The following is a 144,179-nucleotide window of genomic DNA, read 5'->3' as shown; positions in this document are numbered from 1 at the left end:
CCAACTAATGAGGGATAAGTGAAAAGGAAAGTTTAGTCTGTAAACTTTTAAAATGGGAATACCATGAGCAAATTATTTGGAGAAATTAGAGTAATAAAAGAATTTCACTGATTCTAATTAAAAAGGAATTTGTTTTGGTTGATATCTAAGATTTGGAACCTAAACAGAATATTGGAATTTTGAATTGTTCTTAATCATGTAAATATTTTGTACATTTTTTTTAATAAACAAAATGTATCTCCAGAAACGTGAGTTCTATTCACTGACTCCTTTCAATACCTAAAATTTTCTGATAACCTACTAGCACATAGTGTAATTTGATTTTCTCAAAAAGTGCGGTGACTAGACACACACAATAAGACGAGTGCTACACAGGTGGTACAATATCGTGAATAGTTGCGGGCCCAGCATCGACCCCTGCAGCACACCGCTTACCACTGATTGCCAACCAGAGTAACACTCATGTATCCCAACTCTCTGCTTTCTATTAGTTAACCAATCCTCTGTCCATGCTAATACATCACTCTCAACTTTATGCATTCTTATCTTATGGATAAGTCTTTTCTGCGGCACCTTATCGAATGCCTTCTGGAAATCCAAGTAAATAACGTCCATCTGTGCCCCTCTATCCACTGTGCTTGTTATATCCTAAAAGAACTCCAGTAAGTTTGTTAAACAGGACCTGCCTTTGCTGAATCCATGCTGTGTCTGCCTGGTGGATCCATTTCTTCCCAGATGCCTTGTTATTTCTTCTTTAATGATAGCTTCAAGCATTTTCCCAACTACAGATGTTAAACTAACTGGTCTATAGTTACCTGCCTTTCGCCTACATCGTTTTTTGAACAGTGGCGTGACATTCGCCATCTTCCAATCCACCAGGACCTGCCCAGAGTCCAGAGAATTTTGGTAAATCATCACCAAAGCCTCTACTATAACTTCTGCCATTTCTTTCAATACCCTGGGATGCATTCCTTCAGGACAAGGGGACTTGTCTATCTTCAGGCCCTCAAGTTTGCACAGCACCAGCACTTTAATGATAGCTATTGTAGTGAGGTCCTCACCTCCCATTCCATCCATAACATCTCCCTTTGGCATGTTAGACACGTCCTCCACCATGAAGACCAACACAAAATAGTCATTCAATGCTTCTGGCATCTCCTCATTACCCAACATCAATTCCCCCTCCTCGTTCTCCAAGGAACCTACGTTCACTTCAGCCACACTTTTCCACTTTATATAATTATAAAAACTTTTACTACCCGTTTTTATATTTTGTGCTAGTTTATTTTCATTATTTTCATAATCTTTCTTTATTGCTAGCTTGGTGGTTCTTTCTTGCTTCTTAAACTTTTCCCAATCTTCCAGTTTCCCACTACTCTTGGCAACTTTGTATGTACAAGTGTTTAGTTTGATGCCTTCTTTTATTTCCTTAGTTATCCAAGGCTGGGTCTCCCCACTCTTACTGTCCTTGCTTTTAACTGGAATATACTTCTGTTGAGCACTGTAAAAAATCTCTTTGAAATTCTTCCACTGTTCCTCCATGTAGCCTGTGTTCCCAGTCTACACCAGCCAAATCCTCCCTCATCCCATTATAGTCTCCATTGTTTAGGCGTAATAGAAGGGTTTTAGATCAAACTATTTCACCCTCCATTTGTATGAAAAGCTCAGTCATACATAGCACATAGAACATAGAATAGTACAGCACAGTACAGGCCCTTTGGCCCACAATGTTGTGCCAACCCTCAAACCCTGCCTCCCATATAAGCCCCTACCTTAAATTCCTCCATATACCCGTCTAGTAGTCTCTTAAACTTCACTAGTGTATCTGCCTGCACCACTGACTCAGGCAGTGCATTCCACGCATGAACCACTCTCTGAGTAAAAAACCTTCCTCTAATATACCCCTTGAACTTCCTACCCCTTACCTTAAGGCCAAGTCCTCTTGTATTGAACAGTGGTGCCCTGGGGCAGAGGTGCTGGCTATCCACTCTATCTATTCCTCTTATTATCTTGTACATCTCTATCAAGTCTCCTCTCATCCTCCTTCCCGCCAAAGAGTAAAGCCCTAGCTCCCTTAATCTCTGATTATACTGTCATACATTTCCAAGAGGATCCCCAACTACAATCGGATCGTCTCTAACAAGCTTGATAGAGTTCTTTGAGGAGGTGACCAGGCATATAGATGAGGGTAGTGCAGTGGATGTGATCTACATGGATTTTAGTAAGGCATTTGACAAGGTTCCACACAGTAGTCAGAAGGCATGGGATCCAGGGAGTTTGGCCAGGTAGATTCAGAATTGGCTTGCCTGCAGAAAGCAGAGGGTCGTGGTGGAGGGAATACTACGGGATTGGAGGGTTGTGACTAGTGGTGTCCCACAAGGATCGGTTCTGGGACCTCTACCTTTCGTGATTTTTATTAACGACCTGGATGTGGGGGTAGAAGGGTGGGTTGGGAAGTTTGCAGACGACGCAAAAGTTGGTGGTGTTGTGGATAGTGTAGAGGATTGTCGCAGATTGGAGAGAGACATTGAAAGGATGCAGAAGGGGGCTGAGAAATGGCAGATGGAGTTCAACCCGGAGAAGTGTGAGGTGGTAAACTTTGGAAGGACAAACTCCAAGGCAGAGTACAAAGTAAATGGCAGGATACTTGGAAGTGTGGAGAAGCAGAGGGATCTGGGGGTACATGTCCACAGATCCCTGAAAGTTGCCTCACAGGTAGATAGGGTAGTTAAGAAAGCTTATGGTGTGTTAGCCTTCATAAGTCGAGGGATAGAGTTTAAGAGTCGCGATGTAATGATGCAGCTCTATAAAACTCCGGTTAGGCCATACTTGGAGTACTGTGTCCAGTTCTGGTCACCTCACTATAGGAAGGATGTGGAAGCATTGGAAAGGGTACAGAGGAGATTTGCCAGGATGCTGCCTGGTTTAGAGAGTATGCATTATGATCAGAGATTAAGGGAGCTAGGGCTTTACTCTTTGGAGAGAAGGAGGATGAGAGGAGACATGATAGAGGTGTACAAGATGATGAGAGGAATAGATAGAGTGGACAGCCAGCGCCTCTTCCCCAGGGCACCACTGCTCAATACAAGAGGACATGGCTTTAAGGTAAGGGGTGGGAAGTTCAAGGGGGATTTTAGAGGAAGGTTTTTTACTCAGAGAGTGGTTGGTGCGTGGAATGCACTGCCTGAGTCAGTGGTGGAGACAGATACACTAGTGAAGTTTAAGAGACTACTAGACAGGTATATGGAGGAATCTAAGGTGGGGGGTTATATGGGAGGCAGGGTTTGAGGGTCGGCACAACATTGCGGGCTGAAGGGATTACCATTAATCCTTTGAATTACCAAGTATTACCCTCTATTTTTCTGAGCTCCATATACCTTTCCAGGAGTCTCTTAAAAGACCCTATCATTTCTGCCTCCACCACTGCTGCCGCTGGCAGCCCATTTCCATGCACTCACCACTCTCTGCGTAAAAAACTTACCCCTGATACCTCCTCTGTACCTACTTCCAAGCTCCTTAAAACTGTGCCCTCTCATGCTAGCCATTTCAGCCCTGGGAAAAAGCCTCTGACTATCCACATGATCAATGCCTCTCATCATCTTATACACCTCTATCAGGTCACCTCTTATCCTCCGTCGCTCCAAGGAGAAAAGGCCGAGTTCACTCAACCTATTCTCATAAGGCATGCTCCCCAATCCAGGCAACATCCCTGTAAATCTCCTCTGCAACCTTTCTATGGCTTCCACATCCTTCCTGTAGTGAGGTGACCAGAACTGAGCACAGTACTCCAAGTGGGGTCTGACCAGGGTCCTATATAGCTGCAACATTACCTCTCGGCTCCTAAACTCAATCCCATGATTGATGAAGGCTAATGCACCGTATGCCTCCTTAACCACAGAGTCAACCTGCGCAGCTGCTTTGATTGTCCTATGGACTCAGACCCCAAGATCCCTCTGATCCTCCACAGTGCCAAGAGTCTTACCATTAATACTATATTCTGTCACCATATTTGACCTATCAAAATGAACCATCTCACTTATCTGGGTTGAACTCCATCTGCCGCTTCTCAGCCCAGTTTTGTATCCTATCAATGTCCCACTATCGACAACACCCCCAACCTTTGTGTCATCAGCAAACTTACTAACTCATCCCTCCACTTCCTCATCCAGCTCATTTATAAAAATCACAAAGAGTAGGGGTCCCAGAATAGATCCCTGAGGCACACCACTGGTCACTGACCTACATGCAGAATATGACCTGTCTACAACCACTCTTTCCCTTCTGTGGGCAAGCCAGTTCTGGATCCACAAAGCAATGTCCCCTTGGATTCCATGCCTCCTTATTTTCTCAATAAGCCTTGTATGGGGTACCTTAACAAATACCTTGCTGAAATCCATATACACTACATCTACTGCTCTACCTTCATCAATGTGTTTAGTCACACCCTCACAAAATTCAATCAGGCTCATAAGGCACGACCTGCCTTTGATAAAGCCATGCTAACTATTCCTAATCATATTATGCCTCTCCAAATGCCTCTCAGGATCTTCTGTATCAACTTACCAACCACTGAATTAAGACTCATTGGTCTATAATTTCCTGGGCTAACTCTACCGCCTTTCTTGAATAACAGAACAACATCTGCAACCCTCCAGTCCTCTGGAACCTCCCCCGTCCCCATTGATGATGCAAAGATCATTGCCAGAGGCTCAGCAATCTCCTTCCTCGCCTCCCACAGTAGCCTGGGGTACATCTCGTCTGGTCTCGAAGACTTATCCAACTTGATGCTTTCCAAAAGCTCCAGCACATCCTCTTTCTTAATGTCTCTATGCTCAAGCTTTTCAGATACTGTAAGTCATCCCTACGATCGCCAAGATCCTCCTCCGTAGTGAATACTGAAGTAAAGTATTCATTAAGTACCTCTGCTATCTCCTCCGGTTCCATACACACTTTCCCTCTGTCACACTTGATTGCTCCTATTCTCTTGCTCTTCACATACTTGTAGAATGCCTTGGGGTTTTCCTTAATCCTGTCTACCAGTCATGGCCCCTTCTGGCTCTCCTAATTTCATCCTTAACCTCTTCCCTGCTGACCTTATAATTTTCTAGATCTCTATCATTACCTAATTTTTGGAACCTTTGGTAAGCTTTTCTTTTCTTCTTGAGTAAATTTTCAACAGCCTTTGTACACCACGATTCCTGTACCCTACCATCCTTTCCCCGTCTCATTGGAACGTACTTATGCAGAACACCAAGCAAATACCCCCAGGACATTTGCCACATTTCTGCTGTACATTTCCCTGAGAACATCTGTTCCCAATTTATGCATCCAAGTTCCTGCCTGATAACTTCATATTTCCTCTTGCTCCAAATTAAATGCTTTCCTAACTTGTCTGTTCCTATCCCTCTCCAATGCTATGGTAAAGGAGATAGAATTGTGATCACTATCTCCAAAATGCTCTCCCACTGAGAGACCTGACACCTGACCAGGTTCATTTCCCAATACCAGATCAAGTACAGCCTCTCCTCTTGTAGGCTTATCTACATATTGTGTCAGGAAACCTTCCTGAACACACCTAACAAACTCCACCCCATCTAAACCCCTTGCTCTAGGGAGATGCCAATCAATATTAGGGAAATTAAAATCTCCCACCATGACCACCCTGTTATTATTACACCTTTCCAGAATCTGACTCCCTATCTGCTCCTCGATGTCCCTGTTAATATTTGGTGGTCAATAAAAACCACCCAGTCGTGTTATTGACCCCTTGCTGTTCCTAACCTCCACCCACAGAGACTCAGTAGACAATCCCTCCATGGCGTCCACCTTTTCTGCAGCTGTGACACTATCTCTGATCAACAGTGCCACACCCCCATCTCTTTTGCCTCCCTCCCTGTCCTTTCTGAAACATTTGAAGCCTGGCACTCTAAGTAACCATTCCTGCCCCTGAGCCGTCCAAGTTTCTGTAATGGACACAACATCATAGCTCCAAGTACTGATCCACACTCTAAGCTCATCTGCTTTGTTCATGCTGCTTCTTGATTCAAATAGACACATCTCAAGCCATCGGTCTGAGCGTGTCCCTTGTCTATCACCAGCCTATCCTCCCCCTCACACTTTCTCTATTTGTGAGCCAACTGCCTCTTCCTCTGTCCTTTCAGTTCAGTTCCCACCCCCCAGCAATTCTAGCTTACACTCTCCACAATAGCCTTAGCAAACCTCCCCGCCAGGATATTGGTCCCCCTGGGATTCAAGTGTAACCCACCCTTTTTGTACAGATCACGCCTGCCCCAAAAGAGGTCCCAATGTTTGGATCCCTTCAATCCTTCAGCTACGCATTTATCTTCCACCTCACTCTATTCTTGTACTCACTGTCGTGTGGCACAGGCAGTAATCCCGAGATTACTACCCTTGAAGTCCTGCTTTTAGGCTTCCTTCCTAACTCCCTGTATTCTATTTTTAGGACCTCCTCCCTTTTTCTACCTATGTTGTTGGTACCAGTATGTACGACAAACTATGGCTGCTCATCCTCCCTTTTCAGGATATCGTGGATGCATTCAGAAACATTGCCCACCCTGGCACCTGGGAGATAAACTGCCATCTATGTTTCTTTTTTTTCATCCACTGAATCGCCTGTCTGTCCCCCTAACTATAGATCTCCTATTACTGCTGCCAGCCTCCTCAGTTGTTTACCCTTCTGAGCCTCAGGGACAGACTCTGTGCCAGATGCACGACCATTGTTGCTTCCTCCAGATAAGTTCTCCTCACTCGTCCCTACAATAGTACTCAAAATGGAGTACTTATTGATGAAGGGGACATCCACAGGAGTGCTCTCCACTATCTGATGTTCTCCCTTGCCTCTCCTGACAGTCACCCATTCATCTGTCTCCTGTAGCCTTGGGGTGACGACCTCCCTGTAGCTCCTCTCCATCACTGCTTCATTCTCCCTCACAAGCCGAAGGCCATCGAGCTGCAGCTCCAGATCCTTAACACGGTCTCTAAGGAGCTGCATCCCGATGCAACTGGTACAGATGTGGCCATCAGGGAGGCTGGTTGTCTCCCAGATATTCTACATCCGATACCCAGAACAGAACACCGGCTCTGTAGACATACCCCCTGTTCTCTCAGGAGAGAAGTAAGAGAAAGGAAATAAGAAATAAGGAATGAACTGACCTAGTTACCTTGCCTCTGCCTGTTCTCGCCGAAGCATTACCAATCTGACTGGGCCACTCCCATGACGACTGCTCCGCTGGATGGGAGCCTTCTTTTATGGAGTCTAGGCTTTTAAAGCTCTTTCCCGAACCTGTATGGGAATGCTTCGACTGTGTCTGTTCAGTTCTCCAATCAATGACTCCAGCTGAAAAAACTTCCTGCTTTTTAAACCTCTTCACCAGACTTGCGTGGGAACACTTCTACTTCGCCTGCATCATACTCCATATTTATATATTTATAAACTGATTGCTTTCAGAAGTTAGAGCCATTGCTGCTCTGCCATCATCTCAGCCAACATTCTTTTATTAATCAATTCTAGCCAACTCCTGTCTCATGCCTCTGTATGTAATTCCCTTTACTTCACTGTAGTAATGATACATCTGACTTTAACTTCTCCTTCTCAAATTTCGGGGTGAATTCAATCATATTATGATCACTTGCCCCTAAGGGTTCTTTTACCTTAATGTCTCTGATCAATTCCGGTTCATTGCACAGAATGGTGAAGTATTCAATGTCTTATGGTCTTTCAGACTTCAAAGCAGTTAGTATGATTGTAACAATATTTGTAAACTCTAACCCACTAGAAGTAAATTTTCCTTTTTAATTGCCTGCTCAATTGATATGCTGACTCTTTGTGCTTCATGCAAATGCTATTCTTCTGAGAAATTCTGTTCTCCTTTCTCCAAGGAACCACTTGGCCAGACATGGCATCAGGGAGTTTCTGACAAAACTGAAGACATCAAGGTGACCACTTTCCAAAGCAAGATGGTGGTGTGTGTTGGAGATCAGTCACACTCCCCAGCTCCCTTAAGACATAACTGCAGAGGTTCCTCAGGGCAGTGTCCTAGGACCAACCATCTTCACCTGTTTCATCAGGGATCTTCCACCATTAGGTCATCAGTGGGCACAGTCACATGTTTGCACAGTGTTTAATTCTATTAATAACACTCAAGTTCAAGTTTATTGTCATTCAACCATATTAAAGTTCAAAGTAAATTTATTATCCAAGTACATATATGTCACCATATACAACGCTGAGATTCATTTTCTTGTGGGCATTCACAGTAAATACAAAGAAACAAAATAGAATTGATTCATATCATCTGCAAACATGGTCACTAAGCTATCAACTCCATCATCCAAATGATTGGCATATAAGAACAAGGATTAGTCCCAACACTGGCCCTTGCAGAACTCCACTAGGCATCGGCAGCTGACCAGAAAAGGCTCACAAACACGAAAAAATCTGCAGATGCTGGAAATGCAGAGCAACACACACAAAATGCTGGAGGAACTCAGCAGGCCAGGTATCATCTATGAAAAACAGTAAACAGTCAACATTTCAGGCCTTCATGCTGCCTGGCCTGCTGATTTCCTCTAGCATTTTGTGTATGTTGCAACAGAAAAAGTGCCCTTTATACAGAATCTTTGCCTCCTGCCGGTCAGCCAAACTTGTATCTATGCTGTTATGGTACCACTCAGCCAGATTTTCAATCTCCCTCCTATACGCTAATTTGTCACCACCTGTGATTTGGCCAGTCACAGTGGTGTTGAAGAGCAAATTTATATATGGCATTGGAGCTGTGCTTAGCCACACAGTCTATACACATAGGATGAGTAGAACAGGGTGCTAAGCACACAGCCTTAGGGTGCATTTGTGCTGATGGAGATTGTGAAGATTTTGTTGCCAATCTAAACTGACTGGGGTCTGCAAGTGAGGAAATCGAGGATCCAATTGCACAAGGAGATATTGAGGCTAAGATCTAGGAGCTTATTGATTAGTTTTGAGGGGATGATAATATTGAATACTGAGCTATAATCAATGAAGAGCATCCTGATGTGTACACCCTCACTGTCCAGATGTTGCAGCATTGAGTGAAGAGCCAATGAAATGTCATCTGCTGTTGAGCTGTTGTGACAGGAGGCAAATAGGAGTGGATCCAAGTCACTTCTCAGGCACGACCTCTGGTTGTAGTCCGCCCAACCTCGGTGGAAAAAGCTGATGCGGTTACCTTCATAATTTTGTGTACCTCTATCAAATCTTCTCTCAAAGTTTTTTATGTTCTAGGGAATAAAGTCCTAACCAATTCAATCTTTCCTTATAACTCAGGTCCTCCAGACCCAGCAACATCCTTGTAAATGTTCTCCGCACTCTTTCAACCTTGTTTACCTCTTTTCTGTAGGTAGATGACCAAAAGTGTACACAATACTCTGTTAGGCCTCTCCAATGCTTTAAACAACTTCAGCATAATATCCCATCTTCTGTACTTGATTCTTTGATTCATGAAGGCCAATGTGCTAAAAGCTTTAATTATGACCCTATCTACCTGTGATGCCACCTTCGATGAATTATGGACCTATGTTCTCAAATCGCACTCCTTGGTTCCCCTACCATTCACTATATCCTGGTTTGTCCTATTGAAGTGCAAAATTTTGCACCTGTCTGCATTAAATTCCATCTGTCATTTTTCAGCCTGTTTTCCCAGCTGATACAGATCTCTCTGCAGGCCATGATCGCCTTCCTCACTATCTACTACACCCCCAATAGTGGTGAAATCTGCAAACTTCAAGATCCAGTTAACCACATTATCATCCAGATTGTTGACCAATTTCCCCCTGGGATCAACAAAGTATGACTATCACTATGACTTTAAACTAGAATGGTTGGGGGGTGGGAATCAAATTAAAGAGGCTAGGCGAGAGGAGGTTAGTTCACTACAGGGGGATGGGAACCAGTGCAGAGAGACAGAGGGGTGTAAAGTGAGGGTAGAAGCAAAAAGTACTAAGGAGAAAAGTAAAAGTGGCAGGCCGACAAATCCAGGGCAAGCATTAAAAAGGGCCACTTTTCAACATAATTGTATAAGGGCTAAGAGAGTTGTAAAAGAGCGCCTGAAGGCTTTGTGTGTCAATGCAAGGAGCATTCGTAATAAGGTGGATGAATTGAAAGTGCAGATTGTTATTAATGATTATGATATAGTTGGGATCACAGAGACATGGCTCCAGGGTGACCAAGAATGGGAGCTCAACGTTCAGGGATATTCAATATTCAGGAGGGATAGACATGAAGGAAGGGGAGGTGGGGTGGCGTTGCTGGTTAAAGAAGAGATTAACGCAACAGAAAGGAAGGACATAAGCCGGGAAGATGTGGAATCGATATGGATAGAGCTGCATAACACTAAGGGGCAGAAGACGCTGGTGGGAGTTGAGTACAGGCCACCTAACAGTACTAGTGAGGTCGGAGATGGTATTAAACAGGAAATTAGAAATGTGTGCAATAAAGGAACAGCAGTTATAATGGGTGACTTCAATCTACATGTAGATTGGGTGAACCAAATTGGTAAAGGTGCTGAGGAAGAGGATTTCTTGGAATGTATGCGGGATGGTTTTTTGAACCAACATGTCGAGGAACCAACTAGAGAGCAGGCTATTCTAGACTGGGTTTTGAGCAATGAGGAAGGGTTAATTAGCAATCTTGTCGTGAGAGACCCCTTGGGTAAGAGTGACCATAATATGGTGGAATTCTTCATTAAGATGGAGAGTGACATAGTTAATTCAGAAACAAAGATTCTGAACTTAAAGAGGGGTAACTTTGAAGGTATGAGACGTGAATTAGTTAAGATAGACTGGCAAATGACACTTAAAGGATTGACGGTGGATATGCAATGGCAAGCATTTAAAGGTTGCATGGATGAACTACAACAATTGTTCATCCCAGTTTGGCAAAAGAATAAATCAAGGAAGGTAGTGCACCCGTGGCTGACAAGAGAAATTAGGGATAGTATCAATTCCAAGGAAGAAGCATACAAATTAGCCAGAGAAAGTGGCTCACCTGAGGACTGGGAGAAATTCAGAGTTCAGCAGAGGTGGACAAAGGGCTTAATTAGGAAGGGGAAAAAATATTATGAGAGAAAACTGGCAGGGAACATAAAAACTGACTGTAAAAGCTTTTATAGATATGTAAAAAGGAAAAGACTGGTAAAGACAAATGTAGGTCCTCTACAGACAGAAACAGGTGAATTGATTATGGGGAGCAAGGACATGGCAGACCAATTGAATAATTACTTTGGTTCTGTCTTCACTAAGGAGGACATAAATAATCTTCCAGAAATAGTAGGGGACAGAGGGTCCAGTGAGATGGAGGAACTGAGCGAAATACATGTTAGTAGGGAAGTGGTGTTAGGTAAATTGAAGGGATTGAAGGCAGATAAATCCCCAGGGCCAGATGGTCTGCATCCTAGAGTGCTTAAGGAAGTAGCCCAAGAAATAGTGGATGCATCAGTGATAATTTTTCAAAACTCGTTAGATTCTGGACTAGTTCCTGAGGATTGGAGGGCGGCTAATGTAACCCCACTTTTTAAAAAAGGAGGGAGAGAGAAGCCGGGGAATTATAGACCTGTTAGCCTAACGTCGGTGATGGGGAAACTGCTGGAGTCAGTTATCAAAGATGTGATAACAGCACATTTGGAAAGCGGTGAAATCATCGGACAAAGTCAGCACGGATTTGTGAAAGGAAAATCATGTCTGGGCTCAGTGCTGGGACCCCAGTTGTTTACAATATATATTAATGACTTGGATGAGGGAATTAAATGCAGCATCTCCAAGTTTGCGGATGACACGAAGCTGGGTGGCAGTGTTAGCTGTGAGGAGGATGCTAAGAGGATGCAGAGTGACTTGGATAGGTTGGGTGAGTGGGCAAATTCATGGCAGATGCAATTTAATGTGGATAAATGTGAAGTTATCCACTTTGGTGGCAAAAATAAGAAAACAGATTATTATCTGAATGGTGGCCGATTAGGAAAAGGGGAGGTGCAATGAGACCTGGGTGTCATTATACACCAGTCATTGAAAGTGGGCATGCAGGTACAGCAGGCAGTGAAAAAGGCGAATGGTATGCTGGCATTTATAGCGTGAGGATTCGAGTACAGGAGCAGAGAGGTACTACTGCAGTTGTACAAGGCCTTGGTGAGACCACACCTGGAGTATTGTGTGCAGTTTTGGTACCCTAATCTGAGGAAAGACATCCTTGCCATAGAGGGAGTACAAAGAAGGTTCACCAGATTGATTCCTGGGATGGCAGGACTTTCATATGAAGAAAGACTGGATGAACTGGGCTTGTACTCATTGGAATTTAGAAGATTGAGGGGGGATCTGATTGAAATGTATAAAATCCTAAAGGGATTGGACAGGCTAGATGCAGGAAGATTGTTCCCGATGTTGGGGAAGTCCAGAACAAGGGGTCACAGTTTGAGGATAAAGGGGAAGCCTTTTAGGACCGAGATTAGGAAAAACTTCTTCACACAGAGAGTGGTGAATCTGTGGAATTCTCTGCTACAGGAAACAGTTGAGGCCAGTTCATTGGCTATATTTAAGAGGGAGTTAGATATGGCCCTTGTGGCTACGGGGATCAGGGGGTATGGAGGGAAGGCTGGGGCGGGGTTCTGAGTTGGATGATCAGCCTTGATCATAATAAATGGCGGTGCAGGCTCGAAGGGCCGAATGGCCTACTCCTGCACCTATTTTCTATGTTTCTATGTTTCTATGATACAGATGGTAAACAACAACGGACCAAGGACCCATCTTTTTGCAAATTTACTTTGAAACTAATGGCATTGTGATCACTAGATGCAAAGTGCTCCCCTACATAAACCTCTGTCACCTGCCCTGTCTCATTTCCTAATAATAGATCTGGTGCTGATGAGGGAAACTTTCCTGAACACATTTGACAAACTTTATCCAATCTAGTCACTTTACAGTATGCGAGTCCCAGTCACTATGTGGAAAGTTAAAATCACTATCATATAACTATCATATTTCGGCCTCCAAATAGTAGCCAAGACGTGGGGTTGAGATTGCAAAGGGAGCTGGAAAAGGCATGTAAAAAGGGTAATGACACAATTGTAATGGGGGACTTCAATATGCAAGGGGATTGGAAAAACCCGATTGGTGTCAGATTGCAAGAGAGGGAATTTTTTCAATGCCTACTTGATGGCTTTTTAGAGCAGCTTGTGCTTGAGCCTACTTGGGGAAAGGTTATCTTGGATTGGGTGTTGGATAATAACCCAGATCTTAATAAGGAGTTTAACGTAAATTAAAAAAAAATCTTAATAAGGCGTATTGCTCATGTTGTTCCATTGTTTAAAAAGGGTTCTAAGAGTAAACCTGGCAATTATTGGCCTGTGAGTTTGACGTCAGTGGTGGGTAAATTGATGGAAAGTATTCTTAGAGATGGTATATATAATTATCTGGATAGACAGGGTCTGATTAGGAACAGTCAACATGGATTTGTGCATGGAAGGTCATGTTTGACAAATTTTATTGAATTTTTTGAAGAGGTTACTAGGAAAGTTGACGAGGGTAGGGTGGTTGTTGTCTATATGGACTTCAGTAAGGCCTTTGACAAGGTTCCACATGTAAGGTTAGTTAGGAAGGTTCAATCGTTAGGCATTAATATGAAAGTAGTAAAATGGATTCAGCAGTGGTTGGATGGGAGACGCCAGAGAGTGGTGGTGGATAACTGTGTGTCAAATTGGAGGTTGGTGACTAGTGGTGTGCCTCAGGGATCTGTACTGGATCCAATGTTGTTTGTAATATATATTAATGATCTGGATGATGGGATGGTAAATTGAATGAGTAAGTATGCAGATGATACTAAGATAGGTGGTGTTATGGATGATGAGGTAGGTTTTCAAAACTTGCAGAGAGATTTAGGAAAGTTAGAAGAGTGGGCTGAAAGATGGCAGATGGAGTTTAATGCTGATAAATGTGAGGTGCTACATTTTGGTAGGACTAATCAAAATAGGACATACATGGTAAATGGTAGGGCATTGAAGAATGCTGTAGAACAGAGGGATCTAGGAATAATGGTGCATAGTTCCCTGAAGGTGGAATCTCATGTGGATAGGGTGCTGAAGAAAGCTTTTGGTACGCTGACCTTTATAAATCAGAGCATTGAGTATAGGAGTTGGGATGTGATGTTGAATTTGTATAAGGCATTGGTAAGGCCAAATTTGGAGTATTGTGTACAGTTCTGGTCACTGAATTATAGGAAGGATGTCAATAAAATTGAGAGAGTACAGAGGAGGTGTACTAAAATGTTGCCTGGGTTTCATCTCCTAAGTTACAGAGAATGGTTGAACAAGTTAGGTCTTTATTCTTTGGAGCATAGAAGGTTGAAGGGGGGACTTGATAGAGGTGTTTAAAATTATGAGGGGGATTGATAGGGTTGATGTGGTTAGACTTTTTCCATTGAGATGGGGAAGATTCAAACAAGTGGGCATGGGTTGAGAATTAGAGGACAAAAGTTTAGGGGTAACATGAGGGGGAACTTCTTTTAGTCAGAGAGTGGTAGCTGTGTGGAACGAGCTTCCAGCAGAAGTGGTTGAGGCAGGTTCAATGTTGTCATTTAAAGTTAAATTGGATAGATATATGGACAGGAAAGGAATGGAGGGTTATGGGCTGAGTGCAGGTCGGTGGGACTAGAATAGGATAAGAGTTCGGCACGGACTAGAAGGGCCGAGATGGCCTGTTTCCGTGTTGTAATTGTTATATGGTTATATGGTAAAGGAACCCTTAGGAAGCAGTGATCATAACATGATTGAATTCATATCGCAATTTGAGAGGGAGAAGCATAACTCACATGTATCAGTATCACAATGGAATTACAGAGGCATGAGGGAGGAGCTTGCCCAGGTGGATTGATGACGGATACTGACAGGGATGACAGCAGCAGAGATGCCTGAAGTTCCTGGGAATAGTTCACAAAGTGCAGGACAGATATGTCCCACAGAGGAAGATCCTAAATGGCGGGCGTAGGTAACCATGGCTGACAAGGGAAATTAAAGACTGCATAAAAGCCAAGGAAAGGGCATATAAGGTAGCAAAAGTGACTGGGAAGTTGGATGATTGGGAAGCTTTTAAAATCCAACAAAAGGCAACTTAAAAAGCTATAAGAAGGGAAAAGATGTAATATGAGGTCAAACTAGCCATTAATATAAAGCAAGGTACAAAAAGTTTTTCGGTTATATAAAGGGTAAAAGCAGGGTCGGATTGAGTGGGGCCGGCGCCCCTGGGCTGGAGACCCTGATGGGCCCCTGGGCAGGAGACTCTGATGGGCCTCCAGGCAGGAGGCCCTGATGGGCCCCCAGGCTGGAGACCCTGATGGGTCCCTGCCGACACTGTAAAATGCTGCTGTACCAAGCAAAAAAAGGCAAGAACAAGATCAAAGGTCGCACTGGTCTAAATATCAAAGCTGTGGATCTAGGCATTGGTTTAGTACAATACGTAGGCTATAAACTTACTGTCCTTCAGCGGGAGGACAGAAAGTAATGCAGATTCTTAGTTTGAAGGACAGCATCTAAAACACTCAAAATTGACCTAGGCTTAGTTGGCTTAGTAAAGTTATGAGGGAGGCAAAGTATGATGTACCCAATCTTAAAGCTTTATTTAGCTATTGCTGCACATACCACAGGCCTTATTTCTCTAACAATGCCAAGGCATTTTTATCTCAGTATTTTTCTCAACCATGTGTTCTGAGAAAGTAAAATGGAAATGAGAGACAAAAAGGCCAAGAGAAATGGCACTATGGCAAACTAGGAAACTTGACAATACTCCAACAATCTTTTTGAAAAGTGAGATCTAGCACATACTAACCTATTGCTGCGCTGTGTGGCTTGCAGAGTAATGACCACTTATTACTTACTAGGTTTGTAAAAAGTCAACTATTAGCCTATTGCCACAAAAACAGGAACAGCACTGACACACAAGCCCAGATATTTACAAAGTCAGATGTTTGTTTCTAAAAATTAAAGCCTAGTTCTTCTGGATTTCTTCGCAGCAAAGTCCTTGATCAGATCCCTAAAATCCAGTTTCCGATCAAGATCAGTTTCAAGTGACATCAGAGTAAGATGACTCAGCTTGTCCTGTCCCATTGTGGATCTGAGCCTATTCTTCACTAGCTTGAGCTTGGAGAAAGATCGCTCACCACTTGCATTTGTGACAGGGAGAATCAGGTAAAGCCTCAAAGCAATGCTTACATTTGGGAAGATGACCTGCAAGTTTTTTTTTCTCTCTAAGGAAGCATAAAAGCTCTGTTGTGGATGAAATATCTTTGCCACTTACAAATTCCCTGAAATGGACAATCTCCTCCACAAAGTCTAACTCCAGGTCAGCTGAATATCTGCTTTGGAGATCAGATGCTCTCCTGCGCAGATCTTGTACAGAGAGAGAAGGGATATTGTTTAGGATGCCAAATATGTTGTTAAGGTCATTATATGATGCAAATCTGCAATTAATTTCTGCAAGTAATCTATCCATCACGGCCAAAAAAAGCAGTAGCCGAGAATTTTTCTCTGGCTGGCAAGCCAACATCAGGTGTTCATAGTCATAGTCATACCTTATTGATCCCGGGGGAAATTGGTTTTCGTTACAATTGCACCATAAATAATAAATAGTAATAGAACCATAAATAGTTAAATAGTAATATGTAAATTATGCCAGTAAATTATGAAATAAGTCCAGGACTAGCCTATCGGCACAGGGTGTCTGACCCTCCAGGGGAGGAGTTGTAAAGTTTGATGGCCACAGGCAGGAATGACTTCCTATGATGCTCTGTGCTGCATCTCGGAGGAATGAGTCTCTGGCTGAATGTACTACTGTGCCCACCCAGTACATTATGTAGTGGATGGGAGACATTGACCAAGATGGCATGCAACTTAGACAGCATCCTCTTTTCAGACACCACCGTCAGAGAGTCCAGTTCCACCCCCACAACATCACTGGCCTTACGAATGAGTTTGTTGATTCTGTTGGTGTCTGCTGCCCTCAGCCTGCTGCCCCAGCACACAACAGCAAACATGATAGCACTGGCCACCACAGACTCGTAGAACATCCTCAACATCGTCCGGCAGATGTTAAAGGACCTCAGTCTCCTCAGGAAATAGAGATGGCTCTGACCCTTCTTGTAGACAGCCTCAGTGTTCTTTGACCAGTCTAGTTTATTGTCAATTCGTATCCCCGGGTATTTGTAATCCTCCACCATGTCCACACTGACCCCCTGGATGAAAACAGGGGTCACCGGTACCTTAGCTCCCCTCAGGTCTACCACCAGATCCTTAGTCTTTTTCACATTAAGTTTTCCGTTGTGGATTCACCCAGAAAGGCTTTACGTTTTCTTTGTCGTTGGGTGTCTTCTTTGTACACTTGAGAGACTGTTGGAGACATAGTTTTAGCTTGGGTCTCAAAAGTATCAAATTGATCACGCAAGCTTGCTATGTATCCCCGTAGTGATCTCACCAAATCCACAGCATTAGACAGGTCTAGACTTACAGCTTACAATGCAACACTTGCACTTTCAAAGTGCTGAATAATGCAATGCCACAATTTGGTCAGAAAAGCTATCTCAAGCTTGTCCATTTTCTTATATAGTGACCTTACTTCATTTTCAGTTGCCACATTCTGATTAACGTCATCTGCAATGCTCCTTAACGAATCTTGAATATTAGCATAATTTCTGCACAATGCCTGTGTGGTTTCTGCATGTGCAGCCCATCTAGTATGAGAGAGAGACTTCGGAGCTTCAATGTGCTTGTTTGCATTAGGCTGAAGTCCTCCGGTCACCACCTTCCACCTAGAAGTTGACTTGGAGTAGAAGTTGAACACATTCTGCATGAAGCTGAAAAAAATCAGCTGTTTCAACACAACAGTTGACACTGATGATTCCAACGAGATTCGATGTGTATGCTGCACATGGAATCCACTCAGCAAGTGGATTGATTTCCTTGATGCGGGATTGTAAGCCTTTGTATGTACCAGACATATTTGCAGCATTGTCATAGCACTGCCCCCTGCAGTTGCTTATGTCAATATTCATCTCTCCTAAAACTTTGAGCACAGACTCACATAAAGCCTCCCCTGTGTGGCTCTCAATGGGTAGAAATCGTAAGAATTGTTTCTGAATGTTTCCATCAGTTGACATATAACGTAAAATGAACGTGAGCTGATCTATGTGTGCAACATCTGTGCTTGAATTGATGCTAATAGAAAAGTATTTGGCCATTTTGACTTCACTGACGATCTCTGACAGAACTCGATCGCTCATGAGCTCCATAAACGCCTCACATGTTTAGGGTGAAAGATATAAAGGGGTGCCTGATCCTGCATTTCCAAATTTCTGTATCTGCGCCTTCAAAACGGGTCAAACTCACTTATTACCTCCAGAATGCCCATGTAGTTGCCGTTATCAGGCCTGCCAGATATGTCACTGGAGCCTCGGATAGCCAGTCCCCTCTCGACCAAAAACTTCACAAACGCCACCACTCTTCTCAATACGTTGGTCCAGTAGACACACTCTGACTCAAACTGTGTTTGCAGTTCTGTATATATTCTTCCACTGTCAGCCGTTAGTGTAATGTAGGTCAGTATCGTTTTCCTGCGTGTTCGCTATTTTCATGCTCTCCTATGCGCGCAGCGGCATGTTTCCAGTCGCTGAGGCCAGTTTCGAAGCTGGACTGACAGTTACCATCACTGAAGATGCGGCATGCAAAACAAAACACACAGCCGGTGGAAGGGGAATGTAAGCGCCATTACCTTGATATGTTCTCACCATTTACGAGCTTGCGTTTGAAGTGAAATTTGGAGGAAAAAAACGTCTCTGCTGTTTGTATACTCGTTCTGAAGCTTTGATATCTACATCCTTATTCTGGCAGGACTCCGGCCCTTTCTTAGCCCAGTATGCTCGGACTGAATCATCTAACGTTTCCTTTCCCCAGCGAGCAGGATCAGTGCTGTAAGGATCCTCAGTAGCGGTAACGTTAACATTAATGGCGGCCCGACTTGGTTGTTCGGAGGCCTCTGTGATCGAGAATCCCAAAGTCATGCTCCCTGCCTCTTCAGCATCAGCTGCTGACTGTGGCAAAGACGGTGGTCCTGTGCTAATGCTGGTGCTAGTGCTAGCTGTTGAACAAGTCTCTGTTTGTCCACCGGTCTCAGACTGTGACAAGAGCCATGGTACTGCTGCATCACAGACATCCCACCTCTCCCGGAAGTTCCGGGAGTCTCCCGCATATTGATAGCGGCTCCCTGATGCCCGGAGATTATATACAATATCACAGAAATCGATTTTTTTGGGAGGGAGAGGGAGAGCGAGCATCCTGATTGGTCTCTCTTCCTGCTAAGTAGACCTATCAGTTTTCTCTGTGGGCGGGCTTTACAGTCGACCTCAAAAATAATGACAGTGTTGCTCGCTGCATTGTTTGCAACAGTGACTTTTCTATTGCCCGTGGTGGGTTAAAATGTAAAAGACCTGTTGAGGTGAGTTTAACAGGTGTCCTTTGTTCATTAGCATAGCTAACGTTATTTAAACTAGCTGGCTAGCTGCAAAGGAGCTACACTATTGATGTCCTACGTGATGAGGCCAAACTCCCTGTAGACTTGCTTAAAGTTGGAATAGAAAAACATGATAATATAAGTACATTTTCTGCATATACCCAACGTGGTTTACAGCTCAGACAAAATCACCAAATAAAGTATTACATACACCCTTGGAGGTCGACCGGAGGGTGGGGGGATATGGGGTTGTGGGGCGCGGGGGGTGCTACCTCCCTGAAATGAGTTTCTGCAGGGTGGGATGTCTGGCATCATCGGGAACAGGTTTAAAAAATCCTGTCCATTTCAATGTCTTTTTTAATGCTTCTTTCTCACCGTCCTCTTTTTCTTGTTTCTTTTTTTTCTTCTGTGCTCCACTCTCGTATTTTTTTGTCCATCATGATGATAGCTACCTATTTTGGGCCCCTCTGCAGCTTTGGCCCCTGGGCTGCAGTGCAGCCTAGCCCTGCCTAAAGCCCGGCACTGAGTAAAAGGGAGGTGAGAGTTGATATTGGACCACTGGAAAATGACGCTGATGAGAGAGTAATGGGGGACCAAGAAATGGCAGATGATCTGAATGAGTACTTTGCATCTGTCTTCACTGTGGAAGACACTAGCAGTGTGCCAGATGTCCATGAGTGTCAGGGAGCAGGAGTGAGTGCCATTGCTATTACAAAGTGATAAGTGCAAGGCAAACTCAAAGGGCTGAAGGTGGATAAGACACCTAGACCTGGTGGACTACATCCCAGAGTCCTGAGAGAGGTTGCTGAAGAGATAACGGATGCATTGGTCATGATCTTTCAAGAATCACTTGATTCTGGCATGGTGCCAGAAGACTGGAAGATTGCAAATGTCACTCCACTCTTTAAGAAGGGAGAAAGGCAAAAAAATGAAATTATAGGCCAGTTAGCCTAACCTCAATGATTGGGAAAGTGTTGGAGTACTTAAAATCTAATGATATATTAAGTCAAAGTCAGCATAGTTTGTGTAAAGGGAAATCTTGCCTGACAAATCTGTTCGAGTTCTTCGAGGAAGTAACAAGCAGGGTGAACAAAGCAGAGGCAATGGATGTCACTTACTTGGATTTTCAGAAGACATTTGATAAGGTGCTTAACAAGATAAACTCCATTGGTGTTACAGGAAAGATACTGGCATTGATAGTAGAATGGCTGCTGGCAGGAGGCAGAGAGTGGGGATAAAGGAGGCCTTCTCTGGTTGGCTGCCAGTGACTAGTGGTGTTCCTCAGGAGTGTAAACCCCAGAGTTCTGAAAGAGGTAGCTAAAGAGGTTGTGGAGGCATTAGTAATGATCTTTCAAGAATCACTAGATTCTGGAATGGTTCCGGAAGACTGGAAAATTGCAAATATCACTCCTCTTTTCATGAAGGGAAAGAGGTTGAAGAAAGGAAACTGTAGGCCAGGTGATCTGACCTCAGTGGCTGGGCAGATATTGGAGTCGATTATAAAGGATGAGGTCTCAGGGTACTTGGAGGCACGTGATAAAATCGACCACAATCAGCATGGTTTCCTCAAGGGAAAATCTTGCTTAAAAATCTGTTGGAATTCTTTCAAGAAATAACAAGCAGGATAGACAAAGGAGAATTGCTGAATGATGTGTACTTGGATTTTCAGAAGGACTTTGAGAACGTGCTGCATATGAGGCTGCTTAACAAGCTATGAGCATTACAGGGGAGATTCTAGCATGGATGAAGCAGTGCTGATTGGCAGAAGGTGAAGAGTGGGAATAAAAAGAGCCTTTTCTGGTTGGCTACCAGTGACCAGTGGTATTCCACAGAGGTCTGTGTTGGGACCAATTCTTTTTAATTTTTATATGAATGATTTGGATGATGGAATTGATGACTTTGTTGCAAAGATTGCAGATGAAATGAAGTCAGATAGAGGGACAGGTAGTTTTGAGAAAGTAGAGAGGCTGCAGAAGGACTTAGACAGATTAGGAGAATGGGCAAAGAAGTGGCCAAAGGCATACAGTGTCAGGAAGTATATGGTCATGCACTTAGAAGAAATGAAAGGGTTGACTATTTTCTAAATGGACAAGAAATACAAAAAAACTGAGATGCAAAGGAACTGGGGAGTCCTGTGCAGGACTCCCTAAATGTTAATTTGCAGGTTGAGTCTATGGTGCGGAAGGCACATGCAATGTTAGCATTCGTTCCAAGAAGACTAGAACATGAAAGCAAGGATGTAATATTGAGACTTTATAAAGCACTAATGAGGCCTCACTTAGAGTATTGTGAGCAGTTTTGGGCCCTTTATCTTAGAAAGGATGTGCTGAAATTGGATAGGGTTCAAAGAAGGTTCACAAAAATAATTCCAGGAATCAATGGCTTGTCATATGAACAGCGTTTGACGGCTCTGGCCCTATATTTGCTGGAATTTAGAAGAATGAGGGGTGTCCTCATTGAAACATATTGAATGGTGAAAGGCCTTGATAGAGTGGATGTGGAGACGATGTTTCCCATAGTGGGAGGGTCTAAGACCAGAGGACACAGTCTCAGAATAGAGGGACATCCTTTTAGAAAGGAGATGAGTTGGAATTTCTTTAGCCAGAGAGTGGTGAATCTGTGGAATTCTTTGCCACCGTCAGCTATGAAGGACAAGTCTTTATGTACATTTAAGGCAGAGGTTGCTAGATTCTTGATTGATCAGGGCATGAAAGGATACGGGGAGAGGGCAAGAGATTGGGGCTGAGAAAAAAATTGGATCAGCCATAATTAAATAGCAGAGCAGATTCAATGGGCAAACTAGCCTAATTCTGCTCCGATACCTTATGGTCTTATGAGACATGGGAGCAGAATTATGCCATTTGGCTCACATATTCTACTCTGCTATTCCATCCGAACACCTGTTTGTTTTCCACTGTCATTTTTGACAATCTCAATCTTTCATGATGCTTTAACTGACTGGAGTAAAGGAGTCATGTTCCACCATAAGGAATCGATGCAGTGTACACTCCCCCAGCAAAGTGATCATTGCATTCTCCATTCTCAGCCACACCGAGTCTTCCCAGGGATCACAGAAGTGCCAGATCATTCAGTCGGCCCAAAAATACATTCTCAGAAGAAAAATTACAGGTTGCAATTGATCAGGAGTAGTATATTTGGAAGATGAAGAAGAGTATCTAGATGAAGAAGCATATTTGGAAGATGAAGAAGTGTATCAAATAGTTTTGTAAGCTGTTGCCATTGGTCACTGGCACCATTTTGCCAGCCACTCTCTGGCTAAAGAAATTCCTCCTCATCTCTGTTCTAAACAGACGTCCTTGTATTCTGAGTAACACATACAAAATCCTACTTATTGATTTAGAGATACAACGTAGAGTAGGCCCTTCTGGCCCTTCAAGCTCTGCTGTCCCAGCAACACTTGACAACCAGAATTTAAGCGTTAACCTAATCACAGGACAATTTACAATGATCTATTAAATTGCCTAGTATGTCTTTGAACTGTGGAAGGAAATTGGAGCACTGAGGGAAAACCGATGCATTCCATGGTATAGAGACACGTTACAGAGGATGTCGGGATTGAACTCTGAACGCTGATACCCTGAGCTGTAATAGCGTTGCACTAACTGCTATGCGATAATGCTGGAGGAACTCAGTAAGCCAGGGAAAATCTATGGAAATGAGTAGAGTCAATGTTTCAGTCTGACCCCTTTCATCAGGCTGAAAAGGAAGGGGGAAGGTAGCAAAATAAGAAGTGAGAGGAAGGGTACAAGCTGACAGGTGAGAAGTGAGACCAGGTGGGTCGGGGATGGGGCAATGAAGTGAGAAGCTGGGTGGTGATAGGTGGCAAAGGTAAAGGGCCGAACAAAGAGGAATCTTATTGGAGAGGAAAGTGGACCTTAGGGGATAAAGACGGAGGAAGAGCACCAGGGGAAGTGATAGGCAGGTGAGGAGAGGAGAAGGGGTAAGAGAGATGCCAGAGTGAAAGAAGAGGGAAGGGGCAGGGGGAAAATTACTGGAATTTAGAGAAATCAACACTCATAGCATCAGGTAATATGTGTTGCTCCTGCATGCTGAGACTGGCCTCATGAGGGTAGTAGATGACAATCAAGGGATGGTATCCATCAAAGGTTAATGGTTTGGGTATTACCTGGCTACTTCGCTCACACCATCATGTCTGAACGGTCCGGCCATAAATGTGGTTCCAGTCAGGAGTCTCTACGTTCTCTCGGCTATTGTCACTGCCTGTACAGCTGAGTAATCCCAGACAGTGTTTGTAAGTCTTAAAATTTTATACCACCTGTAAAATAACAAACTACTTATTATACAAAATGCTGGAGGAACTCAGCAGGTCAGGCAGCATCTATCAAGGGGAATAAACAGTCAACGTTTTGGGCCGAGACCTTTCATCAGGACTGTTTATTAATCTCAGCAAATTAGAGAATTCAGAACCTGGTGTTCAAGGAATGTGTGAGGTCACAGAAAACACACAGTTTTGTAAAGTGTTTAAGCAAGGTGCTGTCAACTTAAAATCAAATCAGATAGGACATAAAACTCTTCACTAAACCACACTAACCATAAAGGCAGTGTTTGATTAGACTGTTTAATTATTTTCTTTGTAACTTAACAATTAATTACCTGCTTGTATTTCATGTCACTACTTGCATACGTATAACTGTCTGGTATGCTTCCTATTGTCCACAGTATGTACATGCACTGTTCAATGTGACCCCTCGTGATTACTTTTGTATGGTTCTGGAAAGATCTGGAAGCTCCACTGGCACTGCATTATCTGATTGTTTGATACTGATCTGAAAACCTGAATGGAATGTTTCTTATCTATTGGTACAAAGAAAGCTGACCAGGAGGTGGTGCCATCTTCTTGCTCTTCTCTCACTCTTCACTTACTGGACCCCTATCACTGTCAATTTTTCAATTTCCTTTGATTTCTTAATGTTTAACAAAACAATTGTGAAACAACAAGTGTTGTGTCTCTTTCCTGACTCCTGAAAGAACCATGGACCAAGAACATCAAAACCTAACAGCAGTTATCTGTATCTTCATGGGGAAATGTTGGCATTGTCATTCAACCAGGCAACATATCCCCAGATAGAAACACAGAAACACAGAAAACCTACAGCACAATACAGGCCCTTCGGCCCACAATGCTGTGCCGAACATGTCCCTACCTTAGAAATTACTAGGGTTACCCATAGCTCTCTATTTTTCTAAGCTCCATGTACCTATCCAATAGTCTCTTAAAAGACCCTATCATATCTGCCTCCATGTCTCAGACAGAGATGCAGATAAACCCCGCCCAGGTAAAATGTGCAACATGGCAAGAACGTTGTCCTAGATATTCTCTTATCGTGGTGATCTCCTCCATGGTGAGAACAAGCTGATAAATGCAGGAACTTTCTATCTTGAATCTCACACAGTACTGGAAATAAAATCTCACCTTTCACTTGGTTTTATGTAAGCACCTAACTTTGGAAAAGTTTGGAGAGACTTGGTATGTCACCAAAGACACTTGCAAGTGTTGCAAGCATCCATCATTCAGAAACCCCATCACCCAGGATGTGCCCTCTTCTCATTGCTACCTTCAAGGAGGAGGTACAGGAGCCTGAACACACACTCAACAATTCAGAAACAGTTTCTTCCCCTCCACCACCAGATTTCTGAATTGACAATGAACCTATGTACACTACCTCACAGATTTTGCTCTCTTTTTGCACTACTTACTTAATTTATATATATATATTTCTTATTGTAATTTATATATTTTACTGTTATGTATTGCAATGTACTGCTGCTGCAAACCAACAAATTTCATGACATATTGTATGCCAGTGATATTAAACCGGATTCTGATTCTGATACTGTATCATGTAGACCAAAACAACCCTCCTCACTATCATTAACATCATCAATCTTTGTGTCATCTGCAAACTTACTAATCATACTCCTAACATTCACATCCACGTTGTCCATATATGAGTCCTGGCACCAATCCTTGCAGTACACCACTGGGCAAAGACTTGCAAATGCAAATATACATTCATCGTCCTAGTCATTACCAAGCCAGTTTTGGATCTACAGGTAACTTGCCAACATCCCCTGGATCCTATGCCATTAACTTTCTGTGGGCCCTTTACTGAAGTTCATGGAGACTACATCAACTGCACTAGCCCCTAAATCCTTGCGAAAATTCAGTCAAATTAGGCAGACCTAACTGTCCTTAAGGTGTCAGTCCTGCCAATCTCTCAAAAGCATCTCGATGATACCAACAATATCAGAGGTGTTAATAGAACATAGCACGCTACAGCACAGTACAGACCCTTCAGCCATTGATGTTGTGCTGACCTTTTAGCCTACTCGAAGGTCAATCCAACACTTCCCTCCTACATAACCCTCTATTTTTCTATCATCCGTGTGCCTATCTAAATGTTCCTAACGTATCTGTCTCTACCACCACTCCTGGTAGCACATTCCACACACTCTCTGTAAAAAAAAACTACCCTGTCATCCCCTATACATCGCTCTAATCACCTTAAAATGATGCACCCTGTATTAGCCATTTCTTCCTTGAAAAAGTCTCTGGCTGTCCACTCAATCTATGCCTCTTGTCATCTTGTACACCTCCATCATGTTGCCTCTCATCCTCCTTCACTCCAAAAAGAAAAGCCCCAGCTCACTCAGACTGTCCTCGTAAACCATGTTCTCTAATCCTGGAAAACAATAACTGTCTATCCCAAGGTTGTGCCCTCTGGTCTAAGACTCCCCCACTACAGTCAACATCTTCTCCACATCCAATCTATCTCGACCTTTCAATATTTGATACTGAATGCAGAAGGTCAAACTTTTTAACTATGGTCAGTTTGTTGTCATCTCTAAGTGTTCTCAGTAAATTCAAATGATACTAGTGCATACTGGAAATGACCTGACTGACATCTGCAAATCTTCCTCGTGGTCTTAATGCCTGAAGGGTGATTCTGCTCTGAATATTATTGTGTATTTCACTATCTAAATCACTACCACACTTATGAAGGTTCATAACAAACCTTAATTTGAAAAATCAGCTAAGCACTTCCTCTGTACACTAAATGTGGAATTATCTTCATAATTACTTTTGGTAGAACGTTTTGTCTCAGCCTAAGTTGAGTTTCAATGAAAAGCATCAGACCATGAGACATCAGAGCAGAATTAGGCCTTCAAACAATTGAGTCTGCTCCACCAGTCCATCGCGGCTGGTGAGTACTCAGTATTAATGCTAAACCTCTGGAGAAGTCAGTAATCTTTAAATAAGTTTATATTGTAATATAGATGTCACAAAGAAGTTACAAGATCAAAGACAGACTGAAGTAATCGAATTTTGATTAAATTACAGAAGAGAATGGTACATGACAGCAAAGCTAAAGTACTGTAGTTAGTAGGATTCTCACAAGGACACAGTAACATCACATACACCATGAAGGCATGCATGAGGAGAGAAATATTCATCAGAGTTGGAAAAAATTCAGCATAAACAGGATGTAAGGTGCAGAAAAAGAGGAGGGGAGGATAGAACAAAACAAGAACAGTGTGAGAGTTGGTTAATGACCAACACTTGAGCAGCAGGAAAAGGAGAAGATTTCCTAAAGGTATCATACTGTGGATAAAGGAGGATACCAACATTTTTTAAAAAATATCATCTTCATCATCATGTGCCATGCTAATGATGTAGGCAATCATGGTCTTTGACTATGTTTGCTCTTGACAAAGTTTTCTAGAGAACTGGTTTGCCATTACCTTCTTCTGGGCAGTTTCTCTCCAAGACGGTGACCCCAGCCATTATCAATACTCCTCAGAGATTGTCTGCCTGGTGTCAGTGGTCACATTATCAGGATTTGTGATATGCACCGGCTGCTCGTACGACCATCCACCACCTGCTGCCATGTCTTCACATGCGTCAAATACTGTATACCTGTACATGTAAAGAGTAAAAGAGAGGCAAAAGTGGATATTGAACCATTGGAAAATTATGCTGCAGAGGAAATAATGGAGGAACAAAGAAATGGCAGGCAAAGTTAATGAATATTTTGCGTCAACGCGGAATGACTCCAGCAATGTGCCAGAAATTCAAGTGTCAGTGGGGAAGAATCAAGTGTTGTTGCTATTACCATGCAGAAGGTGCTTGGGAATCTGAAAGATCTGAAGGTGGGTAAGTCACCTGGACCGGATGGACTACAACCCAGGGTTCTGAAAGAAAAAGATGAAGAGATTGTGGAGGCACTAGTATTGATCGTTCAAGAATCAATAGATTCTGCATGGTTTCAGAGGAAAGTAAAATTGCAAATGTTGGTCCACTCTTTAAGAAAAGAGAGAGAGAGAAGAAAGGAAATTATAGGCCAGTTATCCTGATGTCAATAGTTGGAAAGATGTTGAAGTCCATTATTAAGGGTGAGTGTTCGGGGTATTTGAAGACACATGATAAACTAGGCCGGTCAGCATGGTTTCCTAGCCTGACGAATCAATTGAAATTTTTTGAAGAAATAACAGGCAGGATGGACAATGGAGAGTCAGTAGATATTGTCCACTTGGATTTTCAGAAGGCCTTTGATAAGGTGCTGCACATGAGGCTGCGTAACAAGAGCCCATGGCATTAAAGGAAAGGCACCAATATGGAGAGAAGATTGGCTGACTGCAAGGAAGCAAAAATTAGGAATAAAGGAGCCTTTTCTTGTTAGCTGCTGATGATTAGTAGTGTGCCACAGTGGTTTGTGTTAGGACTGCTTCTTTTCAAGTCATTTGGATGAAGGAATTTTTGGCTTTATGGCCAAATTTGCAGATAATATGAAGATAGGTGGAGGGGTGAGTATTGTCAAGGAAGTAGGGGGTCTGCAGAGGACTTAGACAGATTGGGAGAATGGGCAAAGAAGTTGCAGATGGATTACAGTGTAGTGAAATGTATGCTGATGAATAAAAGCATAAACTATTTTGTAAATTTAGGATAAAATTTAGAAATCCATGGTGCAAAGGAACTTGGGAGTCCATCTGCAGGATTCCCTAAAGGTTAACTTGCAGGTTGAGTCGGTGGTGAGGAAGACAAATGCAGTGTTAGCATTCATTTTCAGAGGACTAGAATATGAGCAAGGACGTAATGCTGAGTCTTTATCAGGCATTGGTCAGACCACACTTGGAGAATTATGAGCAATTTTGGGCCCTTTATCTAAGAAAGGATGTGCTGGCATTGGAGAGGGTATCTTTCTCTCAGTTTCCCTATCAAACCACTAAGCCCAACAGGATGTCTTTGCCTTTGCAGAAACAGACAGGATATGCTCTCTCTCCTCCTTCCTGCACATTTAGCTGCAGACCCGGAAATCATCAACACAAGAGATACTGTAGGCGCTGTAAGTTCAGAGCAACACACACAAAAAATGCTGGTGAATGCAGCAGGCCAGGCAGCATCTCTAGGAAGAGGTACAGTCAACGTTTCAGGCCGAGACCCTTCGTCAGGACTAACTGAAAGAAGAGATAGTAAGAGATTTGAAAGTGGGAGGGGTAGGGGTTGATCCGAAATGGTAGGAGAAGACAGGACTGGGAGGGATGGAGCTAAGAGCTGGAAAGTTGATTGGCAAAAGGGATATGAGGCTGGAGAAGGGAGAGGATCATGGGATGGGAGGCCTAGGGAGAAAGAAAGGGGGAGGGGAGCCCAGAGGATGGGCAAGGAATTATATTGAGAGGGACAGAGGGAGAAAAAAGAGAGGAAAAAAGGGGAAAGAAAAAAATAAATAAATAACTAAACAAACAAACAAACAAATACATAAAGGGTGGGGTACGAAGGTGAGGTGGGGCATTAACGGAAGTTAGAGAAGTCAATGTTCATGCCATCAGGTTGGAGGCTACCCAGCCAGAATATAAGGTGTTGTTCCTCCAGCCTGAGTGTGGCTTCATCTTTACAGTAGAGGAGGCCGTGGATAGACATGTCAGAATGGGAATGGGACGTGGAATTAAAATGTGTGGCCACTGGGAGGTCCTGCTTTCTCTGGCAGACAGAGCACAGGTGATCCTACTACTTCCTGCATGCCAGGCAGTGCTGTACAATTTGAACTAATTCCCCAGCACTCTTGCCTTGGTGCCAGACCCACCAATACGTGGTCTGCAACCAATGCCCCAGCACATTTGGAAGAGCCAACAAACGGAAACCCTCACCCTTCAACCAGCTGTTGCTGCATGCATTCTCGCACTCCCTGCTGGTGTAGGTTTTCAACTTGGAAACTAGAATGCCTGCTACTGGCAGAAGAAACTTATCCTTCAGCCAGTAGAAGGCATTCTAGTTTTATCTTTGTGGACAGTATACTGAATCCACTTGCTATCAATGCAAGACTTCTATCTACTCCTTGCTTCAAGACAAATTGAAGCTGAGACTGGTGAGTGTCAATGTTAATTTCACAGAACATAGAACATAGAAAACATACAGCCACAATACAGGCCTTTCGGCCCACAAAGCTGTGCTGAACATGTCCCTACCTTAGAACTACCTAGGCTTTACCCATAGCCCTCTATTTTTCTAAGCTCCATGTCCCCATCCAGGAGTCTCTTAAAAGACCCTATCGTTTCCGCCTTCACCACCACCGGCAGCCCATTCCATGCACTCACCACTCTCTGTGTAAAAAACATACCCCTGGTATCTCCTCTGTACCTACTTCCAAGCACCTTAAAACTGTGCCCTCTCATGCTAGCCAGTTCAGTCCTGGGGAAAAGCCTTTGACTATCCACACAATCAATGCCTCTCATTATCTTGTACACCCCTATCAAGTCACCTCTCATACTCCATCGCTCCAAGGAGAAAAGGCCGAGTTCACTCAACCTATTCTCATAAGGCATGCTCCTCAATCCAGGCAACATCCTTGTAAATCTCATCTGCACCCTTTCTATGGTTTCCACATCCTTCCTGTAGTGAGGCAACCAGAATTGAGCTCAGTACTCCAAGTGGGGTCTGACCAGGGTCCTGTATAGCTGCAACATTACCTCTCGGCTCTTAAACTCAATCCCACGATTGATGAAGGCCAAAGCACCGTATGCCTTCTTAACCACAGAGTCAACCGCTTAGCAGTTTTGAGTGTCCTATGGATTGGGACCCCAAGATCCCTCTGATCCTCCACACTGCCAAGAGTCTTACCATTAATGCTATATTCTGCCATCATATTTAACTTACCAAAATGAACCACTTCATATTTAAGCAACACACACAAAATGCTGGTGGAACACAGCAGGCGAGGCAGCATCTATAGGAAGAAGTACAGTCGACGTTTCGGGCCGAGACCCTTCGTCAGGACAACGTCGACTGTACTTCTTCCTATAGATGCTGCCAGGCCTGCTGCGTTCCACCAGCATTATGTGTGTGTTGTTTGAATTTCCAGCATCTGCAGATTTCCTCGTGTTTGCACTTTACACTGATCTGGGCTGAACTCCACCTGCCACTTCTCAGCCCAGTTTTGCATCCTATCTATGTCCCGCTGTAACCTCTGACAGCCCTCCATACTATCCACAACACCCCCAACCTTTGTGTCATCAGCAAATTTACTAACCCATCCCTCCACTTCCTCATCCAGGTCATTTATAAAAATCACAAAGAGTATGGGTCCCAGAACAGATCCCTGAGGCACACCACTGGTTACCGACCTCCATGCAGAATATGACCCATCTACAACCACTCTTTGCCTTCTGTGGGCAAGCCAGTTCTGGATCTACAAAGCAATGTCCCCTTGGATCCCATACCTCCTTACTTTCTCAATAAGCCTGGCATGGGGTACCTTATCAAGTGCCTTGCTGAAATCCATATACACTACATCTACGGCTCTACCTTCATCAATGTGTTTAGTCACATCCTCAGAAAATTCAATCGGGCTCGTAAGGCATGACCTGCCCTCAACAAAGCCATGCTGACTTTTTCCTTATCATATTATGCCTCTCCAAATATTCATAAATCCTGCCTCTCAGGATCTTCTCCATCATTTTACCAACCACTGAAGTTAGACTCACTGGCCTATAATTTCTTGGGTTATCTTTACTCCCTTTCTTGAATAAAGGAACAACATCCGCAACCCCCCAATCCTCCAGAATCTCTCCTGTCCTTATTGATGGTGCAAAGATCATTGCCAGAGGCTCAGCAATCTCCTCCCTTGCCTCCCACAGTATCCTGAGGTACATTCCATCCGGTCCAGATGACTTATCCAACTTGATGCTTTCCAAAAGCTCCAGGACGTCCTCTTTCTTAATATCTATATTCTAAAGCTTTTCAGTGCACTGCAAATCATCCGTACAATCGCCAAGATCCTTTTCCGTAGTGAATACTGAAGCAAAGTATTCATTAAGTACCTCCATTATTTCCTCTGGTTTCATACACACTTTTCCATTGTCACACTTGATTGGTCCTATTCTCTCACATCTTATCCTCCTGCTCTTCACATACTTGTAGAATGCCCTGGGGTTTTCCTTAATCCTGCTCGCCAAGGCGTTCTCATGACCCCTTCTGGCTCTCCTCATTTCCTTTTGAAGCTCCTTCCTGTTGGCCTTATAATCTTCTGGATCTCTGTCATTACCTAGTTTTTTGAACCTTTAGTAAGCTTTTCTTTTCTTCCTGACTAGATATACAACAGCCTCTGTGCACCACAGATCTTGTGTCCTACCATCCTTTCCCTGTCTCATTGGAACATATCTATGTAGAACTCTATGCAAATATCCTCTGAACATTTGCCACATTTCTCTGGTGTGTTTCCCTGAAAACATCTGTTTCCAATTGATGCTTCCAAGTTCCTGCCTGATAGCCTCGTATTTCCCCTTACTCCAATTAAACATTTTCCTAATTTGTCTGTTCCTATTGCTCTCCAATGCTATGGTAAAGGAGATAGAATTGTGATCACTATCTCCAAAATGCGCTCCCACTGACCTGACACCTGACCAGGTTCATTTCCCAATACCAGATCAAGTACAGTCTCTCCTCTTGTAGGCTTATCTACTTATTGTGTCAAGAAACCTTCCTGATCACACCTAACAAACTCCACCCCATCTAAACCCCTTGCTCTAGGGAGATGCCAGTCAATATTTGGGAAATTAAAATCTCCCACCACAACAATCCTGTTATTATTACTCCTTTCCAGAATCTGTCTCCCTATCTGCTCCTCGATGTCCCTGTTAATATTGGGTGGTCTATAAAAAACACCCAGTAGATTTATTGACCCCTTCCTATTCCTAACTTCCACCCACAGAGACTCCGTAGACAATCCCTCCATGACTTCCTCCTTTTCTGCAGCCGTGACCCTATCTCTGATCAACAGTGCCATGCACCCACCTCTTTTGCCTTCTTCCCTGTCCGTTCTGAAACATTTAAAACCCGGCACTTGAAGTAACCATTCCTGTCCCTGAGCCATCCAAGTCTCTGTAATATCCACAACGTCATAGCTCCAAGTGCTGATCCACGCTCTAAGCTCATCCGCTTTGGTCATGATACTCCTTGCATTAAAATAGACACATCTCAAACCATCGGACTGAGCGTGTCCCTTCTCTATCATCTGCCTATCCTCCTTCTCACACTGTCTCCAAACTTTCTCTATTTGTGAGCCAACCTCCCTTTCCTCCGTCACTTCGGTTCAGTTCCCACCCCCAGCATTTCTAGTTTAAACTCTCCCCAATTGCCTTAGCAAACCTTCCCGCTAGGATATTGGTCCCCCTCAGATTCAAGTGCAACCCGTCCTTTTTCTGCAGGTCATACCTGACCCAGAAGAGGTCCCAATGATCCAGAATCTGAATCCCTGCCCCCTGCTCCAATCCCTCAGCCACGCATTTATCCTCCACCTCACTCTATTCCTATACTCACTGTCACATGGCACAGGCAGTAATCCTGAGATTACTATCTTTGAGGTCCTGCTTCTCAACTTCCTTCCTAACTCCCTTTAGATCTTTTTTCAGGACCTCCTCCATTTTCCTACCTATGTCGTTGGTACCAATATGTACCACGACCTCTGGCTGTTCTAGAAACATAGAAACATAGAAAATAGGTGCAGGAGTAGGCCATTCAGCCCTTCGAGCCTGCATCGCCATTTATTATGATCATGGCTGATCATCCAACTCAGAACCCCGCCCCAGCCTTCCCTCCATACCCCCTGATTCCCGTAGCCACAAGGGCCATATCTAACTCCCTCTTAAATATAGCCAATGAACTGGCCTCAACTGTTTCCTGTGGCAGAGAATTCCACAGATTCACCACTCTCTGTGTGAAGAAGTTTTTCCTAATCTCAGTCCTAAAAAGGCTTCCCCTTTATCCTCAAACTGTGACCCCTTGTTCTGGACTTCCCCAACATTGGGAACAATCTTCCTGCATCCAGCCTGTCCAATCCCTTCGGGATTTTATACATTTCAATCAGATCCCCCCTCAATCTTCTAAATTCCAACGAGTACAAGCCCAGTTCATCCAGTCTTTCTTCATATGAAAGTCCTGCCATCCCAGGAATCAATCTGGTGAACCTTCTTTGTACTCCCTCTATGGCAAGGATGTCTTTCCTCAGATTAAGGGACCAAAACTGCACACAATACTCCAGGTGTGGTCTCACCAAGGCCTTGTACAACTGCAGTAGTACCTCCCTGCTCCTGTACTCGAATCCTCTCGCTATAAATGCCAGCATACCATTCTCCTTTTTCACCACCTGCTGTACCTGCATGCCCACTTTCAATGACTGGTGTATAATGACACCCAGGTCTCGTTGCACCTCCCCTTTTCCTAATCGGCCACCATTCAGATAATAATCTGTTTTCCTATTTTTGCCACCAAAGTGGATAACTTCACATTTATCCACATTAAATTGCATCTGCCATGAATTTGACCACTCACCCAACCTATCCAATTCACTCTGCATCCTCTTAGCATCCTCCTCACAGCTAACACTGCCACCCAGCATCGTGTCATCCGCAAACTTGGAGATGCTGCATTTAATTCCCTCATCCAAGTCATTAATATATATTGTAAACAACTCGGGCCCCAGCACTGAGCCTTGCGTTACCCCACTAGTCACCACCTGCCATTCTGAAAAGGTCCCGTTTATTCCCACTCTTTGCTTCCTGTCTGCTAACCAATTCTCCATCTACATCAATACCTTACCCTCAATACCGTGTGCTTTAAGTTTGCACACTAATCTCCTGTGTGGGACCTTGTCAAAAGCCTTTTGAAAATCCAAATATACCACATCCACTGGTTCTCCCCTATCCACTCTACTAGTTACATCCTCAAAAAATTCTATGAGATTCGTCAGACATGATTTTCCTTTCACAAATCCATGCTGACTTTGTCCGATGATTTCACCACTTTCCAAATGTGCTGTTATCACATCTTTGATAACTGACTCCAGCAGTTTCCACTCCACTGACGTTAGGCTAATCGGTCTATAATTCCCCGGTTTCTCTCTCCCTCCTTTTTTAAAAAGTGGGGTTACATTAGCCACCCTCCAATCCTCAGGAACTAGTCCAGAATCTAACGAGTTTTGAAAAATTATCACTAATGCATCCACTATTTCTTGGGCTACTTCCTTAAGCACTCTTGGATGCAGACCATCTGGCCCTGGGGATTTATCTGCCTTCAATCCCTTCAATTTACCTAACACCACTTCCCTACTAACATGTATTTCGCTCAGTTCCTCCATCTCACTGGACCCTCTGTCCCCTACTATTTCTGGAAGATTATTTATGTCCTCCTTCGTGAAGACAGAACCAAAGTAATTATTCAATTGGTCTGCCATGTCCTTGCTCCCCATAATCAATTCACCTGTTTCTGTCTGTAGGGGACCTACATTTGTCTTTACCAGTCTTTTCCTTTTTACATATCTATAAAAGCTTTTACAGTCAGTTTTTATGTTCCCTGCCAGTTTTCTCTCATAATCTTTTTTCCCCTTCCTAATTAAGCCCTTTGTCCTCCTCTGCTGAACTCTGAATTTCTCCCAGTCCTCAGGTGAGCCACTTTCTTTGGCTAATTTGTATGCTTCTTCCTTGGAATTGATACTATCCCTAATTTCTCTTGTCAGCCACGGGTGCACTACCTTCCTTGATTTATTCTTTTGCCAAACTGGGATGAACAATTGTTGTAGTTCATCCATGCAACCTTTAAATGCTTGCCATTGCATATCCACCGTCAATTCTTTAAGTGTCATTTGCCAGTCTATCTTAGCTAATTCACGTCTCATACCTTCAAAGTTACCCTTCTTTAAGTTCAGAACCTTTGTTTCTGAATTAACTATGTCACTCTCCAACTTAATGAAGAATTCCACCATATTATGGTCACTCTTACCCAAGGGGTCTCTCACGACAAGATTGCTAATTAACCCTTCCTCATTGCTCAAAACCCAGTCTAGAATAGCCTGCTCTCTAGTTGGTTCCTCGACATGTTGGTTCAAAAAACCATCCCGCATACATTCCAAGAAATCCTCTTCCTCAGCACCTTTACCAATTTGGTTCACCCAATCTACATGTAGATTGAAGTCACCCATTATAACTGCTGTTCCTTTATTGCACACATTTCTAATTTCCTGTTTAATACCATCTCTGACCTCACTACTACTGTTAGGTGGCCTGTACACAACTCCCACCAGCCTCTTCTGCCCCTTAGTGTTATGCAGCTCTACCCATATCGATCCCACATCTTCCTGGCTTATGTCCTTCCTTTCTATTGCATTAATCTCTTCTTTAACCAGCAACGCCACCCCACCTCCCCTTCCTTCATGTCTATCCCTCCTGAATATTGAATATCCCTGAACGTTGAGCTCCCATCCTTGGTCACCCTGGAACAATGTCTCTGTGATCCCAACTATATCATAATCATTAATAACAATCTGCACTTTCAATTCATCCACCTTATTACGAATGCTCCTTGCATTGACACACAAAGCCTTCAGGCGCTCTTTTACAACTCTCTTAGACCTTATACAATTATGTTGAAAAGTGGCCCTTTTTAATGCTTGCCCTGGATTTGTCGGCCTGCCACTTTTACTTTTCTCCTTAGTACTTTATGCTTCTACCCTCATTTTACACCCCTCTGTCTCTCTGCACTGGTTCCCATCCCCCTGTTGTGAACTAACCTCCTCACGCCTAGCCTCTTTAATTTGATTCCCACCCCCCAACCATTCTAGTTTAAAGTCACCTCAGTAGCCCTCGCTAATCTCCCTGCCAGGATATTGGTCCCCCTAGGATTCAAGTGTAACCCGTCCTTTTTGTACAGGTCACGCCTGCGCCAAAAGAGGTCCCAATGATCCAAAAACTTCAAGATATCATGGATGCGATCAGAAACATCCCGGACCCTGGCACCTGGGAGGCAAACTACCATCCGCGTTTCTTTCCTGATTCCACAGAATCGCCTGTCTGACCCCCTAACTATAGAGAGCCTATTACTGCTGCCTTCTTCCTTGCCCTACCCTTCTGAGGCACAGGGCCAGACTCTGTGCCAGAGGCACGACCACTGTTGCTTCCCCCAGGTAGGCCGTCCACCCCAACAGTACTCAAGCAGGAGTACTTATTGTTAAGGGGGACAGCCACTGGGGTACTCCCTAGTACCTGCTTCTTGCCCTTCCCTCTCATGACTGTTACCCACTTCTCTGTCCTCTGGGTTCCCGGGATGACCACCTGCCTGTAATTCCTCTCCATCACCTCCTCACTCTCCCTGACCAGATGAAGGTCATCGGGCTGCAGCTCCAGTTCCCTAACATGGTCTCTGAGGAGCTGCAGCTCAACACACCTAAGGCAGACATGGTCGTTCGGGAGGCCGGGAGTCTCTAGGACCTCCCACATCTGACACCGAGCACAGAAAACCAGCCTCACATACATACTCTGTCTTTATTTTAAACAGATAACCTACCTGGCCTCGACCCTTTATCGCCAAAGCCCCGTTGAGACAAAGCCTTCCTATTCTGTCTCCCACTACTCCGTCGCCCGCTCCTCTGGCACCTGCTCTGTAATCTGTCTTCCTTTTAAACTCTTCCTGCTCTCCTCACTGGCCGACCTCCACACACTTGCGCAGTCGTGCCCCGTTCAAACTGCCGAAACACCACAGAGATTCATTTTCTTACAGGTATTTACAGGAAAATTGTGAAATACGATCCAATTTATGCATATCTATTTCTGTACAAAGACCAACAAACAACTAATGTGCAAAGGAAGACAAATTGTACAAATAAACAATAAATAAAACCGAGAACATGAGTTGTAGAGTCCTTGAAGTTGAATCTGTAGATTGTGAAATATGTTCAGTGCTGAAGTGAGGGAAGTTATCTATAGCAGTTCAGGAGTCTAATGGTTGAAGGGTAATAACTGTTCCTGAACCTGGTGATGTGGGGCCTAAGGCTCCTGTACCTCCTACACAATTTTAGTAGCAAGAAGAAATCATGGCCTGGAAGGTGGAAGGACTTGATGGATTTTTTTCCTTTTTTGTATTTGCACAGTCGGTTGTCTTCTGCAGACTGGTTGTCCACCCTGTTGTTCTATTACGGTTATTGGATTTATTGAGTATGCCTGCAAGAAAGTGAATCTCGGGGCCATATAAAGAGACATCCCTGATAACATATGATATGTTTACTTTGAACTTTGAACTTTACTTCTTTGTTGTGAGAGCCCCCTATGTAAGTGTGCTCCATGGTGACAGAGGGTAGCGTCCACCATTTTCTGTAGACTTTTCCACTTCTGGACATTGGGTTTTCCGTACCCGCAGTGATGCAACGACGTTTGGTTCTGCAACAGCAGCATGTGTGATGACCTACCTCTCTGGGATGCTACCCTATCACTGAGAGAGTCTTGGGTATTGTTCAGTTTGATACAAGTGCATTCTTCCTGGCCGTGTGCCTGAGTGCTGATGCTGGCGGCTGTACACCGCCTCGTTGCTCCATAATGTAGGAATTGCTGATTTGCATAAGAAAATAAGGCCCGTGTCATGCTGCCGTCTGACCATCTGGGGAAGGGGGTGAGAGTCCTCCAGGCTCTGACATTCCTCCCCCCCTAGTAATTGATAATTTTCACCGACATTTTGTTTTAGTTATCAACAAGTCTGTGCCTTGTTTTGTTTGTCTATTAAAGTTCCCTCTGTTTTGTTGGTCTTTACTCGGTCTTGGGTTTACCTACCCTCTGCACTTGGGTTCACCTGATCTAAGTATGCTCTGGAAGTCCGCTGGTTAAAGATATGTAACTTCACCATAACATCCGTGGGTCAAAGCCAGCCAGGCACTTATTCCAGTTACAGCCGCTGCTTTGAGTCAGAGGTGAGCCAATGACCAGTAACCTAAGGATAGCTACATTTCCCCCACAGTCCTTTGCTCAAGCAGCTGAACTATAGAAAGAAAGCTGGCAGCAAACTTCACAACTTTGACCCTTGCTGGTAATGTTTATGGAGACCAGTTACCGCCGTTGGCCTAACCACAAACAAGAGAAAATCTGCCGGGGCTGCAAATCCGAGCAACACCCATCTATGAATGCTGCAGAGTTCTTCCAGCATTTTGTGTGTGTTACAGCTGTCTGTCTACCTCCTGTCACTTGCAGCGACCCACTCCTTTAAACAGTGTGGGCCAGCGGCGCAATGGATAATGTGTCTGATTAGGGATTGCAAGATTATAGATTTGACTTTCTTTGTTCTATTGCTAGCTGCCAGCTGCCTTCCGCCACCCGACGACCTAACAGAATGCAGCATATCGGGCAATAGACCCTGCGGATGGCGCTACATGTCTATGAAATAAAAAGGAACACTGGAGAATGCGGGCATCGATCCCGCTACCTCTCGCATGCTAAGCGAGCGCTCTACCATTTGAGCTAATTCCCCGACGAAATGCCGTTTCGTTATTTCTTTGCACTGCGTCACACGCACCAAAGCGTGGCTCAATTCCCTCAGCACAGTAGGTACCAGTGAGCAGGTGCTCTCTCCCTCAGGTTATTGCCGTGGATTTGCTGACGCTCCCGGCTGCTGCAGATTAATAACTACTGAACCCAGAGTTCCTTTTGCAGGCTATCCACTCAGACATGAAGAAACTTCACTATCTCTTTTGTGGGATTTCAACCAGGCCAGCTTGAAACAGGCATTAAATAATTACTTTACTTTTACTTTACTTTATTGTCGCCAAACAATTGATACTAGAACGTACAATCATCACAGCGATATTCGATTCTGCGCTTCCCGCTCCCTGGATTACAAATCGATAGTAAATATTAAAAATTTAAATTATAAATCATAAATAGAAAATGGAAAGTAAGGTAGTGCAAAAAAAAACCAAGAGGCAGGTCTGGATATTTGGAGGGTACAGCCCAGATCCGGGTCAGGATCCGTTCAGCAGTCTTATCACAGTTGGAAAGAAGCTGTTCCCAAATCTGGCCGTACGAGTCTTCAAGCTCCTGAGCCTTCTTCTGGAGGAAACAGGGATGAAAAGTGTGTTGGCTGGGTGCGTTGGGTACCATCAACAAATGACTTGCAGTAATAGAGGAGCCAACAGACTGGGCCACTGATACACCGCTGTCAAGAGTGTTTACCATGCAGTTCCACGCCCACACTTTGGAAAGTCTGATCGCCTGGCTGTACTTCTATTCCCCATGTACAGGCAGAGGCTGAAGACTGCAGCAGGAGTAGTGAGGACCAGCAAATGGGCAAGGGAAGCACAGGAGCGCTCACATGCCTGCTTTGAATCGGTGGACTGGACTGTATTCAGGGATTCATCTTCGAACCTGGATAAGGATGTTGCAGTTGTTACCGACTTCATTAAAACCTGTGTGGATGAGTGTGTGCCTACAAAGACTTACTGTACATTCCCAAACCAAAAGCCGTGGATGAATTAGGAGGTGCGTCGTCTGTTGAGGGCTAAATCTGTGGCATTTAAATCTGGTGACTCGTGGAGAGCTATTTCAAGAATGAAGAAGCAATTCATTCCGAGCGAGATTGGAGGCGACATCGGATGCATGTCAACTCTGGCAGCGTTTGCAGGACTCTACTTCCTACAAAGTGAAACCCAGTAGCATGAATGGAGCGGTGCTTCACTACCAGATGAACTCAACGCCTTCTATGCTCGCTTTGAAAGGGAGAATATGACATCAGCTGTGAAGATCCCTTCTTCACCTGATGACCCTGTGATCTCTGTCTCTGGCTCTCTTTCAGGAGGGGGAACCCTCGCAGGGCCGCAGGCCCCGATGGGGTACCTGGTAAGGCTCTGAAAACTTCCGCCAACCAGCTAGCGGGAGTATTCGAGGACATTTTCAACCTCTCGCTACCACGGTCGGAAGTTCCCATCTGCTTCAAAAAGGCAACAATTATACCAGTGCCTAAGAAGAATAATGTGAGCTGCCTTAATGACTATCCCCCGGTAGCACTCAGATCTACAGTGATGAGATGCTTTGAGAGGTTGGTCATGACTAGACTGAACTCCTGCCTCAGCAAGGACCTGGACACATTGCAATTTGCCTATCGCCACAATAGGTCAATGGCAGATGCAATCTCAATGGCTCTTCACACGGCTATAGACTACCTGGACAACACAAACATCTCTGTCAGGATGCTGTTCGTTGACTATAGCTCAGCGTTTGACACCATCATTCCCTCGGTTCTCATCGATAAGCTGCAGAACCTGGGGTCTCTGTACCTGCCTCTGCAATTGGATCCTCGACTTCCTAACCGGAAAACCACAATCAGTGCGGATTGGTAATGGTATCTCCTCCTCGCTGTTAGGAAGTCCAGTGTCCAATTGCAGAGGGAGGTGTTGAGACCCAGCGAAGATAATTTCCCCCGCCAGTTTCTGGGGTATGATCGTATTAAACGCCGAACTGAAACAGTCTGTTTATAAATAGTTAAATTAAACATGGCGCATCAACAGAAATAATACAAAAAAGTGAGGTAGTGTCCGTGGGTTCAATGTCCATTTAGGAATCAGATGGCAGAGGGGAAGAAGCTGTTCCTAAATCGCTGAGTGTGTGCCTTCAGGCTTCCGAACCCAGTCCTTGGTGATAACAATGAGAAGAGTACGTGTCCTGGGTGACGGAGGTCCTTTCTCAGGCTCCGCTCCTCGAAGATGTCCTGGATACTAAGGAGCCCAGAACACACGATGGAGCCGACTAATTTTACAACTTTCTGTAGCTTCTTTCGATCCTGTGCAGTAGCTCCCCCCCCCCCATACAAGACAGTGGTGCAGACTGTCAAAATGCATGTTTTATCACGATATCAGATAACATACAGCACAAATACAATAATACTGTAATATAGCCCCTGCACGAGAGTGGCAGGAACCTCGGCTCAGGCTTCGTTGTGTTTTAAGCTGCTCTTGGTGACAAGGAGGATGTTCAGTGTTTTCGGATAGTGATGTAGGGGGGATAGAGGTAATATGTGGGTTGAGGGACAGGTATGTGGAGGAGTCAATGTCTGGCCTCCGCTCCGCGATCCACGCTCGAAGGGCGACGAGGGGATCCGTGGCTGTCCCGGGGTCAGATGTCTGTGCGGGCAGAAAGCACGAGAAGGTACCAGGGCTGGTCAGTCAGAAGCAAGAGAACATCAGAGGGCCTGTCCTGGGACATGCCTCCTAAAACTGTGACAAACTTCTGTAGATGTGCAGTGGAACGTATCACGGCTTGGTATGGATATACTAGTACCCTTGAACAGAAAATCTATCAAAAAGTCGCGAACACAGTCCAGTCCATCCCGGTTAAAGGCCACCCACCACTGAGCACACCTACACGAAGCGTAGTCGCAGGAAAGCAGCAGCCATCAGCAGGGAGCCACACCACCAGCGTTATGCTCTCTTCCCGCTGCTGCCATCAGGAAGAAGGTACAGGAATCTCGGGACTCTCGCCACCAGGTTCAGGAACAGCTATTAACCCTCAACCACCCGGCTCTAGAACCCGTGGGGATAACCTCACTTCTCCCATCACTGAACTGTTCTCACAACCTATGGACTCGCTTTCAAGGTCTCGTCATCTAATGTTCTCAATATTTATTGCTTATTTATTATTAATAATTCTTATTTTGTATTTGCACAGTTTGTTATCATTTGCACACCGGTTGAACGCCCAGTTGGCGCGATCTTTCAATGATTCTGTATGGTTATTATTATATCCTGGAATTATTGAGTATGCCCGCAAGAAAATGAATGAAAGGGTTGTATATGATGACATATATTTACTTCGATAATAAATTTACTTTGAACTTTTCGCTTTGTTTTGTTCAGAGCCCTGTGTTGTTCTGCCGGCCATGCTCTGTTGGCGCCGGAATGTGTGGCGACGCTTGCGGGCTGACCCGAGCACATCCCGAGGTTTGCTGGCTGTTTACACATTGACGCGGTTCACGGTATGTTTCGATGTACAGTACATGTGATAAATAAATCTGAATCAGAAAGTGAGAAGATTTAGTCTCCTTCCTCCTTCCCGCACAGCAACAGACCCAATTGTATGACACACGGATGGCCCTGGATGCAAAAGAGCAGATGGAGAATGCGGGCATCGATCCCGCTACCTCTCGCATGCTAAGCGAGCGCTCTACCATTTGAGCTAATTCCCCCGCATTAATGTGTTTTTGGCACAACCAGCAGTGTATGCCTGCCAACAATGTTTGAACAGCCTGAGTAGGAGCAGCAAATAGAAATTCTCACCCATCACCTCTTGTTGCCCACGTTCTGGCGCTCCCTGCTAGTGTCACTATGCCACTGAGGAAACTAGAATTCCTTCTACAGACACAAAATAATCTGCAGATGCTGGGGTCAAAGCAACACTCACAACACGCAGGAGGAACTCAGCAGGTCGGGCCGCATCAGTGGAAAAGATCGGTCGACGTTTCGGGCCGGAACCCTTCGTCAGGACTGTAGGGGGAAGGGGCAGAGGCCCTATAAAGAAGGTGGGGGGAGGGTGGGAAGGAGAAGGCTGGTAGGTTCCAGGTGAAAAACCAGTAAGGGGAAAGATAAAAGGGTGGGGGGGGGGGAGGCAGGAAAGGTGAAGAAGGAATAGGGGAAAACACAATGGGTACACAATTCCGATATGTCCGTACATGGCCTCCTCTACTGCCATGATGAGGCTAAACTCAGGTTGGAGGAGCAACACCTCATATACTGTCTGGGTAGTCTCCAGCCCCTTGGTATGAACATAGAATTCTCCAACTTCCGGTAATTCCCTCCCCCCCCCTTCCCCTATCCTTATGTCACTCGGCCCCCTCCCCAGCTGCCTATCACCTCCCTCATGGTTCCGCCTCCTTCTACTACCCATTGTGTTTTCCCCTATTCTTTCATCACCTTTCCTGCCTATCACTCCCTGCTTCCTCTCCCCCACCCCTTTATCTTTCCCCTTACTGGTTTTTCACCTGGAACCTACCAGCCTTCTCCTTCCCACCCTCCCCCCACCTTCTTTATAGGGCCTCTGCCCCTTTCCCCTACAGTCCTGACGAAGGGTTCCGGCCCGAAACGTTGACCGATCTTTTCCACTGATGCTGCCCGACCTGCTGAGTTCCTCCAGCATGTTGTGAGTATTCCTTCTGCAGGTTGTCTATTCAGACACGAGGAAAGTTACCCAATGCCTTTGTGGGCACCATAATGAATCCACTTGCTTGGATTTTCTGAAAACCTTTGAAAATGCGCCACACATGAATTTGCTTAACAAGCTATGAGCCCATGGTATTACTGGAAATATCCTAGCATGGGTAAAGCAGTGGCTGACTGGCAAAGTGGAAATAAAAGGAGTCTTTTTTACTTGGCTGCTGGTGACCAATGGTATTCCACAGGGGTCTGTGTTGGGACCAATCCTTTTTATGTTCTATGTCAATGATTTGGATGATGGAATTGATGGCTTTGTTGCAAAGTTTGCAGATGATATGAAGATTAGTTTTGAGGAAGGACAGATTAGGAGAATGGGCAAAGAAATGGTAGATAGAATTTGGTGCCTGGAAATGTACCGTCATGCACTTTGGTAGAAGAAATGAAAGGATGACTATTTTCTAAATGAAGAGCAAATACAAAAAAAAATTAGGGGTATTTGGATTTTGGAGTGCTTATGCAGGATTCCCTAAAGGTTAATTTTCAGCTTGAGTCAGGCAAATGCGATGTTGGCATTCATTTCAGAAGACTAGAATATAAAAGCAGGGATGTAATGTTGAGACATTATAAAGCGCTGGTGAGGTCTCACTTGGAGTATTGTGAGCCATTTTGGCCCCCTTATCTTAGAAAGGATGTACTGAAACTGGAGAGGGTTTAAAGGAGGTTCACAAAAATAATTCCAGCTTTGAATGGCTTGTCATTTGGAGGGTATTTGATGGCTCTGGGCCTGTATTCAGAAGAATGAGGGGTGACCTATGAAATGGTGAAAGGCCTTGATGGAGTGGATGTGGAGAGGATGGGAGTTTCTTTAACCAGAGAGTGGTGAATCTGTGCAATTCTTAGCCACAGGCAGCCATGGGGGCCAAGTCTTTATGTATATTTAAGACAGAGATTGGTAGATTCTTGATTGGTCAGAGCAGGAAAGGATATGGGGTGAAGGCAAGAGATGCAATGGCAGAGCAAACTCAATGAGCTTAATGGCTAAATTCTACTCCTATATCGCATGGTCTTAAGATTCCTATATACTCTTTTCTTGGAGACCAGTCGAAGCTGATGCAAGTCAAAATCAAAGTAAATTTATTGTCAAAATACATATCTATTACCATATACCATATTGAGATTCATTTTCTTGCAGGCATTTACAGAAAAATAAACCAAACTTTATGAAGTTTGAAACATTGTTGAGGTCCTCACTTTAAATCTTGTATTTTGTTGCTTTTTCTTTCCATTTTGTTTAATATTTCCTCTGCTGTTCAAGTCAGTGGTGTTTGGTTTCAGATGAAGAAAAGACCAAAGATGCTGGAACCTGGGGCTGGAGGAACTTGGGGCATCAAGCAGGATCGGGGTCGGGGTGGGAGGGGGAGAGAATTGTTGATGAATGTGGTGGAGACCCCACATCAGGACAGAGTTTGCTTTGAGCCTGATGTTTTCAAGCACACAGACACTGCATTATCTATATTAACCCATTCAAGTTTTCTCAGCCATTTAAGCAATGAAACGATTGCTCAAAAGCCCATTTCATCTGCTCACACTGGCCTTGTTATTGGACATTTGACCACATGCTGACTGGGTGATGGAGTGGAGATATGTCTCTACCAAATGAGGTGCAAGGGACTTCTGCTCTCCGCTAGCCAGCAGGTCACACGTAGACAAGGTGTAGTGTCTGATTCCCTCCGATCAGGGTCGTATGAAGCCACGGGAACAGCTGGAACCTGATGATTCATGGAATCTGATGATCTCACTAGTCCTGGTTATGCAGCCACTGCTGCTAGGCAATCTCTGAAGAGTATTGATTATGGTTGGGGGTCACCCATCTTGTAAAGTCACTCCCCAAAAGAAGACAATAGCAAACCAGTTCAGAAAAAAAAAAATTGCCAAGAACAATTATGGTCAAAGAAATGCCATGATCATCCATGTCCTACAACACAACACACAATGATGAAAATGATGAGCCAGGAGATCCCAGAATCTGATCCTATATTGCCTCTCAGAGCCTTATTGAAACTACAATGGCCCATGGACGTTAGAGGGCTCTCTGTACATCGAAGCTGTAATTTAACCCATAGACCATAAGACACTGAAGCAGAATTGGGCGACTTGGCCCATTAATTCTGCTCCACCAACTCATCATGATTTCTCCTGGGAGTCAACATCATACACAACTTCCCATATGGTCCCAGACCACATCTTATACTGTCAGACAAACTCAGCAATGCCTCTACTTTCTGAGGAGGGTGAAGGGAGTTGGACTATACACATCTGTGCTCACATCATTCTACAGATGCGCAGTGGAGAGCATCCTCACAAGCTACATCACTGCAATGTCTGGGAGCTGCACTGAGGCAGACAGGAAGACTCTATAACAGGTGATCAAAACTGCCCAATGCATTACTGGCACCGGCCTACCACCATCAAGGACATGTGTACCAAAAGGTGCCAGAAAAGAGTCAGTAACATCATGAAAGATCCCAGCCATTCTCCTCATGGACTGTTTGTCCCACTCCTATCTCGGAGGAGTGTAGGTAGCACCCACACCAGAACCAGCAGACTCAAAACGAGTTCCTTTCCCTAAGCAGCAAGGCTGATCAACACCCCCATCCACTAACTCCGCCAGTACTTTATTATTTCATTGCTTCATTCCAGAGTCCCATTCAGCATCAGAAGCAGAACACTTTGACACAGTTGTTCGCAGGTCAGCAAAGCATGTATAAAACAAGAGCTTCACGGGCATTCAGAAATTCCAGAGGCAATCAGAGCACTGCAAATTAAATCAAAGTACAGAGGGGGCAAGTGGGGCGGCCATTGTAGAGAGGAGGGCAGGGGTGAGAGTATGAGCGTCAGGCTTTGACGCAAAAAGCTTCGGTGACAAGAGGTTGAGACCAAAGAAACAGGTTAGAAGGGTTAGTTTTTCCTTTTGCTATTGCCCATTTGCTACTGGTTGCCCATAGTACAGTGCAGGCAGGATGGCAGGTATGGCAGAGGAACGTTCCTCTTGTGGGATGTGGAATTCACGGAACCTGATGGTCTCCATGATGCAGGAAGTACAGCCAACTCCAGCTCATGAAAGACCACATTAAGGAGCTGGAGTTGGATGAACTAAGGATCATTCTGGACCAGAGCAATTGATAGATAAGACTTCTGAGCAGGTGGTTACACCTACAGTGCAGAATTCAGGGAGTAGATGGGTGAACACCAAGAGGGGTAAAGGGAGAAAGAAGTCAATGCATGGTTTCCCCCTATGCCCATCCCCCACAGCAACAGGTATACCCCTTTGGATACTGCTGAGGGGGATGACCTACCTGGGCAGGGCAGCAACAGCCAAACCAACAGCACTGTGGTCTCAGAGCCTCAGCAGGATAGGGTGAAGTCAGGCAGAGCAATTGTTATAGGGGATAGATAGGAGATTCTGGGGCAGCAAGAGACGCCAGGATAGGGTCTGCCTCCCGGGTACTAGGGCCAGGATTTCTCTGAACAGTTGCAGAATATTATTCATGGGAAGGGCGAAAAGCCTTAGGTCATGGTACCTAGACAGGACAGAGGTAGAGGTCCTGTGCAGTAAGTTTAGGGAGTTAGGAAGGAGGCTGAAGAGCAGGATCTCCAAGGTGGTAATCTCCGGATTACTCCTGGTGCCACAAGCTAGGGAAGGTCAGGACAGGAAGAGAGTGCAGATGAAGGAGTGGCTTGATCAACTTTCTAATAAATATAATTTACCCAGATCTCACTTTTTTAGATACCTACAGATTAGAAACTTCTTAATTACTGTTTCTCCTAATGTTCCACACTCATATCCAATGGATATTTTGGAAAAAATTTTAGATCTAAATCTCTCTCAGAAAAGTGTTGTAGCAATTATTTATAATATAATTATGAATTTATGTCCCGATGTTTCTAATAAAATTAAAACTGATTGGGAAAGAGAACTTAAGATTATTATACCGATTGAAAAATGGGAAAAAATTCTTCAATTAGTTAATTCATCCTCTATATGTGCTAAACATATGTTGATACAGTTTAAAGTAGTGCACAGGGCTCATATGTCCAAAGATAAACTATCTCATTATTATTCTTATATTAATCCTATATGTGATAGATGTCATCCCGAGATAGCTTCTTTAACTCACATGTTTTGGTCATGTCCTTTGTTGGAAAAATATTGGAAAGATATTTTTGATATTATTTCAATGGTTTTGAATACAGACTTATAAACTCACCCAATTACTGCTATTTTTGGATTACCAATGATAGACTCAAATCATTTAACCTCTTCAGCTCATCAGATGATTGCATTTCTTACTTTAATGGCTAGAGGATCTATTTTGCTGAATTGGAAAGAGATTAACCCTCCAAATGTATTTCACTGGTTTTCACAAACTATGTTGTATTTAAATTTGGAAAAAATTAGAAGTGCGGTTTATGACCCTTCCATTAAATTTGAAAAAACTTGGAGGCCATTTATTCAGCATTTTCATATGATGTAATTTGACCATTTCCAAACTTATTTTACTTCTCTGTAATGTTGGTTGAGAGGAACGGAGTCGTCGACACTAAGGTTTTCTTTTCTCCCATTTTTTATGATGTTAAAACAGCCCAGGTCTTTTTTTAATTTAGTTGATTAATTCTGTTTAGGTTAGTTTTTTTTTGAGGGGGTTTTATTTTATTTATTTATTTATTTTTTCATGATTTTTGTCTATATATTTTCTTTTTGTTCTGTATTATTCATTGGTATCCTACATGATTGGGAGTTTTGTCAATTAAATACTATTTGGTTTTATAATTACTCATGTTAAATATAACAATGTATTCCCAACAACTTTGTATTATTGCTATGTTATGTTTATATTCTATGAAACTAATAAAAAGATTGAAAAAGAAAGAAAGATGAAGGAGTGGCTGAGGAGATGGTGCAGGGGGCAGGGTTTCAACTTCTTGGATCATTGAAACCTTTTCTGGGGAAGAGGTGACTTGTAGAAGTGGGACACGTTGCACCTGAACTGGAGGGGAACTAATATCCTGGGAGGGATGTTTGCTAATGCTATTGGGGAGGGTTTAAACTAGATTTGCAGGGGGGTGGGAACCAAAGTGAAGAGGCAGAGGTTGGCACACAAATAGAGACAGCTTGTAGGGAGTTTCTGAGGAGGGGTAGGGAGATGATAGAGCAAAGATGCACTCAGCCTGATGGTTTGATATGTCTATATTTTAATGCAAGGAGTGTCATACACAAGACAGATGAACTCGGAGCATTGATCAATACATGGAACTATGATGTTGTGGCCATTACAGAGACTTAGAAGTCTCAGGAGCAGGAATGGATGCTGAGTGAGCCAGATTTTATATGTTTCAAAAAGGACAGAGAGGGAAGAAAAAGAGATGGGGCATGGCATTGCTAATCAGGGATAGTATCACAGCTACAGAAAAGGAGGATGCCATGGAAGGATTGTCTACTGGGTCATTGTGGGTAGAAATCAGAAACTGGAAAGGGGCAACATCTCTGTGGGTATTTTTTCTAGACCTGCCCCTCCCCTGAATAGTAACAGAGACATTGTTACTACTCTATGTTCTATGTTCTATTGAGGAGCAGACAGGGAGGCAGATTCTGGAATGGTGCAATAATAATCGGGTTGTTGTGATGTGTGACTTTAACTTTCCTAATATTGACTGGCATCTCCTTAGAACAAGGGTTTTAGATGGGGTGGAGCTTGTTAGGTGTGTTCAGGAAGGATTCCTGATGTACTATGTAGATAAGCCAACCAGAAGAGAGGCTGTACTTGATCTGGTATTCGGAAATGAACCTGGTCAGGTGTCATCTCTCTCAGTGGGAGAATATTTTGGAGGTAGTGATCACAACTCCATCTCCTTTACCATAGCGCTGGAGAGGGATAGGGGCAGACGATTTGGGAAAATATTTAATTGGGGTAGAGGGAAATATGATGCTACTAGGTAGAAACTTGGGAGCATTAATTGGGAGCAGATGTTCTCAGGGAACTGCACAGCAGAAATGTGGCAAATGTTCAGAGAACATTTGCATGGAGCTCTGCATAGGTATGTTCCATTGAGGCAGGGAAAGGATGGTAGGGTTAAAGAACCATGGTGTACAAAGGATGTAGAAAATCTAGTTAAGATAAAAGAAGAAAAACTTATGAAAGGTTCAAGAAATGAGGTACTGTTAGAGCCCTAGAAAATTACAAAGGTTCCAGGGAGGAGCTCAAGAACAAAGTTATGAGTGCTAGAAGGGGCCATGAGAAGGCCTTGGTGAAGAGGATTATGGAAAACCCCCAAGGCATTCTACAAGTATGTGCAGAGTAAGAGGGTGAGCTGTGTGAGAATAGGACCAATCAGGAACAATAGTGAAAACGTGTGCATGGAGTCGGAGGTAGCGGAGGTACTTAATGAATACTTTGCCACAGTATTCACCAGTGAAAAGGACCTTGACAATTGTGGGGATGGCTTATAGTGGACTGAAAAGCTTAAGCATATAGACATCAAGAAAGAGGATGGGTTGGAGCTTTTGAAAGGTATTAAGTTAGATAAGTTGCCGGAACCGGATGAGATATACTCCAGGCTACTGTGGGAGGCAAGGGAGGAGATTGCTGAGCCTCTGGCAATGATCTTTGTACCATCAACAGGGATGGGAGAAGTATCAGGAGATTGGAAGGTTGCAAATGTTGTTCTTTCGTTCAAGAAAGGGAGTAGAGATAACCCAGGAAGTTATAGACCAGTCAGTCTGACTTCAGTGGTAGGCAAGTTGTTGGAGAAGATCCTGAGAGGCAGGAATTATGAGCATTTGGAGAGACATAATCTGATTAGGGATAGTCAGCATGACTATGAGCCTGACTGAATTCTTTGAGGATGTTACAAAACACATTGATGAAGTTAAAGCAGTGGATGTAGTGTATATGGATTTCAGTAAGGCATTTGATAAGATACCCTATGCCAGGCTCATTCAGAAAATAAGGAGACATGGGATTCAAGGAGACTTTGTTTTGTGGATTCACAAATAGAGATGACCCAAAAGTTGGGGGTGTTGTGAATAGTCTGGAAAGTTGTCAGAGGTTACAGCAGGACATCAATAGGTTGCAGAACTGGGCTGAGAAGTGGCAGATGAAGTTCAACCCAGATAAGTGTGAAATGGTTCATTTTGATAGGTCAAATTTGGTAGGTCAGAATATAATATTAATGGTAACACTCTTGGCAGAGTGGAGGATCCTGAGAGGCAGGAATAACCAATTTCCCCCGGGATCAATAAAGTATGACTATGATCAGTGAGATCTTGGGTTCCATGTCCATAGGACACTCAAAGCTGCTGCGCAGGTTGACAGTGCTGTTAAGAAGGCGTATGGTGTGATGGCCTTCATCAATCTTGAGAGTGAGTTCAAGAGCTGTGAATGTTATAGCTGTACAAGACCTTAGTTAGACCCCACTTGGAGAACTGTTTTCAGTTCTGGTCACCTCACTACAGAAAGGATGTGGATGCTAAAGAGAGAGTGCAGAGGAGATTTACAAGGATGTTGCCTGGATTGGGGAGCATGCCTTATGAGAATAGGTTGAGTGAACTCGGCCTTTTCTCCTTGGAGTGACGGAGGGTGAGAGGTGACCTGATAGAGGTGTATAAGATGTTGTGAGGCATTGATCGTGTGGATAGCCAGAGGCTTTTTCCCAGGGCTCTATTGGCTAACATGAGGAGGCACAGTTTTAAGGTGCTTGGAAGTAGGTACATGGGGGATGTCAGAGGTAAGTTTTTCACACAGAGAGTGGTGGGTGCGTGGAATACACTGCCAGCAAAGGTGGTAGAGGCGGATGCAACGAGCTCTTTTAAGAAACTCTTAGATAGATCCCTGGAGCTTAGAAAAATAGAGGGATATGTGATAGGGAAATTCTAGGCAGTCTTTACAGTAGGTTACACGGTCGGCACAACATTGTGGGCCGAAGGGCCTGTAATGTGCTGTAGATTTCTCGGTTCTATGTTCTACTTCCTGCCAGTCACATTATGTAAGACCTAGTGTCACTTTATGGACATAACAACCAATCTATGTATACAAGCTACTTTACATATTTACATTTATTGTGTATTTTATTATTATTATTGTTGTTGTGTTCTTTATCTTGATTTTTGTGCTGCATCAGATCCAGAGTAATAATTATTTTGCTCTCTTACACTTATGCACTGGAAATTACATTAAACAATCGTGAATCCTTGAATTTATTATCCCTCTCAACCCCATTCTCCTGCCTTCTCCCCCATAACTTTTGATGCCCTGACTAATCAAGAATCTATCAACCTCTGCTTTAATTACACCCAATGACCTGGCCCCCCACAGCCACTTTTAGCAATGAATTCCACAGATTCACCACCCTCTAGCTGAAGAAATTCCTCCTCATCTGTTCTAGAGTGACATCACTGTATCGTGAGGATGTGGCCTTTGGTCCTAGACTCACCCACTGTATGAATTATCCTCTCCACACAGGCTCTGTTGAGGCCCTTCAATATTCAATAGGTTTTAATGCGCACAAAAAAGTGCACATGCGCCGGTCGTGCACGCAGCCTGTTACAGCCGTTCCGATCAGTATTCTTACTTTTTAACTGACGTTATTTTTTGTATTTTTTTTCACGGTAACACATGAAAGCTGTACCCTCGCTAACATGCTGGTGGAGAGAGTTTTATTTGGGTTTTTAGCGCTGGAAATAGTTACATTCCGACACGGTTCATTAGCAGGGCAGCAGCATGGTCGCATTGTGTATTCCAGGGACCAGCTGATTGAGCTAATGCCGGCCGGTTTAGCGAGCAGAGCGGCGGACACCCCGGCTGAAATCTGGAGGAAAACACACAGAGGATGCAGAGGGGGATCACAAAGTCGAGGAAAGAGGACGGGATCGAGACAACAGAGACTTATGGAGAAGAGGGGTTCGGTGGGTAATAAAATGGACGAGTTCACGGCGCTAGCCAGGCGTCAGAGAACATTTCGGGAGAGCAGTGTTATGTGCTCCACTGGAACGGGGCTGCACGAAGACATACCCGATCAAAACTTCTCCATGGACGGCTTCCAGACCGTTCCGGCTGACCAGAAGTGCACTGAGAGCGGTAAGCGAAAAGGAGTTGGGTGCCTACTGTTCTGGTTAACAACAGATGGTGCAATCGAGGAACGTGTTTGCAGACTGGATATTGAACTTTTTACTGTTGGACTTCGGCCACATTCCACCGTGATACAACACTTGGCGGCACGGGAGGTCGTTCCTGCCTGTGGCCATCGAACGTGCAGCTCCTCCCGTGGAGGGTGAGACACCCTGAGCCAATAGACTGGTCCTGGACTTACTTTCCATCTGGCATAGTTTGCATTTTAGTGTTTGATTGTTTATTGTTTTTGTATTGTTATATTTATACTCTATTCTTGGTTGGTGCGGCTGTAACAAAACCCAGTTTCCCTCGGGATCAATAAAGTATATCTATCTATCTATCTAATGAGATCCCCGTCAATTCGCTAATCTCCAGCGAGTATAGGCCCAAACCCATCAAACAATCCTCATACCTTAACCCTTTCATTCCTGGGATCATTCTCATGACCCATCTCTGGATCCTCTCCAAAGCCAACACATTCTTACTTAGATCAGGCGCCCTAAAATGCTCACAATACTTCAAGTGTGATTGCAGGAAGATTGTTTCCGATATTGGGGAAGTCCAGAATGAGGGGTCACAATTTGAGGATAAAGGGGAAGCCTTTTAGGACTGAGATTAGGAAAACTTCTTCACACGGAGAGTGGTGAATCTGTGGCATTCTCTGCCACAGGAAACAGTTGAGGCCAGTTCATTGGCTATATTTAAGAGGGAGTTAGATATGGCCCTTGTGGCTAAAGGGATCAGGGGGTATGGAGGGAAGGCAGGTACAGGGTTCTGAGTTGGATGATCAGCCATGATCATACTGAATGGTGGTGCAGGCTCAAAGGGCTGAATGGCCTACTCCTGCACCTATTTTCTATGTTTCTATGAGCAATGCATATTACATCCATTATGATCTACAAACATAAGTTCACCGTCACGGTCTCAATGTTGTGACCACAAAGCACATGATGGACAGGTTTCACAAAAACCAGCATGTAAAGTGGTTGATGCATTCTACCCATCTTGCATCACATTGTCAAAGTAACTTAAAATGCAATATTACAGAACTTTACCAAATTATTTAAAACTCTTTATTTACAAATTTCTAATACATTCACTATTTTAGAAGGGTATCTATTAAATATAAGTACGTACATTCTTATTAGTCATCATTTGTGAAAACATTCTGAGAGCATCAGACATAAAATCTTGGAGGTTTTGCACATTCTAGGAGGTCCATAACATAACTCGTGGATCCTCAGTACAGAATGCTTGTCCACTCATATGCTAAGAAAAGCAAATTCAAATCTGATGGTGTAGAGGGAAGGCAAAAGTATTTCCAATGGACAACAATCCAATCAATTTTAGTAAAGTTTTCAACTGTTCAATCACTGCTTAATTCTGCATTTGAATAACTGACACAAGGAAAATGGAATCAATGAACAATTTCTAACAAGCTTTTTTAAAAAACAGACGTATTGTAAAACAGAAAGGGGAACACAAGGAACTAATGAAATTTATCTTGAGTAATATATCAGCAAATTTATCTACACCCACAACTGTGGCTAGGCACAGCTCAAGCACAACCTGTAACTTTGCCAATTACATGACTATTGTTGGCTGAATTTCAGATGGTGATGAAGACGTGTATAGGGCAAGATAGATCAGCTGGATGAGTGATGCAGCAATCTTGCACTCAATATCAGAAAGATCAGGAATTCATTATGGTTTTGAGAAAGGGGAAGACAAGGAAATACACACCCGTCCTCATTGAGGGATCAGACCGGAAGACATAGGAGCAGAATTAGGCCATTTGGCCCATTAAGTCAGCTCCTCCATTCAATCATGGAAGATCATTTTCCCCTCCTCAGCCCCATTCCCCAGTCTTCACCCCGTAACCTTTGATGCCATGTTTAATCAAGAACCTTTCAAGCTCTGCCTTAAATACACCAAATGACCTGGCCTCCACAGTTGCTTGTGGTAATAAATTCCACAAATTCACCCTCCTCTGGATAAAGAAATTTCTCCACATCTCTGTTTTAAATGGGTGCCCCTCTATCCTGAGGCTGTACCCTCTTGTCCTATACTCCCCCAACATGGGAAACATCCTTTTCATGTCTTCTCTGTCTTGGTCTTTCAACATTTGAAAGGTTTCAATGAGATACCCCCATCATCCGTCTAAATTCCAGTGAGTATAGACACAGCGCCATCAATCATTCCTTGTATGATAACCCTTTCGTTCCCAGAATTATCCTAGTAAACCTCCTCTGAACCTTCTCAAATGTCAGCACATCTTTTCTAAGACGAGGGGCCCAAAACTGTTCACAATACTCAAGGTAAGGCCTCACCAGTGCCTTATAAAGCCTCAGCATCACATCCCTTCTCTGTATTCTAGACCTCTTGAAATGAATGCTAACATTGCAGTTGCCTTCCTCACCACCGACTCTACCTGCAAGTTAACCAATTTCCCCCGGGATTAATAAAGTATGACTATGACTATAACCTTTACGGTGTTCTGCAGACGGACTCCCAAGTCCCTTTGCATCTCAGGTTTTTGGATTTCCTCTCCATTTAGAAAATATTTTGAATATTTGCTTCTATTATCAAAGTGCACGACCACGCATTTTCCAACATTGCATTTCATTTGCCACTCTCTTGCTCATTCTCCTGATCTATCCAAGTCCTTCTGCAGCCTACCTGTTTCCTTAACACTACCCGTTTCCTCAACAGTACCTGCCCCTCCACCAATCTTTGTATCCACTGCAGACTTAGCAGAAAAGCCGTCTATTCCATCATCTAAATACAGCACAAAAAGAAGTGGTCCCAACACCAACCCCTGCAGAACACCACTAGTTACTGGCAGCCAACCAGAAAGGGATCCTTTTATTCCCACACGCTGCCTCCTACCAATCAGCCAATGCTCTAATCATGCCAGTAACTTCCCTGTAATACCATGGGCTCTTAACTTGCTAGGCAGCCTCATGTGTAGCACCTTGTGAAAGGCCTTCTGAAAGTCCAAATATACAACATCCACTGCATCCCCTTTATCTATCCTATTTGCAATCTCCTCATTGAATTCCAACAGGTATATCAGGCAAGATTTTCCTTTAAGGAAACCATGCTGACTTTGTCTTTTCTTGTCCTGTGTCACCAAGTACTCCATAACCTCATCCTTAACAATTGACTCCAATTTCTTCCCAGTCACTGAGGTCAGGCTAACTGGTCTATAATTTCCTTTCTGCTGCCTTCCTTCTTTCTTAAAGAATTGAGTGACATTTGCAATTTTCCAGTCCTCTGGCACCATGCCAGAGTCCAGTGATTTTTTAAAAGATCATTACTAATGCCTCCACAATCTCTTCCACTACCTCTTTTGGAACACTGGGGTGCAGTTCATCTGGCCCAGGCGACTTATATACCCTTAGGTCTTACAACTTTTTGAGCACCTTCTCCCTTCTAATGGTAGCTGCACTCACTTCTCTTCCCTCACACCCTTCAACATCTGGCACATTGCTAGTGTCTTCCATAGTGAAGACGGATGCAAAATACTCAGGTAGTTCATCTGGTATCTCCTGGGCCCTGTTATTATTTCTCCTGCATCATGTTCTAGTGGTCCTATATCCACCTTCATCTCCCTTTTATCTTTTTACATACTGTACTTGAAAAAGTTTTTACTCTCCACTTTGATATTGTTTGCTAGCTTGCTTTCATATTTCGTCTTTTCCCTCCTAATGATTCTTTTAATTGCTCTCTGTAGGGTTTTAAAAGTTTCCTAATCCTCTGTCTTCCAACTAATTTTTGCTTTGGTGTATTCCCTCTCTTTTGCTTTTATGTTAACTTTGACTTCCCTTGTTAGCCATGGTTGTACTACTTTGCCATTAGCAGGTGAAGGGGTGAGCAGTTTCAAGTTCCTGAACGTCAACGCTTTTGAAGACCTATCCCGAGCCCAAAACACTGATACAATTACAGAGAAGGCACACCAGCAGCTATAGGAGTTTGAGGAGATTTGGTATGCCACCAAAGACACTCACAAATTTCCATAGATTTCCATGGAGAGTATTCCAACTGGTTGCATCATCATCTGGTATGGAGGGGGACTGCACAGGATCAGAAAAAGATGCAGAGAGTTGCAGATTCAGCGGGCTCTCTCATGGGCTCTAGCCTCAAAACATGGCATCTGTCATTAGGACCCTCACCTGCTGGCCACACTTTCTTCTCATTGCTACTTTCGAGGAGGTTATTCAGGAGACTGAAGACACACATTCAACATCTTGGTAACAGCTTCTTCCCCTTCTCAATGGACAACATACACTACCTCTCCTTTTTTTGGCTCTCTTTTTGCACTACTTATTTATTATGCATATTTTTCTTAATGTAATTTATATTTGTGTTATTATATACTGGAATATACTGCTGCTACAAAACAACAAATTTCACAACATAGGCCAGTGATATAATATCTGATCCTGCTCTGAGGCACAAACAGGGCAAACAAATGTAAATAACCAGGAGGCAGGGAATTAACCAGTAGGTGATCTAGAAGGGAGTTGGGGGTGGGGCTGGGAATCAGCAGAGACCTGGTTGGGGTCTCGACCTGACTGGCTGGAAGGGTGGTGACGAGCATCACGTTTAAAGAGGTATCAGGCTGGATGAACGGGGATAAAGTACCAGACTCTCCACCGAGGGCTCATGAAGCGGCATCTACATGAGAAGCTGTGGCACAAATGAATCGGTTTTGGAAGCAATAACCCATAAGGAATGGATCTGGCAATCATCCCCAGATATGAAATTAAATTTACTGGAGTCATTTAAAAAAAGTTGCCTGTAGCTCTTCATGGATGTACATTTCAATCTGCTGAGTATATTCTTTCTATGCCCATTAAGTGATGTCCCATTACCAAAATAGTTCAGTACAACCTCAATACATGGTGAAGATAAATTGGGTGCCTTACATTTGCTGCTGTTACGAGCCTCTAAGATCAAGACTGACAGCTCTATCCTTTACAACTCACCCATTAGGGACATGCCTTTAAAACAGAGATGAAGAAGAATTTCTGTAGCTGGAGGCTGATGAATCTGAGGAATTCATTGGCACAGGTGGCTGTGGAGGCCAAGTTATTGGGTATACTTCGAGTAGAGATTAATAAGTTCTTGCTTAGTCAGGATGTTAAAGGTTACAGGAGAAGGCAGGAGAGGGGTAGAAATCAACCACGATGGAATGACAGAGAAGACTTGATGGGCTTAATGGTCTGGTTCTGTTCCTATGTTTTATAGTCTTAATTTCTTATTTGGTCATTGACAATATGACCCTGGAGAGTGTTCATAATCCCTTCAATGATCTTGTGACCATCAATCCCTCTTCCATATTCAAAATAATGGAGGTGAGTGATTTGGACAGCAGATTATTACCCTAGTTGGCTTCAGATCAGGTGAAGTATTCAGAGAAATCCTCAAACAGCTCCCTGCTTCTGGTACATCTGTTGTCAAGTAGGAAATGAGTCCAGCATGTCAGTTGGTGAATTCATCTCGACAAATAGAAGGACTTATTGCTCCTAAACTTGTCTGCTGCACAACTTTGGCAAAGGCTTGCAAACGTTAGAAAGCTACACCTTGCAGATTGTTTAGCTGGTTTCGTCCCCATTGACCAGGTGATAGTTAACTGCCCATATGGCCTTTCCTTTGTGTTTTAAATACAATTGAGTAGCTTGCAGAGGGGGCAAGAGAGAGTGAACATTATTGGCAATGGGTAGAATAGGCATCATATAGGGGGACCCTCATGTAAGTATATTCATAAACCAGTTAGGATTAGGTTGCCAACTTGGACTGAATGCTTTGCACTAGTTCATCAAAATTTTCCAGACATTTCCAAGCCTTTCATTGCTTCTCTTGTAGAAGAGCCGAGTTACATTTATACTTGATAACCTATTGGAAGAAAAAAAAGTTAGAGTTACATTAGACGGTTACCAAATGTAAAGATAGATGTCAGTTGTAATAAAGCGGACTCTGATTCTGATTCAGAGATGGTCAGCTTGTGTTTTGGTGTGTTGATCGGAACAGGGAGGTGCAGATGGAGTGGATGCGAGTTACTGAGGAAGAGGAAGCAGACAGCTCATCAGGGAGGCCTCATAGTGAGTCTCACTCCAATAGAACACAGGACACAGACCAGTACAGCACAGCACAGGAACAGGCCCTTCTGATTCACAATGTTCTGCAACACCAATTAAATTAGGAAACAAATGGCTAACTAATCTCTACTGCCTACACTCCAGCACTACTTTCCCATATTTGTATTGGGCAGTTCCCTGAATTACAATCATTGTTACTGGAAACTTACTTAAGTCTTTGTTTGATGTGACTTCCTTACAAAGGATTAAAATATTGATTAGATCAATATGACAGAAAGAAGCCAATGAAATTTAAAATAAATACATTTAGGGAGTTCAGAGAATCAGGTGCTAAGTTAAAGGGCAGGACCTCCAAAGTTGTAACCTCAGGATTGCTAACTGCCATGTGCTAGTGAGGGCAGAACTAAGAAGATTGCACAGTTTAATATGTGGCTAAGGGGCTGGTATAGGAGGGAGGGCAGAACATTTTTGGATTACTGGTCTCTCTTCCAGGGAAGGTGTGACCTACGCAGAAGGGATGGCTTGTACCTGAACTGCGTGGGGACTAATATACTAGTGGGAAGGTTTGGTAATACTGCCTACGCCATAAAACGTAGGAGCAGAATTAGGCCTTCAGCCCATCGAGGCTGCTCCACCATTCCATCATGGCTGATCCCGGATTCCACTCAACCCCATACACCTGCTTTCTTAACGTATTGTTTGACGTCCCAACCAATCAGGAAACTATCAACTTCTGCCTTAAATACACCCATGGACTTGGCCTGTGCCGCAGTCTGTGGCAGAGCATTCCACAGATTCACTACTCTCCAGCTAAAGAAATTTCTCCTTACTTCTGTTCTAAAGGGTTGCCCCTCAATTCTGAGGCTGTGCTCTCTAGTTCTGGATACCCCCACCACAGGAAACATCCTCTCCCCATCCACCCTATCTAGTCCTTTCAACATTCGGTAGATTTCAATGAGATCCTGCGTGCCCCCCCCACCCCCCCACACCTGCATTCTTCTAAATTTCTAAATTCCAGTGAGTACAGGCCCAAAGCTGCCAAATGCTCCTCACATTAAAGCCGTCTCTATTTTCTGAGGAGACTGAGGTCCTTTAACATCTGCCGCACGATGCTGAGGATGTTCTACAAGTCTATGGTAGCCAGTGCTATCATGTTTGCTGTTGTGTGCTGGGGCAGCAGGCTGAGGGTAGCAGACACCAACAGAATCAACAAACTCATCCGTAAGGCCAGTGATGTTGTGGGGATGGAACTGGACTCTCTGACGATGGTGTCTGAAAAGAGGATGCTGTCCAAGTTGCATGCCATCTTGGACAATGTCTCCCATCCACTACATAATGTACTGGGTGGGCACAGGAGTACATTCAGCTCATTCCACTGAGATGCAACACAGAGCGTCATAGGAGGTCATTCCTGCCTGTGGCCATCAAATTTTACAACTCCTCCCTTGGAGGGTCAGACACCCTGAGCTAATAGGCTGGTCCTGGACTTATTTCATAATTTACTGGCATAATTTACATATTACTATTTAACTATTTATGGTTCCATTACTATTTATTATTTATGGTGCAACTGTAATGAAAACCAATTTCCCCTGGGGTCAATAAAGTATGACTATGACTAAACTGGATTCATCATCGTGAACATCCTCTGGACTTTTTCCAATGACAACACATTTTTTCTGAGATATGGGGCCCAAAACTGTTGACAATACTCCAAGTGCGGCCTGACTAGTGTCTTATAAAGGATCAGCAATATCTACTTGCTGTTATCTTCTATTCCCCTTGAAATAACTGCCAGCATTGCATTTGCCTTCTTTACCACTGACTCAACCTTCTGGGAGTCTTACACAAGGACTCCTAAGTCCATTTGTACCTCTGATGTTTGAACCTTCTCCCCATTTAGATACTAGTCCGCACTACTGTTCATTTTATCAGAATGCATCATTATACACTGGTATTCCATCTGCCACCATATTGCCCATTTTTCCGGTCTGTCCACGTCCTGCTGCAATCACATTGCTTCTGCAGCACTACCTACCCCTCCACCTATCTTTGTATCAGCTGCAAACTTTGCCAAAAAGCCACCAATTCCATTGTCCAAATCATTGACAAACAATGTGAAAAGCAGTGGTTCTAATACTGACCCCTGAGGAACACCACTAGTCACAGGCGGCCAACCAGAAAAGGCCCCTTTTATTCCCACTCGCTGTCTCCTGCCTGTCAGCCATTCTGCCAGTATCTTTCCTGTAATGACATAGGATTTTATCTTGTTAAGCAGCCTCATGTGTGGCACCTTATCAAACAGCTTCTGAAATTCCAAGTAAATGACATCTACTGCCTCTCCTTTGTCCACCCTGCTTGTCACTTCTTCGAAGAACTCTAACTGATTTGTCAGGCAAGATCTCCCTTGACAGAAACCATGCTGACTTTGACTTATTTTATCATTAGTCTCCAAGTACCCTGGAACCTCATCCTTAATAATAGACTCCAACAATTTCCCAACCACTGAGGTGAGGCTAACTGGCCTATAATTTCCTTTCTTTTGCCTTCCTCCCATCTTAAAGAGTGGAATGACATCTGCAATCTTCCAGTCCTCTGGGACCATGCCAGAATCAAGTGATTTTTGAAAGATCATGACCAATGCATCTGTTGTCTCTTTAGCAAACCCTCTCAGGACTCTGGGATGTTGTCTATCTGGTCCAGGTGACTTACCCACCTTAAGACCTTACAGTTTGCCTAGCACTTTTTCCTTTGCAATAACAAAGGCACTCACTCCTGTTCCCTGACAGTCATGGGCCTTTGGTGCACACCTAGTGTCTTCCACAGTGAAGACAGATGCAAAGTACCCATTACGTTCATCTGCCATTTCTTCGTCCCTCATTACTACCTCACCAGCATCATTTTCTTGTAGTCCGATATCAACTTTCACCTCCTTGTTACTCTTTATATAACTGAAAAAAATTTTGGTATCCTGCTTAATATCACTGGCGTGTCTGCCCTCATATTTAATCTTTTCCCTTCTTAATAATTTTTAGTTGCCTTTTGTTGGATTTTAAAGCTTTCCAATCATCCAACTTCTGACTAACTTTTGCTACCTTCTATGCCCTTTCCTAGCCGTGTATGCAGTCCTTAACTTTCCTTGTCAGCCACAGTTGCCTACCCTGAGAATTTCTTCCTGTTAGACATATTGATCCTGCGCCTTGTGAACTATTGCCAGAAATTTCGGCCATCACTGATCTGCCATCACCTACCCCAACCCTGCCAGTATCCCTCTCCAATCCACCTGGTCAAGCTCCACTCTCATGTCTCTATAATTCCTTTTATTCCATTGCAATACTGATACATGTGAATTATATTTCTCCCTCTCAAAATACGTTATGAATTCAATCATATTATGATTACTGCCTTCTAAGGGTTTCTTTACATTAAGCTCCCTAATAAGATCTGGGTTATTTCACAACACCCAGTCGAAGACGGCCTTTCACTGAGTAGGCGCAAACACAAGCTGTTCCAAAAAGCCACCTCATATGCATTCAACAAATCCCTCTCTTGCGATCTGACACCAACCTGATTTTCCCAATCCTCTTGCATATTAAAATACCCCATTAAATTGTGTCTTTGCTCTTATTACATGCTTCTTCCAGCTCCCTTTTCAATCTCAACCACACGTCTTGGCTACTATTTGGAGGCCGATATATGATTCCCGTAATGGTTGATTTCCCCTTGCAATTTCTTAACACCACCCACAAAGATTCAACATTCTCTGACCCTATTTCACCTCTGTCTAAGGATATAATTACATCTCTTGCCAACAGAATCACACCACCATCTATGCTTTCCTACCTGTCCATTCGATACAAAGAATATCCTTTGGTGTTAAGCTCCCAACTATGACCTTCTCTCCGCCACGACTCAGTGATGCCCACAACGTCATACTGACCAATTTCTAACTGCGCCAGGAGTTTGTCCACCTTATTTCGAATGTTATGCTCATTTAAATACAGCACCTTCAGTCCTGCAATTTTGGCCTTTTTAAATTTTGCCTGGTACAATTTAACTCTTTGCTTTGTCTGCATTTGTATTCAATCATTGGCTTATCCTTCCTTACATTCCTGTTCCATCCATCATCTACCTGTAAACCTGCTGGCTCATCCTCAGCTCCATCATCCTGGTTCCCATCCCTCTGCCATATTAGTTTAAACCACTCCCAACAGCTCTATTAAACCTGCCCACAAGAATATTGGTCCTCCTCAGAATCAAGTGCAACCTGTCCCTTTTGTACAGGCCACACCTGCCTCAGAAGAGGTCCCAATTATCCAGAAATCTGAATCCCTGCCCCCTGCTCCAATTCTCCAGCCACATATTCATCTCCCACATCACTCTATTCCTATGCTCACTGTCACGTGGCACAGGCAGTAATCCTGAGATGACTACCTTTGTTGTCCTGCTGTTCAGCTTCCTTCCAATTCCCTGTATTGTTTATTCAGGACCTCCTCCCTTTTTGTACCGATGTCATTGGTACCAACATGTACCACAACTTCTGGCTGCTCACTCTCCCATTTCAGGATATTGTGCACGCATCCTGAAACATCGTGGACCATAAGACCACAAGACAAAGGAGCAGAAGCTGGCCATTCGGCCCATCAAGTCTGCTCCACCATTTTATCATGAGCTGATCCATTCTCCCATTTAGTCCCACTCCCCCGCCTTCTCACCATAACGTTTGATGCCCTGGCTACTCAGATACCTATCAATCTCTGCCTTAAATACACCCAATGACTTGGCCTCCACTGCTGCCCGTGGCAACAAATTCTATAGATTCACCACCCTCTGACTAAAAAAAATCTACAAGTTACAATGGGAGATCAAAAAAAAATGTACCAAAAGGATAATGTTACAATAGTCATGGGGGATTTCAATGTGCAGGGAGATGGGGAAATCAGGTTGGTGCTGGATTCCAGGAGGGGGAGTTTCTAGAGTGCCAACCAGATGACTTTTAGGAGCAGCTTGTGGTTGAGCCTACTCGGGAATCTGCTATTAGAAACATAGAAGCATAGAAAATAGGTGCAGGAGTAGGCCATTCGGCCCTTCGAGCCTGCACCGCCATTTATTATGATCATGGCTGATCATCCAACTCAGAACACCGCCCCAGCCTTCCCTCCATACCCCCTGACCCCCGTAGCCACAAGGGCCATATCTAACTCCCTCTTAAATATAGCCAATGAACTGGCCTCAACTGTTTCCTGTGGCAGAGAATTCCACAGATTCACCACTCTCTGTGTGAAGAAGTTTTTCCTAATCTCAGTCCTAAAAGGCTTCCCCTCTATCCTCAAACTGTGACCCCTTGTTCTGGACTTCCCCAACATCGGGAACAATCTTCCTGCATCGAGCCTGTCCAATCCCTTTAGGATCTTATACGTTTCAATCAGATCCCCCCCTCAATCTTCTAAATTCCAACGAGTACAAGCCCAGTTCATCCAGTCTTTCTTCATATGAAAGTCCTGCCATCCCAGGAATCAATCTGGTGAACCTTCTCTGTACTCCCTCTATGGCAAGGATGTCTTTCCTCAGGTTAGGGGACCAAAACTGCACACAATACTCCAGGTGCGGTCTCACCAAGGCCTTGTACAACTGCAGTAGTACCTCCCTGCTCCTGTACTCAAATCCTCTCGCTATAAATGCCAGCATACCATTCGCCTTTTTCACCGCCTGCTGTACCTGCATGCCCACTTTCAATGACTGGTGTATAATGACACCCAGGTCACGTTGCACCTCCCCTTTTCCTAATCAGCCACCATTCAGATAATAATCTGTTTTCCTATTTTTGCCACCAAAGTGGATAACTTCACATTTATCCACATTAAATTGCATCTGCCATGAATTTGCCCACTCGCCCAACCTATCCAAGTCACCCTGCATCCTCTTAGCACCCTCCTCACAGCTAACACTGCCACCTAGCTTCGTGTCATCCGCAAACTTGGAGATGCTGCGTTTAATTCCCTCATCCAAGTCATTAATATATATTGTAAACAACTGGGGTCCCAGCACTGAGCCTTGCGGTACCCCACTAGTCACCGCCTGCCATTCTGAAAAGGTCCCGTTTATTCCCACTCTTTGCTTCCTGTCTGCTAACCAACTCTCCACCCACACCAATACCTTACCCCCAATACCGTGTGCTTTAAGTTTGCACACTAATCTCCTGTGTGGGACCTTGTCAAAAGCCTTCTGAAAATCCAAATATACCACATCCACTGGTTCTCCCCTATCCACTCTACTAGTTACATCCTCAAAAAATTCTATGAGATTCGTCAGACATGATTTTCCTTTCACAAATCCATGCTGACTTTGTCTGATGATTTCACCGCTTTCCAAATGTGCTGTTATCACATCTTTGATGACTGACTTCAGCAGTTTCCCCACCACCGACGTTAGGCTAACCGGTCTATAATTCCCCAGTTTCTCTCTCCCTCCTTTTTTAAAAAGTGGAGTTACATTAGCCACCCTCCAATCCTCAGGAACTAGTCCAGAATCTAACGAGTTTTGAAAGATTATCACTAATGCATCCACTATTTCTTGGGCTACTTCCTTAAGCACCCTGGGATGCAGACCATCTGGCCCTGGGGATTTATCTGCCTTCAATCCCTTCAATTTACCTAACACCACTTCCCTACTAACATGTATTTCGCTCAGTTCCTCCATCTCACTGGACCCTCTGTCCCCTACTATTTCTGGAAGATTATTTATGTCCTCCTTAGTGAAGACAGAACCAAAGTAATTATTCAATTGGTCTGCCATGTCCTTGCTCCCCATAATCAACTCACCTGTTTCTGCCTGCAGGGGACCTACATTTGTCTTTACCAGTCTTTTCCTTTTTACATATCTATAAAAGCTTTTACAGTCCGTTTTTATGTTGCCTGCCAGTTTTCTCTCATAATCTTTTTTCCCCTTCCTAATTAAGCCCTTTGTCCTCCTCTGCTGAACTCTGAATTTCTCCCAGTCCTCAGGTGAGCCACTTTCTCTGGCTAATTTGTATGCTGCTTCTTTGGAATTGATACTATCCCTAATTTCTGTTGTCAGCCACGGGCGCACTACCTTCCTTGATTTATTCTTTTGCCAAACAGGGATGAACATTTGTTGCAGTTCATCCATGCAACCTTTAAGTGCTTGCCATTGCATATCCACCGTCAATCCTTTAAGTGTCATTTGCCAGTCTATCTTAGCTAATTCACGTCTCATACCTTCAAAGTTACCCCTCTTTAAGTTCAGAATCTTTGTTTCTGAATTAACTATGTCACTCTCCATCTTAACGAAGAATTCCACCATATTATGGTCACTCTTACCCAAGGGGCCTCTCACGACAAGATTGCTAATTAACCCTTCCTCATTGCTCAAAACCCAGTCCAGAATAGCCTGCTCTCTAGTCGGTTCCTCGACATGTTGGTTCAAAAAACCATCCCACATACATTCCAAGAAATCCGCTTCCTCAGCACCTTTACCAATTTGGTTCACCCAATCTACATGTAGATTGAAGTCACCCATTATAACTGCTGTTCCTTTATTGCACACATTTCTAATTTCCTGTTTAATACCATCTCCGACCTCACTACTACTGTTAGGTGGCCTGTACACAACTTCCACCAGCGTCTTCTGCCCCTTAGTGTTACACAGCTCTACCCATATCGATTCCACATCTTCCCGGCTTATGTCCTTCCTTTCTATTGCGTTAATCTCTTCTTTAACCAGCAACGCCACCCCACCTCCCCTTCCTTCATGTCTATCCCTCCTGAATATTGAATATCCCTGAACGTTGAGCTCCCATCCCTGGTCACCCTGGAGCCATGTCTCTGAGATCCCAACTATATCATAATCATTAATAACAATCTGCACTTTCAATTCATCCACCTTATTACGAATGCTCCTTGCATTGACACACAAAGCCTTCAGGCGCTCTTTTACAACTCTCTTAGCCCTTATACAATTATGCTGAAAAGTGGCCCTTTTTAATGCTTGCCCTGGATTTGTCGGCCTGCCACTTTTACTTTTCTCCATAGTACTTTTTGTTTCTACCCTCACTTTACACCCCTCTGCCTCTCTGCACTGGTTCCCATCCCCCTGTAGTGAACTAACCTCCTCACGCCTAGCCTCTTTAATTTGATTCCCACCCCCCAACCATTCTAGTTTAAAGTCACCTCAGTAGCCCCCGCTAATCTCCCTGCCAGGATATTGGTCCCCCTAGGATTCAAGTGCAACCCGTCCTTTTTGTACAGGTCACACCTGCGCCAAAAGAGGTCCCAATGATCCAAAAACTTGAATCCCTGCCCCCTGCTCCAATCCCTCAGCCACGCATTTATCCTCCACCTCATCGCATTCCTACTCTCACTGTCGCGTGGCACAGGCAGTAATCCCGAGATTACTACCTTTGCGGTCCTTTTTCTCAACTCCCTTCCTAGCTCCCTATATTCTCCTTTCAGGACCTCATCCCTTTTCCTACCTATGTCATTGGTACCTATATGTACCACGACCTCTGGCTCCTCACCCTCCCACTTCAGGATATCTTGGACACGATCAGAAATATCCCGGACCCTGGCACCAGGGAGGCAAACTACCATCCGGGTCTCTGGACTGCGTCCACAGAATCGCCTATCTGACCCCCTTACTATCGAGTCCCCTATCACAACTGCCCTCCTCTTCCTTGCCCTACCCTTCTGAGCTACAGGGCCGGACTCTGTGCCGGAGGCATGGCCACTGTCGCTTCTCCCGGGAAAGCTGTCCCCCCCAACAGTACTCAAACAGGAGTACCTGTTGTTAAGGGGCACAGCCACCGGGGTACTCCCTATTACCTGACCTTTCCCCTTCCCCCTCCTAACCGTGACCCACTTGTCTGCCTCCCGTGGCCCCGGCGTGACCACCTGCCTGCAGCTCCTCTCTATCACCTCCTCACTCTCCCTGACCAGACGAAGGTCATCGAGCTGCAGCTCCAGTTCCGTAACGCGGTCCCTGAGGAGCTGCATCTCGATGCACTTGGCGCAGATGTAGACGTCCGGGAGGCTTGTAGACACCAGGGCCTCCCACATCTGACACCGAGAACAGCAAACTGCCCTCACACTCATACTGCCCCTCTCCTCAAATAACAACAGAAAATGAATGCCAAACCTTCCTCGCCTATTTCCGCCTAAGCCCATTGAGCCGAAGCCCTTAAGTCTTCACTCTGCTCCCGGCTCACTCCGCAGCCCGCAAACTCCGCTGCCCGCTCTATGAGGCTCTGTTCCTTTTAAATCTGCCGCGCTGCACAGCCCGACGTCACACGCCTGCGCAGTCCCGCCTCTCAGAACGCCGTTGGAGAAAAAAAAATAACGAAAATTTCAAAAATGTCTTTCTTGGCACTCCCACTCAGACTCTCAGACTCCTTCTTCGAATCTAGGTTAGGTGTGGTGCAGTGAACCAGAATTGATTAGAGAGCTGAAGGTAAAAGATTATAGGAAAGATGTCAACAAAATGGAAAGAGTTATGAGAAGATTTACTAGAATGTTACCTGGGTTTCATCACCTAAGTTACAGAGAAAGGTTGAACAAGTTGGGTCTTTATTCTTTGGAGCGTAGAAGGTTGAGGGGGGACTTGATAGAGGTGTTTAAAATTATGAGGGGGATAGATAGAGTTGACACGGATAGGCTTTTTCCATTGAGAGTGGGGGAGATTCAAACAAGAGGACATGAGTTGAGAGTTAAAGGGCAAAAGTTTAGGGGTAACATGAGGGGGAACTTCTTTACTCAGAGAGTGGTAGCTGTGTGGAATGAGCTTCCAGCAGAAGTGGTTGAGGCAAGTTCGATGTTGTCATTTAAAGTTAAATTGGATAGCTATTTGGGCAGGAAAGGAATGGAGGTTATGGGCTGAGTGCAGGTCGGTGGGACTGGTTGAGAGTAAGCGTTCGGCACAGACTAGAAGGGCCGAGATGGCCTGTTTCCGTGCTGTAATTGTTACATGGTTATATAACCCTGGGGGGCAAGTGATCAAAATATGATCGAATTCTCTCTAAAATTTGAGAAGGAGAAACTGAAATTCAGATGTATCAATACTGTATTACAATGGAGTAAAGGGAATTACAGAGGCATGAAAGAGGAATTTGCCAGAATTGATAGGAAAGGACATTGGCAGGGACGATAGCAGAGGAGCAATAGCTGGAATTTCTGGAAGCAATCTGGAAGACACAGGATACATATATCCCAAAGAGGAAGATGTATTCTGAAGAAAAGATGACTCGAACTGTGGCTGATGAGAAAAAACAAAATGAGGCCCATTATAGAGCAAAAATTAGTGGAAAGTTAGAGGATTTGGAAGCTTTTAAAAACAAATGGAAGGCAATCAAAAATGTCATTAAGGGAAAGATGGAATATAAAAGTAAGCAAGCCAATAATATTAAAGAGGATAACAAAAGTTTCTTCAGATACGTAAAGTGTAAAAGAGAGGCAGAGTGGCTATCAGACCACTAGAAAATAATGTCAGTGAGGTAGTCCTGGGGGACAAGGAAATGGTGGACCAACTGAATCAGTATTTGGCATCGGTCTTCACTGTACCAAATGGTGTACATCCCAGGGTTCTGAAAGGGGTGGCTGGAGAGATTGTGGAGGCATTAGTAATATTCTTTCAAGAATCACTAGATTCTGGAATTGTTCTGGAGTTCTGGAAAACTGTAAATGTCACTCCACTGAAAGGGGACAGGCAGAAGAAAGGAAACTATAGGCCAGTTAGTCTCACCTCAGAGGTTGGGAAGATGTTAGATTACAAGGATGAGTTCTCAGGGTACTTGGAGGTACATGATACAATAGGCCATAGTCAGCACAGTTTCCTCAAGAAGAATCTTGCCTGACAAATTTGTTCGAATTCGTTGAAGAAATAACAGGCAGGATAGACAGAGAAGAATTGGTTGATGTCGTATACTTGGATTTTCAGAAGGCCTTTGACAAAGTGCCACACATGACGCTGCTTATCAAGCTATGAGCCCATGGTATTACAGGAAAGATTCTACATGGATAAATCCGTGTCTGATTGGCAGCAGACAAACAGTGGGAATAAAGTAAACACGAGGAATTCTGCAGATGCTGGAAATTCAAGCAACACACATCAAAGTTGCTGGTGAACACAGCAGGCCAGGCAGCATCTCTAGGAAGAGGTACAGTCGACGTTTCAGGCCGAGACCCTTCGTCAGGACTAACTGAAGGAAGAGTGAGCAAGAGATCTCTCAACTGTGCTGCCTGGCCTGCTGCGTTCACCAGCAACTTTGAGGTGGGAATAAAGGGAGCCTTTTCTGGTTGGCTGTTAGTGACTAGTGGTGTTCCACAGGGCTCTGTGTTGGGACTGATTCTTTTTACTTTTCATCATAATGATTTGGATGATGGAATTGATGGCTTTGTTGCAAAGTCATAGTCATAATCATACTTTATTGATCCCGGGGGAAATTGGTTTTCGTTACAATTGCACCATAAATAATAAATAGTAATAGAACCATAAATAGTTAAATAGTAATATGTAAATTATGTCAGTAAATTATGAAATAAGTCCAGGACCAGCCTATCGGCACAGGGTGTCTGACCCTCCAAGGGAGGAGTTGTAAAGTTTGATGGCCACAGGCAGGAATGACTTCCTATGACGCTCTGTGCTGCATCTCGGTGGAATGAGTCTCTGGCTGAATGTACTCCTGTGCCCAACCAGTACATTATGTAGTGGATGGGAGACATTGTCCAAGATGGCATGCAACTTAGACAGCATCCTCTTTTCAGACACCACCATCAGAGAGTCCAGTTCCATCCCCACAACATCACTGGCCTTACGAATGAGTTTGTTGATTCTGTTGGTGTCTGCTACCCTCAGCCTGCTGTCCCAGCACACAACAGCAAACATGATAGCACTGGCCACCGCAGACTCATAGAACATCCTCAGCATCGTCCGGCAGATGTTAAAGGGCCTCAGTCTCCTCAGGAAATAGAGACGGCTCTGACTCTTCTTGTAGACAGCCTCAGTGTTCTTAGACCAGTCCAGTTTATTGTCAATTCGTATCCCCAGGTATTTGTAATCCTCCGCCATGCCCACACTGACCCCTTGGATGGAAACAGGGGTCACCGGTACCTTCGCTCTCCTTAGGTCTACCACCAGCTCCTTAGTCTTTTTCACATTAAGCTGAAGATAATTCTGCTCATACCATGTGACAAAGTTTCCTACCGTAGCCCTGTACTCAACCTCATCTCCCTTGCTGATGCATCCAACTATGGCAGAGTCATCCGAAAACTTCTGAAGATGACAAGACTCTGTGCAGTAGTTGAAGTCCGAGGTGTAAATGGTGAAGAGAAAGGGAAACAAGACAGTCCCCTGTGGAGCCCCAGTGCTGCTGATCACTCTGTCGGACATACAGTGTTGCAAGCACACATACTGTGGTCTGCCAGTCAGGTAATCAAGAATCCATGATACCAGGGAAGCATCCACCTGCATTGCTGCCAGCTTCTCCCCCAGCAGAGCAGGGCGGATGGTGTTGAATGCACTGGAGAAGTCAAAAAACATGACCCTCACAGTGCTCGCTGGCTTGAGACGATGGCATCCTCAACTCCTAGTCGGGGCTGGTAGGCGAACTGGAGGGGAACTAAGTGTGGCCTGACCATAGGCCGGAGCAGCTCCAGAACAAGTCTCTCCAAGGTCTTCATGATGTGGGAGGTCAATGCCACCGGTCTGTAGTCATTGAGGCCGCCGGGGCACGGCGTCTTCGGTACAGGGACGAGGCAGGACGTCTTCCACAGTACAAGAACCCTCTGGAGCCTCAGGCTCAAGTTGAATACAAAGTTTGCAGATGATACAAAGATGAGTGGAGGGGCAGGTAGTTTTGAGGAAGTAGAGAGGACTTAGATTTGGAGATTGGACAAAAAGTGGCAGATGTAATACAGTGTCAGAAAGTGTCATGTACTTTGGCAGAGGAAATGAAAGGGTTGACTATTCTCTAAATGGAGAACAAATATAAAAAATGAGGCATGTTTGGATTTGGGAGTGCTTGTGCAGGATTCCCTAAAGGTTAATTTGTAGGTTGAGTCTGTGGTAAGGAAGGCAAATGAAATGTTAGCATTCATTTTAAGGGGACTAGAATATAAAAGCAAGGATATAATTTTGAGACTTGATAAAGCACTGCTGAGGCCTCACTTGGAGTATTGTGAGCAGTTTTGGGCCCCTTATGGATGTGCTGAAATTGGAGAGGGTTTAAAGGAGGTTCACGAAAATGATTCCAGGTTTGAAAGTCTTGTCATATCAAATGATGGCTCTGGGCCTGCATTCACTGGAATTCAGAAGAATGAGGGGTGACCTCATTGATACCTATCAAATGGTGAAAGGCCTTGATAGAATGGATGTGGAGAGGATGCTTCCCATGGTGGGAGAGTCTAAGACCAGAGGACACAGCCTCAGAATAGAGGGGTGAGCTTTTAGAAAGTTAATGAGGAGGAATTTCTTTAGCCAGAGGGTAGTGAATCTACGGAATTTTTTTGCTACAGGCAGATGTGGAGGCCAAGTCTTCATGTATATTGAAGGCAAAGGTTGATAGATTCTTGATTGGTCAGAGCATGAACAGTTACAGGGAGAAGGCGGGAGACTGGGGCTGAGAGGAAAAATTGGATCAGTCATAATGAAATGGCGGAGCAGACTCGATGGGCCACATGGCCTCATTGTGCTCCTATATCCTATGGTCTTCTGGCCTTAGCTTAGCCTGATGTTTTGACAGTTAAGAAGGCCTGATATGAGACCCTTCACGTCAATGTTTCTGAACTGGGTAAGGCCCGAAGGCTGATGAGCTGAAGGAAAAGCAAGGCAGGCTCAAGGCTGGTGAAACAAAGGATCATCTGTTCAAGTGGATTCACATGACCACGTTTATTCTTGTTGCTTAACAAGAATTAATTTTGGCACTGGCATTTCTTGGCCCTTGTGTGGCACAACACCATATTTCACTGAGCAGAAGTCCTGCACATTCCTTCAGAGTTAGATCAAATGGCACTGAGTTCCCATGTTAATCAGAAATTAGCCTGATGCCAGAAATCGCAGGAAAGCAGTGACTGAATAGAGCTATGTTGTGATTCTGCCTTCTCTAGTTCAACTCTCTTTCGTCTAGCACAGGCTTTATTCTCAGCTTTTGTAATCTCGAGATCTTTTCTTTCTTTTTAAATCTTTTTATTGAATTAGTACACAAAAGGTAAAACATATAGCAACCAATACATTGTTACAATATAAATATACAAGTAATATTAATACAAAAAAACAATGCAAACAATGTAAGTTGTTTATAAAATAACAAGGTATATAGTTGTATACTAATTTTCCATATATATATATATATATATATATATATATATATCGATAAAGTAGAAAAAAAAACCAAAAAAACCCACCGTGCAACTAACCTACAAAGCAAAGCAAAGCAATGGGCTAACTAGGTACAAAGTAGACTTAAACAGCTTAAACAATCACATCCTCAAACCAGACCTCCACTAGTAGAAGATAAAATCCACGAAGGGAGTGTCTATATGATCAGAGAGAAAAAAAAAGTTACATTAAATGAAAATGTTGAATAAGAGATCTCCGGGTCTGTTCAAATTTAACTGAAGTATCATAAAGATTACTTCTGATTTTTTCCAAATTTAGACAGTTTTTTTGAGAAAACCAAAAAAAACCGTAGTTGGGGCATTAATCTCCTTCCAATGTTGTAGGATATATCTTTTCGCCATTAAAGTAAGAAATGCAATCATTCTACGCGCTGAGGGGGATAAATTACTAGAGGTTTTAGGTAATCCAAAGATAGCAGTAATAGGATGGGGAGAAATATCACTATTCAAAACCTTTGAGATAATATTAAAAACGTCTTTCCAAAAAGTTTCCAGAGTAGGACAAGACCAAAACATATGGGTCAAGGAAGCAATCTCCCCATGACATCTATCACAAAGAGGGTTAATATGAGAGTAAAAACAAGTTAATTTATCTTTAGACATGTGTGCTCTATGGACAACTTTAAATTGAATTAAGGAGTGCCTGGAGCAGATAGAGGAAGTATTAACAAGTTGTAAAATATGAGCCCAGTCTTCTGCCAGGATAGTAAGACCCAATTCCTTTTCCGAGTCAGTCCTAATCTTATCGAATGGAGCTATCCTAAGTTTCATGATAGTATTATAAATAATAGCCGTTACACCTTTCTGACACGGGTTAAGGTTAACGATAGCGTCTAAAATATTTGTAGGGGGTAACACCGGAAAGGAAGAAAGTATGGTATTTAGGAAATTTCTAACTTGCAAATATCTAAAAAAAAGTGTGTTCTTGGTAAATTGTATTTCACAAGATCACAAGACAAAGGAGCAGAAGTAGGCCATTCGGCCCATCGAGTCTGCTCTGCAGCACCCCCATGAGCTAAACTATTCACCCATCTAGTTCCAATTTCTGGCTTTTTCCCCATATCCCTTGATACCCTGACTAATTAGATACCTGTCAATCTCCTCCTTAAACACCCTCAATGATCGGGCCTCCACAGCTGTATGTGGCAACGAATTCCACAAATCCACGACCCTCTGGCTAAAAAAATTTCTCCTCATCTCTGTTTTAACTGGGTACCCTCTAATTCTAAGACTATGGCCTCTTGTCCTGGACTCACCCACCAAAGGAAACAACCTTTCCACATCTACTCTGTCCCACCCTTTCAACATTCAAAATGTTTCTATGAGATCCCCTCTCATAGATAACTGTTCAAAAGCCATAAGGGAGCCATCTGAAAATAAGTCCAAAAACCGTGATATACCATTAGTCTTCCAAATTTGAAAGGCACGGTCCGTAGAGGAAGGGAGAAAGAATATATTGCCAATAATAGGAATTGCTAGCACAAATTGATTAAGATCGAAAAATTTTCGGAATTGAAACCACATGCGTAAGTGAATCTCGAGATCTGAAGGCCTCTGTTGGTTAGGGTCGACCATTGATGCTGCATGCTAGCTACCATGCACAAGCCAATACCCCAGCCAGGCCAGTATGATATGAAGCGTGAGCTGTTGCTCACACAGCAATCTCCCTCTCGCTACACACCCGATGTACCCAAAGAAACGGCAGAGACCATCACAGTTTGGCACCAGTGGCATCACAGAGCTGCCGGTCAGCATTGAACTCAACGTAGGTCTGCCTTAGGCTCTCCAATTCTGGATCTTTCCCCTCGGGGTTTACTGCTGGAGCCTTCCCCATGAGCGGGTATAGCTGCAAGGCATCGGAGCTTTGTGGTCACAGTTTTCCCTCTCCTAGATGAGCTGCCTGAAGTGACTGGTTTTAAGACGCCAGTAAACTGTCTTTGCCTCTACTCCTGTCGGTAGAAACAGTCCTGCCAGGCCCAGTAGCTGGGCCACACGTGAAGGACAGGAGCTGTCAGAGGCTATTTGAGGCACACACCATTGGCAGCATTTAATAATGGGGAGCATAACAACTATTAAAGTACAGGCCATTACAAAGAGAAGCACTGACTGCTCTTTCTTTCTTCCTGGTTCCGCTGAAAACCTGAAAAACTAGCTCTGCTTCTCTCCGCAGTGATGCTGCCTCACCTGCTAAATGTCTCCAGCATCTTGTGTTTTATTTTCCTCTTCCTGCCCATTTGGTGTTCCTCACTCAACCAAGATGGATTGGCAGATTCGACTCAGTGGGACAAATGGCCTCATTTTGCTCCAGTGTCTTATGGCGTACACAATAACTGCTTTCTTACCACCGGGTTAGGGACTGCTTAGGGTTTAAGTATTTCAGTGCAACCGTTCAACAGTTCCCATCAGTCTGTTGTCGGAGCAGTGCTGCCAGGATAATCGAGGACACGACCCACCCAGCCAACACACTTCTCGTCCCTCTTCCCTCCGGGAGAAGGTTCAGGAGCTTGAAGACTCATACGGCCAGATTTGGGAACAGCTTCTTTCCAACTGTGATAAGACTGCTGAACGGAGCCTGACCCGGATCTGGGCCGTACCCTCCAAATATCCAGACCTGCCTCTCAGTTTTTTTTTTGCACTACCTTACTTTCCATTTTTCTATTTTCTATTTATGATTTATAATTTAAATTTTTAATATTTACTATCGATTTGTAATCCAGGGAGCACGAAATGCAGAATCAAATATCGCTGTGATGATTGTACGTTCTAGTATCAATTGTTTGGCGACAATAAAGTATAAAGTATCAGTCTACAATAAAAAGGCATCCCTACCTCAGCTTGTGTCTGTTGTAGGATCTTCTGTGATTTAATGAAATAAGGATATGCTGATCTTGCTGTAGCTGGAAAAGGAAAGGTGCACTGTAATTCACCATTAACATGAGTGTAGGAAGTCAGAAGGAAATGACTGCACAAGATGTTTACGTACTCAGTACGGTTGCAAACAGCAGTGTGGTACTGATCAGTGCAGCAATCACTCCTCCGAGAAAGCACCTGTTTTTTTTTACAAATATACAAAATGTTATTCAAATAACAACATGTTCGGGGGTTTACAAAACCGTTAACAATTTCAAATTAAAATACAGTTCCTATTGCCTATGAAACACTAAGTTCCCTGAGGGGCCCACTGTACTCATAATGACCACATGCTCCCTCTCTGAGGTCACCTGGGCATGAAAGGAACCCCGGAAGAAGGGCAGGCAGTTAGTTCGGGCAGCGCTCTCGACTACCCGTGACTCGGACTCATAACTGGCTGTCCGGTCCAGGCCCAGGATCAGGACAAACAAGAGAGCCACACAGCGGCCCGCTTCCTCTCAATATTGAGTAACAGTGGAGCAGGAGTGGAGGATTGATGTGCAGCCAGAACGTCAGGAGCTGTCCCTTCAGATATTCAGAGGCTGCAACATCACACACTCGATGTATACATAGTACACCATCTCTGCCTGGCCACAGAAAGGACGAGTGGACAGAGGGTCGGTAAACCGACTCAAATCTGTCACACACCACGGTGAGGATTAACAATAAAACTAAAATCAAATCAGAACTTCCAGTCAATCTTAAAATGAGCAAACCTTGCGAATACAGTGATGGCGATGGAGAGGGCCAGAATTATCAGGTGGGAGAAGTAGTTCCTGATGGTTATTAAATCTGAAATAGAATCAAGAAACACCTTCTAATTAGTGATACAGCATTAATGGTTTGTTTAGTAAAAATGTGGCTAACTTAACTAGTAACACAATCAACTGTATTTGCCATATATATTTACAATGTTGGATCCAACTGCTTAATTCTTAGATTAGACTGTTTAATTGTTATTTTCTTTGAAATTTAACAATTTATTATCTGCTTGTATTTTATGGAAGTTTCGTATGAACTTAGTGGTTATGCAAAGTATGATTCTGGAAAGCTCTGGAAGCTTCTTTGTTCTATATTATTTGAGTGAGTGCTTTCCCATTGGTTAATTTGGTACTGCAGAATTTGAATAAGTGCTTTCTCATTGGTTAACTATTATCTAAAGACGTGAATGGAATTTTCCTTATCTCTGTAGTAGAAAAGTGTCTGCTCCATGCTGAGCGTTATCTTAGTCTCTTTGTCTTTAATCCCTCTGCTACCGGCTTCTGCTCCTTTTCTTTTGTTCTATCAACACTTAATACAATGATCATGAAGCAACAAGATTTGTGCCTCTTCCCTGATCTCTGAAAGAACCTTGTATTGAAATATCAGACCCAACATCCATTAGGTTGCTCAAAATCAATAAGACTAAAGGATTGATTGTGAACTTCATGGAGGGGAAGTCAAAGGATCACACACCAGTCCAAATCCAGGGGTCATCAGTGGAAAGGGTGAGCAGTTCCAAGCTCCTGGCTGTCATCACTTCTGAGGATCTGTCCTGCACCCAACACATTGATGCAATTACAAAGAAGGCATGGTGGCATCTGTTAGTTTCGCGAGACCATAGATCTGCGCCTGGAAGGTCTCCAGGGCACAGGCCTGGGCAAGGTTGTATGGAAGACTGGCAGCTGCCCATGCAGCAAGTCTCCCCTCTCCATGACACTGACGTTGTTCAAGGGAAGGGCAAGGGCCGATACAACTTGGCACCAGTGTCATCGCAGGAGTTGCCAGAACGAGGTTGCAGGCAACATCGGACTGCCTTAGGGACTCCAGCTCCGGATTTGTCCTCAGGGTTTACTCCCGAAGCCTTCCCCATGAGTGAGTATGGCCGCAAGGCAGCGGAGGTTTGAAATCAGAGTTTTCCCTCTCTTAGATGGACTGCCTTCCCAGGCTGACGAGCTCCATCTACCCGAAAAGAAGGCATAACAGCAGCTATATTTCATTACATGTTTGAGGAGAATTGGTATGTCACCAAAGACACTTGCAAGTTTCTACAGATGTACTGTGGAGAGAATTCTAACTGGTTTCATAACTGTCTGAAATGGGAGGGGGAAATGATGGTATTAAATGCTGAGCTATAGTCAATGAACAGCATCCTGACAGAGGTGTTTGTGTTGTCCAGGTGGTCTAAAGCCGTGTGGAGAGCCACTGAGATTACATCTGCCACTGAGCCATTCTGGTGATAGGCAAACTGCAGTGGGTCCAGGTCCTCGCTGAGGCAGGAGTTCAGTCTAGTCATGACCAACCTCTCAAAGCATTTTATCCCTGTAGATATGAGTGCTACCAAGCAATTGTCATTAAGGCAGCCCACATTATTCTTCTTAGGCACTGGTATAATTGTTGCCTTTAAGTGGGAACTTCTGCCCTTAGTAGTGAGAGGTTGAAAATGTCCTTGAATACTCCCACTAGTTGGTTGGCACAGGTTTTCAGAGCCTTACCAGGTACTCCATTGGGACTGTCCGCCTTGCGAGGGTTCACCCTCTTTAAAGACAGCCTAACATCGGCCTCTGAGACAGATCAGAGAGATCACATAAATACCAGCGTGTATTTACAATATAAACAACATTATAAAAAGTGGCTTAAAGTGTTTACAGTGAAGTGACAGGAGTAACAGATAGAGGGGGTTAGGAGTGGGTCAACTAGAATGTTTGAATTAGTAAAACAAAATACAACAGAATGAATGATGATAATCAAAAAGATGATTATTCCTCACTTGATCTCACTACCAAACAGCCCGCCCAGGAAAGGTTCACGCTTCTTACATCACTTACAGCTCATCTCACCTGGGCTATTTGTCGCATTATTGACGCAGTACTTTGCTGGTCGGATCTGGGAATGAGAAGGAAGATCCAAGAATCTTTGTGATCTGTCTATCAGTAGATCTTCAGTGGAGAAAACTTCAGCATCAATGAAAGGTTGAGCTTCTTCTAATAACCAAGATTTATCAGTCCTGGACAAATCCACACTACCTTGTCCTGTAATCACAAAGCATGTTCTAGCATTATAACCTTGTACACATCTTTATCTGTTAGATATTTAAACATTTACACTCTCTTTTCTCACAATGTTACATTCTACTGGCAGGAAAAGAAAATGATGCAAGCACTGGCATTCTCAGTTAAAAACAGAAAAGTCTAAATGAAAGTCATATCTATTTGTATAGGAAACAGTCAGCTAAGTATTTTCAGTGCAGTCCCATTATCAACATCTTTGGATGCAAAATGTTTAAAATCAGAGAATCATTATGTTAGCCAAGTCTATACTGGCACTTTGTGGGCCAATTCAGTTGTCCCATTTTCTTGTACACCTGCAGGTAATCACCCCTCAAGATCCATTCATAACTGTTTTCAATGTCCAGTTTGCTTTTTGCACCGACTTCACAGTCACCAGGTTGCAGATTCTAACCAGTCATGTTAACCTTCTCCTCACTGATCTTTTCGTCTTTCATATACTGAAGTACAAGTTCAACTTGTTCCGACTTCAGCTCTGAAATCACTGGATGCGCTACCTTCCTGTTCTCACCTTCACTAGCTCGCGGCATTGCGAGTAATCCGCACATTACCACCTTGGAAGTCCTGCTCTTCAGCCTGCTTCCCAACTCCAGACATTTAACGTGCAGGATCTCTGCCGCTTTCCTGCCTATGTCATTGCCTTACATACAGATCAGATCATTACACAGTGCATTGAGGTAAAACGAGCAAAATGCTGCCACAGAGAATGGGAAGTGCAGATAAACAATGAGGTGCAGGGCAATTTGGCTGTTTAACTTTATCCCCAAGCACCACATAATTAGAAGATGTTGGATTTTGTGCAGCAGGAAAGGGAGTTCAAAAGAAGCAAGCTGGGGCAGTCGGGACGTTCTGCATGCCACAGAATGTTGGATTGTGCAGAATCAGGCACTTGGCTAGGACCAATAAAAATAAGTTAGGTTTAAGCAGCGACCAATCCGACATGGAAGTTTGAGAGGAGGGTATTTCACTCAGGTCCACTGCCTGAGCAGAAAAAGGGAGCAGTGAGTCGTGGCAGCATAGTAGACCATATGACCTTAAGATACAGGATCAGAATTAGGCCATTTAGCCTATCATGTTTGCTCCACTATTTTGTCATGGCTGATCCAAATTTCCTCTCAGCCCCAATCTCCTGCCTCCTCCCCTTTCGTTATTACAACTGAAAAAGTCATTGAAGTAAAGATGAAATACAAAAACAACAGGAATTCTGCAGATGCTGGAAATTCAAGCAATACACATCAAAGTTGCTGGTGAACGCAGCAGGCCAGGCAGCATCTCTAGGAAGTGGTGCAGTTGACGTTTCAGGCCGAGACCCTTCGTCAGGACTAACTGAAGGAAGAGTGAGTAAGGAATTTGAAAGTTGGAGGGGGACGGGGAGATCCAAAATGATAGGAGAAGGAGGGATGGAGCCAAGAGCTGGACAGTTGATTGGCAAAAGGAATACGAGAGGATCATGGGACAGGAGGTCCGGGAAGAAAGACAAGCGGGGGGGGGACCCAAAGGTATATTGGGCAAGGGGTATATTCAGAGGGACAGAGGGAGAAAAAGGAGAGTGAGAGAAAGAATGTGTGTATAAAAATAAGTAACAGATGGGGTACAAGGGGGAGGTGGGGCATTAGCAGAAGTTAGAGAAGTCGATGTTCATGCCATCAGGTTGGAGGCTACCCAGACGGAATATAAGGTGTTGTTACCCAGACAGAATATAAGGTGTTGTTATACAAAATATGAAAATTGCTATATGAAATACAAAAGTAAGCTAGCCAAATAAAGAGGATACCAAAAGATTTTTCAGGTACATAAAGTGTAAAAGACAGGCAAGAGTGGATATCGGACTGCCGGAAAATAACAGTGGAGGTGTAGTAATGGAGGACAAGGAAATTATGGAGAAACTGAATAAGTATTTTGCATCAGTCTTCACCACAGAACTCAGGAGAATGTTCTTGGGAAACTGAAAGGTTTGAAGGTAGATGAGTCACCTGGACCAGATGATGTATGCACAGGGTTCTGAAAGAGGTGGCTGAAGATTTTGTGGAAGCATTAATAATTATCTTTCAAGAATCACTAGATTCGGGAATGGTTCCAGAAGAATGGAAAATTGCAAATGTCACTCCACTCTTCAAGAAGGGAAAGATGCAGAAGAAAAGAAATTATAGGCCAGTTATTCTGACTTCACTGGTTGGGAAGATGTTGAAGTCGATTTTTAAGGATGTAGTTTCAGGATACTTGGAGGCACATGATAAAATAGGCCGTAGTCAACCTGGTTTCCACAAGGGAAAGTCTTGCCTGACAAATCTGTTGGAATTCTTTGAAGAAATAATAAGCAGAATAGTCAAGGGAGAATCAATGATGTGCACTTGGATTTTCAGAAATCCTTTGGGAATGTGCACTTGAGGTTGTTTAACAAGCTACGTGCCTATGGTATTACAGGAAAGATTCTAGCATGAATAAAGCAGTGGCTGATTGGCAGAGTGGAAATAAAGGGAGTCTTTTCTGTTTAGCTGCTGGTAAGTAGTGATGTTCCACAGGGTCTGTGTTGGGAAGGATTCTTTTGATATTATATGTCAATGTTGGATGATGGAATTGATTTGCACATGACACTGAGATAGGTGGAGGGCCAAGTAGTTTGCTGAGGCGCAAAGGGATTTAGGAGTAGTTATGCAGGATTCCCTGAAGGTCCATTTGCAGGTCAAGTCTCTGGTGAGGAAGGCAAATGTTAGTATTGATTTCAAGAGGACTAGAATATAAAAGCAAGGTTGTAATATTGAGACTTCATAAAGCACTGGTGAGGCCTCACTTGGAGTACTGTGAACAGTTTTGGGCCCATTATCTTAGAAAGGATGTGCTGAAACTGGACTGGATTCAAAGAATTAGAATTAGAACTTTATTTCTTACATCCATCTCACAACATGAGGGAGTAAAAATCTTTATGTTGGTTCTCTGTTGCTATGTACAAGCAATCAGGAAAATGTGGGAGGATATTGCTCAAACACTAAGATTGTATACATACCCGTACAAAAGGAATGGGTTGCACCTGAATCCAAGGAGGACTAATATTCTTGCGGGCAGATTTAATCGAGCTGTTGGGAGCGGTTTAAACTAATATTGCAGGGGGATGGAAACCAGTATGATAGAGCTGAGGATGAACCAGCAAGTTTGGAAGTTGATGATGGGTGTAACATGAATGTACGGAAGAATGAGCCAATGATTGGGTACAAATGCAGATGGAGCAAAGAGTTAAATTGTATCACAGAGGCAAAATTTAAAAGAGTAAAGAATATAGGACTGAAGGTGCTGTATTTAAATGCACTTAGTGTTCAGAATAAGGTGGACAATGGAATTAAAGATCAGTTGGTATGACATTGTGGGCATCACTGAGTCATAGCCGAAAGAAGGCCAGAGTTGGGAGCTTGATATACTTCATATCGAAAGGATAGGCAGGAAGGCATAGGCAATGGTGTGGCTCTGTTGGTAAGAGATGGAATTACATCTTTAGAAAGAGGTGACATAGGGTCAGAGAATATTGAACCTTTGTGGGTGGGGTTAAGAAACTGAAAGGTGCAAAAAACCATTATGGGAATCACATATAGGGCCTCCAAATAGTAGCCAAGGGGGGGGGGTGGGATTGCAAAGGGAGTTGGGAAAGGCATGTGATAAGGTAATGACACGAATGCAATGGGGGTCTTCAACTTGCAAGGTGATTGGGTAAATCAGGTTGGTGTTGGATTGCAAGAGAGGGAATTTGTTGTGTGACAGGGTCCTGAAGTACCCATATGAACTGTGCTTTTGAAGAGAGAGAGAGAGAGAGAGAGAGATAGAGATAGAGATAGATATCACAGTTTATTTATACGTTCCACAAGGACACTGGCAGCTTCTGTGTTCTTACAGAGAGAGGAGGGAGAGGCTGCTTGACAGACAGCTGGTATTCAGCACAGTGAGATAAATAGAAGGTCAGCTGCTAGACCTGGAGACACATGGTTTTAGACACTGAATGAGCTTTGTTGTGCCCACAGAAAAGGTGGGTTTTGGAGGATCGATCAGTAGCTCTCACAATGTGAAAAGGGAGTGACTGGTGGGGAGTTATTTGTGGGTTAATAGCTCCACCACAGAAGAATGGTCCCCTTTGTGGTGGTCATAGTTGGTGACTTCTAAAGGATTTCGGAGGACAACAGGAAGATCAATGGCATCAGCTCACCTGAAGACTCAAATCTCTCCCTCTCTCTCTCTCTCTCCATCAGTACTCAAGTCAATACCACGAATTGAAGTGATCTTTACTCATCATCATAAGACTATCTATTTATCCCTAGACTTGAAGAAGCTTGGTTTTCATATATTTCCACACTTACTTGTATATATAATCATTGCTAACCTGTCTGATATCTCTGCATTTATATTACCATATTGCGTAGTTACTAATAAATTCCATTAGTTAATAGCAATACTGGACTCCAAAGTGTTTTCCATCTCTGCTGGCTCTTTAACCTGTCACAGGGTACGTGACAGTTGAATGGCTACGAGATGGCTTTTTGCAGCAGTTTGTGTTTGAGCCTACTCAGGGAAAGGCTATCTTAGATTGGGTGTTGTGTAATAACCCAGATCTTAGTAGGGAACTTAACGTAAAAGAACCCACAGGAGGCAGTGATGATAACAAGATTGAGTTCATATACAATTTGAGAGGTAGAAGCATAATTCACATATATCTGTATTGCAATGGAATAAAGGGTATTGCAGAGGCATGAGAGAGGAGCTTGCCCAGGTGGATTGGAGGAGGATACTGGCAGGGATGACGGCAGAGCAGTTAAGGCTGAAGTTCCTGTGACTAGTTCTCAAGATGCAGGATAGATACGTCGATAGAAGAAGTTCTCAAATGGCAGGGGTTGGCAACCATAGCTAACAAAGGAAGTTAAGGATTGTATGAAAGCCAAGGAAAGGGCATATAAGGCAGCAAAAATGAATGGGAAGTTGGATGATTGGGAAACTTTTAAAATCCAACAAAAGGTAACAAATAAAGCTACAAGAAGGGAAAAGATGAAATATGAGGACAGACTAGCTAATAATATAAAGCAAGTTACCAAAAGTTGATTCAGTAATATAGAGTACAAGGGTGGTGAGAGTTGATATTGGACCACTGGAAAATGATGCTGGTGAGGTAGTAATGGGGGACAAAGAAATGGCAGATAAACTTAATGAGTACTTTGCTTGGGTCTTCACTGGTAGTACACTAAAACACTAGTAGTGTGCCAGAGGTCCGTGAGGGTCAGGGAGCCATTGCTATTACAAAGGAAAAAGTGCTAGGCAAACTCAAAGGTCTTAAGGTGGATAAGTCACCTGGGCCAGATAGACTACATCCCAGAGTCCTGAGAGGGTTTGCTAAAGAGACAACGGATGTATTGGTCATGACCTTTCAAGAATCACTTGACTCTGGCATGGTCCCAGACGACTGGAAGATAGCAAATTTCACTCCACTCTTTAAGTTGCTGTGGGCAGAACTGAAAAAGTGTGTGCGAGCAAGGAGGCCTACAAACCTGACTCAGTTACACCAGTTCTGTCTGGAGGAATGGAACAAAATTCCAGCAACTTACTGTGAGAAGCTTGTGGAAGGCTACCCAAAATGTTTGACCCAAATTAAACAATTTAAAGGCAACGCTACAAAATACTAACAAAGCGCATGTAAACTTCTGACCCACTAGGAAAGTGATGAAAGAAGTAAAAGCTGAAATAAATCATTCTCTCTACTATTATGCTGACATTTCACATTTTTAAAATAAAGTAGTGATCCTAACTGACCTAAGACAGGGAATGTTTTCTAGGATTAAATGTCAGGAATTGTGAAAAACTGAGTTTAAAAGTATTTGGTTAAGGTGTATGTAAACATATGACTTCAACTGTATATGGCAAGAATGCAGGTCTGTGGGGTTGAGTGGGATCTGGTATCAGCCATGATGGAATGGTGGATCAGATTTGATGGGCTGAATGGCCTAATTCTGTTCCTATGTTTTACGGTCTTATGGTATCATCTCTCTATTTCTTCTACGAAATGTACTGCATTTGTCACCTCTTTGCCCTTTCTCTTAATCTTTCTAAATCATTCTGTAGCACCTCTACTTCCTCAAAACTACCTGCCCCTCCACCTACCTTGATATCGTCTGCAAACTTTGCAAAAAAGCTACCAATGCTCATCCAGGTCATTGACATATAATGGAAAGATAATCAGTCCCAACACAGACCCCCATGTAACACCACTGGTCAGCTGTAGCCAAGCAGATAAAGCTCCATTTATTCCCACTTTTTATCTCCTGCCAATCAGCCGCTGCTTTATTCATGCCAGAATCTTTCCTGTAATACCATGGCCTCATAGCAACCTCGTGTGTGGGACCTTGTAAAAGGCCTTCTGAAAATCCAAGTATAAAACATCAACCAATACTTCTTTGTCTATCCTGCTTGCTATTTCTTCAAAGAATTACAACAGATTTGTCAAGCAAGATTTTCCCATGAGGAAACCATGCTGACTATGACCTATTTTATCAGATGCCTCTAAGTACCCTGAAACCTCATTCTTGATAATCGACTCCAACATCTTCGCAACCACTGAGGTCAGACTAACTGGCCTATAGTTTCATTTCTTCTGCCTCTCTCCCTTGAAGAGTGGAGTGACATTTGCAATTTTCCACTCTACCGGAACCATTCCAGAATCTAGTAGTAGAGCTTTGATCAGTGACTTCTCAGACATCGGAAATTTGAGAGAAGGGGATTTCACTCAGGTCCACTGCCAAGTAAACAGAAGAGAGCAGCAGATCCCAGTGGTGTAGTAGATCTTTGACCAGCGACTAATCTGGACATCACAAGTCTGAGAGTAAGTGATTTCATTCAGGTTCACTGCAAGAGTAGAGAAAAGGATCAGAGGGTTGTGGAAGCGTAATAGAGATTTGATCAGTTTTTTCCCCCACTGGGGTTGGGTGATAGCAGAGCTGGAGGTCATGACAAGTTAGGCAAAAGCCAGCACGGTTTCCTTAAAGGAAAATCCTGCTTGACTAACCTAGTGTAATTGTTTGAGGAAAGGAGATGTAGTAGATGTGGTGTATTTGAATTTTCAGAAGGCCTTTGACAAGGTGCCACAAATAAGGCTGCTTCGCAAGAGCTCATGGAATTACAGGGAAGTTACTAGTGTGGGTGGAGCATTGGCTGGTCGGCAGAAAACAGAGCGGGAATAAATGGAAACACGAGGAATTCTGCAGATGCTGGAAATTCAAGCAGCACACATCAAAGCTGCTGGTGAACGCAGCAGGCCAGTCAGCATCTCGAGGAAGAGGTACAGTCGATGTTTCGGGCCGAGACCCTTCATCAGGTCTAACTGAAAGAAGAGCTAGTAAGAGGTTTGAAAGTGGGAGGGGGAGGGGGAGATCCAAAGTGATAGGAGAAGACAGGAGGGGGAGGGATGGAGCCAAGAGCTGGACAGGTGATTGGCAAAAGGAATATGAGAGGATCATGGGACAGGAGACCCAGGGAGAAGGAAAAGGGGGATGGGGGGGAAAACTCAGAGGATGGGCAAGGGTATAGTCAGAGGGGCAGAGGGAGAAAAAGGAGAGAGAGAGAAAGAATATGTGTATATAAATAAATAACGGATGGGGTATGAGGGGGAGGTGGGGTATTAGCGGTGGGTTTGATCCCACCACTAAGCACATCTTTCCCTCCCCCCTCCGCTTTCCGCAGGGATCGCTCCCTATGCGACTCCCTTATCCATTCGTCCCCCCATTCATCCCCACCGATCTCCCTCCTGGCACTTATCCTTGTAAGCCGAACAAGTGCTACACATGCCCTTACACTTCCTCCCTTACCACCATTCAGGGCCCCAGACAGTTCTTCCAGGTGAGGCAACATTTCACCTGTGAGTCGGTTGGGGTAATATACTGCGTCCGGTGCTCCCGATGTGGCCTTCTATATATTGGCGAGACCCGACGCAGACTGGGAGATTGTTTTGCTGAGCACCTATGCTCTGTCTGCCAGAGAAAGCAGGATCTCCCAGTGGCCACACATTTTAATTCCACGTCCCATTCCCATTCTGATATGTCTATCCACGGCCTCCTCTACTGTAAAGATGAAGCCACACTCAGGTTGGAGGAACAACACCTTATATTCCGTCTGGGAGCCTCCAACCTGATGGCATGAACATCGACTTCTCTAACTTCCGCTAAGGCCCCACCTCCCCCTCGTACCCCATCCGTTATTTATTTATATACACACACACATTCTTTCTCTCTCTCTCCTTTTTCTCCGTCTGCCCCTTGGACTATACCCCTTGCCCATTCTCTGGGTTTTTCCCCCTCCCCCTTTTCTTTCTCCCTGGGCCTCCTGTCCCATGATCCTCTCATAGCCTTTTTGCCAATCACCTGTCCAGCTCTTGGCTCCATCCCTCCCCCTCCTGTCTTCTCCTATCATTTTTGATCTCTCCCTCCCACTTTCAAATCTCGTACTAGTTCTTCCTTCAGTTAGTCCTGACGAAGGGTCTTGGCCTGAAATGTCGACTGTACCTCTTCCTAGAGATGCTGCCTGGCCTGCTGCATTCACCAGCAACTTTGATGTGTGTTGTGGGAATAAATGGATCCTATTTTGGCTGGCTGCCGGTTATCAGTGGAGTTCCACAGGGGTCGGTGTTGGGACCGCTATTTTTTACGATGTATGTCAATGATTTGGACTATGGGATTAATGGATTTGTGGCTAAATTTGCCAATGTTACAAAGATAGGTGGAGGAGCAGGTAGTGTTGAGGAAACAGGGAGCCTGCAGGGGGACTTAGATAGTTTAGGGGAATGGGAAAAATGGCAAATAAAATACAATGTTGGAAAGTGTATGGTCATGCACTTTGGTGGAAGAAATAAATGGGCAGACTATTATTTAGATGGGGAGAGAATTCAAAATGCAGGGATACAAAGGGACTTGGGAGTCCTTGTGCAGGATACCCTAAAGGTTAACCTCCAGGTTGAATCGGTGGTGAAGAAGGCAAATGCAACGTTGGCATTCATTTCTGGAGGTATAGAATACAAGAGCAGGAATGTGATGTTGAGGCTCTATAAGGCATTCGTGAGACCACACTTAGAGTATTGTGTGCAATTTTGGGCTCCTTATTTTAGAAAGGATACACTGACTGACATTGGAGAGGGTTCAGAGAAGATTCATGAGAATGATTCCAGGAATGAAAGGGTTACTGTATCAGGAACGTCTGGCAGCTCTTGGGCTGTATTCCCTGGAGTTCAGGAGAGTGAAGGGGGATCTCATAGAAACATTCCAAATGTTAAAAGGCCTGAACAGATTAGATATGGCAAAGTTATTTCCCATGTTAGGGGATTCTAGGACAAGAGGGCATGACTTCAGAATTGAAGGACATCCTTTTAGAACAGAGATGTGGAGAAATTACTTTAGTCAGAGGGTGGTAAATCTGTGGAATTTGTTGCCACGAGTGACTGTGGAGGCCAAGTGGGCCAGATGGCCTACTTCTGCTTCTATAGCTTTTGGCCTTGTGGTCTGAATCATCCTGAGTGGTTGCATTATGGTCAAGTTCAATTTGAATGGGCAGGAATGCAAGAAGCTGCAAAGAGTAATGGATTCTGTCCAATACATCACAGGCACAAACCTCCCCACCATCAGTCGTCTCTGCAGGAAGCACTGCCTTAAGACGACAATACCCTTCTTCAAAGATCCCCAGCACCCGGGCCATGTCACTTTCTGACAACCACCACCGAGCAGGAGGTACAAAAGCCTAAAACTTCACGCCACCAGGTTCAGGAACAGTTACCTCCCTTCACCATTTGGTTCTTGAGCCAAGCTGTGCAACCCTAGTCACTACTGTGACCACTTTGGACTATAACGGGCTTGCTTTGCTCTGATTGTGTTTTATTTGAACAAAAATTATAATGTTTTTATGTTTTTCTTGTGACTGCTGCTTTTCGGATGCTCTGTGTCTAAGTGATCTGCGAGTAAGTTTTTCATTTCACCTGTACACACGTGTACTTGTGCAGATGACAATAACCTTGACTTTGAAATGGTGAAATTCCATACCGTATTTTTGGCTGTAGCTGGCGTCACAATCACTTCCCTCATCAATCCATGAGGATTCTGCAAGGGGATAACTGGCTCCACTGAAGAGTTGGCTGTTCAGCCACGAACCTGAGGAATCCATGGAAAAGAAGCTTGCAAACGATCGACGAGCCTTTCTCCTCCGTCGGAAAACTCTGTAGGATTGCAAAATCAGTTCCTTCAGCATAGGACTGGAGATGGAATAGGGTGTTAGATATCAGCTCCAATGCCCTGAGCCACTTCTACCGATGGATAAACACACACCTCAAATGTCCAAATGCAACCATATCCTACCCTCCAAACAAGAATTGATGAATGCTTGTGTGTCAATGCAAGGAGCATTCGTAACAAGGTGGATGAATTGAAAGTGCAGATTGTTATTAATGATTGTGATATAGTTGGGATCACAGAGACATGGCTCCAGGGTGACCAAGGATGGGAGCTCAACGTTCAGGGATATTCAATATTCAGGAGGGATAAACATGAAGGGAGGGGAGGTGGGGTGGCGTTGCTGGTTAAAGAAGAGATTAACGCAATAGAAAGGAAGGACATAAGCCGGGAAGATGTGGAATCGATATGGGTAGAGCTGCATAACACTAAGGGACAGAAAACGCTGGTGGGAGTTGTGTACAGGCCACCTAACAGTAGTAGTGGGGTCGGAGATGGTATTAAACAGGAAATTAGAAATGTGTGCAATAAAGGAACAGCAGTTATAATGGGTGACTTCAATCTACATGTAGATTGGGTGAACCAAATTGGTAAAGGTGCTGAGGAAGAGGATTTCTTGGAATGTATGCAGGATGGTTTTTTGAACCAACATGTCGAGGAACCAACTAGAGAGCAGGCTATTCTGGACTGGGTTTTGAGCAATGAGGAAGGGTTAATTAGCAATCTTGTCGTGAGAGGCCCTTTGGGTAAGAGTGACCATAATATGGTAGAATTCTTCATTAAGATGGAGAGTGACATAGTTAATTCAGAAACAAAGATTCTGAACTTAAAGAGGGGTAACTTTGAAGGTATGAGACGTGAATTAGCTAAGATAGACTGGCAAATGACACTTAAAGGATTGACGGTGGATATGCAATGGCAAGCATTTAAAGGTTGCATGGATGAACTACAACAATTGTTCATCCCAGTTTGGCAAAAGAATAAATCAAGGAAGGTAGTGCACCCGTGGCTGATAAGAGAAATTAGGGATAGTATCAATTCCAAAGAAGAAGCATACAAATTAGCCAGAGAAAGTGGCTCACCTGAGGACTAGGAGAAATTCAGAGTTCAGCAGAGGAGGACAAAGGGCTTAATTAGGAAGTGGAAAAAATATTATGAGAGAAAACTGGCAGGGAACATAAAAACTGACTGTAAAAGCTTTTATAGGTATGTAAAAAGGAAAAGACTGGTAAAGACAAATGTAGGTCCCCTACAGACAGAAACAGGTGAATTGATTATGGGGAGCAAGGACATGGCAGACCAATTGAATAATTAATTTGGTTCTGTCTTCACTAAAGAGGACATAAATAATCTTCCAGAAATAGTAGGGGACAGAGGGTCCAGTGAGATGGAGGAACTGAGTGAAATACTTGTTAGTAGGGAAGTGGTGTTAGGTAAATTGAAGGGATTGAAGGCAGATAAATCCCCAGGGCCAGATGGTCTGCATCCCAGAGTGCTTAAGGAAGTAGCCCAAGAAATAGTGGATGCATTAGTGATAATTTTTCAAAACTCGTTAGATTCTAGACTAGTTCCTGAGGATTGGAGGGTGGCTAATGTAACCCCACTTTTTAAAAAAGGAGGGAGAGAGAAACCGGGGAATTATAGACCGGTTAGCCTAACGTCGGTGGTGGGGAAACTGCTGGAGTCAGTCATCAAAGATGTGATAACAGCACATTTGGAAAGCAGTGAAATCATCGGACAAAGTCAACATGGATTTGTGAAAGGAAAATCATGTCTGACGAATCTCATTGAATTTTTTGAGGATGTAACTAGTAGGGTGGATAGGGGAGAACCAGTGGATGTGGTATATTTGGATTTTCAAAAGGCTTTTGACAAGGTCCCACACAGGAGATTAGTGTGCAAACTTAAAGCACATGGTATTGGGGGTAAGGTATTGATGTGGATGGAGAATTGGTTAGCAGACAGGAAGCAAACAGTGGGAATAAACGGGACCTTTTCAGAATGGCAGTCGGTGACTAGTGGGGTACCACAAGGCTCAGTGCTGGGACCCCAGTTGTTTACAATATATATTAATGACTTGGATGAGGGAATTAAATGCAGCATCTCCAAGTTTGCGGATGACACGAAGCTGGGTGGCAGTGTTAGCTGTGAGGAGGATGCTAAGAGGATGCAGAGTGACTTGGATAGGTTGGGTGAGTGGGCAAATTCATGGCAGATGCAATTTAATGTGGCTAAATGTGAAGTTATCCACTTTGGTAGCAAAAATAGGAAAACAGATTATTATCTGAATGGTGGCCGATTAGGAAAAGGGGAGGTGCAACGAGACCTGGGTGTCATTATACACCAGTCATTGAAAGTGGGCATGCAGGTACAGCAGGCGGTGAAAAAGGCGAATGGTATGCTGGCATTTATAGCGAGAGGATTTGAGTACAGGAGCAGGGAGGTACTACTGCAGTTGTACAAGGCCTTGGTGAGACCACACCTGGAGTATTGTGTGCAGTTTTGGTCCCCTAATCTGAGGAAAGACATCCTTGCCACAGAGGGAGTACAAAGAAGGTTCACCAGATTGATTCCTGGGATGGCAGGACTTTCATATGAAGAAAGACTGGATGAACTGGGCTTGTACTCGTTGGAATCTAGAAGATTGAGGGGGGATCTGATTGAAACGTATAAAATCCTAAAGGGATTGGACAGGCTGGATGCAGGAAGATTGTTCCCGATGTTGGGGAAGTCCAGAACAAGGGGTCACAGTTTGAGGATAAAGGGGAAGCCTTTTAGGACCGAGATTAGGAAAAACTTCTTCACTCAGAGAGTGGTGAATCTGTGGAATTCTCTGCCACAGGAAGCAGTTGAGGCCAGTACATTGGCTATATTTAAGAGGGAGTTAGATATGGCCCTTGTGGTTACGGGGATCAGGGGGTATGGAGGGAAGGCTGGGGCGGTGTTCTGAGTTGGATGATCAGCCATGATCATAATAAATAGCGATGCAGGCTCGAAGGGCCGAATAGCCTACTCCTGCACCTATTTTCTATGTTTCTATGTTTCTATGAAATTTGAGGACCCCGAGGGTGCTGGACATGGGGATGCTTTGAGGACACTTCCCTCACTGGGAGGGCAGGAGATCCAGAACTGTGGCAAAAGTATGACATCAGAACAGAAATGGCTGGAACTTCTGGAAGCAATTTGGAAGGTACAGGATACATACCTCTCAAAGAGATTTCTATAGAAGTATTCTCAAGGCAAGATGAGAACTGTGGTTAACAAGGGAAGTCAAAGCCAACATGAAAGCCAAATAGAGGGCACATAATAGAGCAAAAATTAGTAAGAAGTTAGAGGATTTGAAAGCTTCTAAATACCAAGAGAAGGCAACTTAAAAAGTCATTAAGGTAAAGATGGAATATGAAAGATAGCCAGCCATAATATTAGATCATAAGACCATAACACACAAGAACAGAATTAGACCATTTTGCCCATCGAGTCTGCTCCATCATTTAATCATGGCTGAACCTTTTTTCCCCTTCTCAGCTCCAGTCCCCAGCTTTCTCCCCATAACCTTTGATGCTGTGTCCAGTCAAGAACCTATCAAGCTCTGCCTTAAATACACCCAATGACCTGACCTCCACAGCTGCCTCTGGTAATAAATTCCACAAATTCACCACCCTCTGACTTATGTACCCTTAGGTCTCCCAGCTTCTTGAGCACCTTCTCCCTTGTAATAGTAACTGCACTCATTTCTGTTCCCTCACACCCTTCAACATCTGGCTAATCAATTGTGAAGATTGATGCAGAAAGAGGATACCAAAAGTTTCTTCAGATACACAAAGTGTCAGCACATCCTTACTTAAATAATGGGCCCATAACTGCTCACATGGGCACCAAGTGAGGCCTCACCAGTGCTTTATAAAGCCTCAGCATCACATTCTTGTTGTTAATGTTCTACTCCTCCTGATATGAATGCTAACATTACATTTGCCTTCTTCACCACCAACTCAACCTGCAACTGAACCTGTAGGGAATCCTGCATATGGAATCCCAATTCCCTTTGCATCTCAGATTTTTGAGTTTTCTCCCCATTTAGAAAAGAGTCTATGCTTTTATTCCTTCTACTGAAGTGTACGACCCAGCACCTTGCAACACTGTACTCCAGCTGCCACTTCTTCGTCCGTCCTCCAAACTGTCCAAGTCTTTCTGCAGCCTCCTTGCTTCCTCAACTATAGCTGCCTCTCTATCCATCTTTGTATTGTTTCTATATTTGGGCACAAAGCTGCTAAATCCGTCATCCATTGACATATACCGTTAAAAGAAGCGGTCCCAACATAGACCCCTGTGGAACAATAGTCACCAGCAGCCAATCAGAAAAGGCTCCCTTTCCTCCTACTCTTGCCTCCTGCCAACCAGTTAATGCTTTATCCATGCTAGAGTCGTTCCTGTAATACCATGGGCTTGTAGGTTGATAAGCAGCCTCACGCGCATTACTTTATCAAAGGCCTCCTGAGAATACAAATACACAACATCCATTAATTCACCTTTGCCCATCCTGCTTGTTATTTAGAAACATAGAAAACCTACAGCATAATACCGGCCCTTTGGCCGAACATGTACTTACTTTAGAAATTACCTAGGGTTACCCATAGCCCTCTATTTTTCTAAGCTCCATGTACCTATCCAGGAGCCTCTTAAAAGACCCTATTGATTCCACCTCCACCACCATCATCGGCAGCCCATTCCACGCACTCACCACTCTCTGCATAAAAAACTTACCCCTGACATCTCCTCTGTACCAACTTCCAATCATCTTAAAACTATGCCCTTTCATGCTAGCCTTTTCAGCCCTGGGAAAATGCCTCTGACTATCCACACGATCAATGCCTCTCATCATCTTATACACCTCTATCAGGTCACCTCTCATCCTCTGTCGCTCCAAGGAGAAAAGGCCAAGTTCACTCAACCTATTCTCATAAGGCATGCTCCCCAATCGAGGCAACATCCTTGTAAATCTCATCTGCACCCTTTCTATGATTTCCACATCCTTCCTGTAGTGAGGCGACCAGAACTGAGCACTGTACTCCAGGTGGGGTCTGACCAGGGTCCTACATAGCTGCAACATTACCTCTCGGCTCTTAAATGCAATCCCACAATTGATGAAGGCCAATGCACTGTATGCCTTCTTAACCACAGAGTCAACCTGTGTAGCAGCCTTGAGCATCCTATGGATTTGGACCCCAAGATAACCTCTGATCCTCCACACTGCCAAGAGACTGACCACTAATACTATATTCTGCCATCATATTTGACCTACCAAATGAACCATCTCACACTTATCTGGGTTGAACTCCATCTGCCACTCCTCAGCACAGTTTTGCACCCGATCAATGTCCTGTTGTAACCTCTGACAGCCCTCCACACTATCCACAACACCCCCAACCTTTGTGTCATCAGCAAATTTACTAAACCATCCCTCCACTTCTTCATCCAGGTCATTTATAAAACTCACAATGAGTAGGGGTCCTGGAACAGATCCCTGATGCACACCACTGGTCACCAGCCTCCATGCAGAATATGACCAATGCTGACCCGATTTCTTCAAAGTATTCTAACAAATTTGTCAGTCAGGATATTAACTTGCGAAAACAATGCTGACTGCATCCTATTTTATCATGTGCCTCTAATTACCCCAAAACCACATCCTTAACAATCGACTCTTACATCTTCCCAACCACTGACGTCAGACTAACTCATCTTTAGTTTCCTTTCTTCTGCCTCTCTCCCGTCTTGAGAAGTGGAGTGACATTTGGCATTCTCCAGTCCTCTGGGACCATTCCAGAATCGAGCAATTCTTGAAAGTTCATTACTAATCCCTCCACAATCTCTTCAGCCACCTCTTTCAGAACTCTGGGGTATACATCATCTGGACCTTTCAGTTTCCAAAGCACCTTCTTGCTAGTAATAGCCTCTGTACTCACTTCTGTCCTGACACTCTCGAAGTTTTAAACATACTCCAAGTGTCTTCCACAGTGAAGATTGATCCAAAATATTCATTCAGTTCATCTGCTATTTCCTGGTCCCCATTACTATCTCTCTAACTTCATTTTCCAACATCCACTCTTGTCACTCTTTTACTGCTTGTATATTTGAAAAGACATTTGCTACCATCTTCGATATTATTGGCCAGCTTACCTTCATATCGTATAGTAACTGTAACTGGTAAATAAAGATAATCCTTCATCCTCGATCTGGTAAGAATACCCAAGCTGAATATCATGCCTGATTCAGGTTGTATCCATTGTGGTTGCTGTGTTTGGGAACAGACACTCACCTTACCAGGTTTTCCTTGTAGCTGATGTTTATTTTGGATGGAGTTAAGGTAATATTCCCTTCTTCATCAATGAAACTCTCTTCACTCACATCATAATAACCATTAGTCAACAGTCGTGGACTCCGACGGCACGCGCAGGGGGAGCCCCCCAGAAGGTTCAGGTGACAAGGTGAATAAGGGCTCTCATTGGTCATCAGTGAGATGCTGGAAGCAACAAAATACAAAAGAAAGAAAACTGCGCGATTTATTAAGGCAAACAGGAGACTGCAGATGCTTGAAGAACTCATGGCGTCAAGCAGTATCTGTGGAAGTGAAAGGATGGTCACCAAGATCTCCCAGAGGCCACCCATTTCAATCCAACATCCTAGTCCTACTGTCCACCACCTTCTCTCCTGCCACATTCAATTTGGCAGTAGCTCCATCTGGGTAGCTCTAAATTGTTGCCATGGGCCTCAATTCTCTAATTTCTAGTAATTTCTCTCCTCTCCCCCATTTCTTGTTTCAATTTCCCATTCTGGTTTCCCTCTTACCCCACTGCTTCTCCCCGCCTGCCTCTGGTTCCTCTCCTCCCTTCTCTTTCACCCATAGTCCACTCTCCTCTCCTATCAGATTCCTTCTTTACTCTACATCTTCCACTTGTCTCCTCTTCCCCACTCACCACGTTTCACCTGTCACCTGCCAGCTTGTCCTCCTTCCTCTTCTCCCACCTTCTTATTCCAGCTTCTTCCCCCTTCCTTTCCAACTCTTTATTCCTCTCCACAGATGCTGCCTGACCTGCTGAGTTCCTCCAGCATTTTGCGTGCATTGTTCGAGACGTTAAGGTGCTTGGAGTTAAGCATGGGGGGGTAGTTTATGGAGAGAAGATAGGACAATGGGGTCGAGAAGAAATGGATCAGCCATGTTGAAACGGTCAAGCAGACTTGATGGGCCAAATTGCTTAATCCTGTTCCTATGCCTTATGGTGTTCGAGGATGTCAGAGCTAAGGTTTTGTTTACATGTGGAGTGCTGGGTGTACAAATACCCTGCCGGGGCAGTGGTAAAGGCTGATACATTTGGGATATTATTTAAGAAACTCTTAGATAGGCACATGGGTGATAAAAATGGAGAGCTGTGTGGAGGGGGAAGGGTTAGATTGATATTAGGGTAGGTTAAAAAGTCAGCACAACATCATGGGCCAAATGTCCTGTACTGTGCTGCAATGTTTACATTACACACAGAAATCTACTCAAACTTCTAAGTAGTGGAGCTATCGTACCTTCTTTGTGATGACAAAAAAATTTATTTCTAAGCATTGATTTTGAAAGAGTCACATTGTAAACAATAAAAGAAAACTTTAGTGTGTGTCTGAATACCTTTGAAGGACCCTTTTCGGAGACAGCTCCTTCTGAACTTCCTCCGGAAACATCTGTGCAGCTGCCAAAGGCAATAAATACTTTGTTAGCTGTTAAAAAATCATCGAGAAGATTGGAATAAACTAGTGCACCCAACAATCTCAAGGAATATTGGCTGTTTGCACAGATTTAAATACAGATCATGTGAAGTTACAAACCTCAAGAGCTTCATATGAACAAGCTGCAAGGAATGGCCAAGAGGGGAAAAGGAAAGTGGCGTTGGGAGGCAGGGGCAGAATGAGGGTACACTGTATAAAATATCTTAGAAATATTATGATTGGATTGTACGAGTTAGTGCTGCCTTCTTTAAAATTCACATCAGCTTTTAAAATGAGCAGTTTAGAAAATGTGTAAGTGGGCTGGTCTAGTTGTAAGTGATGACATATCTAACATCAAGATGAAGGGTTCTGATGAAGAGTCTCAGCCCAAAACGTCAACTGTACTCTTTTCCATAGATGCTGCTTAACCTGCTGAGTTCCTCCAGCGTTTTGTGTGTGTTGTTTGCATCTGCAGATTTTCTCTTGTATCTAATATCAAGGTTCCTTAAGGTTGTCATTGCCAGTGGGTGGGGGTGGTGGATGTGGTCTGGCTGTAAGTAATGACATATCTAATACCACAGTTCTTTAAGGTTGTCACAGCTGGGGTAAAGGGTTGCAGTGGGGATGAACTCCTACTACCTATTAAGTGCTCCCAATGGCGTGAGTCTCAAATAGCCTCTGACAACTAAGTCCAGCTCCTGGCCTTAGCCACAACACCTGGCAGAACCTGGATTGGCCATATGTGAAGGGCAGGAGCTGGACTGAGAGAAGAAGGTGGGTTACTGGCACCATAAAACCAGTCGATTTCAGCAAACGGGGCTCGTTAGCCATGGTTGGCAGCTCATCAAGGAGAGGGGAAACTCCGATCTCAAACCTCTGTTCCACTCATGAGGAAGACTTCGGGAGTAAACCCAGAGGAAAATTTCAGAGTTGGAGTCCCTAAGCAGTCCTATGTGGGTTTCAACACTGACTGGCAACCTCTGCCAAACCGCATCAGTCCCTACCATTCCTCTTTGATTCACAGCTGCAAGGAGAAAGAGAGCCGGCTGCATAGGCAACAGTTAGCTTTCCATATCATACTTCCCTGGCTTGCGTATCACAGCTCAGAGGCAACATCCATGGTCAACTATGACCAATGAAGAAGCTCAATCTAATACCATGGGCAAAGCCTTTTCCCTCAAACATGGTTCCAGTGCATTGATATTGTTTTCCCGGGACAATAGAGGGTCACCATTTCCGAGTCAAGGATCTGACTTAACTTCAAACGCTCTTGCACAGAACAATTTTATTCAGGAATCACAGAATTAGAGCACCGAATGGACCACAGGCACAGATTCCAATCTCAGGCATACACCAGAACCCAGAACTGGAGCAAGCCAAAATTCAAGCCAAAACTGCCTGGGTCACAGAGCATGTTTTATGAGGATAGCCTGTCCAAGCTAGGGATTTTCTCTTTGGAGTGAAGGAGGATGTGACTTAACTTGATGGAGGTGTACAAAATGATAAGAGCCATAGATTGAGTGGATAAAGATTTCTTCCTCAGGGAAGAAATGGCTAATGCCTGTGGGCATAATTTTAAGGTGATTGGAGGAAAATATCAGGAGGATGTCAGAGGTTATTTTTAAAACAGAGTGGTGGGTGTGTGACCACATTGCCGGGGTGGTGGCAGACGCAGTCACATTAGAGACATTTAAGAGACTCTTAGGCAAATAAATGATAGACAAATGGAGGGCTATGTGGAAGGGAAGAGTGAGATTGATCTTAAAAAGTGGGCACATTATTATGGGCCAAAGGGCCTGTACTGTGCTGTAATGCTCTATGTTCTAGAACCAGAACACTGGATGGCTGTAGGCATCTCAGGCATGCACCAGAAGCCAGAATTGGAGAAAACTAAAATTAACAGAGGGTTCAGAGAAAAGCTTTGTGCCATGGAGGAATTTGAGAAGAACAACTCTGGGATGATGCTGAACCAAGAGCTGATGTGGAGCAGTGAGTACAGAGTCAGTGGAAGAACAGGGCTTGCAGGTAAGGATATGTACAGCAGGCTTAGGTTTACATTTGCAGAGAGTAGGTGATGGGACATTAGAACAGCATGGACAAGGAAAACAGAAGCAAATGTCCTGAAATGAGAAATTTAATGGCAACATTTAGATGAGTTTGTTGAAATGGATTAAAATAACTATGGAGATGATGAAATTTTCTTCAATCGTACGGCAATAAATTGTTCAGCATTTAATTTCTTGATAGTTCTCTTTTAAATTACCATGTAATGAGTTTGACAAATATTCTGATCCTGGATACATTTCTGCTGTTTGTCAACAGTTAAGAATGGCTGAAGACCTGTTAAAAGAGAAACATAAATAAATTATTCCATTTCAACACTGAACAATTGCAGAGTTTAATGAAATCTTTGGTCACAACATATGTCCCCTTGAATCTTTCATTCCTCAATCACAATAGACTTGAGCAGTTTCTAACCTTTTCAGTGCTGTGTTTTGTGACGGAAACACCTCAGGGAGGAATGGGGTAATGGAAGGTTTCCATGAGTCTGGTGGGACATTCTGATCTCGATGACTGCAGAGAAAAAGCATCTACACTGCATCATGTTTCACCTTCAGAAACTCAAAGTGTCCTTCCCAAGAGCCGGGCACACTGCACCCTGGGCCCATAAAACCACGATGGAGGACAGAATTAGGCCATTCAGCCCATTGAGACTGCTCCGCCATTCCGTCGTGGCTGATCCCAGATCCCACTCAACTCCATACATCTGCCTTCTTGCCAATCACGAAACTATCAACTTCCGCTTTAACTATACCCACGGACTCTGCCTGCAACGCAGCTTGTGGCAGACCACTCCACAGATTCCCTACTCTCTGGCTAAAAAAATTCCTCCTTACCTCTGTTGTAAAACGTCGCCCCTCAATTTTGAGGCTGTGCCTTCTAGTTCTGGATACCCCCAGCAGAGGAAACATCCTCTCCACATCCACCCTATCTAGTCCTTTCAGCATTTTGGCAGGTTTCAATGAGATCCCATCACATTCTTCTAAATTCCAGTGATTACAGGACCAAAACTGGCAAACGCTCTTCATATGTTAACCCCTTCATTACCACAATCATCCTCATGAATCTCTGGACTCTCCCCAATGACAACACATCCTTTCTGAGATAAGGGGCCCAAAATTGTTGACAATACTCCAAGTGCAGCCTGACTAGCATCTTATAAAGCCTCTGCATTATATCATTATTCTATTCTCTTGGATGCAAGTACCAACATTGCTTTTGCCTTCTTCAACTACACACTCAACCTGTAAATTAACCTTCTGGGCAGTCTTCCATGAGGAGTCCTAACTCCCTCTGCACCTCCAATGTCTGAATTTTCTCCCATTTAGAGAATAGTATGCACTTTTGTTCCTTTTACCAAAACGCATTATCATGCATTTCCCAACATTGTATTCATTCTGCCACTTTTTGCTCATTCTTCCAATTTGTCTAAGCCCTGCTGCAATCATATTACTTCCTCAGCTCTACCTACCCCTCCACCTATCTTCGTATCATCTGCAAACTTTGCCACAAAGCCATCAATTCTATTATCTAAATCATTGACAAACAATGTGAAAAGTAGCAGTCCCAATACTGACCCCTGAGGAACACCACCAATCCCTAGCAGCCAACCAGAAAAGGCCCCTTTTATTCCCACTCACTGCCTCCAGCCTGTCAGCCATTCCTCAATCCATGCCAGTGTCTTTCCCGTAACGCCATAGGGTTTGATCTTCTGAAAACCCAAGTAAGTGACATCCACTGCCTCTGGTTTGTCCACCCTACTTGTTACTTCCTCAAAGAACTCTGACAGATTTGTCAGGCAAGATTTCCCTTCAGAAAAACCATGCTGACTTTGACTTATTTTATCATTAGTCTCCAAGTACCTTGAAACATCCTTAGTAATAGACTCCAACACTTTCTCAATCACTGAGGTTAGGCTAACTGACCTATAATTTCCTTTCCTTTGCTTTCCTCCCTTCCTAAAGAGTGAAGTGACATTTCCAATCTTCCAGTCCTCCAGGACCATGTAATTCTTGAAAGATCATAACCAATGCATCCGTTATCTCTCAACAACCTCTCTGAGGACTCTAGGATGTAGTCCATCTGGCCCAGATGACTTATCTACCTTAAGACCTTTGAGCTTGCCTAGCAATTTTACCTTTGTAATAGCAATGACACTCACGGACCTCTGGCACACTGCTAGTGTCTTCCACAGTGAAGACCCAAGCAAAGTACTCATCAAGTTCATCTGCCATTTCTTTGTCCCCCATTACTACCACACCAGCATCATTTTCCAGTGGTCCAATATCAACTCTCACCTCCTTTTCACTATTATAATTTTGGCTAGTTTGCCCTCATCTTTTTTGCCCTCATATTTAATCTTTTCCCTCCTTACAGCTTTTTTAGTTGTTTTTTGTTGGATTTGAAGAGCTTCCCACTCATCCAACTTCCCATTCACTTTTGTTACCTTATTTGCACTTTATGCTGTCCTTAACTTTACTTGTCGGCCACAGTTGCCCACCTGTGCCATTTGAGAACTATTTCTTCTGTGAGACATATCTATCCTGCGCCTTGTGAACTATTCCCAGAAACTTCAGCCACCTCTGCTCTGTCGTCATGCCTGCCAGTATTCTTCTCCAATCCACCTGGGTAAGCTCCTCTCTCATGCTTCTGTAATTCCCTTTATTCCATTGTGATACTGATACATGTGACTTGTGTTTCTCCCTCTCAAATTGCAGTATGAATTCAATCACATTAAGGGTTCCTTCACATTAAGCTCCCTAATAAGATCCGGGTTATTACCCAACACCCAATCTAAGATAATCTTTCCCCAAGTAGACTCAAACACAAGCTGCTCTAAAAAGCCATCTCGTAGGCATTCAACAAGTGCCCTCTGTTGTGATCCAACACCAACCTGATTTTCCCAATCCCCTTGCATATTGAAGCCCCCCATTACAATTGTGACATTACACTTTTTATGTGCCTTTTCCAGCTCCCTTTGCAATCTCAACCCCACATCTTGGCTACTATTTGGTAGCCTATATATGACTCCCGTAATAGTTTTTTTACCCTTGCCATTTCATAACTACACCCAGAAAGATTCAACATTCTCCGACCCTGTGACACCTCTTTCTAAAGATGTAATTCCATCTCTTACAAACAGAGCCACACCACCACCTAAGCCTTCCTGCCTGTCCTTTTGATACAAAGTATATCCTTTGATGTTGCTCCCAATTATGACCTTCTTTCAGCCACAACTCAGTGATGCCCACAATGTCATACCGTCTAATCTCTAACTGTGCCATGAGTTTGTCCACCTTATTCCGAATGCTACACTCATTTAAATAAAGCACCTTCAGTCCTGCTTTCTTAGCCCTTTTGAACTTTGCCTCAGTGGTACAATTTAGCTCTTTGCTCTGTCTGCATTTGTACCCAATCATTGGCTTGTCCTTCATCACATTCATGTTACACCCATCATTTACTTGTAAACCTGCTGGCTCGTCCTCAGCTCTATCATACTGGTTCCCATCCTCCTGCCATAATTAGTTTAAATCTCTCCCAACAGCTCTAGTAATCTGCCCACAAGAATATTGGTCCCCCTTGTATTCAAGTGCAACCTCTCCCTTTTGTACAGGTGCTACCTGCCCCAGAAGAGGTCCCAATGATCCAGAAATCTGAATCCCTGCCCCTGCTCCAATTCTTCAGCCACACATTTATCCACCACCTCATTCTATTCCTATCCTCACTGTCGCGTGGCACAGGCAGCAGATTACTATCCTTGAGGTTCTGCTTCTCAGCTTCCTTTCCAACTCCCTGTATTCTTTTTTCAGGACCTCCTCCTTTTTCTACCTATGTCGTTAGTACCAATATGTACCATGACTTCTGGCTGCTCACCCTCACATTTCAGGATATCGTGGATACATTCAGAAATATCACTGACCCTGGCACCTGGGAGAGAAATTATCATCAGTTTTATCTTTTTCACATCAATAGAATTGCTGTCTCCCTTTCTGCAGAGTCCCCTATCACTGCTGCCATCCTTTTCAGTTCCCCACCCTTCTGGGCCACAGGACCAGACTCAGTGCCAGAGGCACGGCTGCTGTTGCTTCCCCTAGTTAAGTGGTCCCCCCAGCAGCACTCAAAATAGAGTACACATTGTTGAAGGGGATGGCCACTATCTGACATTCTCCCTTCCCTCTCCTGACAGTCACCTATTTATCTGTCTTGTGTAGCCTTGGGGTGACTACCTCCCTGTAGCTCCTGTCTCTCACTCCTTCGTATTCCCTAATAAGCCGAAGGTCATCGAGCTGCAGCTCCAGTTCTTTTATACTGTCTCTAAGCTGCAGCTCGGTGCACCTGGTGCAGACGTGGCCATTGGGGAGGCTGGTTGTCTCCCAGATATCCTACATCTGACACCCAGAACGGAACACTGGCTCTGTAGACATACCCTCTATTCTCTCAAGAGTTCAATAAGGAAAAAGAAATACAGAATGAACTTACCTAAATAATTTGCCTCCCCCTATTCTCGCCGAGGCCCTGTTGAGCTAAAGCTGTACCACTCTGACTCAAGACCACTCCTATGATGACCGCTTCACGAGAAGGTGCCTCTCTTTTGTGGAGACTGGGTTTGTAAAGTTCTTCGCCGGACTTGCACAGGAACACTTCAGCTGCACCCGTGCTGTACTCCAGTCAAAGTCTCCCACAAGTGCAGTCCCTGCCCCAGACCCAATCACAGTGCAAACACGGTGCACCTCAAAAACCTCCCATTTTCCCCAGCTGCATGAAAGGAATCTGGCTTGCATCTACTGCAGTTGTACAAGGCCTTGGTGAGACCACACCTGGAGTATTGTGTGCAGTTTTGGTCCCCTAATCTGAGGAAAGACATCCTTGCCATAGAGGGAGTACAAAGAAGGTTCACCAGATTGATTCCTGGGATGGCAGGACTTTCATATGAAGAAAGACTGGATGAACTGGGCTTATACTCGTTGGAATTTAGAAGATTGAGGGGGATCTGATTGAAACGTATAAAATCCTAAAGGGATTGGACAGGCTAGATGCAGGAAGATTGTTCCCGATGTTGGGGAAGTCCAGAACGAAGGGTCACAGTTTGAGGATAAAGGGGAAGCCTTTTAGGACCGAGATTAGGAAAAACTTCTTCACTCAGAGAGTGGTGAATCTGTGGAATTCTCTGCCACAGGAAGCAGTTGAGGCCAGTACATTGGCTATATTTAAGAGGGAGTTAGATATGGCCCTTGTGGCTACGGGGATCAGAGGGTATGGCGGGAAGGCTGGGGCGGGGTTCTGAGTTGGATGATCAGCCATGATCATAATAAATGGCGGTGCAGGCTCGAAGGGCCGAATGGCCTACTCCTGCACCTATTTTCTATGTTTCTATATCTTAGTGAGCCGATGAAACGTAACATGAAATTTTATATGACTGATATTCACCAACTTGGCTGAATGAGTTTTAAAGGAGAAATGAGATAATGAAGTGGAGTGGTTTAGGGAGAACATTCCAGAGTTGGAAGACTAATGAAGTGAACCAAACAAATTGCATCAAATTGGACTTTACACATTTGACATGTTGTCATTTACATTTCAGACAAAATAATCTTGATTTTGTTGGTCATCTCAACTGGTTAAAGGGCATGGCCAAAGAGCCCTTTCTGAGATGAAGGTATTTTAAAAGAAGTTTGTCACCTGTCACAAGCTGCATATCATAGAATATGATCAACTGAATGGCAATGCAAATACTGAACAGGTCTTGAACTTCCCATGAAACCACATGAACTCCCTCAGTAGATATAGTTAAGATAAGGTTGGACAGATGTTTGTATAGTAGGGGAGTTAAGGGTTAACATAGAACATAGAATAGTACAGCACAGTACAGGCCCTTCAGCCCACAATGTTGTGCCGACTCTCAAACCCTGCCTCCCATATAAGCTTCCACCTTAAATTCCTCCATATACCTGTCCAGTAGTCTCTTAAATTTCACTAGTGTATCTGTCTCCACCACTGACTCAGGCAGTGCATTCCACGCACCAACCACTCTCTGAGTGAAAAACCTTCCTCTAATATCCCCCTTGAATTTCCCACCCCTTACCTTAAAGCCATGTATTGAGCAGTGGTGCCCTGGGGAAGAGGCGCTGGCTATCCACTCTATCTATTCCTCTTATTACCTTGTACACCTCTATTAGGTCTCCTCTCATCCTCCTCCTCTCCAAAGAGTAAAGCCCTAGCTCCCTTAATCTCTGATCATAATGCATACTGTCTAAACCAGGCAGCATCCTGGTAAATCTCCTCTGTACCCTTTCCAATGCTTCCACATCCTTCCTATAGTGAATATAGGAAACCATATGCAAACCATAACACCAGCAACAACAATGCCAAGCACTGAAACCTCCCTGGATCCCATGCCTTCTGACTTTCTGAATAAGCCTACTGTGTGGAACCTTGTCAAATGCCTTACTAAAATCCATATAGATCACATCCACTGCACTACCCTCATCTATATGCCTGGTCACCTCCTTAACGAACTCTATCAGGCTTGTTAGACACGATCTGCCCTTCACAAAGCCATGCTGACTGTCCCTAATCAGACCATGATTCTCTAAATGCCCATAGATCCTATCTCTAAGAATCTTTTCCAACAGCTTTCCCACCACAGACGCAAGGCTCACTGGTCTATAATTACCCGGACTATCCCTACTACCTTTTTTGAACAAGGGGACAAGATTCGCCTCCCTCCAATCTTCTGGTACCATTCCTGTGGACAACGAGGACATAAAGATCCTAGCCAGAGGCTCAGCAATCTCTTCCCTCACCTCGTGGAGCAGCCTGGAGAATATTCCATCAGGTCCCGGGGACTTATCCGTCCTAATGTATTTTAACAACTCCAACACCTCCTCTCCCTTAATATCTACATGCTCTAGAACATCAACCTCACTCATATTGTCCTCACCATCAAGTTCCCTCTCATTGGTGAATACCGAAGAGAAGTATTCATTGAGGACCTCGCTCACTTCCACAGCCTCCAGGCACATCTTCCCACCTTTACCTCGAATTGGTCCTACCTTCACTCCTGTCATCCTTTTGTTCCTCACATAATTGAAGAATGCCTTGGGGTTTTCCTTTACCTTACTCGCCAAGGCCTTCTCATGCCCCCTTCTTGCTCTTCTCAGCCCCTTCTTAATCTCCTTTCTTGCTTCCCTATATTCCTCAATAGACCCATCAGATCCTTACTTCCTAAACCTCATGTATGCTGCCTTCTTCCACCCGACTAGATTTTCCACCTCACTTGTCACCCATGGTTCCTTCACCCTACCATTCTTTATCTTCCTCACCAGGACAAATTTATCCCTAACATCCTGCAAGAGATCTCTAAACATCGACCACATGTCCATAGTACATTTCCCTGTAAAAACATCATCCCAATTCACACCCGCATAAAGGTTATGGGCGAAAGGCAGGTAGGTAGAGATGAGTCCATGGCCAGATCAGCCATGATCTTATTGAATGTTGGAACAGGGTTGGCAGACCAGATGCCCTACTCCTGCTCTATTTCTTATGTTCTTATGAAGTGAAAAATGGAGAAAAAAGAAGTCCAAGACTGCTACCTTGTTAAATTGGCATCATGGGTAGAGAGAGTCATAAAGAGCTGTTGGCACAAAAGGTGTAGGGGCAGATAGGCCATTCAGCCCATTGGCCTTCATGAACCAATGTATTGAGTACGGGAGTTGAAATGTTCTGCTGAAGTTGTGTAAGAAGTTGGTGTTACCTAATTTGGAGTATTGCATTTACCTATAGGTGAGATTTGATAGAGGTATAAAGATTATTGAGGGGTATAGATAGGGCAAATGCAAGATACAGCTGTATTTCCATCTTTAATATCTTTATTTTTCCTTTTCAGGGTTCTTTTGACCTGGAGTTACATGCTGACTTTGGTTCTTTACGGGAATGGAACCCGCTCTCCGAGTTTCATAACTGGCCATTGTTCAGCATGCCAAGGGCTCGGCCTGAGAGTCTAGCTTGAATTCAGAAGCCTAAGATCTCGGGGCTCTGGAGACGGGCAGATCGAGGGTCAGTGTCACGGCAGGAAAACCACGTATCATCGGGGGAATCGAAATATCTATGGCTGTGTGCCCGGAGACCCGAGATCTTTGAGATCTTCAGGCACAGAGCTCAAAAAAAAACAACGTAATGGACTATTAGCATCGTAAACCAGCGAGTTGTTTGTAATGTTTCCCTGCTTGCTGGGAAAAATGGAGACACCTTCTTCTCCCTTATTAGGGAGAGAGAGAGCCAGTGGTATGCTGAATGCCGGGTGAAACGCAAAGTCTTTGGAGTAACTGCAAGTCTGTGTCTTTGCTGTTGTTTTGCTCACGCTTGAGTGCTCGGTGGCAGATGCTGACGCTTTTGTTTGCCGGTGGGGGGAGAGGGGATTGTTGCTTGCTGTCACTTACGTGCGGGAGGGAGGGGAGCTGGGGGGGGCTTTGGGGTTCTAACATTTAACTGTCATTCATTCTTTGGGCACTTCTCTGTTTTCGTGGATGGTTGCGAAGAAGAAGCATTTCAGGATGTATATTGTATACATTTCTCTGATATTAACTTGGACCTTTGATCCTTTTAAGAAGGCTTTCCACTGTGGTGAGGTGGGACTGCAATTAGAGGTCATATGCTAAGGGTGAAAGGTGAAATGTTCGAGAGGAACACAAGAGGTAACTTCTTCACTCAAAGGGTGGTGAGATGCAGGTTCAATTTCAACGTCTGAGAGAAATTTGGATAGGTACATGCATGGGAGGAGTACAGAGGACTATGGTCTGGGTGCAGGTTTATGGAACTAAACAGCATAATAGATTGGCACAGAATATTGACAAGCATCCCCTTAAAGCAAGGGGTGTAGATGGGGTGGAGTTTGCTAGGTATGTTCAGTAAGGTTTCTTGATGTGATATGTAGATAAGCCAAATAGAGGTTGTACATGATCTGGTATTAGGAAATGTACCTGGTCAGCTGTTAGATAGCACGATGGGAGAGCATTTTGGAGGTAGTGATCACAACTCTGTCTCCTTTACCATAGCACTGGAGAGGGATAGGAGCAGATAATTTGGAAAAATATTTAATTGGGGTAGGGGGAATATGATGTTATTAGGCAGAAACTTGGGAGCATAAGTTGGAAGCAGATGTTCTCAGGGAAATACATGACAGAAATGTGGCAAATGTTCAGGGTCTTCCCAAACCAGAAACCCTGGATTCTGAGGCTGAGGTACAGAGATGTTTCCAACAGGTGGACAGTCACAAGGCTGCGGGACCGGACAGCATCCCAGGGCAAGTACTCAGGATGTGCCCAGCACAACTGGCAGGTATGTTTACAGACATTTTTAATCTCTTCTTCAAATTATCCAACATTGTCCCTGTACCAAAACAGACCAAGATAACATGCCTTAATAACTGGTGCCCTATCGCACTCACCACAATAATAAGCAAATGCTTTGAAAGGCTGGTCAAGGATTACATCTGCAGCTTGCTACCACCCAGACTGGACCGCCTACAATTCACCTACCAACACAACCGATCGACAGACGACACAATAGCCACAGCTCTACATACCGTCCTTACACATCTGGAGAAGGATGCTTATGTGAGAATGCTGTTCTTGGACTACAGTTCAGCATTCAACACCATAATTCCATCCAGGTTCCACAGGAAGCTCAGGAGAGACCTCAGCCTCAATGCTACCTTGGATCTTGGACTTCCTGTCAGATCGCTGGCAGGTGGTAAGAGTGAGCTCCCTCACCTCCAGCCCTCTGACTCTCAGCACAGGAGCCCCTCAGGGCTGTGTACTAAGTCCCCTCCTTTACTCCCTGTATACCCATGACTGTGTCGCCACCCACAGCTCCAATCTACTAATTCAATTTGCTGATGACACTACATTGATTGGCCTTATCTCAAACAATAACGAGGTGGCCTACAGGGAAGAAGTCATCTCTCTGACACAGTGATGTCAAGAACACAACCTCTCCCTCAATGTCGCAAAAACAAAGGAGCTGGGTGTGGATTACAGGTGGAATGGAGATGGGCTAACCCCTATTGACATCAATGGATCTGGGGTTGAGAGGGCATCCACATCACCGAGGACCTCACGTGGTCTGTACACACCAGCTGTGTGGTGAACAAGGCACAACAGCACCTCTTTCACCTCAGACGGTTGAGGAAGTTTGCTATGGACCCCCAAATCCTAAGAACTTTCTACAGGGGCACAATTGAGAGCATCCTGACTGGCTGCATCACTGCCTGGTATGGGAACCGTACCTCCCTTAATTGCAAGATTCTGTAGAGAGTGCTGCAGACAGCCCAGTACATCTGTAGTTGTGAACTTCCCATGATTCAGGAAATTTTAAAAAACAGCTGTGTAAAAAGGGCCTGAAGGATCATTGGGGAACCGATATACCCCAACCACAATCTATTCCAGCTGCTACCATCTGGGAAACAGTACCGCAGCATAAAAGCCAGGACCAACAGGCTCCGGAACAGCTTCTTCCACTAAGACATCAAACTAATTAACTCACAATTTGAGTGTATTTCTATGTTACATTGTTCTATTTATTATAAATTATCATAAATTACTATGGTTTTTGCACATTTAGATGGAGACGTAACAAAGATTTTTACTCCTCTTGTATGTGAAGGATGTCAGAAATAAAGTCAATTCAGTGAATACTTTGCTTCAGTATACACCAGTGAAAAGGATCTTGGCAATTGTCGGAGTGACTTACAGCAGACTGAAAAGCTTGAGCATGAAGACATTAAGAGGATGTGCTGGAGCTTTTGAAAAGCATTACGCTAGGTAGATCGCCAGTCCAGATGAGATATACCCTGGGAAGCAAAGGAGGAGATTGCTGAGCCACTGGCAATGATCTTTGCATCATCAATAGGCAAGGGAGAAGTACCAGAGGATTGGAGGGTTGAAAATGTTGTTCTCTTGTTCAAGAAAGGGAGTAGAGATAACCCAGGAAATTATAGACCAGTGAGTCTGACTTCAGTGGTAGGCAAGTTGTTGGAAAAGATCCTGAGAGGTAGGGTTTATAAACATTTGGAGAGGCATAATATGATAAGGGGTAGTCAGCATGGCTTTTTCAAGGGCAGGTCATGCCTCACGAGCCGATTGAATTCTTTGAGGATGTAACAATACACGTTGATGAAAGTAGACATGAGAAAATCTGTAGATGCTGGAAATTCAAACAACACACACAAAATGCTAGTAGAACACAGCAGGCCAGGCAGCATCTATAGGAAGAAGTACAGTCGACGTTTCTGGCTGGGACCCTCCGTCAGGACTAACTGAAGGAAGAGCTAGTCTAAGAGATTTGAAAGTGGGAGGGGGAGGGGGAGATCCAACATGATAGGAGGAGACAGGAGGGGGAGGGATGGAGCCAAGAGCTGGACAGGTGATTGGCAAAAGGGATATGAGAGGATCATGGGACAGGAGGCCCAGGGAGAAGGAAAGGGGGAGGGGAGCCTAGAGGAAGATGGAGAGCAGGCAAGGAGTGATTGTGAGAGGAACAGAGAGAGAAAAAAAAGGGGGAAATAATAAATAAATAAGGGATGGGATAAGAAGGGGAGGAGAGGCATTAACAGAAGTTAGAGAAATCAATGTTCATGCCATCAGGTTGGAGGCTACCCAGATGGAATACAAGGTGTTGTTTTTCCAACCTGAGTGTGGCTTCATCTTGACAGTAGAGGAGGCCATGGATTTATTGATGAAAGTAGAGCAGTGTATATGGATTTCAGTAAGGTATTTGATAAGGTTCCCCATGCAAGGCTCATTCAAAAAGTAAGGAGGCATGGGATCCAAGGAGACCTTGCTTTGTGAATCCTGATTTGGCTTGCCCACAGAAGGCAAAATGTGGTTGTAGATGGTTTGTATTCTGCATGAGGTCAGTAACTTGTGGTGTTCTGCGAGGATCTGTTCTGGGACCCCTCCTCTTTGTGATTTTTATAAATGACCTGGATGAGGAAGTGGAGGGATGGGTTAGTAAGTTGCTGATGACACAAAGGTTGGGGGTGTTGTGGATAGTGTTGAGGGCTGTCAGAGGTTACAGCGGGACATTGATAGGATACAAAACTGGGCTGAGAAGTGGCAGATGCAGTTCAACCCATTCAAGTGTGAAGTGTTTCACTTTGATTGGTCAAATTTGAAGGCAGAATATAATACAAATTGTAAGACTCTTGGCAGTGTGGAGGATCTGAGTGATCTTGGGGTCGTCCATAGGACACTCAAAGCTGCTGCACAGATTGACAGTGTTGTTAAGAAGGTATATGGTGTGTTGGCCTTTGTCAACTGTGGGATAGATTTCAAGAGCCATGAGGTAATGTTACAGCCACATAGGACCCTGGTCAGACCCCACTTGGAGTACTGTGTTCAGTTCTGGTCACCTCACTACAGGAAGGATGTGGATACTATAGCGAGAGTGCAGAGGAGATTCACAAGGATGTTGCCTGGATTGGAGAGTGTGCTTTATGAGAATAGGTTGAGTGAACTTGGCCTTTTCTCCTTGGAGCGACGCAGGATGAGAGGTGACCTGGTAGAGGTGTACTGTACAAGATGATGAGAAGCATTGATCGTGTGGATAGCCAGAGGCTTTTTCCCAGGGCTGAAACAGCTAACACGAGGGGGCATAGTTTTAAGGTGTTTGAAAGTGGGTATGGGGAGGGGGGGGAGCGAGGATGTCAGAGGCAAGATTTTCCACACACAGAGTGGTGGGTGTAAGGAATGCACTGCCAGTGAAGTCGGTAAAGACAGATATAATAAGGTCTCTTAAGAGCTTCTTCGGTAGGTACATGGAGCTTAGAAAAATAGAGGGCTATGCAGTATGGAAATTCTAGGCAGTTTCTTGAGTAGGTTACATTGTGGGTCAAAGGGCTTATAATGTGCTGTAGATTTCTATGTTCAATGTAAAAAAAAATCGAAAAGGGCAAATACAGGACTGAAGATATCATATTTGAATACGCGCAGAATAGAGAATAAGGTAGCTGAACTTGTAACACGTTATATACATTGACATGTATGATGTTGTGCACATCACTCATTTATGGCTGAAAGATTATAGCTGGGAGTTTAATGTCTAAGGATATACAGTGTATTGTATCGAAAGGACAGGCAGGTAGGCATGGCTTTGCTGTTAAAAAATGACATCAAGTCATTAGAAAGAGGTGACATGGGGTCAGAAGGTGTTGAATCGTTGTGGGTAGAGTTGAGGAACCGCAAGGGTAAAAATCCTGATGGCTGTTATTTTCAGATGTCCAGACAGGAGTAAGGCTGAGGTCTACAAATGACAGAGAGAGGGATAGAAAATGTATGCCAAAATGACAATATTATGATAGTCATGGGGGATTTCAATAGATCGGGACATTCTGGTTGGTGCTGGTTCCCTAGTGGGAGAATTTCAGAATGCTAATGAGATGGCTTCTGAGAGCAGCTCATGTTTGAGCCCACTAGGAGATCAGCTATTTTCAATTGGATTTTGTGCAAATTAAAGAGATAAGGTAAAGGAACCCTTAAGGGAGTGATCATAATATGATTGAATTCACCCTGAAATTTGAGAAAGAGAAGCTAAAATCAGATGGACAGTATTGCAGTGGAGTAAATGGAATTACAGAGGCAAGACAGAGGAGCTGGCCAGACCTGATTTGAAAAGAACACTGGCATGGATGACAGCAGAGCAGCAATTTGCTAAAATTTGTGGAAGCAAATTTCTAGAAGCCGCAGGATATATACATATACATATATAATGTGGATAAATGTGAGGTTATCCACTTTGCTGGCAAGGACAGGAAAACAGATTATTATCTGAATGGTGGCTGATTAGGAAAAGGGGAGGTGCAACAAGACCCGGGTGTCATTATACACCAGTCATTGAAAGTGGGCATGCAGGTACAGCAGGCGGTGAAAAAGGCGAATGGTGACAGGAGCAGGGAGGTACTACTGCAGTTGTACAAGGCCTTGGTCAGACCACACTTGGAGTATTGTGTACAGTTTTGGTCCCCTAATCTGAGAAAAGACATCCTTGCCATAGAGGGAGTACAAAGAAGGTTCACCAGATTGATTCCTGGGATGGCAGGACTTTCATATGATGAAAGACTAGATCGGCTAGGCTTATACTCGTTGGAATTTAGAAGATTGAGGGGGGATCTTATTGAAACATATAAATTCCTTAAAGGGATTGGACAGGCTAGATGCAGGAAGATTGTTCCCGATGTTGGGGAAGTCCAGAACGAAGGGTCACAGTTTGAGAATAAAGGGGAAGCCTTTTAGGACCGAGATTAGGAAAAACTTCTTCACAGAGAGTGGTGAATCTGTGGAATTCTCTGCCACAGGAAACAGTTGAGGCCAGTTCATTGGCTATATTTAAGAGGGAGTTAGATATGGCCCTTGTGGCTAAAGGGATCAGGGGGTATGGAGGGAAGGCTGGTACAGGGTTTTGAGTTGGATGATCAGCCATGATCATACTGAATGGCGGTGCAAGCTCGAAGGGCCGAATGGCCTACTCCTGCACCTATTTTCTATGTCTATGTCTATCCCAAAGAGGAAGTAGTAACATAACTGTGGTTAACAAGAGAAATCAAAGCCAACATAAAAGCCAAAGAGAGCCAAATGGAGCAAAATTTAGTGGGAATTTCAGTGGATTAGGAAGCTTTTAAAAACCAGCAGAAGGCAACTAAAAAATTCAATAAGAAGGAAAAGATGGAATATGAAAGTAATGTTTCTGTGACGATGTTTCTATGGCTATCAGGCAGGAAATTGGAAACAGATGTTCTCAGGGAAAAGTACGCAAGAAATGTGGCAAATGTTCAGGGGATATTTGTGTGGAGTTCTGCATAGGTACGTTCCAATGAAACAGGGAAGTTATGGTAGAGTACAGGAACCGTGGTGTATAAAGGCTGTAGTACATCTAGTCAAGAAGAAAAGAAAAGCTTACAAAAGGTTAAGAGAGCTAGGTAATGTTAGAGAGCTAGAAGATTATAAGGCTAATAGGAAGCAGCTTAATAGCCAAAAGCAGAGATTGATAGGCTCTTGATTGGACACAGCATCAACATTATGGGGAGTAGGACAGGGAGTGGGGCTGAGGAAGAGAAAAATAATGATCAGCCATGAGTGAATGGTGGGGCAGACGTGATAGGCCAAATGGCATAATTCCACTCCTATGTCTAACGGTCTCATGGAATCGTCAAGAAGAAAAGAAAAACTTACAAATGGTTCAGAGAGCTAAGTAATGTTAGAGATCTAGAAGATTATAAGGTTAACAGGAAGGAGCTTAAGAAGAAAATTAGGAGAGCCAGAAGGGGCCATGAAAAGGCCTTGGCAGGCAGGATTAAGGAAAACCCCAAGGCATTCTACGAGTATGTGAAGAGCAAGAGGATAAGACATGACAGAATAGGACCAATCAAGTGTGACAGTGGAAAATGTGTATGGAACCGGAGGAAATAGCAGAGGTACTTAATGAATACTTTACTTCAGTATTCACTGTGGAAAAGAATCTTGGTGATTGTAGTGATGATTTGCAGCAGACTGAAAAGCTTGAGCATGTAGATATTAAGAAAGAGGATGTGCTGGAGCTTTTGGAAACCATCAAGTTGGATAAGTCGCCGGGACCGGATGAGATTTACTCCAGGCTACTGTGGGAGGTGAGGGAGGAGATTGCTGAGCCTCTGGCGATGATCCTTGCATCATCAATGGGGACGGGAGGGGTTCCGGAGGATTGGAGGGTTGCAGATGTTGTTCCTTTATTCAAGAAAGTGAGTAGAGATAGCCCAGGAAATTATAGACCAGTGAGTCTTATAAGCTGATGGAGAAGATCCTGAGAAGCAGGATTTATGAACATTTGGAGAGGTATAATATGATTAGAAGTGGTCAGCATGGCTTTGTCAAGGGCAGGTCATGCCTTACGAGCCTGACTGAATTTTTTGAGGATGTGACTAAACACATTGATGAAGGAAGAGCTGTAGATGTAGTGTATATGGATTTCAGCAAGGCATTTGATAAGGTACCCCATGCAAGGCTTATTGAGAAAGTAAGGAGGCATGGGATCCAAGGGGACATTGCTTTGTGGATCCAGAATTGGCTTGCCCACAGAAGGCAAAGAGTGGTTGTAGATGGGTCATATTCTGCACGAAGGTCGGTCACCAGTGGTGTGCCTCAGGGATCTGTTCTGGGACTCTTACTCTTCATGATTTTTATAAGTGACCTGGATAAGGAAGTAGAGGGATGCGTTAGTAAGTTTGCTGATGACACAAAGGTTGGAGGTGTTGTGGATAGTATGGAGGGCTGTCAGAGGTTACAGCGGGACATAGATAGAATGCAAAACTGGGCTGAGCAGTGGTAGGTGGAGTTAAACCCAGATAAGTGTGAAGCGTTTCATTCTGGTAGGTCAAATATGATGGCAGAATATAGTATTAATGGTAAGACTCTTGACAGTGCAGAGGATCAGAGGGATCTTGGGATCCAAGTCCACAGGATACTCAAAGCAGCTGTACAGGTTGATTGTGTGGTTAAGAAGGCGTACAGTGTATTGGCCTTCATCAATCGTGGAATTGAATTTAGGTGCTGAGAGGTAATGTTGCAGTTATATAGGACCCTGGTCAGACCCCACTTAGAGTTCTGTGCTCAGTTCTGGTCGCCTCACTACAGGAAGGATGTGAAACCCATAGAAAGGATGCAGAGGAGATTTACGAGGATATTGCCTGCATTGGGGAGCATCCCTTATGAGAATAGGTTGAGTGAACTCGGTCTTTTCTCCTTGGAGTGACGGAGGATGAGAGGTGACCTGATAGAGGTGTACAAGATGATGAAAGGCATTGATCATGTGGATAGTCAGAGGCCTTTTCCCAGGGCTGAAATGGTTGCCAGAAGAGGACACAGGTTTAGGGTGCTGGGGAGTAGGTACAGAGGAGATGTCAGGGGTAAGTTTTTACTCAGAGAGTGGTGAGTGTGTGGAATGGGCTGCCGGCAAATTTGTGGGCCAAAGGGCCTGTATTGTGCTGTAGGTAGTGGATGATTGCTTATCAGACTGGAGGCCTGTGACTAGTGGTGTGCCTCAAAGATCTGTGCTGGGACCATTGTTGTTTGTTGTCTATATCAATGATCTGGATAATAATGTGGTAAATTGGATCAGCAAGTTTGCTGATGACACTAAGATTGGAGGCGTCGTGGACAGCAAGGAAGGCTTTCAAAACTTGCAGAGGGATCTGGACCAACTAGAAAAATGGGCCAGAAAATGGCAGATGGAATTTGATGTAGACAAGTGTAAGGTGTCGCATTTTGGAAGAACAAATCAAGGTAGGACATACACAGTAAATGGTATGGCACTGAAGAGTGCAGAGGAACAAAGAGATCTGGGAGTTCAGATACATAATTCCTTGAAAGTGGCGTCACAGATAGACAGGGTTGTAAAGGAGGCTTTTGGCATCCTGGCACTCATAAATCAAGGTATTGAGTATAGGAGTTGGGATGCTATGGGGAGGTTGTTTAAGACATTGGTGAGGCCAGATTTGGAGTATTGTGTACAGTTCTGGTCACCTAACTATAGGAAGGATATCAGTAAGATTGAAAGAGTGCAGAGAAGATTTACTAGGATGTTGCCAGGTCTTCAGGAGTTGAGCTACAGGGAAAGACTGAACAGGTTAGGACTTTATTCCTTGGAGCGTAGAAGAATAAGGGGAGATTTGATTGAGGTTTACAAAATTATGAGGGGTATAGACAGAGTAAATGCGAGTAGGCTCTTTCCACTTAGATTAGGAGAGATAAATAGGAGAGGACATGGCTTTAGGGTGAAAGGGGAAAGGTTTAGGGGAACATTAGGGGGAGCTTCTTCACTCAGAAAGTGGTGGGAGTGTGGAATGAGCTGCCATCTGACGTTGTAAATGTGGGCTCACTCTTAAGTTTTAAGAATAAATTGGATAGATACATGGATGGGAGAGGTCTGGAGGGTTATGGACTGGGTGCAGGTCAATGGGACTAGCGGAATAAAGTTTTGGCACAGACTAGAAGGGCCAAATGGCCTGTTTTCTGTGTTCTCGGGTTCTAGATTTTCTATGTTTTCTATTTATTTATTGAGATACAGCACAGAATAGGCTCTTCCAGCCCTCTGAGCCACACCATCCAGCAACCTTCCTTTTAACCCTCACATAATCACAGGACAATGTAGGACAAAGAAACTTACAGATGGTGCTGGAATTGAACTCCAAACTCTGGAATGCCCCAAGCTGTAATGGTGTTGTGCAAACCACTATGCTACTGTGGCACCCATATAACACTACAACAAAGCACAGTTCCCTCAGCCTACTCTAATATCAATCTAATCCTTCCCTCCCACATCGCTCTCCATTTTCCTATTCTCCATGTGCCTATCTAAAAGTTTCTCAAGTGTCCCTCATATATCTGCCTCTGCCAGCACCCCAGGCAGTACTCTCCACACACCCACCACTCTGGGGAAAAAAAAACTACCTCTGACATCCCTCCTATACTTTCCTCCAAATACTTTAAAACTAACTAGGGGCAAATATCCTGCCAAGGAACTGACGTGAAGCCTGTTATCTCAGGGAACTGGCATGAAGCTTCAAACAGACCTACTTGAGTGAGAGATCTAAACTCGAGCAATAATATTCCTGTGCTGGATGCTTTTCCAACACGTCACTAAATTCCCCAGTATTCAACAACTTTCTATTTATAGAACAGCTGCATATTGTCCTGAAGTAACTGCACTTACGTCTGGCAGAATGATTTCCTTTCAGACATCTAGCACAACACACACATACTTCTGGTAACATTTTAAGGTTAATCCCTTTTACTTTATTCAAGCAACATCTTGTATTTAGTCAATTTTAAAGAAATGTCATTGTCAGCTCAGTTGCATTCCTTCAAGCTCCATTGTCAAAAGTTAACATACAGTTCAGAATCACAGTAAAACTACAGACACTCAGGACCAGCCATATCAAGCTCAAATTCAAGATAAATTGTCATTCATCCATACACATAAATGCAGCAAAACAAAACAGCCAAGGTACAAAACACAGAACCAAAAGTCATACACAGCACAAGGCACATATACGATAGCAGTAAACGCAAGTCACACGAAAAAATATGATGTAGCCCAAATCCCTCAGTGATATGTTCTGTAGATTGATGGTGCATCGGTGTTGTTGACAAGAACAGACACACAGCAGTTTGACCATCACATGATAGTGCAGCCGCAGGCGAACGCAATCCAGCTTCTTTTTCATCAAGTGAACAGGGCAGGGCAGCAGCAATGAGAGGGGCGAGTCCCCAAACCATATGGACTTCAATGCATTCGTTGTGCCTCTGATTTCTTCAACACCAAGTTTGCAGTTTTTGACGTTACCAATGTCCAACAGGGTCTTGCAATCACAATTAAAACATCCAGAACAAATACTCATTTCTCACGTTACCAGCTTCGCATTTTGAAACTTGCTGCGTCATTTCTAACAGAAACACGGGCTAGAAAGAGCTTGGCCAGTGAGAGGGTGCATGAAGTGACTTGCACAAGTCTTCACTGTGGAAGACACTAGCAATTTGGTGGAAGTTCCAAGTGTTAGGGGTCATGAGGTGTGTGAAGTTACCAGCTGAGGGAGGTGGCAGTTCTCATACCCTGGAAGGGGCAGTTGGGTTTGAGGAAATAAGAGGCTACAGAAGGACTTAGACATATTGGGAGAATGGCAAAGAAATGGCAGATGGAATACAGCATCAGGAAGTACATGGTCACGCATTTTTGTAGAAGAAATAAAAGGGTTGACTATTTTCTAAATGGAGAGACCACACAAAAAAACTGAGATGCAAAGGGACCATACCCAGAAGATTATAGACCTTAAGACATGGAGCAGAATGAGGCCATTCAGCCCACTGAGTCTGTTCTGCTACTCCATCATGGCTGATCCCAGATCCCACTCAGCCCCATACACCTGCCTGCTCGCTGTATCCTTTGATACCCTGACTGATCAGGAATCTATCAACTTCTGCTTTAAATATACATAGAAACATAGAAAACCTACAGCACAATACAGGCCTTTCGGCCCACAAAGTACTGAACATGTCCTTACCTTAGAAATTATCTAGGGTTACCCATAGCCCTCTATTGTTCTGAGCTCCATGTACCTGTCCAGGAGTCTCTTAAAAGACCCTATTGTATCCGCCTCCACCACTTTCACCAGAAGCCCATTCCACGCACTCACCACTCTCAGCATAAAAAACTTACCCCTGACATCTCCTCTGTACCTATTTCCAAGCACCTTAAAACTGTGTCCTTTCGTGCTGGCCATTTCAGCCCTGGGAAAAAGCCTCTGACTATCCACATGATCAATGCCTCTCATCATCTTATACATCTCTATCAGGTCACCTCTCATCCTCCATCGCACCAAGAGAAAAAGGCCAAGTAAGATGTTGTTGTGACACCATTCAGCCAGATTTTCAATCTCTGTCCTGTGGCCCAGTTCACTGACTTGCAGCACTCCTCTGCCTCCTGCAGTCACCTCTCCATTGTCCTAATCTCTGGAGCCTTGCTCTTTAGCCTCTTCCTAAAGGATAGCCAAGTGATCAGATTTATCAAAATATGGCCTGGGCATGTGAAACGGGAGGCATTCCTTATCTTAGTATAGCTGTGATCTCGTACGTTGGGACCTCTGGTGCTATAGGTTACAGTACAGTATATACTGATGGTAATAGGCAGGGTTTTCTGTTTGAAGTCCCCAACTATGATTTGAAAATATGTCAGGATGGACTGATTCTTGCTTGAGGATGATGTCATTCACTATCTCAAGTGTTTGATTATAGTTGGTGGCTGGTTGTATGTAAACTGTGGTCAGGATTGTGGAGAACAATTCCGGACATGCCCTCTTCTCATTGTTACCATCAAGAGGTCCAGGAGCCTGAAGACACACACTCAATATTTCAGAAACAGCTTCTTCCCCTCCTCCATCAGATTTCTGAATGGACGATGAACCCATCAACACTTTTTTTTACTCTCTTTACTTATCTTTTTAATATATATTTCTGATTGTAATTTATAGATGTTTTTATTATGCATTCCAATGTACCGCTGCAAACCTGAGGCAGGCCAGTATTTAGCTGGAGGGGCCATTGGGTGGAGGAGGACTAATAAATCCCTGGGGCCTAATGAGAATTATCCCAGGTTGCTGTGACAACCAGAAGAGGAGATAATTGTATTTATACACAAATCTCACTGCCAAAGGTGAAGTGACGTCTGATACAAATATTACATTTAAGACATTCTGTACTTAGACAGGCCCTTAAATAGCCAAGGTCTAGAAGGAAATGGTGGACAAATGCGGGCAGTGTGGGGAAGCAAAATTGTTGACATGGAAGTGGCTAGCTGTAAGATCTATTTCTATGTAGTAACTTTCTAAAACTTTCAGATACAGATACAACACAGTAACTGGTCCTTGTAGCCCAGTTACACTCATGTGACCAATTAACTTACAAAGCTTTGGAATGTGGGAGGAAACTGGAGCACCCAGAGGAAACCCACACAGTTGCGGGGAGAGTGTACAAACTCCTTATGGACAACAGTGGAACTGCACTGGGTGCTGGTGTGGTAACGTTACACTAACTATTACCCCAGTATAGTTTTCAGTGTCACTCTTCTCGAATGGGTTTTATTGCAGTAATTACACAGAGTTGATAACACAGCCACAGGCTAACTGATTCAAGCTGGTGTTTACATCCCAAGGACCTATTCCGACTAATTCTCCTATAATCCTATTAACTATTAATTCCACTTCCTTGTCTCATTTTTAATCCTGTCTTAAATAAATCCAAGCTACCCATCATAAACATATCATTGGTCATTCTATCCATTCACTGGGAAATGAGGTTTCTCCCTATTGGGCCCATTAATAACAACCCCATTTCTACAGCTAATTGGTTTGACCTTCAAGTAAGGAGATAGTTTATCTGCATCTGCTTGCAATATCTACTGTGATGGAAATCGGTCAGTGTACACAGTTTAATGTAATGTGATTGAAGTTCAGTTAATGCACAGTTTCATGCAATACCTCTGGTGATATACCATGAGTTTTTACTCTTACCAGACACAGCAATTTGCGATGCAAGTGAAACATTTTACAGAATATAGTCCAGGATTGAATTAAAAAATACTCTGGTACAGAATTCACATAAAATACCGTAATGCAAGTTCTGATATCATGTCATTTCAAAACTGCAAAATATTAATGTATTGACACATAGCTCAGAGTCGTCCCTTTCAGCCCTTTGAGCCACGCAACCAACAACCCCGATCTAATCCTTGCCTAATCATGGGACAATTTATAATCATCAACTAACCTACCAACTGGTATCTCTTTGGATTGTGGGAGGAAACCAGAGCACCTGGAGGAAACCCACACAGTTACAGTGAGAACGTACAAACTCCTTACAGACAGCAGCGGGAACTAAACCCGTGTAAAACGTGTGCTAACCACTACAACAACTTGCCACCCCAATCAGTGGAAACAAGGAACCCCTCTGTCCATTAAATCATTTCACTCAACTCCAGCAGTTATAGAACATAGAACAGTACAGCACAGTACAGGCCCTTCAGCCCACAATGTTGTGCCGACCCTCAAACTCTGCCTCCCATATAAGCCCCCACCTTAAATTCCTCCATATACCTGTCTAGTAGTCTCCTAAACACGAGTGTATCTGCCTCCACCACTGATTCAGGCAGTGCATTCCACGCACCAACCACTCTCTGAGTAAAAAACCCTTCCTCTAATATCCCCCTTGAACTTCCCACCCCTTATCTCAAAGCCATGTCCTCTTGTATTGAGCAGTGGTGCCCTGGGCAAGAGGCGCTGGCTATCCACTCTATCTATTCATCTTATTATCTTGTACACCTCTATCATGTCTCCTCTCATCCTCCTTCTCTCCAAAGAGTAAAGCCCTAGCTCCCTTAATCTCTGATCATAATGCATACTCTCTAAACCAGGCAGCATCCTGGTAAATCTCCTCTGTACCCTTTCCAATGCTTCCACATCCTTCCTATAGTGAATATAGGAAACCATATGCAAACCATAACACCAGCAACAACAATGCCAAGCACTGAAACAATTCCCAAGGAATCCCATTTGTGTTGCTTCCAAGAATGAACATGATGCAATGCTAATAGTTTGAATTTAGCTTTTGCAGTTCACTGCCCTTCCTTGCAAACAGGGTGTTGGGGGATTGGGCAGGGTGCTGGAAGAATGCAAAAAAAAGATTACAGGAGAAACGTGACTAAAGATGAGCAGGAACTCAAATATATTAAGTCCACAGCAAGGTTCTGTTGAAACAATAGTGGACTCAATAAGATTTGGAGTTAGCTGGTGAATCTTGATTTGGGGTCAGAAGGCACAGGTTTTCGGATGTATTTGAACAAGCGGGGTGGTAACTGAAATGAAGAGGCAGAGGATGGGGCAGTTGGTGCACAAGTGGAGACAGCTTGTAGAGAATTTGAGAGGAAGGATAGGCAGATGATGGAGCAAAGATGCACTCAGCCAGATGGTTTGAGATGTGTCTATTTTACTGCAAGGAGTATCATAAACAAGGAGGATGAACTTAGAGCGTGGATCAATACATGGAACTATGATGTTGTGGCCATTACAGAGACTTGGATGTCTCGGGGCAGGAATGCCTACTGAGTGTGCCAGACTTTAGATGTTTCAAAAATGATACAGACAGAGGCAAAAGAGGTGAGAGGCATGGCATGGCTAATCAGGGATAGCATCATAGCTGCAGAAAAGGAGGAAATCATGAAGGGATTGTCTACTGAGTCTGTGTGGGTGGAAGACAGAAACAGGAAAGGGACAATAACTCCACTGGGTGTTTTTTATAAATCCCCACTGATCAACAAGGATCAGGTAGGGAAGCAGATTCTGGAAAGGTGCAATAATGAGAGTTGTTGTGATGGGCGATTTTAACTTTCCTAATATTGACTGGCATATCCTTAGAGCAAGGGGTTTGGATGGGGTGGAGTTTGTTAGGTGCGTTCAGGAAGGTTTCCTAACACAATATGTAGATAAGCCAACTTGAGGAGAGGCTGTACTTGATCTAATATTGGGAAATGAACCTGGTCAGGTGTCAGATCGCTCCATGGAGAGCATTTAGGAGATAGTGATCATAATTCTATCTCCTTTACCGTAGCGATGGAGAGGGATAGGAGCAGAAAGTTTGAGAAAACATTTAATTGGGGTAGGGGGAAATATGATGCAGAAATGTGGCAAATGTTCAGGGAACCTTTTCGTGACATTCTGCATAGGTATGGTCCATTGAGGCAGGGAAAGGATGGCAGAGTTAAAGAACCATGGTGTACAAAGGATGTAGAAAATCTAGTTAAGAAGAAAAGAAAAGCTTACCAAAGGTTCAAGAACTAGGTACTGTTAGAACCCTAGAAAATTACGAGGTTGTTAAGAAGAAGCTTAAGGATGAAATTAGGAGAGCCAGAAGGGGTCATAAGAAGGCCTTGATGGGCAGGATTAAGGAAAACCCCAAGGCATTCTACGAGTATGTGAAGAGCAAGGGGATGAGCCGTGTGAGAATAGGACCAATCAGGTGTGATCATGGAAATGTGCACATGGAGACTGAGGAGGTAGCAGAGGTAAAAAAACATAGAAAATCTACAGCACATTACAAGCCCTTTGGCCCACGATGTTGTGCTGACTGTGTAACCTACTCTAGAAGCTGCCTAGAATTTCCCTACCACATGTTTTTCTAAGCTCCGTGTACCTATCTAAGCGTCTCTCATAAAACCCTATTGTACTCGCCTCTACCACCTTCACTGGCAGTGCATTCCACACATCCACCACTCTCTGTGTGAAAAGCTTACCTCTGACATCCTTCTTGTACCTACAAACTTCCAAGCACCTTAAAACTATGCCTCTGCGTGTTAGCCATTTCAGCTCTGGGAAAATGCCTCTGGCTATCCACACGATCAATGCCTCTCATCATCTTATACACCTCAATCAGGTCACCGCTCATCCTCTGTTGCTCCAAGGAGAAAAGACCAAGTTCACTTAACCTATTCTCACAAGGCATGCTCCCCAATCCAGGCAACATCCTTGTAAATCTCCTCTGCACTCTCTCTATAGTATCCACATCCTTCCTGTAGTGAGGTGACCAGAGCTGAACACAGGACTCCAAGTGGGGTCTAACTGACGTCTTACACAGCTGTAACATAGTTACCAAATACCTTGTTTCAGTATTCACCAGGAAAAAAAGACCTTGGCAATTGTGGGGATGACTTGCAATGGACTAAAACACTTGAGCATATAGACATTAAGAAAGAGGATGTGCTGGAGCTTTTGAAAAGCATTAAATTAGATAAGTCACTGGGACTGGATGAGATATACCTCAGGCTACTGTGGGAAGTGAGGGAGGAGATTGCTGAGCTTCTTGTGATGATCTTTGCATCATCAATAGAGACAGGAGAAATACTGGAGGATTGGAGGGTTGCGGATGTTGTTCCCTTATTCAAGAAAGGGAGTAGAGATAGCCCAGGAAATTATAGACCAGTGAGTCTGATTTCAGTGGTGTAAGTTGTTGATGATCCTGAGAGGCAGGATTTATGAGCATTTGGGGAGACATAATCTGATTAGGGATAGTTAGCATGGCTTTGTCAAGGGCAGGTCGTACCTTACGAGCCTGATTAAATTCTTTGAGGATGTAACAAAACAAATTGATGAAAATAGAGTAGTGGATGTAGTGTATATGGATTTCAGCAAGTCATTTGATAAGGCTCCCATACAAGGCTCATTCAGAAAGTAAGGAGGTATGGGATCCAAGGAGACCTTCCTTTGTGGATCCAGGCTTGGCTTGCCCACAGAAGGCAAAGGGTAGTTGTAGACATTTTGTATTCTGTATGGAGGTTGGTGACCAATTGTGTTCTGCAGGGATCTGTTCTGGGACCCCTCCTCTGTGATTTTTATAAATGACCTGAATGAAGAAGTTGAAGGGTGGGTTATTAAGTTTACTGATGACACAAAAGTTGGGGGTGTTGTGAATAGTCTAGAGGGTTGTCAGCGGTTACAACGGGACATCGATAACATGCAGAACTGGGCTGAGAAGTGGCAGATGGAGTTCAACCCAGAAAAGTGTGAAGTAGTTCATTTTGGTAGGTCAAATTTGAAGACAGAATATAATGTTAACATTAAGACTCTTGGCTGTGTAGAGGATCAGAGAGATCTTGGGGTCCATGTCCATAGGACACTCAAAGCTGCTGTGCAGGTTGACGGTGTTGTTAAGAAGGCATAAGATGTTCAGGCCTTCATCAACGATGGGATTGAGTTTCAGAGCAGTCTTTTAATAGACTCTTAGATAGGTACATGGAGGTTAGAAAAATAGAGGGTTACGCGATAGGGAAATTCTAGTCCGTTTCTAGAGTAGGTTACATGGTTGGCACAACATTGCTTTCCAAAGTGCCTGTAATGTGCTGTGAATTTTCTATGTTCTATGCTCTAAGATCCAACAATGGACTAAAAGGCTCAGAAGTGGAAGAGGAAAGAGAGACACTTCATAAAAATAGTCATAGAGGAAGTTTCCAATTTGGGACCAGTTGATTTATAATTACGAGGTCGGCATCCACTATTTATCCATAATTGTCTTTAAATATGATATCACAAATGCTTCATAGAACACTACGGCATAGTACAGGCCCTTTGGCCCATGAAATTGTGCCACATTGTAAGCTACGCTAAGATCAATCTAACCCTTCCCTCCCACGTATCCCTCTGTGCCTACCTAAATTGCAATTCTGAAGGAAGCATGGCAGTGCCTCTACATCCTTCACAGTTCGCAGAGATTCACCATGACATCTAAAACTTCAACAAACTTCTATAGATGTGAATTGAATAATATATTGACTGGCTGCATCACAGTCTAGTATGGAAACACCAATGCCCTTGAATGGAAAATTCTACAAAAAGTAGTGGATATGTCCCAGTCCATCACAGCAACTAAAAAATTTATACAGGAACAGATGAAATACAAGAGCAAGCTAGCCAATAAAATAAAGCAGGATACTAAATTTTTTTCATTTATATAAAGAGTATAACTGAGGTGAGAGTTGATATTGGACCACTGGAAAATGATGCTGATGGGTAGTAATCAGTCTTCACAGTGAAAGACACTAGCAGTGTGCCAAAGGTCTGTGAATATCCATAAGACCATAATACAGAGGAGCAGAAATCGGCCATTCGGCCCATCGAGTCTGCTCCACCATTCCATCATGAGCTGATCCATTCTACCATTTACTCCCACTCCCCCGCCTTCTCACCATAACCTTTGATGCCCTGGCTACTCAGATACGTATCAATCTCTGCCTTAAATACACCCAATGACTTGGCCTCCACTGCTGCGTGGCAACAAATTCCATAGATTCACCATCCTCTGACTAAAAAAATTTCTTCGTACCTCTGTTCTGAATGGGCGCCCTTCAATCCTTAAGTCATGCCCTCTCTACTAGACTCCCCCATCATGGGAAACAACTTTGCCACATCCACTCTGTCCATGCCTTTCAACATTCAAAATGTTTCTATGAGGTCCCCCCTCATTCTTCTAAACTCCAAGGAATATAGTCCAAGAGCAGACAAACATTCCTCATATGTTAACCTTCCCAGTCCCGGAATCATTCTAGTGAATCTTCTCTATACCCCCTCCAACGTCAGCACATCCTTTCTTAAATAAGGAGACCAAAACTGCCCACAGTACTCCAAGTGAGGTCTCACCAGCGCCTTATAGAGCCTCAACATCACATCCCTGCTCCTATACTCTATTCCTCTAGAAATGAATGCCAACATTGCATTCGCCTTCTTCACCACCGACTCAACCTGGAGGTTAACCTTAAGGGTATCAATGTCAGGGAGCGGGAGTGAGTGCCATTGCTAATACAAAGGAAAAAGTGCGAGGCAAACTCAAAGGTCTTAAGGTGGATAAGTCACCTGGACAATGGATACACCCTAGAGTCCTGAGAGCAGTTGTTGAAAGGATAACAACTGCATTGATCTGATCTTTCAAGAATGACTTGATTCTGGCATGGTCCCAGAGAACTGGAAAATTGCAAATGTCTCTCCACTCTTTAAGAAGGGAGGAAGGCAAAAGAGGCTAGGCAAAAGATGAGGTGAGACTTGGCAGGAGCTAGAGACTTGAGGTGAGGCTGGAGGCTTGGCAGGCTCCTCCTGGGCAGGGTGCGGATCAGAGGCAAGGGACAGGAAGGGACAGAATCAACCCCAGGTAACGGCAAGATGGCCTGGCTTACCTGGGCGGAGGCAAGGGATAGGAAGGGAGCTAGGTACAGGGTGGCTACAGGACAAGACTGCAGGCGAGACGAGCCGAGAGTTACCAGCAAAACAAGGCAAGGCTTCTGGCAAAGCAAGGCGAGACGAGAACTTCAGGCGAGGTGAGAGTTACCGGCAAGACAAGGCAGGGCTTCAGGAGAGGAAACAGAAGGCAGAGGAAGGGATACAAGGTGTTAGGACAAGAACAATCCAGCAGCCATGCCCTGGTCTCTGAAGGTATTTATGCAGCCAGTCCCAACGAGAATCAGCTGCCTCAATTAGCTCAACAAGGACAGAAACAGGGTAGAAAGGAAAACCTGGAGCAAGGCTCGATGGACCGGACCGTGAACTGGAATACGGACTTCACGGACTGGACCATGACAGGCTGATGTTAGGCTGTCCTTAAAGAGGGCGATCCCTTGCAAGGTGGAAGGTCCAGATGGAGTACCTGGAAAGGCTCTGAAAACCTGTGCCAACCAACTAGCGGGAGTATTCAAAGACATTTGCAACATCTCACTCCTACAGGCAGAATTTCCCACGTGCTTTGAAAAGGCAACAATTATCCCAGTACCTAAGAAGAATAATGTGGGCTGCCTTAATGACTATCAACAGTGATGAAAAGGTTTGAGAGGTAGTCATGACTAGACTGAAATCCTGCCTCAGCAAGGACCTGGACCCATTGCAATTTGCTTATTGCCACAATAGGTCAACGGCAGATACAATCTTAATGGCTCTTCACATGGCTTTAGACCACCCAGACAACACGAACACCTGTGTCAGGATGCTGTTCATCGACTATAGCTCAGCATTTAATACCATTATTCCCACAATCCTGATTGAGAAGTTACAGAACCTGGGCCTTTGTACTTCCCTCTGCAATTGGATCCTTGACTTCCTAACCAGAAGCCACAATCTGTGCGGATTGGTGATAACATCTCCTCCTCGCTGACGATCAACACTGGTGCACCTCAGGGGTGTGTGCTTAGCCCGCTGTTCTACTCTCTATATACATATGACTGTGTGGCTAGGCATAGAAACCATAGAAAACTACAGCACAGAAACAGGCCTTTTGGCCCGTCTTGGCTGTGCCGAACCATTTTCTGCCTAGTCCCACTGACCTGCACACGGACCATATCCCTCCATACACCTCCCATCCATGTATCTGTCCAATTTATTGTTAAATGTTAAAAAAGAACCCGCATTTACCACCTCGTCTGGCAGCTCATTCCATACTCCCACCACTCTGTGTGAAGAAGCCCCCCCAATGTTCCCTTTAAACTTTTCCCCCCTCACCCTTAACCCATGTCCTCTGGTTTCTTTCTCCCCTTGCCTCAGTGGAAAAAGCCTGCTTGCATTCACTCTATCTATACCCATCATAATTTTATATACCTCTATCAAATCTCCCCTCATTCTTCTACGCTCCAGGGAATAAAGTCCTAACCTATTCAACCTTTCTCTGTAACTGAGTTTCTCAAGTCCTGGCAACATCCTTGTAAACCTTCTCTGCACTCTTTCAACCTTATTTATATCCTTCCTGTAATTTGGTGACCAAAACTGAACACAATACTCCAGATTTGGCCTCACCAATGCCTTATACAACCTCATCATAACATTCCAGCTCCTATACTCAATACTTTGATTAATAAAGGCCAATGTACCAAAAGCTCTCTTTACGACCCTATCTACCTGTGACGCCACTTTTAGGGAATTTTGTATCTGTATTCCCAAATCCCTCTGTTCTACTGCACTCCTCAGTGCCTTACCATTAACCCTGTATGTTCTACGTTGGTTTGTCCTTCCAATGTGCAATACCTCACACTTGTCTGTATTAATCTGCATCTGCCATTTTTTAGCCCATTTTTCCAGCTGGTCCAAGTCCCTCTGCAGGCTCTGAAAACCTTCCTCACTGTCTACTACACCTCCAATCTTTGTATCATCAGCCAATTTGCTGATCCAATTTACCACATTATCATCCAGATCATTGATATAGATGACAAATAACAATGGACCCAGCACTGATCCCTGTGGCACACCACTAGTCACAGGCCTCCACTCAGAGAAGCAATTCTCTACTACCACTCTTTGGCTTCTTCCATTCAGCCAATGTCTAATCCAATTTACCACCTCTCCATGTATACCTAGCGACTGAATTTTCCTAACTAACCTCCCATGCGGGACCTTGTCAAAGGCCTTACTGAAGTCCATGTAGACAATATCCACTGCCTTCCCTTCATCCACTTTCCTGGTAACCTCCTCGAAAAACTCCAATAGATTGGTTAAACATGACCTACCACGCACAAAGCCATGTTGACTCTCCCTAATAAGTCCCTGTCTATCCAAATGCTTGTAGATTCTGTCTCTTAGTACTCCCTCCAATAACTTACCTGCTACCGACGTTAAATTTACCGTCCTATAATTTCCCGGATTACTTTTTGATCCTTTTTTAAACAACGGAACAACATGAGCCACTCTCCAATCCTCCGGCACCTCACCCGTAGACAGCGACATTTTAAATATTTCTGCCAGGGCCCCGCAATTTCAACACTCGTCTCCTTCAAGGTCCGAGGGAACACTCTGTCAGGTCCCGGGGATTTATCCACTTTAATTTTTCTCAAGACAGCAAGCACCTCCTCCCTTTCAATCTGTACAGTTTCCATGATCTCACTGCTTGATTCCCTTAATTCTATAGACTTCATGCCAGTTTCCTTAGTAAATACAGACGCAAAAAACCTATTTAAGATCTCCCCCATTTCCTTTGGTTCCGCACATAGCCGACCACTCTGATCTTCAAGAGGACCAATTTTATCCCTTACAATCCTTTTGCTCTTAATATACCTGTAAAAGCTCTTTGGATTATCCTTCACTTTGACTGCCAAGGCAACCTCATGTCGTCTTTTAGCCCTCCTGATTACTTTCTTACATATTTTCTTGCAGTTCTTATACTCCTCAAGCACCTGATTTACTCCCTGTTTCCTATACACTTCATACAACTCCCTTTTCTTCTTTATCAGAGTTGCAATATCCCTTGAGAACCAAGGTTCCTTATTCCTATTCACTTTGCCTTTAATCCTGACAGGAACATACAAACTCTGCACTCTCAAAATTTCTCCTTTGAAGGCTTCCCACCTACTGATCACATCTTTGCCAGAGAACAACCTGTCCCAATCCACGCTTTTTAGATCCTTTCTCATTTCTACAAATTTGGCCTTCTTCCAGTTCAGAACCTCAACCCTACGACCAGATCTATCCTTGTCCATGATCAAATTGAAACTAATGGTGTTATGATCACTGGAACCAAAGTGCTCCCCTACACAGACTTCCGTCACTTGTCCTAACTCGTTTCCTAACAGTAGATCCAATATTGCATCCCCTCTAGTTGGTCCCTCTATATATTGATTTAGAAAACTTTCCTAAACACATTTTACAAACTCTAAACCATCTAGACCCCTAACAGTATGGGAGTCCCAATCAATATATGGAAAATTAAAATCCCCTACCACCACAACTTTATGTTTCCTGCAGTTGCCTGCTATCTCTCTACAGATTTGCTCTTCCAAGTCTCGTTGACTATAGGGTGGTCTGTAATACAATCCCACTAATGTGGCCATACCTTTCCTGTTTCTCAGCTTCACTCATAAGGACTCAGTAGACAAACCCTCTAATCTGTCCTGCCTGAGCACTGCTGTAATATTTTCCCTAACAAGCAATGCTACTCCCCCACCTTCCATTCCTCTGCCTCGATCACATCTGAAACATCGGAACCCTGGAATATTAAGCTGCCAGTCCTGCCCCTCCTGTAGCCAAGTTTCACTAATTGCTATAACGTCATAATTCCATGTGTCAATCCACGCCCTCAACTCATCCGCCTTCCCCGCAATACTCCTAGCATTGAAATATATACACCTCAGAAGATTTTTACCACTACTCACAACCTTTCTATTAGCGGATTTGCTTGAACTTTTAACATTATTTATTTTCACCCCAGCCACACTGTCAGCTCTGGCACTCTGGTTCCCATCCCCCTGCAAATCTAATTTAAAGCCTCCCCAATACCACTAACAAACCTGCCTGAAAGGATATTGGTCCCCCTGTAGTTCAAGTGTAACCCATCTCTCTTGTACAGGTCCCACCTGCCCCAGAGGAGGTCCCAATGATCCTGAAATCTGAAACCCTGCCCCCTACACCAGTTCCTCAGCCATTTGTTCATCCTCCAGAGCATCCTATTCCTACCCTCACTGGCACCTAGCACAGGTAGCAATCCTGAGATTACCACCCTCGAGGTCCTGCTTTTCAACTTCCTACCCAGCTCTCCATACTCACTCTCCAGGACCTCCTCACTCTTCCTTGCTATGTCATTGGTACCGATGTGCACGACATCTGGCTGATCACCCTCCCACTTCAGAATGTCATGCAAGCGATCAGAGACATCCTTGACCCTGGCACCCGGGAGGCAACAAACCATCCTGGATTCTCTGTCATGACCTCAGAACCTCCTATCTGTACCTCTAACTATCGAGTCCTCTATCACTACTGCTCTCCTCTTCTCCTCAAATACCATCTATAAATATGCTGACGATACAACCATTGTTGGTAGAATCTCAGGTGGTGACAAGAAGGTGTGCAGGAGTGAGATATGCCAACTAGTGGAGTGGTGCCGCAGCAACAACCTGGCACTCAATGTCAATAAGATGAAAGAGCTGATTGTGGACTTCAGGAAGGGTAAGACAAAGTAACACATACCAATCCTCATAGAGGGATCAGAAGTGGGGAGAGTGAGCAGCTTCAAGTTCCTGGGTGTCAAGATCTCTGAGGATCCAACCTGGTCCCAACACATTGATGTAGTTATAAAGAAGGCAAGACAGCGGCTAGACTTTATTAGGAGTTTGGGGAGATTTGGCATGTCAACCAATACACTCAAAAACTTCTATTGGTGTACCGGGGAGAGCATTCTGACAGGCTGCATCACTGTCTGGTATGGAGGGGCTACTGCACAGGACCAAAAGAAGCTGCAGAAGTTTGTAAATTTAGTCAGTTCCATCTTGGGTACCAGCCTACAAAGTACTCAGGACATGGTCAGGGAGCAATGTCTCTGAAAGGCAGCATCCATTATTAAGGACCTCCAGCACCCAGGGCATGCCCTTTTCTCACTGTTATCACCAGGGAGGAGGTACAGAAGCCTGAAGGCACACACTCAGCGATTCAGGAACAGCTTCTTCCCCTCTGCCATCCGATTCCTAAATGGATATTGAATATTTGGACACTACCTCACTTTTTTTTTTATATACAGTATTTCTGTTTTGCACGTTTTTTTAATCTATTCTATATGCGTAATTGATTTACTTGTTTATTTATTATTATTTCTTTCTCTCTGCTAGATTATGTATCGCATTGAACTGCTGCTGCTAAGTTAACAAATTTCACGTCACATGCCGGTGATAATAAACCTGATTCTGATTCGGGTGCAGCAGGAACAGTCGGTGTTGAGTATAAAGGTATCCGCTGTTGGTGTAGTAATTGCTCAGTACAGAATTTGAGCAAATAAAGCTGCCTTTCAAAGGGGTAATTCACACTACCGCAACATATTCCACACCAGTCCACTCACACCCCACTGCATACTACTGTAACCACCTGTCTCACCAAATCACATCACATTGAACGAGGACAATGCCGAGGACCTTCCTGGCTGCTGCTCTCACCAACGTTCGAGCTGGGGACTGTCACTGTTCGACAGGGAGGCTGTCCCCGCTCCATTCGAGCAGGGAGGCGGCTGTCCCGCAGCGTTTCAGTGGTGGTGAGGAATGATTCTGTCCCGCAGCGTTTGAGTTGGGGAGTGAGGAATGATTCTGTCCCGCAGCGTTTGAGTTGGGGGGTGAGGAATGATTCTGTCCCGCAGCGTTTGAGTTGGGGGGTGAGGAATGATTCTGTCCCGCAGCGTTTGAGTTGGGGGGTGAGGAATGATTCTGTCCCGCAGCGTTTGAGTTGGGGGGTGGGGAATGATTCTGTCCCGCAGCGTTTGAGTTGGGGGGTGGGGAATGATTCTGTCCCGCAGCGTTTGAGTTGGGGGGTGGGGAATGATTCTGTCCCGCAGCGTTTGAGTGGGGCGGGTGGAGCGGGGGAGCTGGTCGCGCACCATTCGGGGGTGGTGGGGGGAATGATTCTGTCCCGCAACGTTCGAGTGGGGCGGGCGTGGGGAGCTGCTCCTCTGCCGGGCGAGTGTTGTGGAAAGGGCCTTTCCCCACCCATCGGGCGGGAGAGGGGAAAAGGGCCGTTCCCCACCCCCATCAGGTGGGCGGGAGGGGGTGTTCTGTATTTTTTTCTAAGAACATGAAATCGTGTTTCAGACAGCACGGGCTATGCTGTATAACTGCCTTGTGAATAATTGAGCATGTTTTGTTCTAACCTTTACTGATAAAACTTAATTTTAAAAATTCGACTGGCAATTTAGCATGGGTGTATAGAAGTTCCGAGAAGATCAGTACTTCAGTACTGAGCACTATGGGTCGTGTAAAAGACGCAACAGTTGGGTAGTGTATTGTCTCCGCAGACGGTTTATTTTCAAATGTAGACGCACGCGATTATTACAAGACGAACCCTGTGGTTGCCACAGGAAGCATCTCTCTGTTTCTGCTTGGTTAACATGCCTGCAATGAAGAGGGAAATTCAAGGAGGATCAGATATTTCGCCCATAAAAATTTTAAAAAGCCCTACAACATTAGAGAGCGTTTCACTTCCCTGCAACAATTAACCAGCCGCCTCAGAAAACCCCCAAATGGGCACGGGATGTACATTAAACTTCAATCATCCTGGTGATGGCTGCAGAATATTTCATGATATACAGTTGGAGATTGCGGCCTCATTACTTGTAGAATTTTTAGGAGGATTCCACAGCACGTTATTATTTTGAAGTGTCCATGCAAATAACTCAAATTCAAGTTTAATTGTCGTTCAACTGTACACATGTATACAGCTAAACAAAACAGCATTCCTCAAGGGCCAAATTGTAAAACACAGAGCCAATTGTCACACACAACACATATAGTCCATACAGTCACAAAATAATGTTAGCACAAAGTTCCTGTGTGGCCTAGCCTGTGGACTAATGGTGCATGAGATGTTGTCCTGGATCCTGCAGGAACAAGCAGGCAGCAGTTGCTCATCTTGCTCTGAAGTCAGCCGCAATTGAAGGCAATCCAGCCGGCCTTTCAGCTAGCTGACACTGGACAGCAGCGCCTAGGAGGGACCTGGCAAGCAGGGGCCAGTTGCCAACCCTACATGCCGGCCACTGTACATACACGCATGGTGGAAGCTCCATTGTGAAGCAACAACAAGCAAAAGCAAACACGAGAGATTCTGCAGATGCTGGAAATCCAGAGCCCCACACACACACACACACTGAGTGCCGGAGGAACTCAGCAGGTCAGATAGCATCTATGGAAATGAATAAACATTCGGTGTTTCAGGATGAGGCCCTTCATCAGGTCTGGAATGGAAATAGGAGCAGTCCTTGAACTTCACAAACTTCTCCACTCTTCCTCCTGATAATGGGCTGGACGAATGCCAGTGATTACTGACAGAACTGTCAGTTGGTTATTCTGGCCTCACGTGTTAATGGCAAGAGAGCACAATATCTGTCAAATTCCTCCATCAGCAACTTGTGTTGGAGTCCTGTCGTGCAGAAGCCACTCAACATTTGTTCTGAAACAACTGGTCCTATGCCAGATTACACCTGCTCTCAATGAAACTTATTGAATGGTGAAAGACCTCGAGAGAGTGGATGTGGAGAGGATGATGATGGATCACTCTGTGGATGCAACAGAGAGTTGTTCTACAGAGATATGGATCTGTGACAAAGGATCAGTGTCGATGCCGTTCCACACACAGCTACCATCTGGGACTTCACAGCCCAGTCCTGGTCCCAATTCCTCTCTTCTCTCGTTGCCCACCTCACTATGTCAACCGAGAAACGAGAGGAGATGAAGGAAAATTACTTGGGATCAATCAGCTGGAGTTAAAGAAAAATCTCCAAGTGCTTGTAAAGGCTGAAGAAATGGAGGATGAGTATTAGACCATAAGATATAGGAGCGAAATCAGACCATTTTATCATGAGGGAAGGACAGAAGGTGCCAAAACATTGAGGTTCGGGTCTGGGCAGCTGGAAACTGTTCCACCACTTCACAGAGGTAATGGCCTCCACTTTCAACCAGGGAACAACTTTCAGAATCACCTCTATCATCAATTTTATGTTCTTTTTTCCCCAAAAACTAGGCTCGCAAGATTTAATGTCTTAGGGTTAGAGGAGACAGCCTCAGTATTTGCATCTGTTTCTATCACTGAGATTTGGTCATGTGTGGTTGATAAATGCGTAACTGCTCTGAGGTACTTTTCTCCCATACATTATTAACATTACATATCATATTATCCTAATATCACAATAAGTATTATCAGAGTAATGTGAATTATGATGTAGTAATATGCAATCTTGTATTAGGAATATGGTGAATATAATCCTATTTTCTAATTAGCTTCCTGCACTGATTAAAAAATGTTATTCCTAGTTGCAGGTGTGGTCGATTCAGAATGACCTGGAATAAAGAGCAGCCAATCAGAAGATGATTTAAGAAATCCCTCTAGTCTGATCCATTGGGATAGATTCCATCTGTTCTTCAGGGGAACATTCAACTCAAGAAGATAGATGCAGACTGAACCAGTTACCGAGTGGCGTTTATTCCTCCAGTCATCAGCACCATGGGTGGTCTAAGGGTTCATTTGGTATATCTGCTTTGGCATCATGCCCCTTAATTTAGGAAAAAGAAATGAAGAGACCATAAGACCATGACACAGGAGTGAATTAGGCCATTCAGCCCATCGAGTCTGCCCTGCCATTCCATTACAGCTGATTTATTCTCTCTCTCTCACCCCATTCTCCTGTCTTTTCTCCGCAACCTTTGATAACCTGACTAATCAAAAACTTATCAACCTCCAGGTTTAAATAAATCCAATGATTTGGCTTCCACAGCCACCTGTGGCAATGAATTCCACAGATTCACTGCTCTCCAGTTAAAGAAATTCCTTCTCATCTCTGTTCTAAATAGATGTCCCTCTATTCTAAGTCTGTGCCCTCTGATCCTAGACTGCCCCACCACAAGAAACATCCACTCCACATCTACTCTATCCAGGCCTTTCAATATCCGATAGGTTTCGTGAGATCCCCTTGCCCTCACTCGTCTAAACTCCAGTGAATACAAGCCCAGAGCTATCAAATGCTCCTCATACGTTAATCCTTAACTTAGAGAACAGAAATCTAACAAACTCAAATTCAGAATGAATCAGCCCTGTGGTGGTTACCGTTGGTGGCAGAGGTTCTGGGAATCAATGTCACCAGAGTATGTACTTTCCACCTGACCTCCAATCCATGGGATGAGTATAGGGGTCCTGTGTCACGATCCACAAGACATAGGAGAAGAATTAGGCCATTCAGCCCATCGATTCTGCTCCATCATGGCTGATTTATTGCCCCTCTCAATCTCATTCTCCAGTCTCCTCACGACAATCTTTGACAGGCTGACTAATTCTGTGAAGTATTACGAATTCTCGCTGTCATTCTCTCACTCTCTCAAATTGTACACTTCCCAATCCCTGTGGAGCCACAACACATGGATTGACAAACCCAGCAAAACATGCCCAAACATGTGTCAGAAATACTCACATTTGTACATCTGTTGCTTTTGTGGTGATGCAAATGAAATAGTTTCAGGAAATAGCATCATTTACATTTTAATTGCTTGGCCAAGCTTGTAAGGTCATTTAAATAGAGCGCTTGTTTTGAACGTGAATTCAGAGCAAAATACGTACACTTCAACTTCGCGAGGACTAATTCTGAAATTAGTCTGCGAAACTGAGGACGTGCTAAAAATCAGCTAAGCGTTTGAAATTCTCTGCAAAATGTCAGCACTCCGTGGCACAAACTAAAAAATGTATTTTGACTTTTCGTTACTTTAAAGATGTGGTCAGGAATTTGAGACATTTGAAAGGTTATTGTAATTATGTAGAATGAATACAATAACCCCTGTTTAAAGTTGGACGAATTTATGAAGTGCAGGACCACACGGTGCAGCCACCGATATCCACAGGCCAGACTCACAATGACATTCAATCTGAGGATTTAACGGTCACAGCACCCCTTTACCAAGAGTCAGTCATTATTTGTGAACGTAACTGCAATAAGCCATCACCCCCGTTTCTATAGTGAAGTATCCAATGCTCAGTACGCCTAGATTCGAGATTGTTTAATGTCATTTCCACTACACAAGAGTAAGGAGAAAGAAATATTGTTACTCCGGATCCGATGCAGGACAAAAAATACAATAAAAAACAATAAATGTAGATACATAAGAGTTTATATAGTTAAGCACAAGAAACAGTTAATTAAATAACACATGCATGACATGTACTTTGGGGAGGAAAATAAACATTCTCCAAATTTCCCTATTTATAGGTACATTAGGCTTGCTTACTAAAGTGGATTTTCTCATTGTTTTAAATGAACGGTACACAGGGCAGCAGGGTTACAGTGAGTGACAAGCGAGTCTCAGGAGTCTCTGGTGACAAAGTTAGTCTACTCACACTGTTCGCCGTCCACCTCTGCTCCCTCAGCCGTTTCGCTGCTTTACGCCGTGACTGTAACACTGCAAAAACTCCCCAAATGAATCTGCATTTGTCCCGGGACGGATGTTGCAACTTCTTGTTATCTTTCAAGTGTGGGTGACGTCTGGCTCTCCCGCCTCGGCGCGCCCCAGGTCCTAGTGCCTGCCGTAAACTACCGTCTCCTGCGAGAATCAGGTGTAATGTCGTGCCATTTGTTATTTCGCGGCAGCAGTACATAACAATGGAAACTATAAATTACAATATAAAAAAGAAAACTAAATTAAATGAGTAGTGCCAAGAGAGAGGGAAAAAAGAATGAGGTAGTGTGCATTCAGATATCAGATGGCAGAAAGGAAGAAGACGTTTCTGTAAAGTTGAGTGTGTGTCTTCAGGCCCCTGTACCTTCTCCTTCACTCAGGAAAAACAAACATTCAAGTTCAAGTTAATAGTCATTCAGCAATACATATGAATACAGCCAAAACAACGACATAGCTTCTGGGTCAAGGTGTAAAACACAGTACCAGTCAACACTAGAGCAGAAAAGCATACAATCACAAAAAGACTTGACAGGCATGGCCTGCAGATTGGTGGAACATGGGATGTTATCATGAAGCCACATTTCCATAAAAGCAAGCACACAGCAGTTCCTCATCTCATGCCAGTGCAGCTGCAAACGTAGGCAATTCACCCTGTCTTCCGTCAAGCAGACACTGCAGGGCAGCATCAATGGAAAGGGCCAGCACTCAACCCAACACAAACTACAGAACACCCCACCGCATTGATGCACTGTCCCACACTGCCCCCAGCGTCTCCTCCTGTGGGCGATTTCAATAGGTGATCCCGAGGCACAAGGGCCTGGTCCATGAAACAGCCAATGCAACACGAGCCCCTGGCCATTAGTCTCTCCAATGAACCAGTCAACCAGACTTGCAGTATTCTACATTACCATAGGAGCAGAATTAGGCCATTCAGCCCATCGAGTCTGTTCTACCAGTCCATCATGGCTGATCCCGGATTCCACTAAAAACCATACGACTGCCTTCTCGCCATATCCTTTGATGCCCTGACTGATCAGGAAATGATCAACTTCCATCTTCAGTATACCCACAGACTTGGCATCCATCGCCAGAAGCAGAGCATTCCACAGATTTATTACTCTCTGACTAAAGAAATTCCTCCTTCCCTCGGTTCTAAAGGGCCACCCCTCAAAATTGAGGCTGTGCATTCTAGTTCTGGATATTCCCACCATAGGAAACATCCTCTCCACACTTACCCTATCTAGTCCTTTCAGCATTCAGTAGGCTTCAATGAGATCTCCCTGCATTCTTCTAAATTCCAGTGAGATAAGGCCCAAAGCTGCCAAACACTCCTCATATGTTAACCCCTTCATTCCCGGAATAATCCTCATGAACCTCCTCTGGATTCTCTCCAACGACAACACATCCTTTCTGAGATATGGGGCCAAAAACTGTTGCCAATACTCAAGTGCGGCCTGACTAGTGCCTTATAAAGGCTCAGCATTATCTCCTTGCTTTTATAGAAACATAGAAAATCTACAGCACAATGCTCTGCTGAACATGTACTTACTTTAGAAATTACCCAGGGTTACACATAGCCCTCTATTTTTCTAAGCTCCATGTACCTGTCCAAGAGTCTCTTAAAAGACCCTATTGTATCCACCTCACCAGTCACCGGCAGCCCATTCCACACACTCACCACTCTCTGTGTAAAAACTTACCCCTGACATCGCCTCTGTACCCACTCCCCAGCACCTTAAACCTGTGTCCCCTCGTATTAGCCATTTCATCCCTGGGAAAAAGCCTCTGACTATCCACACTATCAATACCTCTCATCATCTTATACACCTCTATCAGGTCACCTCTCATCCTTCACCGCTCCAAGCAGAAAAGGCCGAGTTCACTCAACCTATTCTCATAAGGCATGCTCCCCAATCCAGGCAACATCCTTTTAAATTTCCTCTGCAACCTTTCTATGGTTTCCATATCCTTCCTGCAGTGAGGTGACCAGAACCTAGCACAGCACTCCAAGTGGGGTCTGACCAGGATCCTATATAGTTGTAACATTACCTCTAAGCTCTTAATTTCAATTCCACGATTCATGAAGGCCAATACACCGTATGCCTTCTTAACCACAGAGTCAACCTCTGCAGCTGCTTTGAGCATCCTGTGGACTCAGACCCCAAGATCCCTCTGATCCTCCACACTGCCAAGAGTCTTACCATTAATACTGTATTCTGCCATCATATTTGACCTACCAAAATGAATCACCTCACACTTCTCTGGGTTAAACTCCATCTGCCACTTCTCAGCATCCTATTGATGTCCTGCTGTAATATTTGACAGCCCTCCACATTATCCAAAACATTTGTGTCATCAGCAAATTTACTAACCCATCCCTTCACTTCCTCATCCAGGTCATTTATAAAAATCATGAAGAGAAGGGGTTCCAGAACAGATCCCTGAGGCACACCACTGGTGACCGACCTCCATGCTGAATATGACCCGTCTACAACCACTCTTTGCCTTCAGTTAAGATTCATAAATATAATTCCTTTAATCGTATACAGTGTGCTGTCTGTTATTTTGTGGCATTAATTTGTAACAGAGTAGCAAATGGCACAGCATCCACACAAACCGGGGTTTGGGGTGGGATCAAGCACACTTCAGTCTCATGAGTTTGGCCTGGCCGAAGGTTATCTTCCCTAGACTTACGCAGCCAAGGAGACCGGGGTGTTGAACACACAAGGTTACTGCCCTTGAGGTCCAGCCTCTCAGCTTCCTTCCTAACCCCCTGTACTCTTTTCTCTGAACCTCCTCCCTTCTTTACCTATGTCGTTGGTACTAATATGTGCCAGGACTTCTGACTGCTCACCCTCCCTTTTCAGGATATTCTGGCTGCATTGAGAAATGTTGCGGACCCCGGCACGCGGGAGGCAAACTACCTCCATGTTTCCTTCACCCCCCCCCCCCACAACAGTACTCAAAATGGAGTACTTATTGTTCAGGGGGATGACCACAGGGGTGCTCTCCACTGTCTGACGTTTCCCCTTCCTTCTTTTACACTTCAATTGAAATAAACATCTTCAAAGGAAATTATCTCTAGCAAAATAGTTATTGGGATAGTTGTCCTATCAATTTCATTTGATAACATTTAAGGGTGGTAGTGAGATATCTCAAGTCTAGTATGAGGTCCTCTGAAGGAGTTGTCTATTGGTGCGTCCTCAGATGGCCAGTCTGAGATCCAGTATTCTGGTGCAGTGTACAGTGCTGCTAGAAAGTTGGTCAACCCTGTAGAATTTTCTCTATTTCTGCATGAATATGACCAGATGTGATCAGATCTTCATGTCCTAAACTTAGATAAAGAGAACCCTACTGAATATAACACAAAAACCATTAACTTGTTCATTCATTTATTAAGAAAAATCATCCATGTATTTGTTGGAAAAAGTATGTGAGTCTCTGGGGAAATGCCTTCTACAAAAGCTATTTGGAGTCAGGTGTTCCAATCAAGGAGATGAGATTGGAGGTGTGGATTGTGGATGTGCCCTGCCCTATAAATATACACACCAAGTCAGGTTACTCTCAGAGCCTGCTTTTCTCAAGAAAGATCTGTTTATGTGCATCATGTCCCAATCAGAACAACTTTCAGAGGATCTTCGAAGAAGATTTGTAGAGATGCATGAAGCTGGAAAAGGCTACAAAACCATTCCTAAAGAACTGAGTGTTCATCAGTAAAAGAAATAGTCTACAAATGAAGCAAACTCAGAGGACAGGGCATCCTGCAAGTATCATACCAAGAGCACTACGTGTAATGCTGAAGGAAGTGAAGGAGAACCCATGGGTAATGACAAGAGACATGCAGAAATCTCCAGAACTTGTTAAAGTGTCTGTTCATATGACCACTATAAGCAAAACACTGAACAAGAAGGACACCATGGCGAAAATCACTGCTCTCCTAAAAAACATTGCTGCACGTGTCAAGTTTGCAAAAGACCACCTGGATGTTCTACAATGCTTCTGGGACAATGTTCTGTGGAAAGATGAGAGAAATGAGACCGAAATGTATATTGCTATGTTTGGATGAAAAGGGGCACTACACACCAACACCAAACCCTCATCCCAACCGTGAAGCCTCGTGGAAGGAGCATCATGGTTTGTGGCTGCTTTCTGCCTCAGGGCCTGGACAGTTTGCAATCAATGAGGGAGAAGTGTATTCAAAATTGTATCAACATTTTTTCAGGAGAATGTCAGGGTAGCTGTCCTTCACCTGAAGCTTAATAGAAGTTGGATAATTCAACAAGACAATGATTTGAAAGACAAGAGTAAATCAACAACAGAATGATTTAAAAAGAAGAAAATTTCATGTTTTGGAATGGCCGAGTCACAGTCTCGACCTAATCCTATAGAAATGTTGTGGAGGTCCTGAAGCAAGCAGTTCATGCAAGGAGGCCCACCAACATCCCAGAGTTGAAGCAGTTTTGTAAAGTCATATCACCTAAATTTCCTCAAAGCCAAGGTGCAGAACTGATCAACAGTTATCGGAAACATTTGACTGAAGGTATTGCTGTACAAGGGGATCACACCAGTTACTGAAAGCAAAGGTTCACAAACTAATTTTCGACAAATACATGTAATATTGGATCATTTTACTGAATAAATAAATGAACAAGTAAAATGTATTGTGTTATTTATTTAACTGAGTTCACTTTATCTAGTTTTAGGTGTTTCAGTTTCAGTTTCAGGTGAAGACCTGACAATGTCTTAGGTCATATTTATGCAGAAAGAGAGAAAATTATACAGGGTTCATAGACTTTCTCGCACCACTGTAAGTGGTAGCTGCAGTTAGTGGTTGGGTCTTTCAGGTAGGAAAATCTCCAATATGTTATAAATATTATGTAAGAGTATTTTGGCTTTCATTAGTTGGGGCATTGAGTTCAATAGCCACATGATAATGTTGCAGCTCCAGTAAACCCTGGTTAAATCACCGTGTATGAATACCATTTTTTGTAGTATTTAAACAAACATGGCTAAGTCGCTTTTCTTGTGATCACAAAACCTTGTTGGACATTGTTAACGTTGAATGCTGCAAGTCTGATTGACTGGTTTATGGGCAGACGGCAGGGGAGCTGCATGTCCTCGGCTGTTGCAAGGACTAAGCCTGAAGATGTGGTGTTTGCAACCACTCAGGAGAGAGGTGTTGGAGTCGGTGCTGCCCCCTAGCATTTGACTGCAGACCACTGCATCATTCATGGCCCTGGGACCTGGACTATATTTTCCTGTGTGACTGTATTTTACAGATGCCTTGTGCTGTGTCTGACTGTTGGTATTGTGTTTTGCACCTTGACCTTGGAGAAACACTGTTTCATTTGGATGTATTCATGAGTGTTCATGCATGGTTGAATGACAATTAAAACTGAACTTGATTTCATAAACCTCTGTGAAGTGCAGGCTTAAGCAAGAATATAGCCAGAGTAATGATTACTCAGAATCATTCACCTTGTTTCTCTACA

At 44.0% G+C, this 144,179-nt stretch overlaps 1 protein-coding gene and 2 non-coding genes across 5 annotated transcripts; all 3 read right to left on the bottom strand.

Annotated features, from left to right (window-relative positions):
- Positions 1–39,279: 39,279 nt before the first annotated feature.
- Positions 39,280–39,352, bottom strand: trnaa-agc (transfer RNA alanine (anticodon AGC)). Its single transcript has one exon. It is a non-coding gene; the product is annotated as a tRNA-Ala (tRNA).
- Positions 39,353–42,984: 3,632 nt separating this feature from the next.
- On the bottom strand, positions 42,985–43,057 carry trnaa-agc (transfer RNA alanine (anticodon AGC)). Its single transcript has one exon. It is a non-coding gene; the product is annotated as a tRNA-Ala (tRNA).
- An 11,190-nt stretch (positions 43,058–54,247) lies between these two features.
- Positions 54,248–138,772, bottom strand: tmem71 (transmembrane protein 71). Of its 3 annotated transcripts, none has more exons than XM_072251700.1 (11): positions 138,629–138,772; positions 99,896–99,972; positions 97,556–97,616; positions 96,203–96,406; positions 89,701–89,873; positions 79,427–79,618; positions 79,082–79,150; positions 77,324–77,399; positions 76,681–76,745; positions 76,527–76,594; positions 54,248–59,089 (listed from the first exon to the last, which is right to left on the bottom strand). In XM_072251700.1, the coding sequence occupies exons 2-11, from the start codon at positions 99,933–99,935 to the stop codon at positions 59,042–59,044; spliced, it is 996 nt and encodes a 331-aa protein (XP_072107801.1). In that variant the 5' UTR covers positions 99,936–99,972; positions 138,629–138,772; the 3' UTR covers positions 54,248–59,041. The 3 variants fall into 3 exon arrangements, with proteins under 3 accessions (XP_072107801.1, XP_072107803.1, XP_072107802.1); XM_072251701.1 differs by lacking the exon at positions 54,248–59,089 and adding an exon at positions 73,677–73,834; XM_072251702.1 differs by lacking the exon at positions 79,082–79,150.
- Between the last annotated feature and the right edge of the window lie 5,407 nt (positions 138,773–144,179).

The sequence above is a fragment of the Mobula birostris genome, chromosome 1 (genome assembly GCF_030028105.1).
Source record: "Mobula birostris isolate sMobBir1 chromosome 1, sMobBir1.hap1, whole genome shotgun sequence".
Lineage (NCBI taxonomy): Eukaryota > Metazoa > Chordata > Chondrichthyes > Myliobatiformes > Myliobatidae > Mobula > Mobula birostris.
The sequence above is the reverse complement of the archived record's forward strand: the minus strand, read 5'-3'. Positions and strand labels throughout refer to the sequence as shown.

What these genes read in the sequence shown, in the direction of transcription:
- tmem71 (XM_072251700.1), bottom strand. Translation starts at nt 99,935, where the DNA reads ATGTATCCAGGATCAGAATATTTGTCAAACTCATTACATG. An exon ending in CCGAAAAGGGTCCTTCAAAG is followed by an intron (nt 96,407 to 97,555) that starts GTATTCAGACAC and finishes TGTTGCTTCCAG; the next exon opens with CATCTCACTGATGACCAATG. An exon ending in TACAAGGAAAACCTGGTAAG is followed by an intron (nt 89,874 to 96,202) that starts GTGAGTGTCTGT and finishes GCAATCCTACAG; the next exon opens with AGTTTTCCGACGGAGGAGAA.